The following is a 124,902-nucleotide window of genomic DNA, read 5'->3' as shown; positions in this document are numbered from 1 at the left end:
CACTTTCAACCACAAAAAAATAAGTGCAAACTTACCCGACTTCATGTGTAAACACATCATAAGCATTTACGATTTGATATACAAATAAAGTGCGGATAAAATAATAAAGTGCGGATAAAATTTACTGCACAAATTAGAGTGTTAAATGTCAGGGTTGAGTTGCATTTAAAGGGGTAAAAATATTGAATTAATAAATGGATGGGTTATTAACTATCCTAAAAATTAGGTGGACTAAAATTAATTGGGTCAAAATTGGTTAGACAATCTATCATAATTTAACTTGTCAATTCTAGGGGCGTATGCAGCATTTAAGGTGGGGGTTCAATTTGAACCCCGGACTTTTGACGCGGAGCATAAATTTATATGTAAAAATTTATATAGAGATGAACCCATAACTTATAAAATACAACGGGCTCAACTAAGAATCCTGAAAGGTTGAACCCGTAAAGTTTAAATCCTGAATCCGCTGTTGTCAATTCTTACCAAGTTATTTTATTATTTATTTTCTTATAATTTATTTAATTACTTAGTAAAACTTTTATGTTACTATTGGTATAAATAACATAACAAACAAATAAAAGAAAATATATTTTAACAAGGTTTCTAAGGGGTCAATTTGAACTAAATATCAATACAAACGGACTGGGCATATAATGTTTTCATATGCTAATTTTAACGTCTCTAACACAACCTATAGATATATGTGAACGATTTAAATTTGAATTCAATGCATACATAAATATATGGCGGATTATAAAAATAGTTTACTTTTATCAATTATCAGCTACGTATATTGTTCTTTGCGTAACACGACTCTTTGAATTATTTTTAGTTGAGTTAAATACACCCTAAAATTGTTCCGTGGGTCGAACAGAAATGTAAACTAAATTGAAGGGTAAAGTTAATTTGGGAAAGAAAAAGATCATAAGAAGCATGATAATAGTAATGATTATAGTTGGTGTTCTTTGTATCATCATTATATATATTCTTTAATGTGACATTGACCAATTATAGAATCAGTTAAACCAAAATCTTATAGATTAGTGATAGTTAATCCATTAAGACCAGTTAGAGGATGGCTTTCTAACACTGAAATCTAAACCTAAACAATCGTAACATTCAAGGAAGGTATCTAATTATAGTTTAAGAAATTGATGACATTTGCGACCTTGTGAGATGCGAGACATAAAAATTCCAAAAATCAATAGAAAAGGATAGGAGTGGTTGTGGCCCCATATAGTGGGACCAATTCAAGTGGTCCATGGGCTTCTTGTTGCTGCAAAAACAGCTAAAGATTAACTCCGAAGATTCCAACGTTATTTTATAGGTAAAATGACAAAACGACCCCTTAGATTTGGGGTGAGTTTTTTAAAATGATAGACCCTTTAAACGTATTTTTGAACAGTTTAAATCTTTTAAGTTTGTTAAGAATGAGCTTTTATTGATTCCATGAAACATTCAACATCGCCAATTGTGACCCCAAGTTTGTAGTGAGACGCAGTTATTATTTCGATTGTTAGGTTCAATGAGAATAACCGGGGTGGGGGAGGGGCGAGGGGGTGGGGAATTCAACGAACTCAGATTTGTTAGTGTAGTTTTTCCAGTTCTACCATTCCTAATCTATTTCGTGCAGTTAGTGCTACTTTTTGTCTAATAGCCTGTTTTGCCAAGCTTATTTTCCTCCCCAAAAGAGTATTTATTTTTTCAATAAGTACTTATTTGAAAAAATGTGAAGTGTTTGGTCAAGCTTTTGGAAGAAAATAAGTGCTTCTGGGGAGTAGCAGAAGCAGTTTTTCAGAAGCTAAAAAAAAACTGTTTTTGCCCAAAAGCACTTTTTTTAAAAGTGCTTTTGAGAAAAATACAAATAGAAACACTTTTTAAAAGCTTGGTCAAGTACTTTTTAAAATAAGCTGATTTTAGAAGTCTGGCCAAACATGCTATAAGTCTAGTGCTCAGGGACGGATCTAGGTTACAGGGTGCATATTTTCATGATTGCAATAGCTTTTTCGCAGACGTTGTATTTATATTGAGAAATCTATTAAATATATCCGTTGGAAACCCGGTAATAAAGCAGTCAATTGGTCTAGCAATAGTACTGAAACCTGCTTAAGCTTCGCTAACCTTCTGCAGTTTTTGCAAATGCAGTTCCAACAATTTCACGGGACTCTTTCTATAATTTTCGGCTAAAATTTCTTTTTTTGACTGTCCAAATAACTAATAGTAGTAAAGATTTATTAAAGTTTCAGCGAAGACAAAATGTTCATTCTCGATAAATTTAAAGAATCAGAATGATATAACTGGAGAATCATACAGATTTAATAGTAGCGGTGGCCAGCGGCAACACCGTTAGATTAAAATCTCCGCTCTGTATGTCTGTAACAACAATTACTATTAGAGGTAGTAACAATAATTTTGGAAGGTAATCCTATGACTAAAAGGCTCGAATGTACGTTCACTACAACAGCTGATACGAGGACACTTTACTGCTTTCGACAACTATTACAAATACCAAAAAAAATTGATGGTTTTCAAATAAGAAGCATTTATGACCTCTTAAACAATATCTACTACAAGACGTTTAAGGAATTGATGAAGGTACTTTAAACAAATGAGTTATGTATTGAATCCCGTATATGGTATGATATGTTGTCCGCTTTGAGTCAAATTCACACGATTTTCTTCAAAAGATTTCATTCCATTATCCGTATTTCTATACTTTATACGTAGATTTTTTTTCTTTTCAGCTATCAATATGAAAATTTATTCGCATGTCCAACAATTATGATTAAAGTTATTGAATTTCTTTATTTAGGAGTATGCAAAAATCTTAAAGGACATAACATGAATCAGTGTTAGATCCATATTATTTTGAGATTGAAATATTGTTTCATGATATGAGCTTAGGTAATATTCATCTTATGAACTAACTTTTGAAGTTGAGATAGACACATTTACTTCACATGGCATCAGACTTTGACTTCTATTTATTCTTGATTTATCCAATATTAACCTTCAAATTATGTTGTCTGCGCTTCAAATTTATTTTGGGGGCATAAGAAGGTGTTAGAATGTATCATGTTAGTTGAAAGAACATGTTATCTCCTTATACGAGCAATTTTTTTTCGTGAATTAAAACTATTTTTTTAGATTTCCTGAACCGAGGGTTTATCGGAAATAGCCTCTCTACCTCTCGAAGCAGGAATAAGGTTTGCATACGCATTGCTCTTCTCAAACCTCACTTATGAGATTAGACTAGATATGTTATTATTGTTTTATTGCTATAATTTTTGAGATTGAACTAGGCTCGACGTCTTTTTTTTTTCTCATAGTTGACAAGTTTTTTGTCCACATTGGCCAAGTGTTGGACAGCCTACCAGACACATGCGGAGCACATGAGAAGAACCCCCGACCCGTTTTCTTACAACTGACAGCGCATGCGAATCGGTGAGTTTTTTTAATTTTTTAAAATTTATTTTGCATGTGAGGTTCAAATAATGTACATGGACTACACATGTTCACCAGATTTATTTAACCAAAATGATTAACGGATAATTCACATAAAAAAATTTGTGTTGATCTTATCGATACACCCAATAAACTAAAGCTTCATGAGTTGTAATTTATTGATTACTAAGTTGTAAGTAGTATCAATGAATTTATTGATTAACATTATCCAACTTTAATTACTAGCAAATGAGTTTCTATTTATAAAAAAATAAAAATAAAAAGAACATATGCACAAAGTAGTAAATGGTGAGTCAAAATAACCTACTAAGATCATCTTGGCCATGTTGTATCCCTGGAACAAGCTTAGTAAATAATAATGAAAAATATTCAAGCTTGGCCCAGTATTTTATACAAGCAAGCATTGAATCACAGAATCAAAGCAAAATACACAGATAAGCTTAAATCGATGAATAAACTGCTAAAATAATAACAGTTGTAATAATAATAATAATAATAATAATAATAATAATGGTGAAAAAGTGGATCCATGTTCAGTTGCACATTGAACACGTAATACATTTCACTTTTTGTCTGGATATGTAAATAAAAAGAGAAAAAAATGCAAAGATATCCCAAAATGTGATTGACTATATAATTATTTGATTACTTGCAAATGACCGTTGAGTCCCATTTTGTGCATACTGGTCCGTGCTCTCAACTATTTAAGGACGTAACGTTCTAATTTTAGAAAATAATAAAACAATTATTAAGCTCATACAGAGACTTCTATGTTAAAGATGCAATTAGAATAATCCAAGAAAATATATGAAGGAAATAAAAATATTCAAAGGAATAATATAAGCACAAGCGGAAGACTTAACAATGACTATATAAAATAAATTTATCAAACTAGATAGAGAATGTAGGAGACTTTATTTAATTACTCAAAACTCTTGAATCTCACTACAATGAAAATATGTGACAGATCATCCTTATTTATAATACTAGAAAACCAACATACACTAGGACTAGAAAATTCATTCCAATATGAATTAGACAAATAAATTCTAACTAAGTATGAATTAAATAAATATCAAATACCAATTATAAACAACTTTAGATTAATAATCTTGGTTTAATTCCAACAGCAGAAAATCCACCCAATAGATTATGGTCTCTCTTCCCTACACCTAAGTTTGTGTAAAGCAGAGTCTTTTTCAGAAATTATCTTTTTTAGGTAAAGACAAGAAAGGAGCTTGTCCTTTTTCACTATTGGATTAGGCTAATTGATGGCAACAATTAGTGTACGATTAAAGTGGTTAAGAAAATGGATCTTGAACCAAATTCAACTAAAAAGATTGATTTATGAGGTGAGAATTGCAAAAACATATAACGAAACATCTTATTTCATCAACTGATGTGGGCTATGTAATACCTAATTCGAGGTGAATTTAAAATTTAAACTTTATAGAGTCAACTTTCAAATTTTTTAAATATTAAATTCATTATATCTTGAAAGTTATGAGCTCATGTCTACATTTATTGTAATTTTAGTGAATTTTTACACATAAATTTGTATTTTGTGTGAAAAATACTGAGTCCAGATCAGTGTTTTAAAAGGCGGGGGCGTAAGGCGGGGCGTTTTACATACGCATCGAGGCACGGGGCGTAAGCCCCATGGGTATTTAATTTTTAGTATTTCTTAAAATAATATAATTACAATAAATATTTTTAAATAGGTAAAATTACATAAAAAAAAATAAAAGAAAACTGTAAATAAATGAAATATATATATATATATATGTGTGTGTGTGTGTGTGTGTGTGTGTGTGTGAGCGCGCGCTTGATCCTCACAAAAAAATGATCAAAGCAATCCATTATACACCGCTTATAACTTGTAATTATATATAACATAACTTTACAAGTATAAACAATACAATGAAATAAAAGCTATTATGAAATGCAAAACAATTCTAACATTTTAACTTTCAAACACGGAAAAAAACACAGTTTCTTAAAACACTATTACTATCATACTATTTATTTTATCTCCCTATAAGCAAATAATCAATAAAATTTATCAATATTACAATTAAAACATAACTTCTTCATGAACAAAAAATAAAATTATATGATAATTCTGATACATAGGACTTATGACCAATGACAAGTGAAAATGTACAATTTCGCTATGTGTTTTTTTAAAAAAATTAAGTGATATTCACCCTCACGAAGTTCTCAAATAGTAAATATCCAATACTACGACTTGTTATATGAGTTACGCCCAATCTTCTATTTCTATAGATGAAAAACTATTGAGTATCATTATTTTGTTAAACAATTATGAGGGTGAATGATTTTAATTAAAGAATTTAAAATATAATTTGTGTAAGAACTGTTAGGCGAGCCTTGGGCGTTAGGCGTTAGGCGTGTTTAGGGCGTACGGTTGGGCGCTTAGGGCGTAAGCCTCATAGGAACTAAGCCCCGCACGTTAGCCCCAGGGCGTTTTGCCACTGCCCTGCCCCGAGACGAGCCTCGGGGCGAGTCTTGACACTGTCTTTTAAGTGATATTCACCCTCATGACGTTCGGTAACATTTCATGGCTAATTGGAGAAGAATTGCACAGTTTGCCCTTCTAATGGACCTGTCTTTAATTGTTTCCCTTCAAAACTGAACTTATGCTTAGCGGCGCATAAGTTTTTTAGGAGGCCGAGGCATAACTTGTGGGATATTATAATGCGAAAATATAAACTTATGTCCCACGAAAAAGTTATTTGCATCGAGGGGCAAAAATTAGAGACCAGCACAAAATACCGGGAAAAATGCAAATGACCCTTAATTGAAGGGTGGATAACCTTAAGGGGTGGAGGAGGGGAGGGGTGTCCAACATTAGGCAAACCCAAGATTCAGTCCTATAGGTATTATATAGGATAGTTAGACTTCTCTATTAACGACCATAACCATCCTCTCTAATAACATTTTACTAGAACGATCAAGTTTCTTTTGAAACCAAGTCTTCATGTTATGTTATATTGCATATTCTCTATAATAACATTTCGTTGTAATAATTATCCCGACAAACGGCATTGTTATAGAAAAATATGATCCAGGGAAGGACAATGCTAAAAAATAATGGATGTGTGGGGTTCTAAACTTCTAATCCTACCAAAGATTCTTCCTTTATTCTACCTTTTCCTCCTCCCATCCATTATTCACAAACACACCTCCATCACAAAAAACAAAAAGTAAAAAAAAAGTAAAAGATAATGAAAATCTCCAAGATTTGATTTCATCTTGATTGTTCCCTCAAGGTCTAATGGTATTTTCAGGTCCCATTTACCTTGACTAGTAAACTACTATGGAATTGACTAAAGACTCTCAAGGAATAGAAGCTTACTTTGAAAGCATAAGTTCATTATCACAATTTCACAACTTACTTGTAGGCTGAGAAACAGGAGGGGAGGTGACATTTAGGTACAACAATAGAAGACAAAGTTTCCTCACATAAAAATGCAACTTTTTACTTGTATAAAAATGGGTGGTGGGCCTTAGGCACATGGAGAAAAGTCCCAATCATTAGAATTACACAAAAGTAAGTGAACTCTTCTCATTCTTCTTCAGTCCTCTTCACTAGTGCTATGTAAAATCATCATAACCGGAAAAACATTATGTTCCCAAGGGAAGGAAGGCCCCACATTGTCTTTCCATAATTTTTTTGTTTACCTGCAAGTTGATTTCATCAAATCCAAGTTAGAAAAATTCATCATCAAGTAGGTTTACACAGTAACAATAACAAAAGGCTATAATGCATCATAGCCTAGCCTTTTTTATTAAAGGGGAGAGGGCCTCTTACGAACTAAAAGGCCTCTCTTCAACTCCATATGGGGTTTGAACTGTTATCCAATTCTTTCGACTACAAGTCATTAAAAGAATGAATTATCAGTAGAGGGAGAAAATAATAGAAATTGGTTCATTATTCTCCTGTTGTTAACTCTTGTAGAAAGTAATGCACGGCTTTCTGACAATAACTATCATGAAACTCTATAGTCGTTCTAATTGGTCAGTTAATTATCACGATCAAGGCATTATTCAACTTTAAGAAGACTTACTCCTTTTTTGAGAAATGAAACTCGAACTTTAAGCAAGTTATCCTTGAACAGATGTCATGCTAATTTTCTCCGTATCATTAAAATTTTGTCAAATGTCCGAAGGAACCGCCCTGGCTTTTCCTCGATCCTATGTGTTCCCTCTCTCCTTTTTTTTTTTTTTTTTTCCGGGTGTTCATATGGTAAGCCCCCTTTACCTTCAACCCCAATGCTGTGGGTCCGAGTTACCAAAGGAGCAAAAAGGTAACCTGGGGTGTGGGTGGGGGTGGGGGGCGGAGGGTTAAAAAAAAAAAAAAAATGCAAGATTACTGGTAGAACTATTGACTTAGATCTAAGATTGAGACATTAACTTAAATCCCCTTCATTTTCTTTTCTTTATATATTTGGACCCCACCGTTGCTCCCTACAAAGAGAAAAGTCACTAGCTTTCCATAAATGAAAGCAACGAGACGTTTGGCTTGTAGCTTGCTATTTATTCCATGCTTGACTTTACAAGCAACCACAATTAAAACTGTAGGGAACAAAACTAAGACATCTACATAATTTATACTCTTACTGTGGTCATTGGAATCACTACAACGTGCATTACAAGAATGCCTCAGAACAATAATGAAAAAGAACATTTTCTCTATTCTGAGCTAAAAAACAGAATAGAGAAAATGTCGCTGTTGCTGTTGTTACTGGTTTTTATACAACCTTCTATTGTTTCTCCAAGTAGACTCCAACATCCTCATGCTATTGATCAAGAAAGACTCCAAACATGCTCATGATATCTCTCAAGATGATTCTCGACAGGTTGGTCAAATTTGAGCAGGTCAAAATGGGTCACGATCCAATCCGCCAAAACGTTTGCCTGGGTCAGATGAGTTGGGACAAGTTTGGACTGATCCCGGAGGTCTATTTCCTCTAAAGCTCTATTATTCCCAACTTGTTTGGGACAAAGGCTTAGCTGTATAAATCAGCATCATTGATCATACTAGAATGAAACATTAAAGTTATCATCCACAACAAAACATCTTGATTAATACTTCATTTACACTAATAATACTCACAATCATAGATTTTCAAAAGAGTTCTTTCAGTTCCAACACAAATTTGCTCGACCTGTACGAACCGTTTAGACTTGCTCCAAGTAAATTAGCAACAAAAATAACCATCAGAAAGGAAATATGCAGTAACTCCTAAGGTAAGTGAAGATAATCCAGTACACCGCAGACACTGCAACAGGTCTTTTTTTCACTTTCCTTTTTTTCCTCCCCAAAAACGAGCTTGACCAGGTACAAACTCAGACACAAATGCCTTCGTCTTGGAGGTCAATGCTCTAAGTTTAATGCAAATGCTTTACACTTGCTAAATTTCAGAATCTTGAATGGAGTTAATGACGAAAATGATTTACTTGTTAAAATTCAACTAATTAGCCAATGGAGAATAAGTTACATTTCATCATATCAATAAGCCTTAAATTTGGCCTGGAAAGTGTACTCTTACGATTTCCTCGGCCTTCCTCTTTTACCCGTCGATACTTTCGCTTCAGGTTTGGCGCTTTTATTTGCTGATGGAGGCCGACCCCTCCCACGGCCAGTGCCCTTTTTAGCTGCTGTAGCTTTGCCAGCAGCCTTTCCTCGACCGCTGCCCGAAGACTTAGCTCGCCCATTAGATTTTTCCTCATAGTCATCACTCTCATCATCATCATCACTATTTTCATCCTCATCTTCAGACTCCGATGCATCTTTTGACTTTTTCCTTTTATTCGACTTTGCAGGCGCCTTAGCGGGCCCCTTTTTGGTAGCCTTTTGAGAAACTGGAGATTCACTCACAGGTTCTGCCCCCACTGCAGCAAAGCCAATTTGCAACTAAAGTAAAAAACTGATTGTAAAAGTAAAATGCGGCTTCATGCCAACTATCTCTAAGTTCAACAAGAGAAATCTAGCCATTCCCTTGGCATGTCTGTCAATTCAACAAATCAGCAAAACAACATCCTAAACCTGCTGAAAATTGAGCACAAGTAGGAATTCCAGTCTAGTCAAGCCATATTCATGTCACAATTATAATTCTAATATGTGAGATTCGTCTTTTAGGAGTAATTAAGGTAATTAAGGATATGTTCAACACTAGAGAATTTGCAAATCTCACACTTACCCTAAATAGAAATTACAAGTCTGACCAGAATAGAAAAGAAAAATCCTACTAAACAACTAAGTGGTATCCATCTATGTTTAGTAGTTGTTTCAATCACAGAAAAGAACTATCATATTTGTTGTTTCAGGTATAGCACATTACTTTCAATCATCATTTTAAATAAAACTCAAGCATATTGTTCCACCTTCGAACTATCATATTTGTTGCACCTACGAGCGATACATCTCGAGGTCCATGTAAGGCATGGCAAAAGCATCTCAAGTGATCTTTTCTATGTTTATCCTCTATATGTGCTTACTTGCCCCCTCTATCCAATGTTATCAAATTTCTATGGCATTCATCTCGTGGACATGTTGGGCCTTACAGACCTTATATTCGTTCCAATATAACATAAATAGTCACACAACCGTACTACACAACGTGATTTTAGCTTATTAGATGCCATCCTATCACATAGCACTCCCATCACACTCCTCCATTTTAGTTATCCTACTTTTTATTCTATTTGTTCTATTGCATCCATCATTATATATTCCTAGAAAACTGAATGTACATATTTGATGTCTGTATTAGGCACCATAAAAACCCATCTAATTTCACTTCACTTTCACCTAATCTATTTTTATTCTACGCGTTAAATCTCCATATATCAAGCTATTCTCCTTGAAAATTGAACAGATATATTGTCTGGATGTAGATATGACAGCTCCATCTAATCTCACTTCACCTCCCTTCTTTTTAGGGGCGTTAGGGTTAAACTTGTGTGCATATATTTTATCTTCAGCTTTTCTTAAAAGCCTAATTATGTAGAGTTCTTGGTTAACTCCTGGGTAGCTAGTCAGTTGAAACAATATCATTTCCAAATAGCAAAGGAGATGGATAAATTGACCATCATTAACAGACGACTCCTTTCATCCCCCAAGGAATAAGCAATTCCATGGTCACTTGAGTCAATTGCCCTTTAAGCAAATTCAGAGGAAAACTAAAATATATTTTCCCAAAGAAATCCTACAATTAGTTAAAACTTATGGAGATACATGAAGCTTAGAGCTATACCTTCCTCAGAAGCCTTGCCATCATATACATCAAGCTGTCAGGTAAAATGGGAGAAATTAGATAACTAACATGAGCAAATACATAAAAATAACGGAAAATCAAATCAGGTGTCCGCATCAGCCCCCTCAATAACAAAAAAAAAAAAGATGAAAAATGAACACTCTTCAGTCCTGTCATAGGAAGGAGGTCCAAAGTATCAAAATAAATATTACACTCAAAACCAACAACTTACACATATGGACTGCAAAAATCGTATTCTAATTCTCCTAAAAATGTATCATTATTGGGCTGGCATAACTCCTAGAGGGGAAAACATAAATTATAACCGTAACATTACCTGCTCAAGTCGATCCTCAACATTTTCCCTATCAATCACAACCATAGAGTGGGCAAATCCGCAAGCAACACTATACAAAAGAGAAGACGCTAGGACTCAGCCTCTGATTTGAAGTTCCATCTTCCAAAATTTATTTTTTAAACAGAAATACACTAACCTGATAACATGCATGCCATCTAAAATGTCTACCTTCTTAGGAACTGCAGAAGATCTATAGGGAAATAGATAAAATAAATAAGGCACATGTAAATAACCAAGAAAAAAGATACTCCCTCCGGATCAAAAAAAGAGTCCACTTAGCCATTTGCACACCCCTTAAGAAACTACTCACTCCAAGAAAAAAAAAATGTAAATTGACTAAACTACCCCTAATTAAATAAGCATTGGGATTTGATCATATAACACTTAATAGGGGCAAACATGGAAAGATAAGATTAATTGTTTCTTGATTTAATAAGTGGATACTTTTTTTGACCCGAGAAAAAAAGGCTAAGTGGACACTTTTTTTTAATCCGGAGGGAGTATAAGATATGAATCAAACCTACTTTTGTCCATTTGGTCCATAACCCAGCTCCCCACACTGTGCAAGGCCCCAGCTTATGCAAGAGGAATCAGCACCAACGAAGTGGTGCATACTGCCAGAATCCATACATCGCAGGTTCCATCCACTAGAAATACAAGTATCATACAAATATCAGTCCAGTAGAAATACAGAATATCATACAAATTTCAGTCCAGAAGACTTGCTGACAAAAGAAAAATATCCTTTTTAAAATAATCCAAGGCAATGATTGTGTAGGCAATTATAACTTGCACACAAGACTACAAAACTCTCTGCTAGGACATCACAGTGGAATCACCCATTACCCCCAACCACGAGACAAAAAAGAAAAGGAAATTCAGGCTCCATCTTCATTGATGTATTGCAGATGGCTGTAACCAGAAAACTTGGATAAAAAATAATTCACCAAAATATACGGAAGTTATCACACATGCAACTCATGCTGTTGTCTATACTGATACTATATGAACGAAATAAAATGGTTGAAACGCAAATGCTGTAAAGAACAGAACCTCAAATCCAGAAGAGGTTTAGGATACATCGAATCATCTCCGGTGCTCTTTATTTTGCCCCACATGTAAACCTGTCCTCCTCCTGCACAAGAAAACATCATTAGAATTTTTTAAGTCATAGATGTTTATTTTATCAGGCAAGTCACAGATGTTTATTGTTAATCATGAGCCCACTACATTGCAATTACTAGAAAGTGGCCTGATCATATCTTGTGTAGACTGATATTACTTGCAGAGCAAAATCTCAGACATACTTTATTGCCGCAACAAGAATTGTGCCTCAATCCCAAACAAGCTAAGGGCCTTGGGGCCGGCTATATGAATTATTTTATCCATTTGAGCTCAACTCATGTCATGTATCGTACCAAATAAAAATTAAGTGACAAATAAGCAATAGGTTCAAAACCAAAGTACTAACAAGACAAATCCACTCGCCACTAGTTAGATGTCACCCATATGGATCTTTTCTTCCATTGTGCCCTATCTTTAAGCTAAGTATGCATAGATTGCAAGAAATTGTAGGTTTTTCGTGACAACATAGCCGACCCCAAGTTGCTTGGGACTGAGTAGTTGTAATTGTTGTTCCACCCAATCAGAGTGGGTCAGGTATTTTGGGATCATGGTTCTTTCTATTCCTCTTTTCTTTTAAGACCTTTCACCAATGATTACTCAAACTTTAGAACCGCTAACTCCACATATATAAGCTTCGCAAAATATATCCAACATCGAATTTGGATTAAGGAGGATTGCAATAAATTACTAACATGAAAATACTCAAACTAGGATAAATCTTTTGAATGGAAGGATGGATACAGAGGATACATAACATCACTAATTTGGGATTAAGGCATTGATTGGTTGAGTATTCAGAATTTAGACATTAACTGAACTTATTAAGCATTAACATGGATTTGATTTGCCTATAATACAAATTTTACTTATTTTCCCAGGTAATCCATACTTTTACATACTTTTTACATGTAAGTTGACAGCTAGCTAGATGTTCACACTTCTCTCAAAGCAATAACTAAACGAGGAAGCACTATATGTAATCATAGTCGGCTTCAGAATATACATTTAATGAAGGCAATTCACTCAAGTGAATACACATCTGCAGCTTATGTGAGCCGTTTGGACAGCTTGTGGAAATACTTTTTTTTGTTTAAAAAAAAAAAAAAAAATTGTGTACAAAGAGTGTAGCTAGTAGAGATACCAAATATGATGTCATCTCATGTGAGTATACAGTCAGTAACTTCTAAGTGCACCGGATAAGATTTAAAAAATAGTGTCAAAACAAAATGGAGACATAGTAAAGAGAACAAGACAAATCATACCGGCAGTACATGCTGAGTTGACAGAACCTGCTGAAATTACTGCATCTGGAGGCAAGACATTCTGTCGCGTAAAAACGTCAACTCGTCGAGGAGCAAACTCGTCCTTCTGTTCTCTATGACCCAGCCTGCATTCGACAAAATTAAACCACATGTTTATGTTTATACTTATAAGACCCAAAAAGAGGAGGGAGAAGACACGGTGCCAAATGGATGTCCAATTACATAGACCTTAATGTGCAAATATGAAAGAGAATGTACAAACCTCCCATATCCGCCAAATCCCCACCTAGTATTTGTTTGTCAAAACAGAGAAAAGAACAAATCAGCTTCTGTACATATGCACAAGTCTAAGCAAAAAAAGCTAAGGTGGAACCGTACGTGTAAACATATCCGTTCTTATCCACTGCAACTGAAATCCAGCAAAAAAAAAATAAGGTAAAGGCAGTTAACAAATCTGGATGAAGACAATACACAAATTTGTTAAATTTAAGTTGAGATGAACCTGTGTGATTTGTTCCACAAGCTACTTTGACTATAGTCTCTCCAGCAAAAGCAGCTATAGGTTTAGGTCGGGGTTGAGCTTCATAAGCTAGCCTTACAGAGCTATCTTTGGTATTATACTGCATGTTACAGGGCATCCTTAAATCAATCAAATAAAGCAACAACTCCCAATTCAAACATAGAGATGGTGAATGCCTTTATTACAATAATTTCCAAATTTAACCATCAAGAGTCTTGTCATGAAAGGGGAAAAGATTGGCTATGGTCTTCCCGATTACAGATTTGGTGCATTTACACTTAGGATTCCACACTTAACTTTGGAGAAATATTATATCTGAGATCATCAGAGAAAACAAAATCCCAATATGAAGTATGAAAGCCCTCCACACTACGAAGGTGAACAATACTGATTTTTTTAGAAATAAGAAAGTGCTGATTATTTTGTGGAAAATGTGATATTCACATCACTTACCACCTACATGTTACAGATCTTTGAGAAGCATGTCAGTAAAAAATTAAAATAGAGATTGACAGACAAGGAAACAAGAAAAGGAAAAGGCGGAGACATGACTGTTTTTTAAGTGGTTTGATATGGTAATAAGCACTTGACATCAGCATAACTGCTTATCATAGTCATGTACTGGTACACAAAAAGACAAATAAATAAACACAAAATAATTGAAGTAGTTCAAGTAACTATCCTCCTACAATGCTGCACACATCACAAGATAGTATAATAATCTCCTTAACTTCATGTGCATAAAGCAGGAAGAGCAAGGCTAATGGGAAATATAAAAGTCAGCATTTACAAAGTAGACCTCATGTGGTAAAAAAAATCCACTTCCTCTGTTAACATAAAGAACTAGCTCATTAAGTTGCAATCGACAAAAAGGCCTTGAACAAATACAAGATAGATTGGAGAAAATAACAGCCATGGTTGTCCTATTGCCTGTTAATTGTGATTTCAATTTATGTAAAGGTATCGCCAAAGCTGCATCATTATCAATTAAATTGAACAGATGATCTTAACAACAACAACAACAAAAAGAACATGTGGTACCTGAACTTCGAATATATAAAAAAACATGTGGTAGTCTTTGTCCATATGACAGAAGATAAAGTAAAAATAACTGAGAGAACTTCATTAAGTGTACCTCATTGTCAGTACCATGACCAAGCTGACCATACTGAGGCAGACCAGCAGTTCTAGAAGCCATGAAATAACATGAAAATCAGAGTGCAAGAAAAGTAGGAGTTGAAAAACCACAGCCAAAATCTTTTATTTGTACACAGCATTATCAGGGTAGTAGAAAGTAAAAACTTCACAAACCATACAATATAGAAGCTCCTTCAACTGAGGTTAGCCACACAGTAAAGTCAGCCCCACAAGCAGTAGTTTTGACTTCAGTGACGGCACACCGGACTGGAGATGGTTCAATTTCTGCAACAATACAAAAAAGTGATTATCTTAATTTATTTTATAAAAGAAAGAAAAAACGACCCAAGACAGAATAAATCAATTCAAATTGCTAGGAATAAAGACAATAGGTTGCTTAAGGCAAATTCTTGGTTCTTTCCTACACTAGCTTAAACAATCATTAATTTTCTTGTTAACATATGCTGTGTTACACGGACTCATTCACAAGTCTGTACTGCTTTGTGGTTTTTTTTTTTTTTTGGGGGGGGGGGGGGGGGGGGGGGGGTGGGTAAGAAGGTTTTTGCAAACTTCCAATGTATTTGACGAATCAGCAAGAAGTATCCATACCCTTGTTACTCTTACGGCATGAGTTATAAAAATGAATGAAGGATCCATGTGACCTAGGTCATATCTGAAGAGAAATGCATGATCAAAGAGAGCGATGAAATAATGTTTGTGCAGCTGAGGCAGCACTTCCCAGAGACTTCTAAATTATAAATATCCATCTTCACAAGATATCGAACACTAACAAAAGGTCCTATCCTTTGGTGCAAGTGAGACAGAAACAGAGAAGGTAAGGAGCAAATGAGGGTGACAAAGAGGCTCACCATTCTTTGCAGAACCTGTACCAAGCTGCCCATGTTTATTCCAACCAAAAGCAAACGACTGTCCGTCATCCGTAACTACCACTGTGTGGCTCCTTCCAGCTGCAGCTCTAATAATTTTATGCCTGGAATAAAAAAGTTTTAAGTGATGGCAGAAATAATTACTTGATAGACATAACGGTTTCAGGAGACATGGACTAACCATACAGGGAAATATAAGAAGGATATTGGAAGCATTCCTATTTCTAGAGACACATAAACACTCAATTTTGAGTTACAAAACCAAACACTACTGTCCATCGGTATATTCACCATTGGAACATTCTTTTCTTTCAATCCACTTTTCATGTACCCTTGAAACATGCATTGCCCAAGGCTTTGGTCAAGTGAGAAGAGCACAACGTGTAATTTATGGGTTGGGCGCATATCACTAGTCGTGTTGTAGACAAAAGGCCAGTGAAGGAGGAGGGGGGGGGGGGGGGGGGGTAGCTCACAAAGTTTCATACCATGCACCACTGGCCCCAGAAGTTCTTGGTTATCAAAAAAATCTCACTATGTGTACCTAAATACATCAAATTAGACATAAGGGTCCCTTTGGACGAGGTCATTCGGAAGAGAGCATTTCAAACTCATAAATTTGTAATTTGTTGCAATATTTCAAAATGACTTTCTCGCTTTTGTTATTTCTCATTTTCATATGCTTGTCCTTATCTGACTTTTTTGTCTTATTTTCTCTTAAGCCGAGGGTCTTTCGGAAGCAGCCTCCCTACCTTCCAAGGTGGGGGTAAGGTCTGCGTACACTTTACCCTCCCCAGACCCCACTGGATATGTTGTTGTTGTTGACATCTTTTAAAAGTGCAAAGGATTTAATCCTATGAACTTGAACTACACTCTATCCAAACACCTAATTTTCTGTTACCATATCAAATTAAAGAGATGTAAGCAAAAGAAAACTGGAGTTTTAGCCCTTACATATCAATAAAATCATTACCTTATAAAAGAAAAGGAAGCAAAAAAATAGGTTCAATAATATATTTCTTTCTCCCTCATTAGAACTTCAAATTTGAGATCTTCTCTGTATTTGCTTAAATTATTATATCTACCTATATCTTGTAAGACCCAACTCATCTTGTTTCAAAGTTTCCAAGTCGCAGTCAAGAGGCATAACCATTCATTTAATTACACATAATAAAGTTGTAGCTTGATGGCATCTTATAAATATCAAATTTGATTTCCTCATGGCTACAGAGGCAGATTTTTTTAATAAGGGCTACAGAGGCAGCTAATCTTTTGCAAAAGTTCATAATAGACCACAATCAATGACAAAAGAAAATAAAACCGTAGGTTCTTTTTTTTAAGTAAATAAGATGGAAAGGTAGGATCCTGTCTCAATGTTTTCGAGAAAAAGAGAGAATCAAAGAACTGGATGCAGGGAATAAAAGGGTGAATTTAGGATTTTAAGATGTGTGTGCGGTATAGCTATGGACCCTAGTACTCATTTGTAGTATGGGTTTGACCTTAATACATATTTTAAAACTTTTTTCTACTATATCTGCCAGTGACAGAAGATACAAACCAAGAACAACTTACTTGGAGAGTTCTGAAACAACAGTCGGTCTATCACGTGTAATTTTATCTCCATGACCAAGCTGCCCTTTCTGCAAAGCCACAACCACTTCACATTCAAGTAGCACAAAAAGACGCAAAAAAAAAAAAAAAAAAAAAAAAAAACACGACACACTTGCCTCATTCCTTCCCCATGTATAGCAACGGCCTTCAGTATCTAATGCTACACAATGACAAGAAGCTGCATTTCCACCAAAAGTGAAAGAAAACAATCAACAAGGGACTTCACAGAACACACTTCAATCACAAAATAGCACAACAACAAAAACAATACTAACTTTGTATTAATACAAACTAATTAGGGTCGACTATATGAATCCTCAACATACATTCCACAACACTTTAACCTTGTTTCATCTCTAAACAAACTTCAATTATCTTATTTATATGTGTTAGCTATTGCTCCTTTTTTTCAGACTGCTTTATCATGGCCTTTCCGCTTTCGTTATTTTCATATTGCACCTTTTTTGCCATGTTTTCTCTTTCGAAAACAGCCTCCCTGCGTACACTTTAACCTCCCTTGAAAGGATATTTTAATACATTACACACATAACTAAGATTCAAAAGTCCCATTTTATTTCTTAAAATGAGTGTGATCAGTCAAAGTAAGACACTTAAATTATGACGAACGCAGTAACAAGAAAAGAGTGAGTATATATATATATATATACCGCAACCAGCAGCAACAAAACAAATGTCAACACCAAGAAGAGGACGAAGTCTGGTGGGAGAAACCAAATTTTCAAGAGCATGTTTGCGGCGACCAACTGCATCCCAACTTGTACATCCACAAAACAACAACTCTCCTCCCTTCACCGTCTCTTCCTTCTTCTTCTCTTCCTCCATCTCAACGGTCGAAAATTTCAAAAACTTAAATACAACAGATCGAACCTAAATACAACAAAACAGGTAGAGATCGGTTGATGAAACAATGGATAAATGGAGATTTGAAAGGAATCGGCGCTAAAGGGTTTAGGCAAAAAAAAAAACAGGTGATAGTGTGTTTAGAAGGACAACATATCTGAAACGAAACCCTACTAAGTATTAAAAGGAGATTTGTTTTGTTTTGTTTTGTGTATTCCGAGAATGTGAGGGTAAATAAAAATTGTGGGTCGAAAGTAGATATACGGATTGGTGCTGGAATGGATAATTATAACCTGCTTTTTCTTTTTTATTATTATCTTTAACTTTCTTTCTCTGTTTGCTTATTTGCTTTTTCTTTAACTCAAATTCAATTCAATTGTTTTAGGAATATTAGATTTGTAATTTTTCTTCTTGATTTAGTGGTCGCTGTCGGGTAGATATTTATAGTATTTGTGATATACTAGTATTTGATTGTAGGGTTTAAAGGTTCCCGCGGATTTTTTGGACCCCTAAAGAATATTGAGGTATCCTTTTTCATTTGAAATAAGGGGGAGTTTCCCAATAAGTGGAGAGCATATGCCCTAATTTTGTACTCTTTGGTCTTTATCCACATTCTCTTTTTGGAACTTTCTCTTATGCATTACCCCTTTTTCTGTTTATACTCTTTCAGTTCCAAAATACTTGCCAATGTTTCGTTTTCTCGAATCAATTTGATTAATCTTTTTAGCTAAATTAAAATATAGTAATTTAACATCTTAAAATTAAATATTCTATAAATTGCATTTTTTTATGAGAACATATATCTTCAAATGTTATTCATGTAATTTGACTCAAAAAAGCAAGAAAATGATAAGTCCCAAGCAAAAAGTGACAAATTTTTAGAGACAAGGAGTATCAAGCACAATGGCCACCATAGAAGACTTTTTTTCGCGGGATTAATAGCAAAATAGGGATGATCAGTTAAGCAACAAATGGCTTCATATTTAAATCAATTTCAAAAGCTAGCTTATGTGAAAGTTACCCAAAATCATATACGGAGAAAAACATTTCATCAACCGAACCGACGTGTGAGACACTTAACATTAGTTATAGTTTAGATTCTAATGTAGTTGAGCAACAAGAAGAATTTCATTATCTAGACAATGTTACTTTTGGTGCATTTCCTTGTCTCTCCACCTTTTACCATTCCACTCACTTCTCGTTTTCCTTGTTTCATCTAGCTTTCCTTAGTCCAATTTCACTAACTTTAAACTAGAATAAATTAAAAAATTCATAATACACACACATACATACATCAATTTTATTTTTTGTTTTTGTAAAAGTTGCAACTTTAACAGGAAGAGGAGCCTTGGAGCAACGATAAAGTAATATCCATGTAACGTACATATCACGGATTAAAGTTGTGGAATAACCCCTGATACTTGCGTCAAGATAGGTTGCATACATCACACCCCCTTAGGGTGTGGTCCTTCTCTGAGCGTTAACACGAAATGCTTTGTACACCGAGCTGGCCTTTTTGCAACTTTAACTACTTTAGTTTTTGGCATTCTTCATTGAAGATGAAAGGACGAAAAAGAGGGTCCGACACTTTTGTAACCCAAAAAAAAAAAATTGAAACCAAGCTAACCCATTAAAAAAAAAAAAAAAAAACTAGGCTTCACGCACAGAATCTGTGCGTGAAACCCCTACCAAAAACCCCCGGCCCCAAAACATGCATGCTCTTCTCTTTCATTTCCTCCATCTTCACCCTTTCAACACACTTTTGCACTTCCAAAAACATGTCTCAAAGTTTTGAAACTTCAATGTTTGCTATACAACCCGATATTTGTGAATGCAGTTATTACTGTAAACTAAAAACATCAAAGACCCAAGATAATCCCAGTCGCCGTTTTTTGCGTTGTAAAGTGCCCGAAGTAAGTGTTTTTACATTTTTTAGTGTTTTTTTTCACGCTATCCGTATATTTTACTTTAAAAAACTGATTTTCTTGTAATATTTATAGGATATGGACGGTTGCAAACACTTTCAGTGGGAAGATAGCATTCACGTGGATAAAACGGTAGCGGCGAAGTTTAAAAATTCACTTTTTGATAGAGATACCGCGACTTCACGTATCTCTAGAGGTATCGCTAAGGTGGACTCGCAATTTAAGCTTGTGGAAGCTGGAAAAAAAATTGAACGTTTGGAGGTCTTGCTCACCGATTCCGAAAAAAAATGAATTTTGCTGAAGGCTAAATTTAGAGAGGCTCAACACGAGAAAATAGCTTTGAAAAAAAAACTTAAATTGTGGAAGATTATTTGTGCTATCTTGTTGTTGTTCATTATTTATATGTATTTTGTTTATTAAGTTTAATATTTCTATGGATTATGTTTTTTACTAGTTGTACCTTTTTCCCTATAATGTAACCGCACCCTCTATGTACTAATTTATTTGTGTTTCTTTGTGACATTTTCAATTACTAATAGACTTTAACAATAAACTTTGAAGAATTAAAAACATGCCAAACTAATTCAAATTTATGACTTCATCATAAAATAAAAATATAAATTAACAGTCTTAGTCCAAAACTTAAATGACCCATAATCTAAGACAGTGAGCCTAAATAGACCCTAATCGTCATCAGAATAGAAGTCTTCAATATCGTCCTCAGAACGATATTGGCAGTCTCTTAACACACGTCTTTTTTTAGGAGATGTAAGTTCTCTACCGGCTGATGATGCTTGTTCTTCGGCCAACTTTAGCATGTAAAATCTACAACGTCTTGCCAACATTCTGTTGTTTTCTTTTCTAATCCTTTGTACGGCAAGCTCGCAAGTTGTTGGACCTGCTCGAGGCATGGTTATTGAATACCTTGTTGGGATTGGAGCGTTGAGATTTTCCAAGTCAAGAACAAGACGTTCTGATTCGGCAATCCGATGTGACCATTCTCGGCGTAAACCGCAATAATATTCTCGCGGATCTGAATATTTCACACTGCAGAAATCATCATTACGCTGTATAAGAAGGTGCAGATTTAGCTCGTCTAGTTTGAAATCAGTAGTATCACTCGAAAAACTGCTATGATTTGAACTCTCATCATCACTGCTATTTGGTTCTTTTGGAAGGAGTAAAGACCAAGCTGAGTTTCTACTACTCGACATTGAATACGTTATAGTCTGATAACAAAAGAAAGGACTACTTATATAGTTGCAAACCCCCAAGTACCCTCGGGGTGGGGGGGTCTTTATGACTTTACCTACTTACCTTATTATAAGAAAAATATTAATCTTCACCAGACATTTCACAGTCCGAATCTCACTTGGATCTAAATCTTGTGCTACCATGTATACCATATTCTACCCTATGGTGACGTATTTGCATCTGATTGTTCTCTTCGCAAAAACGATTAAGAGCAAAATTAAACTCTTGTGGAGTTTCACGAGGCATTGACATAACACCTTTTTTGGGCGTTTAAGCCCTATTGAAGCTAACTTTTGCCCCAGTGCTTCAGCCTCCCTAACATGCCAATTCCACTCCTCTCTCATTGTTTTATTGTATTCTTGATTGAATCTTTTGTTAGGGTTATTTGAGTAATGAAAATCATCATCATCTAGTTCCTATGTCCTACCCATTGCTTCAAATATGTTTGCTGGGGTAAAATATATAATAGAATCAAGATTACCAAATTGGGTGTAGAATGTCATGATAACTCGTTTTAAAGTGAATACTAGTTGTTTGTCAATCATGTTATATATAGTACTGCATTTTTTGACCGTTTATTTGAATTTAATTCATATTACGCAATGTTTCAATGCGCAATAGAACATGATTTGACAACACATCATGCATGCCAATTTCAGCTTTTTTATGACACGTAAAGGACCGATTTGACAATACAATGCTGCATTTTTTGACCATTTATTTGAATTTAATTCATATTACGCAATGTTTCAATGTGCAATAGGGGTCAATATGAATCTATTTAAGAAGAATGTTGGATGAGGTAAAAACTCATCCATTTCATAAGTTTAAGTCTCTTAAGTCATTAAAAAAAAATCAAAGTTCCTATAAAAAATGGCTCAAGATATTCCACTAGTTAAGGTTTCAATACATTGGGATGGTATTATCCCTGATGACAATAGTACAGTTCGTTACAATAAAAGACCAAACGTTCATGTTAAATGTCCACTTGAAATGTCTTATGAATCACTAGTCACTTACATATATGAAAAAATGAAGGTTAGTACAGATGAGTATGAAATCTCTATAGCAGGCAGATATTCACAATCAGTTTCCAATGGTATAGTGCTTTATGGTAAGCATTGTATCAATGATGATGATTCTTTGAGGGATTATTTGAATGCGCCAGAAGAATTAAAACATTTAGTCGCCCTTAATGTTTTTGAGATATATGTTGAAAAGATACCCCGAGAGGTCCCGCAAGAACAGCCCAGTCAAGCTAACACGTATGGAGATTTTAGTTCTTACGGGGTATTTTGTGTGGCCAGGTGCCGCTGGAAAATCTTACCCAACAATTAAATCAAAGTTGGTAAATATGCATTCTTATATTATTATTTTGCGCAGTAGCACGTGTTTATTGTATATATTGGTAAATAATCATTTTTAAATCTTTGTAGGGGTTATAGACCTGATATGAGTAATATTGGACAATCATCTCAATTTAGTGGAGCAACTCATTAGTATCAGAACTCTTAGTTTAGTGGAGTTGATTATTATAATAATTCTCAGTTCAGTGGAGTTGATTATTAAAATAATTCTCAGTTCGGTGCAGCTGATTATTATCAAAACTCGTCAGTGGTACCAACTGTGGATGAAAGGCAGTCTTCTCAGTTTGGTGGAGTTGATCATTCTCCACACCATGCTCATTATCAATATGTGTAGGTTCATCACCTTGATGTTAAATAATAAATATATATATATATTAATTTTTTTTATTTTTTTTTTTTTGAATTTTGAATTTGAAATTGAGAAAAGACATCATTTGACCCTTGGACTTGGCACGAAAACTTAGTTTGATAACTAAACTTAACTTGTATTTATTTACCCCCCTTAACAACTTTCATCCTAATTAAATACAACCCCAAATGCTGATGTGGCAAAAAAAAAATTAAGAGAGTGAAAAATATAAAAAGGTGGGCCCGCTGATATATATATATATATATATAATTAAAAAAAAAATCCCCCACCACCATCTTCTTCTTCCCAACCCCCGCACCAGCCCCCACCACCTTCCTCCTCCTCCTTCTTCTTCCCAACCCCCCACCCGCCCCCACCACCTTCCTCCTCCTTTTTTTTCTTCACCCCCCCCCCCCACCACCTTTTTCTTCTTAACAGCCCCTCCCCTACCACCTTCGTCTTCTTCACAAACCCACCTCACGCCATGCCACAGCCCCGCCCCCACCACTTTCCTCCTCCTTCTTCTTCTTCTTCTTCACAAATTCCTCTTTCTCTCTATATTCTCACCATTCTTTTCTTACCATTTTCACCATTTTTTAGTTTCTTGATTTTGATTTTTGTTTTCTTTCAAAAATGGGGTTGCTAATAATAATAATAATAGCCAACAATAACAACCAAAATAACTAATTTGGACGAATTTGAGAAGGAATGGGATGAAATTTGGTGGGGTGATGATGGTGGTGGTGGTGGGTGTGGGTTAAAGATGTGGGTGTTGTTCTTATGGGTGGTTATGGTAGGATGAGGAGAATGAAAAAGAAAGAGAAAAATAAAAAATGAAGGGTTGGTAATTTTTGACATGGCAATGACGTGGTGAGGATGACGCCTCAGCGGCTGTGCGTCGGCGTCGGCGGCGGCAGCAGAGAAAGAGATATTTGGCAATTATTTACGTAGAAGTGTAATTTTGTACTATGAACCTTCCTATGTGAGGGAAGAGGACCATTTTTGTTATTATTGTATTTGCGCGTATGTTTTTGTTGTCACAATTGTAGAAGAATTAACCTATTTGTAAACTGGTACGATTTGTGTTAAAATGATGAAGTTGAATTTACAGATCTCCCACCTAAGAAAGCGACAGAGAAATGATATTTTCTTTTGATCAATTTTTTTTGTGTATATGTTAAAATCCAATTGATGATTATGATATTACTTCATGGAAATGGAGGTCATATTTGCTAAGATCTTTCTGAATAACATTCCCTGCAACTGCAAGTGTGTTGACAAAGAAGAACAAAACATTTGAACTTGGAACACACGTATAAATGGTGACACTGACAATTTAGATAATAAATGCATAAATGGAGAAAGAAGAAGAAAGAGAAAAGGGGGAAAGAAGAAGAAAGAGAAAAAATAATAAAAGAAAAACAAAAAATGAAGGGTTAGTAATTTTTGACATGGCAATGACGTGGCAACGACGTGACAACGATGTGGCAATGACGTGGCGCGAGTGTAATACACCTCCCATTGTGAGAGTGGTATTATTTTTTCAGGGTGGTAAATAATTGAAATGGAAGTTGTTAAAGGGGGTAAATAAATACAAGTTAAGTTTAGTTGCCAAACTGAGTTTTCGTGCCAAGTTCAAGGGTCAAATGATGTCTTTTCTCTTTGAAATTTAACGTATGCTTTTTATCGTGTAGGAGGAGGCCTTTCTTAGATGGCGCTGATTGTCCAAGTTATGTGGATACATCAGAGAGTGATGGCGATGAACCAACTAATAATGCAGAGGTAACTGATGATGAAGATAGTGAAAGGGATGAAGAAGATACGTATTTTAGTCCCCAGAAGTAACCAGAACCAACTCACCACCACGTACTACCTCCGATGGCGGAAAACCCAATTCGTGACAGCCCAATGCAGTGGCATTCTGACTATATTCCATATCTTGACAGTCTCCAAGGTCGTGAGAATGCATTTGTCTTCACAAGAGATGATGATCAAAGTCGTCAAAAAACGCGGATTGAACAAAAAAATCCCATGACTGATGAATGCGTCCTTGCAAAGGGAATGCAGTTCAAATAAAAAAAGATGTTGCAACGGGCTGTCAGAATGTATTATATAAAAGATATGAGGGAGTTTAAGGTTGATGACTCAAACAAATCGGTATGGAGGCTGATTTGTAAGCGACATACTCAAGGCTATCAGTGGTTGCTTCGGGGAATTGCTAAGCCTGATGGTCTGTGTGAAATCACAAAATTCCACCCGAAGAACACTTGTGATATGGGACAAAGCTGAGCAGATCATTTTAATTTAGGTATAAACATGATTGGTCATGTGTTACTTAAACACATTGAGGAAACTCCAAGGTAACTTATCTGACCGTTTACATTATATATCTTATAGCAATTAAAATATCATTGCTAAATGTTGTTTGTTTAAACTTATGCAGGATGTCTATCAAAACTTGTATTAGCATGGTCCACTCAAAATGTGGTAAAATCATAAGCAAGAGAAAGGGATTTCTCGGGCGTAGACGTGCTTTTGAGATGATCTTTGGAACGTGTGAATCCTCTTTTCAGGCATTGCCGGGGTATATGGCGGCTCTAAAACATGCTAATCCTGGCTCTGTTGTACAGTGGCGGCTTTTAGAGGGCAGAATTTTCAACTTAGTCTTTTGGGCATTCAAACCAAGTATTGATGGTTTTGCTCATTGCCGGAATGTGATATCAATAGATGGGACGCATGTATATGGCCGATATGGCATTAAGCTCCTAATTGCAGTAGGTATGGACGCCAATGGGTCAATATTCCCTCTTGCTTTCGCAATTGCCGCTAACGAGAGCAACGAGACATAGGGGATGTTCTTGACTCATCTACAAACTCATGTTATTAAGGGTCGTCAGGGCATATGTGTCCTATCGGATCGTCATAAAGGCATATTGCACAATATGCGAACTCTGGAAGGTGGAAGCCTCCACATGCTTACCATCGATATTGTTTAAGGCACTTAAAGGCTATTTTGCAAACAAAGTTTGAAAATAGCACTGTAAACAAATTGATGTGGGGGGCTGCGATGTAGCATCAACAAAGAAAATGGGCTGCAAAAATGGAGCTGCTAAGGGAAGTGAGTGAAGAGGCATATGTTTGGTTGATGAAATTGTAAGTTGAAAAATGGACGCTTTATGCTGATAGAGGAAGGAGATGGGGCATGCTCACAACGAACAGCTCGGAGTCTTTCAATGGACTCCTCAAATCTACTCGAGGATTACCTGTCACCGCAATGGTAAGACTAACTTTCAGGCAGGTCGTGGAGCGATTTGCGGATAGGACAAGGCAGGCCAGAGCTATATTAGCCGACGAGGGAACATGGATGCCAAACAAAAAGTTGAAGCACCATAGAAGAAGGGTAGAAGGTCACCAAATGACCGAGTATGATGTCGTTCAACGAGTGTATGAAGTTAGAATAGGATATTGCGGCAAAGGAGGAAATAAACATATCGTTACTGAGCGTATAAAATCATGCACTTGTGGTAAGTGGCAAACGTACCACATGCCATGTTCTCATGCAGTCAAGTGCTTTAAGAGAATGGCCAGAAATGTAACTGATTGTGTGGCGGAGGAATATAAGGTCGTAAAATACCTTAAAGCATATTCCGGCCACTTCCGTCCCCTTGGTGATCAAGAACCATATCCGTAAAGTGGGAAAAAACAAGTTAACTCATTATCACAATCAAATGGATGTTAGCGAAAAGACTTACTCTCGCAAGTGCTTGACATGTAAGCAATTTGGGCATGATAAGCGTTCATGTGGGCAAAACTCCCGTGGTGGCAGCACACTGGAAGTAGAAGAGTGTCTAGAACTTGATTTTTTTTTTAAGTCTATTGTAATTTAATGATGTATTTCGTTACTAATGGAATGAAATATTTTTCAATTATTATGAACCTCTCATATTGAATGAATTATTTTTGAATATTATATTTATTTTTGCACATTCAAAAGGTGCGGATTACACAGTACAATAACAAAATAAAAAAGACATAAAAGAAAAAAGAAAAAAAAAACTAAGTAATTTTTTCTTTTCTATCTTTCTTGAACCTAAAAAGTACTTTCATAGCTTTGGGAGTAAAACAAAAAAGATTAATCAAAACCCTATAAAATATGACACTTAAACCTAAATATAACAAGTTTTCAAACGTACTTCGGAACACGTTACAACCCCTAAAACGACGATCCAAATGTATATGTATACTTGATGTAATGAGCCGATATTATTGTACACTAAAAAAAAATATTAAGTTCTATATAAAACATTTATATTCGGTGTTTTGAAACATGACTAATCTTCAGTCAAAGTACGAAAAAAACCTTAATTTTGAGTTTGATTTCCAAAGAATAAAGGTTAGGGCCGGGGGTTTTTGGTAGGGGTTTCATGCACAAATTCCGTGCGTGAAGCCTAATTTTTTTTTTTTTTAATGGGTTATTTTGGTTCCAATTTTTTTTGAGTTACAAAAGTGCCAGGTCCCGAAAAGAAGAATAGGCAGGAGAAAGCAAAACTGAGGCACTAGCGGTGACATTGTTTGATTACTATGATCTTTTTGTCTGGTGGTTCTAGTCCCATTGAACCAATGGTATGGAGAATTAGCCCTACATCATAAAATTACTTTCTTTAAGGAGATATGGTCTTATACTTTGCAAGTGCAAATTAACAAGGAATACCACCAGGTGAAAAGGCTTAGGGCTCGTTTGGTTGGAAACAACTTATCCCGGGATAAGTTATCCTGGGATTAGTTATTCCACCCTCAAGGTGGGATAAAAAAACACTCTAATCCTGGGATTAGTTATCCTGAGTTTTTTTCCATGGGATAAGGCGGTACTAATTTTTATCCCGGGACTATTTTTCTCTATCCATCATACCAAACGAGCCCTTAAAGTTTCCTCAGAACTAGAGAACAGTATAGGAGAAAACATTGGCTCAAAGTTTGACTCCAATTTATTGTTACAGTCATTTCCTATGAACAAAACAATGATTCACTACATATAGTATAAATTATAACCACACACACATAAGAAACCTATATAAATACTAATATCTGAAACCTTAGTTTCTCAGCATTGTTCAGCATGTGAGACCAATGACAGGTAGCAAATTTTTTGGCTTCATGTAGGGATTATCTTCACCTCCTCAAGGCTTTGTGTTTGTCCACTAGGCGGATGCAGGTGTTGCTGAAGAGGCGGATGCTTTGCCAACAGATAATTGTGGCATTTGACTAGGCTGCTGACGCTGCATCTGGAACATGTTATGCTTCACTGACATCTGTTGTGTCATGCTATTAGGCAACCGTCCTTCCTCCCGTAGTTCCCCAGCAGCAAGCTTTAAACGCTGGACTTCTGCAGTTAATGTCTCATGCAAGGCTGCAGTTCAAAGCTAAAGTTATCAATGTCCATCTTTGTGGTAGGCGCATCAGGAAGACATTCACAGAGTTTCAGCATAGAATATCAAGAAGCCATGACTAGAACAATATAACTTGTCCTAAAGTGATCAAACAAACAAGCAAACATGCTCTTGATAATGTTTTTCAAATACCTCAGACTTCAAAAAAGAAAATATTCGGCACAAAAATTGCTTCCAAGAGAAACTTCCATCCTAATAAACTAGTAAACCAAATATGGAGAAAACAATGTATGCAGTACAACCTACTTATAGTGACATGTCCATGAGGACAGAGAAGATCTGAGCAGAACAAGAAACACAATAAAACTGGCACTGTTGGAGAAAACTGAAATACCAAAGACGAACACAAACAGGTCCTGCCGGAACATCTTACTTTACTGTCTGTCAGTGAGACAGCATTTTGTAACATTGAAGTTGGGGTATTTATCAATAAAAGATGCCGATGGGTGGTACACTGTTAAAGAAAATCATGCTTCTCTGAGTAGGCCTGCTCGTTACTGGTTAGAATCAAACAATCCTAATGAAACAGCTACATCAAGTACTTTGGTTTTTCGGTGCTCAGTGAGTCAGTGAGGGACATTGAAATTTTGTTGTTGTTGTTGTTACATTCTGATAATTCCAACCAAACAAACAAAAGTAACCGAATAAGGATCGATCACATCAAGTTGAGTTGGTATCGTGGTTAGTACTCCTTGCTCCTGGACAAGCTCCATCCTTCCAATCATATTGGCTCCATCTGCCATTTATAATTTACATAATTGAACTTGGGTCCCTAATTACTTTTCCATTATCCCAGAGGCTTTCCTCACACAAATATTTCTTTTTTTGAAACTGGTACTATCCTCACACAAATATTATGTTTCCTCTTGTACTTCGGCATTGTATTCTTCGCCTATCTTCATAAATCTATAATGGCTTCCTACCATTTCTCTCTCTCTCTCTCTCTCTGCCTTCAGGTAGGCCATGGACACTATTTTCCCCTTTCAAAGACTCTAAATGCATTGTAAACTAATTTATTCTTCTTTCTTTCGCGTACAACATAGAACTATAGAAGTACTTCAGAAAACCCACTCCATTATAAATTCACGACCACCATTAAAATCTCCTTCCTCCCATTTTCTTCAAACAATAGCAACAAAATCAATATGTACAAGGCTAGAGTCATGAAGCTCAAATCAGGCCAAGCTGCAAGCATTTCTTTCTATAAAACTCAAATTGCAACTTTCTCTTTCTATAAAACTTATTATCCAGCTGATTCAGTAAACACCCAAAAATTTCTTTAACTTCTCCAAGTTTTATGAATTTAAATTCTAGAGGTAATTGTCACATTGAACGTATTAACAAAATAAAATGTGTTTTTTGGACGAAGAAAGAATGTTAATCAGCATTCGGTGGATGCCAGCAAAATACAAAGGAGCAGTTCCCTCTTCTGATAAGAAGTTCTATGCTGATAATTCATTTTGTCGAAATAAAATGAGATTCATCAGCATAGAACTTTTCACCTTGAAGAGTGTATCAATTGAATCAGATTTATTTAAGTTCAAGACAGATGGAAGCCACCACTGTCTAAAACAATAAAATGAAATTACTAAGTTTATACCTTTAGAATGTACTTGATGTAGAAATCATACCTTTTCAAACTACATAACAGAAAATAAGGAAACCAATTAAAATTGAAAAGCTTTCCGCAAATTTTGCGAAAACTCTAAATAATTGATATCTTTGATGACAGTGATGTTTTTTCAAAAAAAAAAAAAAAACCACATTGGAGTATATTCCAATTTGTAAACGATTATACTACAGAACATTTTTTTTTGGTAACTAACAATTTGCAACTACTAGATTCCTTTTTGCAACACACTAGGGACTTAGAAACCAAAAGAAAAAGGAAGTGGAGCGGTAATACCATCTCTAAGTTGAGCCTGTTGTTCCATGGCTTGAATGCGGAATTTCAGCTCACTGTTCAAGCTTGAAATCTCAGTAAAATCTTTCTGTAATAAGAATGAAAATCCAGTAAACAAACTCAAATTCATAAAAGAAACATTGAAGGAAAACCACAATATTTTCTATAAGAACCTGCAGGATGGTAACTTGTGTGGATAAGGTAGTTGCTTCTGTCTGTAGCTTTTGAACCTTATGTTCCAATTCTGAGATGTAACGCAATTTACGCTCCTTGGATCGAGCAGCAGACAGACGATTAGCCAATATCCTGAGGAAAGAAACTATCAGGTATGATTTGTATACAGGATGCCCTCTTTATTTATTTCAACTTTTATGGATAACAAATATAAACTAGAATCTTTTAGCAGCAAGTCTCTATACCTTTTGGCGCGCTTAGGATCTGAAACTGCAATCTCAGCAAGTCTTTCATCTGCCATAATTTTCTTCAGCTCAGCTTCACTAAATTCAGCATTTCCAAAGTCAAAATTATGCTTGCTCGAACTCTCATTTCCTGAATTACTCGGTGAAAGCTGACCGGAACGTATCACCAGAGAAGTTGGTAAGTTTGGTGACTCATCGCCATACTTAAAACTTCCAATACCACTATCCATGGAAAGACTCCTAAAGTGACGTGCAGCTGGAGCAATATTCGCATCTGCGCTCCTCTTTGTTCCTTCCCTTAAACTTGTTGGTTGGATACTAGCAGTGTTCCCTTTCAAAACACTTTCCGCTTCATTATTGCTGCTGTCACAACCGCTTACCTTTGTGCCACTGACCATACTGTCCTTATCTCTATCCTCAGTGCCTGGAGAGTTCAATGCCTCTATATTTTCTAAATTCATATAGGAAAACAATAACTCATCTGTAACCTCTCCCCTTGCTTTCCTCTCACCAATAACTTTCTGGCCACTTATGGGCATCAACTGAGGTGAAGACTGTATCATAGCTGAGAATCCTAACGGAACATCACTGTTAGATCGACGATGTCCTTTCCGAGGAGGAAGACCATCACTTCCCCGAAACGTGTTTTCCCTTGTAAAGGAAGACACAACATTTGGACCTTGAGAATTCACATCTACTTCCTCCATAGACATGTCCTTCGCCATCGACGGCTCGATAGGAGGAATAGGGCTCAGTGGGGGCAAACAACAATTCGAGAAAATACTCGGTTGAGATAAAGACCTCGCATGAGAAGCTCCCACACCAAAATTGTGACTCATAGGTGGCTTAGAATTAGACTGAGCTGTCTGAGCCATCAGAATCAATCAACAAATAATAACACCAAACACGTAAAACCGCAAAAGATTCAATTTTTCTCACACCCCAAGCAAATTGGAACTACCTAAACACAGTTATCTTAAGAATGATCAAACAACAACACCAAGCCCGTAAAACCCCAAAAGATTGAATTTTTCTCACACCCCAAAAAACTGGAACTACCTAACACAATTTATCTTCAAAATGATCAAAGATCTTCAGCAATTCCCTTCAAAATCAATCAATAATTAACAACACCAAACCTGTAAAACCACAAAAGATTCAGTTTTTGCTATTATCTTGAAATGATCAAAGAACTTCAGCTATTCCCATCAGATTAATCAATAAATAAATAACAACACCAAACCTGTAAAACCACAAAATATTCAATTTTTACACAACCCCAAATGCTATTATCTTGAAATGATCAAAGAACTACAGTAATTCTCATCAGATTACTCAAAATTTTCAGCTCCAAGTAAAACCCTAGAGAGACAAACTGATTAATCCCCAAAACCCTGATTAAACCCAATTCAACTAATTAATTTCAGTACAGACAAATACCCTAACAAAAGATAAAACGAAAAAACAAGAGTAAGAAGAACAAGAAAGAAAAATGAAGTACCTGAATTTTAGTCAAAATTTAAAGAGCCACAGTCCAATGTGATGAGATAAACGTGCAAACGTTAATGAAAGTAAAGTTGTGGGGTTATAAGGGGAAAAAAAAAAGGTGAATTTCCCGCTGAAAATGGCGGTGATTACGGTTTAATTTGTAAAGAGAAAAAAAAAGAATAGTAGAGAAGAAGCGAAGGGGACAAAAACTTTGGAGTGTACATAAAAAATGACGGGGTTGTTTTATAGGCAGATATATGTTTCTTGTCCCACTCACTGTCTAAGTGCAACAATGCTACGCGCTACGACAAATACAGGATTTTCTCCGATGCTCACTTTAGATTTCACCAATTTTCTTACAACTAACTATTCCATATTTCAAATTATGATGATCTACTACTAATTAATTTGAACTCGTGACTTGTAACATTTGTTTGAAAAAAGAATTTCCTATTTTTTTTTTACAATTGTGGAGTTTGAAAAAGTTTAAGCGTATTTCGATTAATTGAACAAAGTATCTATTACCTCTTATCAATATAAATATTGGATAACTCTGCGCACCTAGATTTCGATAGATGAAAAAATAACCTGATTTTTTTTGTTTTTGCCTTCATTAGTATTTAAACTTGAAACCTGATGATTCTCGACCCACTATATTGATTACTAGGTCACATCCTTGGATGCAAAAGATTCTTTCTTTTTCTACGGTTCATATGATGGGCTTAATTTGAATGTCGTCGTGTTTGTGACGCTCATGATGCTGGCGGGTCGAAAAGAAGGACCGACAGACTTTTAGATTGACAAACTTTATAAGAAGGGGGTACATGTTACATTTTTGTGATGGTACTATAAAGAGCCGTTTGGGCATGGTTTGAAATCATGTTTGGATATATAATTTGGATATCTTAAGTTGTATTTTCTCTTATAGACATAAAAATTCACAAGTTGTGAAAACTATCAAAACATTCTCAATTCCTATACAATCTTAGTATATAAGGAAGTCATAGTTTATAACAAAATTAATACGCTACTAGAAGACCTTTCTAAAAATACAACATCAATTGATCAAACTTTAGTTCAATATAAACGAAAATTTAACATGAATAGCAATGTAACTACTCTTTAATATAATCCTCTCACATGGTAGACATAAATAGAGATCGGTGGAAGTTAATGAGGTTGGGGGAATAATTATTAAAAGTATTTATCAACTTATGGGTCTTTTTTTATAAAATATAAATTTATGAGTCAAGTTTTATATTTAAAATTTTGAAACCATAAGATAAAATGCACTAATTTTATCTCATAATTTTAAATTATAGTTTCAAACCGCGTTTCCAAAGGCCTACTGAAACTTGTAAAAAGAAAATGCTTTCTACCCAGAATTTATGCAAAATTTGACGGTCATTTCATTGGCAATTAACGAAGGGATTCCAGTCCATCCAATGGTGTGTGAAATTAATGCATTGAAGGCCGGCCCACGTCAAAATTAACTATGTGGGTCCAATTTCGTGGAACTTCATTTGTGGCCACTTGGGCAATTGTAAAGTCCATCATCATTGAAATTATCATCATCATTTGTTAGAAAAATAGAGATGGGATTTTCCTTCGGACATGTGTAAGAAATAGGGAAATCACTACATGCCTAAATTATCTTTGCTAATTTAGAGGTTTAATATCTATAAAAAAATTGATGAACTGTGATAATATTTTAGTGTTTTTCCCTCGTCTTTTAAGTGAGAATTGCACCCCTATCGACTACTCACTTATTTCAAAAAGAATGAAGAGATTCGCGCTACAAACGTCAAACCTCCTAATTTTTTGTCTCAATTTAAGCTATTTTTTAAAAATAAAATTTACATAATTGAAAAACACATTTAAAAAGTATTTTAAGCTGTAACTTTTTATAATTATAAAATTTGAGAAAATATATGAATTTGTTTGCTTAATTTTTTTTTTTTTGACTCCCAAATAATCCTGCTATAATATTACATGTGAAGCGGAATGGAAGAAAAGTATGGTTATCTAATGAGTTACATAACCTTTAGTTTTAATTTATTCCTTTCTAGGAGTAAAGAATATTTTATTTTGTTAAACTTCAAACAATAGAAAGAAACAGTGAAGTTATACTCTCTTTAGAACTCTTTCGTCTTTTTCTTACACTTTTTTTCTCAAACTCCAAACATGAGAAAGCAAAAGATATTTTTCAACTTTCTCTTATTTGGACCACTAAATCAAGAGAGTAACACGTGCTTCACCTAACAAAAACTTTAATATCATAAAAGACAAAAAAGATAATTTAAACTTCTACCATTTTTCCACCTACTTTGAACTGTGGCGGTTCAAAACTCCATAAAATTTTCTCATAGTCTGATATATGCAGTTCAAACTCTAATAAAATTTCTTAAATTTTCGAGCTTAACTAGGGGTATATTTCAAACGACAACTAACTTTAAACACCGGTCCAAAGACATTTACGTGAAGCATCCGAAGCAATTTTCAATCACTTGACTCTCCTTTTAGATTAGAAATTCTTAGTTTTTCCCTCCCAATTTTCACTCTTTCCATGAGGCAAGACCTCACTAAACTATACGTCGACACAAGAGAAGAAGACCGGACACTATGAATCTTCGGGATACTGAGTTGGTGCTCTTCTTGAAGAGAACTTCAATCTAATACCCACTGTGGATCAACTCATATTTTCACTTTATTTTCGTTACGAAGATGTATCACCTCAGGATCCATTGCTAGCCCACCCAATATTTACTTTATGTTACACGATGGACGTATACATACAGATTCCACTGCAGTATATCGACAATGGAGGTTATGACATTTCAAAAAGATTTCTCTTAGTTATGAATTTCATCCTCTGATAATCTTGAAACTAATAAAAGAAGCTAATTACTAGAAACAGAGCCAAGCATCTTATATAGCCATCATACTAGATATTCAATAAATTAACAATCAACGTTGTGGCAACAGAAAGTGCCCTGAATACAGTGCTTTTTCTTTACAGTTATCTCCCGTTGATCCAACTCCGAATCCAGGTGATGATTTAAACAACTGACACTTTAGGATGACGACAAACTTACATAGGGGCTAAAGAAATGTGATGAACTAACGGGGACATAATATGTAAATGACGTAAGTACCGTCTTAGATTGAAGACTTCGAAGCAATTATTTGATGGTGATGTAGCGGTTTGTCCCATGTTTTGCCCAGTGGTTCTTAAGATCAACTGGATTTGATAAATCATGGCCTTCTCCTGCAAGGCGACTAAGCAGCTTGGTGAATGCACCTCCGCTCATTTTTCGACCACCAATTCGGGCATGTCGCTTGTTTGGGACAGCTGGTAGTGGATACATCGACAAATTGGTCGTGCAACAGGAGGATTGCCAGCCTCCATTTCCCCATTTATAGCAAGGTCTTAAAACTCCGGTGCAGGAACAAACTGGAACTGGCATGGTTGTTTCATCGAAAGAAACTTGGTTGAGCCCGAGGTCCTGATCCTTCCAATCCGGTTTTGACACATCATCGCTTGCACTGCCCATTTCTTGTGCACCCTTCCACTCCTGAGATTTGCCGAATGATGTTTGGTTAAGATCTTCGGTTTCCCTTTTCACTTTCTTGGATGCTTTTGGAATCTTCTTGGGACCTGTCGCTGCCTTTGGCTCCTTAGCTCTTTTGTTCCGACGGGGCTTTGTGGGCTCCGGAGCAGGTGGTGACACTGGTATGGCTTCATTCATATAGGTTGGTTCTCCCATATGCGGCTGATGATGTACATGTTGTTGAGGATGGTGCATGTGTTTCACTCCACGGGCATTAATCTGACTGCCATTCATCGAGTTTTCTCGATACTGAAGAGTAGCAATGGCGTTATCCCGCTCCAAGATGGCATTATTTCGTTCTGCTAGTGCGGAATCTCGCTGCAGGATAGCCATGTCACGCTCCGCCAAGGCAGCCTTTTTTTCTGAAAGGGCCAGATTTCTTTCTTGTATAGCAGCATCTCTTTCTGCCATGATGGCCATTATCTGCTTCATTGATGGCTGATGCTGCATCAACCACTGAAATATGGAAAACTTAGCATCAGTACTGGCTATTTAATTAAAGCCCCACATACGCCATCTCATAATTCTGTTAAAAGGAGGGATATTTTTAAACATAAAGGGCAAATGTGGTCCAATTGGTGGAAGGAGGGCATTTTTACCCGAAAATTAACGTTATGGGCAATTGGGGTCCAATAGGTGGAAGGAGAGCAAATTTAAACCATTTCCAATACGTTAGGGGCATTTTTGACCCTTCTCCGTAGATTCAATGAAGCATTCTTTTAGTTAGGAAGTGTGCGGATGTAGATCAGAAGGTATGGGTTCAACTGAACCCATTTCTATGTGAAAAATCACTAAAATTGCAACAAAAGAATACATTTTGAACCCATTATTTTAGAAGTTCAATGGATTCAGTAGTAATAACATAAAGTCGACGATGTATCCACCTCGGGTTACAACACCTGGGAGTCGTACTTAAGATCCAAACTGAGAAACTAGACTTAGGCAATCAACTTTTAACTACTGCTACATACCTGACCCTGAGGCGGTTTATGCCTACCATTATCGCGATGTCCACTGTCATCCATATGATATATCCAGGTAGTCGATGTCAAATCAGTGTCAGCCTTCAATCCAACAAAACTGACATGTACTCATCAAGGAAAAACCAACCCCTGTAGCCAAAATTGAGAAAATCAGTGTCCCTCAATACCTACGACAGAAATTGAAGTGCATAAAAGTAAATGACACAAGTATTTTATATTGGTTGCGAACCGATGTGGTACCTACATCCAGTTTCTCTTGGGTTACAAGGGTTACATAGGATCTTTCATTGTCAAAGTTGATTACAGTGACAATGGTTTTTCTCGCGCTCACCGCAAATGTTTACAGCTTTGGTTTTCTCTCGCTCAGTGGCGGATCCACCGTTACGGTACCGGGTTCATCTAAACCCCCAGTATTTTCGACGTGGAGCAAAAATTTATTTATTAAAATTCAGTAAAATTGCAATAAATAGGAGATAATAAATAGGAGATATGAACCATAACTTTAAAAAATATAGGGTTCAATATGAGAAACCTTAACAGTTGAACCCACATAATTTAAATCCTGGATCCGCCTCTGCTCTCACTAACCAACAAAGATGATCTACACAACCTCTCACTTTCTCCTTTTCTCTCTATCTTATCTCTCAAATAATTAAAGAACACATGAGCAGCAAGAATCATCAGTCAAAAAGCCTTCACCTTCAAATGCTCTTATAACAAAAGAAAATGAAGGAAAATAGAAGAGTCACAAAAAAGGGAAAATATCCAACAAAATTAATCCATTCCATTTCAGGAAGCATACACATACATTCAGAGCTTTGAGCTAATAAACGAATCCAGCAATAGAAATCTTACCGACTACCAATCGATTCAGATCTGCATTCTCTTAGTCAAAGCTGTATCATAAAGAACCTGAAAGAAAAAAACATATCATTAGCACCACCGGCCTTAATAGAACATAAGGAAGCAGAGATGAGAAACGAACACAAGATTTGTAACGTTTTGGTGATGGTAGAGACCCACATATGTGTGCCGTTTTATAGGTAGATGTCCGAGATTGCAACAATCCGGAATTCACATAAAATTTAATAAGCGTCTATCCCAAGAGGGGAAAATAAAAGCGCAGATTAGTTATGACTTATGACAAGCTACAGCAATCTGGAAGCAGATTTCAATCGCTACATGACATAAAACATGTGAAGTTTAATTCATGGGAGTTGTTGAAGTCAGATCAAATATGAATAAGCTAATCCGGGATGAGAGTACTTAGGCCTAAGTATTTTCAAAAGTATTCCAGCAGAAGGTCTGCGGATTTTACAAATTCCGTAGTGATATGTTGGCACGTTAAACAGCATGATTAACTCATTCTATGATGCCAAGAAGATATCATCCCCAATTATGAACAAGTTCAAAATAATTGTTGGTGCTAAGTTATCTAAGTTCCTATGGGAAAAGAAATAAGAAAACAAACAAACAAATAAGCGTAGAAAGAATATCTATTTCAAGAAAAAGGGAAGAAGCTTAGCACTGTTTCATCTTATCAGTTTCATCGATAACTGATCTCAAGATGAAATTCAAGCTAAAATACAGATTGAAAAGAGATTTTTGCAATATTTACTTCTGAAACAACATTGCACCATAGCTCATAATTCTTGATTCATTGAGACAAAACGATTTCATTAATACACCTTAACTCCATATCAAACTATCAATTGCCAGTACGAAATATGGAACCTTCATGTTGCCCATTTTCTCAAAAGAATTATGACAATCTTGGAAAGGACACATTTTTAATGACCGTTGTCTCTTCATTACACATGAATGATCAATTCAAACATATTTCAGTTTCTTGAACAGGTCAATTTAAAATAGTAATTAATTTACCCGTCCTAAAAACTTGCAATAAGATGGACAAACACAGTAGTCATTAGTTATCTTCCACGATTACAGCTTACTATGGACTTACATTTCATCCAGCAAAAAAAAAAAAAAACTGTTGTGATTTCAACCAAGTAGACAGAGCCCAAAAAAAATACTTACACCAGTTCCAATAATCAATCGCCTTAAGAATTTCAGTACAAGCAATTTAACCTAAAGAGTAGCTCATAATTAAACATCCCCCATCCCCGGCACCCCCAACAGAAGGAAAAAAAAAACATAGCTTACTATTAGCTCTTTTTTCCAGCTAAATAGTGTTCACTGTATTGGCTCAACAACACACACTCTGCAGTTAAAAATGGAAAGGTTTTTTTTCATCCAAAAAAAAAAAAAAAGTGGAAAGGTTTTAAGGCTAATGAGTGTTTCATTAGACAATGCCTTGACTTAATCTAAACTAAACCATAAAATTACGAGCTCTAACAAACAAAAAAACAAGTCTTTCAGCATAGAAAGAACCAATCTTTATAACCAAAAAACAGCAAAACCAGAAATGGGCACTTTAAAAATGATTTCTTGCAGATCAATCATACAAACAGGAAATGAAAATGAACTTCAACAACAATTAAACAATCAGTTAATCAAGATTCTGAGAAAACAAATTACACCCAAGTTCAGATAAGTGAAACCCCATAAACCAAAGCTAGTCAAAAACAATTAACAACTCAAATTCAAGCTCAAACCAACTCATAAAACAAGCTGAAACTCTCATCAAAACCAACTGAATTACGTATGAACAAATATCAACTGCCCAACAAAATACATGAAAAAAATTATAAAAAAGAAGAAACACCCATTAAAGAAGCTTACATAGTAGAGCTGGTACATAATTGAAAAAAGAAAAATAAAGAGAGAAAAGAGTCAAAACTCAAAAACCCTAACTTGAAGGAGATAAAAAATATCAGTGTAAGAAAGAACAGTAGTTGAAAGAAAAGAGCAAAGAGGAAGAGTACACAAGCACATTGACATCACCCATCAACTCTTTTTTTTTTTTTTTGGAATTTTTCATTAATTTTATTTTACCTGTCAACACCAAACACCACCCCCATACCAGCATCTTTTTGTTTTCTTCTTCTTGAGTTTCTTTATTACCCTTTGGACAAAAGGAAAAAAAAATAGTTTAGTACTTACTCAACTACTTTGTTCGGTAGTTATTCAAAATTATCCAGAATTATAATTCTGAGATTAATTTATCTCATCTATTGGAATTATTTTATATCATCTAAAAGATGGTATAAAATAATCCCAATATAAGTGGGATAAGAGGAGATATTCCATCTCTTGGGTTGGAATGCATTTTATATCTTATTTGATATAAAGTATAAATTTATACCTTCTATCAAACATAATATAAAAAATTAATATCGTCATATCTCAGCTTATATCATGCACCAAACATCCATAGTGTTTTCTGAAAATTGACTGCAAAAGCCATGATTGTGAGTGGAAGGCTGGAAGCTTATATATTGAGATTTGTGCTGACAAGTGAAAAAAAGACAACTTTTTTATGTGTCTTTTTGGCCATGTTGCTAGTGGTGGGAGCACATTTTATTGCTAAATGAGTATTTTTCAAAGTTCATATTATTTCTCTAGTATCACCCGAATATGACAGATCCTTTTCTGTATAAAAAGTGAATTTGAATATAAAAACTAAAATGCCATGCAAACATTTGGAAAATTCTGCTTCTTTTTTTTTTTTTTGGCGGGATAGTAAAAGATCTTTAATTTTGCGAAATGTTTCATTGCCGTGGCCCGTGAGATCCGAGTGTTTTAAAAATCGTCTCTTAAATATAATTTTAGTTATTTCAATTTGTTAAAAGCAAGCTTTGTGTACTAACAAACTTTTGTTGCGAGATTTAACGGGAAGATGAGAAAACGGATTTAACTTAACTCATATTTGAAAGTGTAATTTTAGCAGTTTCTATTATTTTTTGTTATATTTAAAGTATGGTGTAGCTTTTCTAAATGCACTTTTGCTACTTTTTATGTAATTTTGCTATTTTTTTTTTTTTTGAGTTTTAAATGTTCCTAGTTACATCTTTTCTTTTCTTTCACGATTCTCATAAACTCTAATAGCAAAAGTGTGTTAAATATTTGACGGAAACTAGAAATGTTAGTTTTTGATAAAATTAGAGGATCAAAAATGGGGAAAAAAAAAAGGTATTAAAAGGGACAACAAAACAAGTACCGCTGTTGTTTGCTGTAGAAAAATGGATAAGGTGCATTCTGATAATTTTCTAAGACGGTAATACGAACTTTGATATTATAACACAATGAAATAAGACAACTTTCATAAGCATTTTACTGCAATCCGTCATATATCTTGCTAAAGGATAGAATCTCATCGTATTCCTAGAAATGGGAACTCACTAGAAGTAGAATCTTCTATTTATTTTTAGGGTTCCCACCCATTTTTTTTGCGTGGATTGCCCGTCAAAGGCACTGGTCTTTAACTTTTACACAATTTTGAGTTCGAAATCCTGCTCAGTCAAAAATTAAAAAAATTGCAATGCAGAATTTTGAATTTCGCAAGTCAAAGTTTCGTAGCAAAGTAGGTCTATTCAGGCAAAAATCTAACTTATAAGATAGAGGTTTGCCTTATAACAAAATTTGCCTTAAGACAGATTTTTTTTTTTTTTTTTTTTTGACTTTGTGAGGTAAGCCTAACTTTTGCCCGAATAGGCCTACTTTGCTACGAAACTTTGTCTTGCGAATTTTGTTTTTTCCTGAACCGAGTTTGAACCCAGTAGCTCGGAGTATTTTAGGCCAAAGAACAAAAATTAAAGACCAGCAATTTGATGAGCAAAATTTAAAGACCACCCCCGAATAAGGGCATCGTGCAAATTGCCTGTTTCCACCCGGTGTCCGGTATTCATATTGGGCCTCAGACTAGCTGGTAAGATTCATTAAACGGGAAGTGCTCTCTATCATAATTTTTCCATCGAACCCGAGACAATGGTTAAGAAGTAGAAAATTCTTATCCCTCTTAACTAAAGGAGAAACATTGAGTATTACAGGAGCAGCAAAACTTCAATATTAGCATAGCCACACTAACGCAATATATGGCCAATAAAATCTGCATCTGAAATTTGGCTCATAACTTCAAAGCTAAACAGTCAAGAAATTGATTGCAGAAACGGAAGTTAAATCCAGAAAGCCTGCTATCTAATCTAACTTGTATGAGGTTTCTTCTCTATGCTCGACTTGCTCAGAACAATAACTCCAAGCACAATAAGTGAAGCGCCTGCAAACCACTGCAAAAGCAATACCGATTAATAGACCAAATGGCATAATTCTCATCATTTATGTGGTCAATCTATCATCAACAGTGACCGGGATGTATCCAAGTTTTAGTCGATGTAAAAGTGTAATTAGATGCTGGACATTATTCTTATCATGTCGGGTAACTAATACTCATAGCAACCGTAAAGACATACTTTCTGACTATTAGTACTTCAGACTAATTTTAGAAATTTTTTGTTCAGTGATTGATCTTTAAGGTGAAGTCGTGATCAGAGGCGTATGTAGCCTATAAGGTTGGGTTCAATTGAACCCCAAATTTTAGATGCGGAGCCTAAATTTATGTATAAAAAATTATTAAAATTGTAATAAATAGTAGATATGAACCCCTAACTTTAAAAATATAATGAGTTCAATACTAAAAATCTATAGATTGAACCCATAAAATTTAAATCATGGATCCGCCTCTGGTCGTGATACAGTTGGACAGAGAAGACTGAACAAGAAACGGGATCAAAAGGCTCGTACTATGACTACAGAAATCATAGTAAGGTTAATCCAGCAATGTCGGGAAAAAATCCAGCTTGGTAATAGGTTGAAAGATGTACAGCGCAATAACACAAGGACTTCGAAAAAATGAGAAGAGGGAACTGAACAAGTAAAAAGATCAGAGGATCATGCTGTAGTCCATAAATACAGAGAAGCACAAATTTCAGAAATTACCTGGACTGGTAGTGGCTCCCTGAAAAGCAAAAATCCAGCCAATCCAGATGATAAAAAGTTGGTTGCAAAGTTTGTCACAGTAGCTTGTAGAGATGATAGGGCTTTAAGGCTATTCACATAGCATCCCCACATTGTGACATTGAATAATATGACACAACCATATTTGATGAGCTGTAAATTTAAGAAGACATCGATTAGCCAACAGTTCAAGATTGCTTGCCACAGCAGAATGAAGCAGAAGCAAAGAATGAGTACAAATGACATGATTCTGCAAATTTACATAGATAATCTACGTTAGACATTCAACATGGAAAAGATTTAAGCCCAAAATTTACCACAAAAAAAGTATCTACGATCTTACTTGACAGGGATTCCTTACCTACACAGGTAGAATACTAGGAATTAATTCAATTATGACATAATCAATCCAGAGACATGACTCTAAGAGAAGCAATGAAGCATCAATCCGGTTTGCAGTAGACAAAATGCACATCACATGTAAATAGACTGAAACAGATAGCATAGTCCCTCTCTTCCATTTCAATAACCTAACTCACTCCTCCGTCAACTAGAATGTAAAATATGAAAAAAGAAAAAGGCGTCCCACTGATGACTGATAACCCTTCAAGTGCTCAGTTCAACATAAACACCACAAATTTTACAAGATTTATTGGCGGAAGACTTATATTTCCAGCTATCTATATTGTGGAACACGGGAAATGTTACAGGAATCAAACAGAGACTTCAGAAGACACCACTAACACATAAGTTAAAAAATTTAATATGGCATCATTTGGGTACAAAACAAAATACAGACAAAAATTAGCAGGTTAAATAGCAAAGGGTGATTAATCATGTCCACATCAAAGAATCTTTCACAAAATAATCCTTCTTTTCCAGTCTATTACTGTCTCAACTCATCGCATTTCATCAAATCCGGATCTACTTGGAAAAAGAATCTAATACTGTTCATTTCAGACTCACTTAGGGGTCGTTTCGTTGTTGGTTGGGAAGAGAATTATTCATGTACTAAAACTAGCCGGAGTTAATAGTACTATCTTTGGTAGCTTTTTGATTACTTAGTATAAGATCCAACACTTCTTTTTTTAACTGGTATATAAGATCCAACACATTTTTTTTTAAAAAAAACTGGTACTATTATTGTATAAGATCCAACACATACAGTGTGTGTGTATCATTTACAATCCCATATAATTAAGAAAAAGAAAACGTACAAGTTATGAGTCAATTTATGTATTATTTTATACATGTAGAAGATGAAATAACTAATATGTATATGAATAACGAAATTTGCATAACTATACCCTGCATAACTAATCTCCGCATTACTAATATCTAAACAACTCTAACCAACAACCAAACAACCCCTTAGGGCATTTCCAAATTGGACACAATTCAGAATTTCGGATCCTACAGCTTAAACATACGCGTCAATCCCAAAGCCACATGAATTCTCTTTGTCAATTCAGCAACAGCCTCTCTGCCCCATAAAGGCGGAGGTAGGTAAGGTCTGCCTACATCTTACCCTCTCAGACCCCACGTGTGAGATTACATTGAGTATGTTATTGTTATTTAGACCAATTTCATTCCGATACTAAAAAAAAATAGTCCTTTTGAAGATAAATTAGGTGACAAAATTGAAGCTCCTTTGTTCAGTATACTGAAAAAAGGTATCAAGATTCAATGTGAGGATACAAATAAGAAACGACTAAAATGTTTCAAATTCCCAATCGGGTCGATACCAAGCAAGAGAGAAACTTTTCACATTTGGGGCGAAAATACTCACAGCTAATCATCATCATCATAATAAGAAATTAGAAAAGGGTAAAGAAGGAATAATAAATGAAAGATTTTAAACCTGGGAGGTGAAGAATTTGGCAGAGATGGCTGCAAGAGCAGCGTTTAGTCCAGCAGCGATTGCCCACACATACCCCTCCATTGATGCCTGTAGATCTCACTTGCACTTTTGGGAATTCATCATTACACGGCTCTGTCGTTTAAGGAAGAAGAAATACTCCATTTATTAATTAATATTATTGATTTTTTAATTTAAAGTGTGTTTTTATGTTCGGAAAAGGGCCAAAATTACCTCCGAACTTTGAAAAATAGTTCATTCATACCCTGCGTTATACTTTAGGGTCAATTATACCCTTACCGTTATACTATGAGGTCAATTATACGGTAGCTCAGTACACCATTGCGTGAACCAATACTTGATGCTAAAATACAATTTAACAGCGTAATTACCATTTTTTTTTATAGAGAACATACGTAGAAGAAGAATGAGATCCAACTGAGTTTGTAAAGGTAAGGTGACATGTTGGTATAAAAAAAACTTTGCACTGACACACTATATTTAGCTTAAATTCTTTAGAAATTAGAGAAAATTACATCGTTTGTCACGGTATTACATAATTAGCACAACTTCTAAAGTTCATCAAAAATAGCAGTTTTTATCACTTTTTATACATATTTAAACTCGGTCCATTAACTCACTAAACCAGGGATTCACATTTAAATTTTATCCCACAGATAAGAAATTCACCTTTATTCTCTTATATTTTATCTTTATTCTTTACTGTCGTTTTTCTTTCTTCTTTAACTAATACTAATACACCTCACTTTCAATTCTCTCTCCTCTTCATTTTTTGAATCTTCAGCTAACTAATACACCCTGATTATTTTTTAAATTTCACATCTCTGAATCTCCATTGCCATTCTTAACAAATTTTTGTTGTTCCTACTTTCTGTTGCTACTTATTCCTCCGTCCCAATTTGTTTGAAGGTTGACCAATTTGGGAAGTCAAACAACTCTTTCTTAGACTACGATATTCTCTAACTCTTTTCATATATTGTGAATTATTAATTATGCAGACTTATAGTACGTTTTATGAAGCTTTCAAATATGTAAATTTTATTATAAAATACTCGAAGAATCTATGTTTAAAATTAAGTCAAAATTATGGTGCTTCAGTTATTATTGGTTCGAAGAGTTGTCAGAGTTAGGACAAATTTATATGGATAATAAAACTGTTGAAACGTACCGTGTTGAAGCAAAGTCACATTATCATTATATTTGTGGTATAAATTAATCGAAGTATACCCATGTTATAAGCTTATTATGTCAGGAGTGCTTTTTTGTATATAACATATAAATTTATATTCGTCATATATGCATGGCATAGTTTTGTAATATCTAACATACCTTTAGATGACCTGTCTCTACGGGCCATGTAAATTATACATCAACTTTTTTAGAATACATTTTTTTTTTTTTTTTGTATTATCTTTGAGAAACAATTTCGGAAGATAGAAATTTTTAGCTAAAAAATAGGAAATGAAAACTTGGGGTTGGGATTATTATCCAGGGAATGTTAATCAATAATGATTCTAGGATTTTGTAAATATTTCTTAAATATTGCCCAGTGTTTTTCGCCCAAGAAAATAGTGTCAACTCTCATCTTCTAGATAAGCACAAATTAAAAGGCAATTAGTTAGAACTAATTAACCTAATAAACTTTCACGATCAGTTGGAGTCCTGATAGGACTACAAGTCCTTTCTCCCTTTTAATCTCCCTCTGTATTGTATATATTGTTTACGTTAATTATGCAACAACTCGATAGTACTTTTACAAGCTATTATCATGGCAGACGAAGAGGTTGCACTTCAATGTTGTGTTTACCATCAAAATGACAATATTACTGACTGTGATTTTGCTCTTGCCTGCGTTGCAAGCTTTGTGTATGCAATCATAGGGTTGCTCTCGTTTGTATCGTTTATTCGTGGTCCAAGGGTTCCTCTTAAGGATGATGTCACTTTTATTCTAATTGTGTGTTCTTTATTTTCTGTCTTAATTATTTGGCTACCACTCATAATTGGTGAGCATGACTTCCCATGGTTATCTAGATTTATGAGACGTATTTTTCGGTGTGACGGACCATCGCAGATACATCCGGCAACAAATGTTCCCTAAGCTAGTGATTCCTCAGTTCTTTAATTGTACCCTTTTTTTTTTTTTGTTCTTTTTTGTCTAATCGTAATTTGGAGTTGGAGCAGTTTCATGTTTTCATTCGAGTCTATTCATCAATTAATGTCTACTATTCTTATTGCCAATATTAGGTGTCTTCCTTTTGTCCAGTGCTTACGCATGTAATTGATTAGTGCATCGTGAAATTAAAGAGAAGTCATGTTCGTGGGCTTTTTTCTTTATTGTTTAGATTATAAGAAATTTCGGCCTATGATTCCTTGCTCCGCGTTCAGCCCAAACATATAAGCCCATTTATATATCTTTGACCAATGCGAAATGAAAGAGAAGTCATGTTACTTGATGAATGGAGTAACATTTTTTGGTTCTAAATGCACCTTCTTGTGAGCCAACCAACTAAAATACGAATTAAGGGCATAATAACTTTTTTTCTCGTACAGAACATACTCACTATTGGATTTGAACTGATTAATACTGATGTTCAAATTGTAATCTGAGAAAATATATTATTTAACCCCTGAACTTGGCATGAAAACTCAGTTTGGAAACTAAACTTAACTTCTATTTATTTACCCCCCTTAACAACTTACATTTAATTATTTTCCCCCTCTAGTGGCCCAGATCAGCTGAGGGCTGGGTAGTGCTAGACACGCGTGAGCTAATTGGTCCACGTCATTATTTAATTCCCCAACTTATTTTTACCCGTCCCCACATAAAAAAACCCGACCCAGCCCCAATTAACCCGACCCATCCCAAACAAAAGACCCAACCACGGTTCCCAATCGACACTTTTTCCCCTTTCCACTACACAACCAAACCTCCACACTACACAAACCGATCATTGCAAAGTTAAAAACCCAAAATATACTTAAATCCTGTCATTTCTGAGTGATATTGAAGATTAGTTAGCCACAAAGGTACACGATTCTTGTTGTTCTCGTTAGGGTTTGTCTAGATTTCGATTTTGCTGTTTTTCAGTTGCAAAAAATTTATCTATAACTTCGTTTTTTTTTTTGGTGTAAATGGTAACTGAATCTTGTAATTTTCATTTGTTTTCAATTTTAGGTTTTGTGAAGAAAATAGACGATGTGTTTGTGACTTTGAGGTTTAATCACGGAGGTAATTTAGAAAAAACCCCTCGTATTAAGTATGTTGAAGGTAGAGTGACAGATTATTTTGATGTTGATCTTGATAAATTCTCTTATTTTGAGCTTGTTTACTATGTTAAAGAAATCGGTTACAATGTTTCATCTTGTTGTGTATATATTATACCACCCAAATGTCGATTTGTAGTAGAAGTTAAAAGTGATAGGGACATTATTGGTATTACACCTCAATTAAAAAACAGAGATATTGTTGGAATTTTTGTGACTCATCTTGTTGAGGAACCTATTGTGGTCCCCCCTCCTCTTCCACCTATTACCCCTGTGGGTGGGGAATCTTTTACTGTTTTTGATAACCCCACATGTGAAGATATAAATGAAAAGGTTGGGGCAAGTGAGGGTAGTCAAACATTTGGGGGTAGTGAAGGCTTAGGGTTTGAAGAGGTTGCTGGTCTTGATGAACCCTTGGGTGGGACTTCAGCTGCTACTGCAGCTAAGTAGCAGCTACTACTACTTCAGCAGCTGATGATGATGATGATTTTGACTTAGAAAGTGAGAGTGAATCTGAGGAGTCTGACAATATAGCGGTAGAGGAAGGCGAAGAAGAATAATTTGATAGTGATGTCCATGGGGAGGATAGGAATCTAAGGAAAGATAGGGTGGCTCTAAAATCAAAAAAGAAGAAAGAAAAGGCTAAGAGATCTGAATGGACAGATTTAGGGCCAAAGGGTGTAGATATGGGACATGATGAATATTTATCTAGGAGTAAGAGTACATTTGAAGGAAAATTGGGTAAGGATGAGCCATTTTATGACTCAGATGAACCTGTTAGCTTTGAAATAGAGACTGATGATGAAGGTGTGGTTGAAAAGCCTACCAAAAAGTCAAGGAGGCCAAAAAGAATTAGAAATAGGGTTATTTTTTATCCTAAGTGTAAAGAAATAGTTTCGGAGACTGGTCTTGCATTTGAAAGTGCTAAACAGTTTAGGAAGGCACTTACTAGGTATGTAGTTCAAGAACATGTAGAGTTAGATAAATATGTCAATGAACCAACTAGGGTGAGGGTAAAGTGTACTGCTGGTTGTCCATGGTTATTGCTTGTCAGTTACGATTGTTAGTTACGATTCTAGAACAAATGATTTTGTTGTGAACATTTATAATCCTGTTCACAAGTGCAATGGCACAACAAAGAACAAGTTGGTAAATTCTTTGTATATTTCAGAAAGGTACAAGGATAGAATTATTTCTGAACCTGGCATTAGAATTTTTGAGCTTCAAAATTTGGTAAGAAAGGAATTGGAGGTGTATATTGGTAAGACTGTGGCAAGGAAAGACAGAAGAATTGTTTTGCAACAAATCATGGGTGACAATATAGAGGAGTTCAAAAGAATTTTGGATTATAGGGATAAGCTTTTAAGGTAGCACATGTGTGGTTAGGCTGAGTGAAGAAAGTTTTGAAGGTGGAATCAAAAGGTTTCAGTCCTTTTATATATGTTTTGATGCCATGAAGAAGGCATTCAAGGCTGGTTGTAGGAGAGCAATTGGGTTGAATGGGTGTTTTTTGAAAGGTGTTAGTAAAGGGCAATTGCTTGTGGCTGTTTATAAGGATGGGAACAACCAGATGCTACCACTGGCTTGGGCAGTGGTTGAAGTTGAGAATACTTTTACTTGGAGATGATTTTTCAACATTCTAAGGCATGATCTTGAGCTTGGAGATGAGACTGGTTTGACAACTCTTTCAGATATGCAAAAGGTAATGTATTCTTGGTTATTGATTTTTTATTTTTTTTCATTCTCTTTAACTTATGCTGCTCTACTGTCACCTAATGTTTTTTTACATGTTATTGTAGGGTCTGGATATAGCCATTAAGGATCTGTTGCCAAATGCAGAACAAAGGATGTGTGCAAGACATGTGCTTGCCAATTTTTCCAAAAAATGGAAAGGCATAGAGATTAGAAACTGCCTCTGGAGATGTGCTAAGTCCACATATGAGCAGGAGTTGCAAAACAATTTGGATCATATGGAGAAGTTAGGCGATGGAATAAATGGAGATTTGTTGTATTACGACATAGATAGGTGGTCCAAGGTCTACTTTAAATACCTCAGTTGTTATGATAGTGCTGACAATAACATGGCCGAGAGTTTTAATTCCTGAATTTTGGGGCTAAGGCACAGGACCATTATCACAATGCTTGAGGAAATTAGAGTCAGAATGATGAGAAGGGTAGGACAACTAAGAGAGTTTTCTGAGACTTGGATAACAAACATCAGCCCAATGGCTTTGAAGGTATTGCAAGAGAACACATCAAAGTCAATGAAGTGTACTCTTGAATGGAATGGTGAATATGGATTTGAGGTCAAGGACAGCTGGGGTAATAAATTCATAGTAAATCTGAACAACAATACTTGCACTTGTAGATCTTGGATGCTGAAAGGTATTCCCTGCTGTCATGCCATAGTTGCACTTCATTTCAGAAAATTGGAACCTACTGACTATGTTGCACATTGGTACACTAAGGACACTTACCTCAAAACATACAACTCATTCATTCAACCTGTTACTAATATGGCAATGTGGCCAAAGTTAACCAATTCTCCTGTCCTCTCACCTGAGATTAAAAAGCTGCCAGGTAGGCCAAAGAAGTGTAGAAGAAAGGAGCAGACAGAAAACAAGACAGGAAAGCTGTCAAAAAGAGGTGTTGAGATGACCTGCAGCTTGTGCCATGCAAAGGGTCACAATAAGAAGGGTTGTTCTATGAATCCACAATCTGTGAGGCAGAGGAAGGGTAAGGGGGAGAGGGACAAGTACTAGTTCAACAAGGTCAAGTGTTGGTTCTTCTACAATACCAAGTAATTCCCAACCAAGTAGAGGAAGGGGAAGACCAAGAGGTTCTGCCAAACAGGTAAAAACTTTCCTTGTTATTTACTACTTGATTAAATATTACAGTCTTACATTGAGTCTAACTACTTAAATATGAATTAGGTCATGGCTGTTGCAGCATTTCAATCTAGAAGGGGTACAGGACATTCGTCTACATCACAAGTATTACTTAGCTTGTTAAATTACCACTTAATCAATTTTACAATTCTAAGTGTTTGACACTTTAAATGTGACTTAGGCTTTTGATGCAAGTGCATCAGTTACTGGAAGAGGGGCACCCTTTAAGAGGCCAAGAGTTGTGGGAATGGGAGTGCTTCAGACCCAAAGTGGTTTCGAAATTGTCAATGTAAGTTTGCAACCTCATTAACTATTTACTGCAAACAATCTAGCCTAATGGAGATCTATTTAGCCTAATGGAGATATATTTTGTTAATGCAACCTGGAATGGAAAATCAGGCTTCAACCATGCCTATGAATTCAGTAGTAGTCACTGGTAGTCTTGGACATCACAAACCAAGACCAGGAGGACTAAAATGGAAAAGTAGTCCAGCTATAACACAACAAGGTCTTCAACAAATGAGTGGACAAAAGAGAATTGTCACGACCCAAACCGATGAGCCGCGACAAGTACCCGACCATTGCTGGTCAAACACTCCTATGCCTGTATTTACCTCTCGCTGACTATCCTGGGCCCATACACAACCTGTAACTGAGCTGGACTGTTGTTATACCCCATTTTAACTGTGTTAAATTAGAGTACAACATTTTGGTGATTCCTATTTGTTTTATTTTAAGGAGTCGCCACCTAATTAGTTTAACGGTGAATTAGGACACCTAATTTATTAACTAAGGTAAAGCCTACCTAAACCTCTGTTACTGGTCTGCTCAATTAGCGTGATTCTAGGTCAGGGTTCTAGATTATCCTAAAGGGAAGGGGTTAGGCATCCTCTAGGATCCGTTAACTACGGTTATCCGACCAAACTTAGGTTAATTAATTAAGGTTAAATAAGGTGATTAAATTTTAAGAAAATGGCTTATAATATTACTAAGGTTTTAAAGGAAAATATAATAACGCTGTTTAAAATAAGATTTAAAATATGCTAAGGCTTTAAATAAAAATACTATTTAAACAAGACTTGTAGGATAATTTGCACAAAATGCTATTTAAAACAAGACTTCTATGAGTATAGTAGTGTAAAACAATCTAGACTTATTTTATAAATAGAATGCAAAAGGTGATGAGTTTTCTTTCTCTTTTTACTAACTTTATTTAACTATGCTCGGCTAAAAAATATGTATAATTGATTCAAACTTGAAGAGTTATTTATAAAATATACTTGAGTTTATATTTGCGTATTAGTGATGTTTTGAAATGTTTATGATAAAAATATGATTCCCTTTATTAAAATATATAGTCATGCCATTTTGCAAATCAATTAGTCCAAATAAAATAAATATTAGACGTTATAAATAGTTTTAACATGAAAAGAAGATAATAAAACTTATGGAATTAATTGTTAGTCTTTCTTAAACTAACTACCCATTACTAAAACTAAACCTACTAATTCATTAGGATTTATCTAAACTAAGAAAACAAAACAAACAAAGAGTTAGTTGCATAATACAAGTTAAATGCACAAAGAAATAGAGGAATAGATAATTTAAATGGGCTCAGCCCATTTTTAAAAAGAGCTGCTGCAATCGGGCATGGGCTCAGCCCATTTTAAAGCTGCTACGATCTGTTTGTTGCTATTAGGCCTCGGCCCAGCAGAGATTTTATACACTCTGCAGATGGACTGGACACGGAAAAGATTTCGTTGGGCTTTTAGCCCAACACCGAATGTGGAAGAAGAACGAGTCTCTCGGAATCGTATATGATGGTCATGCATAAAAATGAAAGGAAAAGGATTAGTATACTTCAAACCTATACTTCAAAATAAAAAAGAAAAGCAACATCCGAAACAAATTAAAAACATCACATAAATAATAAATAAAAGCAGGACCTTGACATGCCAAATTAATAGAGCAAACTCAACACACAAGTGATGTATATATACATTAAGTATACCTCGTGTACACATGCATATAATTCATAAAAAGTAGCAGTGGTACACACATATGCGTTATTGGGCCTTTGCAGCCCAGCAAGAGATAAAGTAAAGTAAACAACATTCAAGTTGGAAACTTTGCACTAGTGGAAGAAACAATTTGAACCCACTACTTTAGGGGAAGGGTTGAATTGGTATTTGATACTTAGTTTATACTTAAAGAATGCGATGTATCACATCTTATGTCTTAATATAAAGATATCATACAACCTCATCTAGTGAAAACTTTGACATGGTTCCAACAATGACGTAGTAAGTTTAAGGGATTTTTAAGAGAACCAAATCAAATATCAACTTGCTGTCATAACTGAAACAAACTGCTTAACTATACACTCAAGTTTACGAACAGATTCAAGTTGCTAGAAAAATGATCATAAGGAATGCAATTAGTACATTTATCATCCAAGCACATCTCACAACTTATTAGACTTAACAGGATGTGGATAAAACTTTCAGATATTAGGACTGGTTTTAAAATCCTTTTAAAACCTTCAAAGCATACTCTGATGGATTTTCGTCACTGAACTGGCAGCAGACAGATGGTACCAGTTTCGCACTTTAAGGGGGAAATATATGACACACAGAAGGGGAAACTGGCAGCAGACAGACACAAATACAACAACAGACAGATACAAATACAGCAGCAGCAGATGGTTTTCACATATTCTTAATCAATACCTTAAACAAATACAGCAGCAGATTATCTAATTCATATTTAATGCTACCAACAAAGTAAGAAAAAAACATTTTTCGTATGAGGGCTTAAGACCTCAAATCCCGTATGACTAGAAAGAAATAACTAGAGTCTGGAAATAAGGATATGATCAATCTTAATGGCACAGGCCATCATGCAGGAGACAGGTTTATTAGAACACTTAGCTTATTTTATCTGAACCACAATGTCACACTTACCAAACGATAGACTGCCAGTTTAACACATATTCTGCAGACACTCTTGCAACCAATCAACATCCAATATGCATTATAGAATGATCAACTTATTGTAACAGCCGAATCAATCAACATGGAATGCTTACTCAGCATGGCTACTGACCCGGATGACATTTTAAGGGAGCTAATCTAATATGCTGGACTAACAACCAATTTAAGTTTAACATAGCAAGCTGCAACAGGTAGGTAAGACATAGAGAAATAAATCAAGGCAGTCTATAGGGTTATTAGAACTAGGCCAAACCAATGTATATAGACAAATTTCTTTACCAAAGTAAAATCAAGACAGCAAAGAAGGGAAACTATTCATCTAATCTGTAACGGGCACATGAACAGACCCTTTCACACATTAGGCCAACACATGTAAGACCATTTGATTAACAGCTTGGACTAAGTCGGGAAAACATAACTCACACATTTGAATTAACTAAAGCCGAGCTATCACACCTAAATACGTAAACAGAGCCAAACTCGATAATTAAACCATCATACAAGACTGATTAGGTCTGAACTAATATCAACATACAAGTCGACTTATCCATTAAAACTAAGCTAATCTAACTAATCAGTATGTTTTAAACCTACATAACGATTAAGAAAACATAGATACGCAGAAAGTAAAAGGGAAAGGGGAAATTACCTTCTTCGGGTGCAGCGAAGTAGGGCTTCGAATCTCAATCTACTCTCGATTTCAAAATAACAACAGGATTGAAAGAGTAACCACTTAATACTTCAAAAATCTTCTGAGATATAGTGATAAAGAAAATGTATATATTTCAAAAGGGGTTTTTGCGGCTCAAAAAGAACTCCAAATGGGTCACGAAATGAGTATTTATAGTAGAAATCCCTAGGGTTTCGTTCGAATTTCAAATTCTTGGCTCCAAACAGAAGTTCATCGAGCAGTTTGAATTCAAAAAAATTCGAATCTCCAAAGCTGATTTGTTTTCAGAAAATTCAGAAAGTACCCTTAGTCATTTGTGTTGACTATAGTCGAAGTCTGCACGGAAATGGAATGGCAAAGATCTGCCATGGTGATAAAGATTTGGACCACTCCTTGAAATGGAAAGAGGAAGAAGAAGACGACAGAGAGAGGGCAGAAGGGCGTTTGAGATTATTCAAAAAAATGGAACAACAAAAGCTTCATTTTCGGCTCAAGTTTTGGATGGGTTCTGAAAAGGGAAATGGGGAAGGGAGAGAGATGAAGAAGAGAGAGGAAAGGGATGAAGAGCGGCGTATGTTTGTTTCTCTAGGTTTAGAAAAATGACCGGGTATTTGTTTCATTGGGCCGGGTCGGGTAAATGGTGGGTGTGGGCTGGTTCGGGTAGGAGGGGAAATAATTGGGCTGGACCGGGTGAAAGGGAAAATGGGATTTTCTAAATTTGAATAAAAGACCTTCAATTAGTAATGTGTGCTAAAATATTACCTAACATAAAAATATGTAACTATTGGCGCTCGGATAAAAAGGATGTCGTAACAGCCGTGCAATAATGTTTGAAATTCAATAGTAAATAAGCGCTATTATTTGATTGCGCGAAAATAAATGCAATGCGTGTGAATAGGATGGTAAAAATGCTGAAATGCGAATTATAGTAATACTGGTAATAATAACAAAATAATAATAATAATAATAGTAATAATAATGGTAATAACGGCGATAATAAAAAAATAATAATAGCTAGTGACTACAATAGAATAATGAAATGCCGGTATTAATAAAAGCTAATAATTATAGTAAAAATATAAATAATTATTTCTTAAGTTGCTAAAAATATTAGAAGCGTAAATAGATATTTTGAAGGGAGGCGGGACAAAATTGGGTGTCAACAACTGTCTCCGGAACAATCAACGTAAGAGACACCATATCGGGAATCCACGGCCAACACATACATATAAACACAAATGCTCAGAGTAACAGCGCAAGCCGGTTGGTCACTTCATATATACTGTATAATAAAATAAGTGCTGACGAGGCTGCATAACAACACGACTACATATCTCTGTCTACAGACCTCTATAGAATACAAACTGTAGAAATGACAGGACAAGGCCCTGCCGTACCCATATATGTACGCAACGGAGTAGCATACCAAAAGGGGTGTAGCTCCGGATCAATGGAGCATACTGACTACTGCTGAGGGGAGATCCTACTGATGTGGATCGCCTGGCTGGCTACCAGATCCTGCGGGCATGAACGCAGCGTCCACAAGAAGGGACGTCAGTACGAGTAATGTACCGAGTATGTAAGGCATGAATAGTAACATAGTAAGGGATGTAAAATATGAATAATAACAGAATGGAAATATAGAGCATATTATAAGATAAGAGAGTAACCTATACATATGAGTGCCTCTTAGGGCAGGTGCCATGCATGCTAGCTTTCTTTTGAAAAACATTTCTTTTTCATGTATATATAGAAAATAGAACATATCATATTGCCGAGCAACGTCGGCTCCGATTCATGTAACCCCATATGTCCCGCGTCCGGGATGATATCATGTTATATTATACCAACTGATCAGGTGGTTACGTGTATATAACGCTCTTCCATTTTTCCCATATTCCCCATTCATAAGCAGCATGCAGGAGAGCCCAAAGAAAGTTATGTCTCTATCGGAGTGACGTAAGGTCGGTAACCTCCGATTATATTATGGAATAATCATCATCGTTTTGTCTCACCTTGAAGGAACAATTATTATAAGGTGAGACTATCAATGAAGAATAGCATCAAGAGAAAACATAGAATAAGATCGTAAATCTCATAAGGCATCAATTCATATACTTTGGAATTTTTAAAACTAGTTATCATTCATGAATAAAATTGAGAAATCAAGGAATACCTCAACGTTCTTATATCGTCATTGAAATCATAACTTGGAAACTTTAAACATGAAATCGTTCTCATAATAATTATCATAGAAAAATATTCTCATCTTTGGCATCATTGCCATCATGATAAAAACATGTCCATCCTTGTTGCATAAGAGCTTACAAGATCATAAACCTCTGTTTTGGAAGAATACAGACATTTTGAAAAAACATTTACGAGTTATCGGTAAAGGAGTCATGCCTTGGAATCATATGCTTTTAACTTTTGATAACAAGGGAGATATGGAAACATTTATAAAATCATAACGTAGGAATCATGCCTTTGAAAGAAAGAGACGAGCCTTAACATACCTGTTCGACCTCCTATTAGCTACGCTTATTCGTCCGAGCTCGCAAGTCTACATTTAAGAGGAGTTATACTGACGTTAGACTCTTTATTGTACACTTGTTCCAGGTTTCAAATCAAACTACTCTATATTCTGTCGAAAATCGGGCAACATCTCCCCTGTTTATATGCCTAGCCCAAAAATACAATTCAACAACCAATCAACAACAACAACAATACCAACATCAACAACACTATTATCTATACCAATATATTCCATAAACATCCCACACGATGTTTTTCAACATACAACAACAATATACACCTCCTTTCATCCCAATCAAGAAGTATGATCTCATCAACACACTAACAACATTAGGTACCATCTATATACATATAAATCAGCCTAGCCACATGGTCACAATATGTTCAAAACAACCCATGAACACAACAACTACAACACAACACTTTATGACCTTTCCTCCATAACTATTTTTTCACTTTCTAGGCTTGCTAAACCTTCAAATAAACTCAACATAAGAGATAGGATGAAGAGCATACCTTATACTTGAAGAAACTCAGCCACAACAACTTTCTCCAACACCAAACTTAAGTAGAAGTAAGAACAATCACCTTTCGTGGACTAATTTAGCGTAATCTTGTTAAATTCTTGATTTATTGGACTATAATATTTTGGGGAGGTTTGGAGAAATTTCTAGGACTCTTTAGAATGTTATTTTTCTGAAAAAACGGAGTTGATGGGGGTATTTATACCCCTCCTAGGTCGGTTTCACCGACTTCCTCAGGTGGGGCCCGCGGAGCCTTTTGGCAGCTTAGAGTCCTGATCTTAAAATGACCATAACTTTTGATCCCGCTGTTGTGTGAGGGCCAACAACCTACGGTTGGAACGCTCTTTCAATTATCTACAACTTTCATTCTTGGTGTTTTTCCAAATTCCAAACTTATAATAGCGTTTTGGCCCCTCCAAGTCAGGTCATCCGAAACGTATCTTTAAATCATCCTTTTGGAGGGCTTATGCCCATATTTAGCTTAAGGGTCCTTCTTAAGATTTTCTCAAATTTCCATGTACTACTCATATCACTTTTCATATGTCCTTTACAAAATCCCGACATGTGGTCCCCACCTTAACTTATGGTTACGAGGGCTATCACCAAGTAACGTGTTAACTGATTTACTCCATACAATCTCCAAATGTCATATATATATTCTTGTACTCAGATAATATAATTTTCATCCCTAATCCTTGTATAACTCTGCTCTCCCTTGAGCTCATACTAAGCCGTCCACAGGCTTGATGCGCGAAATTTTCCAGGGTGTAACAAGAATGAGAACAAGGGCCAATGCTGCTGAGTTGAACTCTTTAAGTCAAACAAGTTCATCAGCTGCCCAGAAATGAAATGAAAAAATGAAGTTGAATTAGTTTAGTCCTGTATGTGTATGTCTTTGGTACTGACTGTTATGTAGTAGTGACTGTAGATTTTAATGTTGTTTTTGTGAAATAATTATGGTAGATGATGTACATTTGTCAAACAAATATGCACTTAGTCTTTATCAATTCTGAAGCTGTGACTACAATTTTGCCCTGTAGTGACATTCTATTCTTGCAATATTAAGCAGTTGTGACTTCAATTTTGCTGTATATTTCCTGGTTTTGTAACAGTTCAGTTTTGCAATGTTGTGTATGACATTAAATGCATAGAGAAGCTACCCAGTTGTGACTGCAATGTTATGTATAACACTAAATGCAGTAAACAGCTTTGAGCAGTGTTTACACATTTGAGCAGTGCACATATTTGAGCAGTCAAACACATTGAATGGATGCAAGTAAATGCATTGTACAGATTTGAGCAGTCAAACACATTGAATCCGAGTTAGTAAATGATGGTAGTTGGTACTTGGGAGTGATGGTCAAAACCAATGAATCCGAGACATCATTAACTACTTGATCACACTAACACTATAACTCAACTCAACTATAAATAAGCCTTCTTTCCATCTCACTTTCACTCAACTCAAATAACTCTTAACACGTATAGTGATATTAAAGAGGCAGCCTTCACCTAAGATGGATGACATGGAAATGGCCGCATGTTTTGACAAAGAATTGATGAAATCGTACGTCGAAAAAGATGATTTCGTAAGTTTTGTCGTATTATGTATTTTCAATTGTTCTTTTATCTCTTTTGGTAATAACATGTTTTTTTTGCAGATCCTTCCAACTGACATACTGGAATTTCTTCCAAACACCAACAAGGACGCTGTTGTTCATTACGACGATCATGAGTATAACATGAAATACAAGGTTGGCGTATACACGCGCCTCGCTCAAGGCTGGAAAGCCTTCATTGATGCTGCCGGATTAGGGATAAGAGATGTGTTGTGTTTTAAGGCATGTTTAGATGAGAACCACATAGTGTTTTTTGTTCATGTAAAGGACGATCCGGAGATCGTAATGATAGATTAGGTCTCCGGAGATCGTAATGATAGACTAGGGGTATTTTCAGCTTTTGGAGAGGCTTATTTAGGCACAGTGACTTATTTACCCAAAGAAAGTCTAAGATCATTTCACAACCAAACTAACTTTCGTATTTCAAACAAGACCAACCGGGCAAGTTCTAGCTTATACATGCATAAACAGAATCAAACTAACACTTCACACACACATCAGCATAAGGACAATAATTTTTTACACTTGTGACCTCCTAAGTAGTAATTCATCACACACAACACCCCAATAATCACAATGTCATATAAAGAATCAATCATGTCAGACAATAACTGTTCTAAGTATGCATTTTTCAATTTTTCGAGGGGTCCAAAAATTTCAACAAACACAATACATGCCATTAGTTATCAAGTAGTACCAAATAAAACAAAATTATTCTATTCAACCTAAGAAACATCCTAAACATGCCAGTTTCAACAAAATAAACCTCCCCTCAGGAAAAGAACTCTGGCAAAGAAAAACCGAGGAGGTTCCTACCCCTAACCAAAAAACTGGCAGTGTCCTCACTGCAGTACATCAACACAGAAAAAACTTTTTTTTTTTCATACCTCCTAGCACTGCGTGCTATGGTCATCTCTGCTCACTCTCTGAACTGGAGCTGCTGGGCTTTGGCAGGACAAAATCGTCCTCATTTTCCTCCTCGTCGTGCTGTGCTCCGCATACACTCCTCAGAATGCTCATCATTTTGTTCAGGAATTTGCTTTGCTTCTTGGCATGCTCCCTTGCCTTTTCCTGTCTCCTCTCTATTTTTCCTTGCTTTTCTTTGATATGCTTCATGTCCTCCACCACACCTGCTAATGTCGGACCAATAGGAACAGAAGGAGCTATAGATGTGCCTTCGCCATGTGGGCCCGCAGGGAGACTAGCTACTAGCTGCTGGATCCGATTGTCCACCCCATTGACCTGGGTGGAGATATATTGGAAAGGCCTGGCGGCTTCTTGCAGTGGTGGCAAGATTGGTATAGCCATGGGAGGGGCTGATGCCCCACCAATAGAATCTGATGCAGTAGATGTGAACTGCTCAAATGATGATGTTGCTATATCAATCTTCCTCTTCTTCTGTACATTACCAGGCCCTCTCTTTTTCAACGGATAAATCGGTCCAGCAGGCCCTTTTTCTCTGTCGCCTGGTCTCGTGGGCACTCCATCAGTGGAGCACAAGTAAGTGATCAATGATGGGAAGAATAAGCTCTTGGTCCGTTCAAGCACCACCTCCCGGATTTCCTGCATAATGAGTCTCCCCACATCAACAGGCAATCCTTCCATCACAGCACAAATTACTTTAGCCCTCTCAAGCGGCACCTCTGAATCATGTTTTGAAGGCAGCACCCTGGATGTGACAATATCAAGCTAAGTTTTGGCTTCAGCGGTGAACTCTGCAGAGTCAATCCTTTTCTGCATTGTGTTTAGCCACTTTGGTTGTTCCCCACCGTGAAGGTGGGTCACAAACCATTGTTGCCGCAGGTTTTCGTACATCTGTGCCATCTCGCTGTTGTCACCATCCTGCAGATTATAATAGGCATTGATTCTTGAGGCATTGCACAGGACATCCACACCTCTGACTTTGACAATTGCCCTATGTGTAATGTCTGCCTCTGCAGCATTTGCGTAGAATTCCCGCACCAGGGTATGATTTGCCCTGATTGGTTCATCTGCAAAGCGTATCCAGCCGCTTGTCACCAACCTTCCATAGAACTCGGGCATCTTTTCTTCCAAACTTTCTGTTACAAAGCCCCTCTCTTCAATGAAGCTCTTTCCCAGCAGTCTATCATATAGCTTTGAACATTTTGCTGACTGGAAGGTGGTGGTGTCATAATATTCAATCAATGGTACTTGGGCAGCACTGGATGATGAAAGCCATTTTTGGAGTTTAAGTACCTACAAAGAAAACACAATGCATATGAACACCTATAATGATGTATAATGAGGAGTTGGGTTAAAGACATTTGGGCACCCAAGTTTGGAACAGCTCTGTGCGAGCATTCTGTCTGTGAACTGGGACTTTTCCTTCAACGCGATCGCGTGACAAGGCAGCGCGATCGCGGCATTTTGCTGTTTTCCTCTAGCGCGATCGCGGTTCAACATTACGCGTTCGCGTCAGTTTTGGTCATTTACTCAGCGCGATCGCGCCAGTACAGGCCGCGATCGCGCTGAATCGTTTCAGATGCAGCGAAACATTTTCACAAACAGGTTATGGGCATCAATTTTGTGCCTTCAATTCAACGATTTTAAGCTTGTTTTTTGCCCAATTTTTTTCTTATATCAGCAACCAACACTCAACTCACATCACTCAACAACAAACAACAATTTATATAACAAGAATTTCAACAATTTCTTCACATTTTCATGCTTAAACAATTTCTAACATGGAAAGATGATAAAAACAACCCTAGGGACAAGATAATGGAGGAATCACATACCTTGTGGTTGCAAGTTGAAGAAATTTTCCGAATTTTTGAAGTTGAATTTGAGAGAAAAATGAGATTTTTTTAGGAAAAGTGAAGAAAATGATGTTTTAAGCCGTTATGCCCTTTTTGATCTGTTTTGATACCTGGAAACGCGCCTCAGCGCGTTCGCGTGACCTTCGGTCGCGATCGCGCTGAGTTAATTTTTTTTTTTTTTTTAAACCGCGATCGCATGAGGTTGTTGCGCGATCGCGTAGAGTAAATTTCGGCAAAAACCAGCAGTTCAGAAAATAAGCAGAAACCAGCAGCTACTGATTTGTGGCTGTTCTGAAAACTCCACCTATTCAAAACAACTCCAAAAATTGTGAAATTTTGCAGATTAGTCACAAATCATAAACTAAACAATTCTAAAAAAAATCAAATTTCAAAAATGATAAAAAAAAAAAAAAATTTAAAAACGATGGGTGGCCTCCCACCAAGCGCTTAAGTTAACGTCGCGGCACGACGGATACCAACTTTACTGCTTTTCTCGCCATTTGGAGCTTTTGAATTGGGCACCTAACTTGGAATCAAGTTTGTGACCACGAGCAGTGGGGGGTGGTAAATATCTGATCACGCCAAGTAAAATATTGTTCATTCTACACTTCTTGGCTTTCAAGTGAGGAATGTCATTTTGCCTTGTTGAATTTTCAAATTGCAGAATATAAGGCTCTTGAACTTTTTGAACTATAACATCCTCTTTTTCCCCCGGATTGGGGTCAACACCAACCATATTGTACAGAACAATGGTTGACTCCCGTTCATTTTTTTCTTTGGCATTCCCAATAAACTCATCTTCATGATTTACCCTTTTATCTTGAGCATTGGGTAGTTCATAATGATTTGCCCGTGGAGGATTTTCTTCTTCTTTCATCAAACCAAGTTGGAGACTAGTTTCCAAGTACTCTTCAAAAGCTTTTTGGTTTTCATTACCCTCACCTAGTAGACACTCCATCATGAATTTGAACTCACCAATTTGGCCATGCTCACAATAAAAGTCATTACTAAACAAGTTTTCATGGAAAGATGCCATTTTTTTTTTTTATATATAAAATAAAACACAGAAAATAACTACACAAATATTTACGGGTTCGGATCAAAGCAAGTTAGCTTATTTCCTAGATTAGCCAAAATACACCAATTGTTCCCCGGCAACGGCGCCATTTTTGATAACGTCCAAATCCACCCTATTAATTAGAATGGGCACGGTCGTATGCAAATATAATTTACCCAACTATGAGTCGGGGTCGAATCCCACAGAGAACAATATGTAGGTGATTTAAGCAGATTAGGAATTATCACTAACAATAGCTATGCCCGAACGCATCAATGGTTGTTTTTGATAAGGTTTTTATAAAATATGGAAATATAAATTCTAATCTACAAAGCAAGTAAATTGATCAATGGCAACAAGAATGGAAGAAGGGAAACTACTTCTCAAGTAACGATCCAATCTATTTCACGAATTGTAAATAATAGCAAGTTTATGTTATTTAGCCTCGGATAATGACTCTAAATTAACTTCTTCCGAAGATTAACTAGACTACCCAATTGAAGATCCCTCAAGCAATTAGGAGCATTAAGAACACCCGAATATGGCTACAAGTGGTATTGCCTATTCCTAGGTCAACTTCCATTAGATGAGGGTTAACGCCCCAAATTAATGTTAATTATTCTATCCCAACTCCGTTCTTCCTCTTCCGAGTTTCAAACAAAGTAAATGGGCGAGTTCAAAGGTTAGCTAATCCAATGAAAACATTCAAGAACAAGAATAATTAAAATAGCAAAAACTTACTTGATTAAGAACAATGCAAATGAATAAATAAGCACAACAAGAGTATCAATCTTAATTGTCACCAAGAGATTTCCATCAACAAGGATTAAAAAGAAGAGAGAACATTTTTGTAGGAACCCTAGCCTCCAACTTGTGGGAGCTGCCAAAGATCATCTGATATTTTGCCCTAGTTTTCTATTTATATGAACTGGATGGAAGGCTTCGTCAAAATCCGAGTTCTGGTCGAAAACGCTGAAAAATCCTTCAATGCGATCGCGCCACGTCACTGCGCGATCGCGTGTAATTGCTTCGTTTACGAATCGCGAACGCGTGAAGAGGAACCGCGATCGCGCAGGGTCACGGACGCGCGTGACCGCGACCGCGTGAACTAACTGCGCGTTCGCGCAGTGTCACGGACGCGCGTCACCGCGAGCGCGTGATCTTGCCGCGCGATCGCGAAGAGCAATATTTCGCGAAAATTTCCAGAACTTCCAGTTATCCCCAGTTTTGCAACTTTTTTGCTTGTTTTCCACACTTAGGCTCTAGGGACCTCGTATAACCTGAAACATGACAAAAACCACGTAAAATAATACAGACTTGCTTAAAAACAAGTAAAACTTATAGTTAAAAAGCATCGATTATGGTGTAAATTCACGCCACATCAGTAACGCATGGTTGTGATTCTAGTATTGTTTTGCGGTAGATTTTAGCGTGGATATTAAGGATATTGCTGTCTTAAAAAGAAAAAAAGGTATGAATGTTTCTCTTTTGGTATTATTTAAGGCTTATTTACGGAGATAAAGTCGTTAAATAATTGTGTAGTAAGTTGGTTAGTTATAAAATTTGGAAAATAGCGCGTGGACTGTTTTATGGCATATGTTGGTGTTAAAAGTGATATTGTTAATGTTGGTATTGATGTAGTTGTTGGTTGCTGAATTGGGGTTTAGGGCTAGACATATACACAGGGGAGATGCTTCCGATTTTTAGCAAAGTATAGAGTAGTTTGACTTGAAAGTTTAGTATAAGTATACTATGATGAGTCTAATGATAATGTGAATCCTCTTAAATATAGACTCCCGAATTCGGATGAATAAGTGTGGATAACTGTAGGTTGAACAGGTATGTTAAGGCTAGTCCCTTTCTTCTAAAGGCATGATTCCTTTCTTATGAATCCAATAGGTGTTTTTCAAATGTCCCATGATCCCTTTCTGTGAATCCATAAATGTTTTCCAAGAATATTCTTATTCTCAAAATCTAGAGATTCATGATTCATAGAGTTCTTATGATGCTAAAGATAAACATGTTTTATGATGGCGATGATCCTATTTCCAGAAACTCCTATGTTATAATTCCTTACATATGTTTCATAACCTCCTTACTTCCAAAAGTTAGAGTTCATGATTCAAAGGCATGACTTCTTTCTTGATAATCCATAAATGTTTTCCAAAATGTCTCTATTTTTCGAATCAAAAAGTTATGATCCTATAAGCTTTTATGACAACAACAACGGACATGTTTTTATAATGTTAATGACGATGCTAAAGATTAGAATGTTTCTATGATGATTACGACGATGATGATGATTTCATGTTTAAAAGTCCCAAGCTTATGATTTCAATGTGAATATGAGAATGTTGAGTTTTTTTCGTGATTTTCTTGATTTTTATTCATTGTTGTTGATCTCGCCTTATAATAATTGTTCCTTCAAGGTGAGATAGAGCGATGATTATTATTCCATAATATAATCGGAGGTTCCCGACCTTACACCACTCCGATATAGTTGTGGCTTTTGATTGGGCTCTCATGCATGCTTTATATATATGTATGTATTTTCTGACACCGCACCGTGCTAGAGTCGGTCGGGCATGACACGTAGATGTGCACACCACTGCAATGGGCATGTTATGATATCGCCCCGGACGCGGGCTAATGATGATAACACCGTGCCTCAATGGCCGGGCATGATACTATATATATATGACACCGAGCCTTAATGGCCGGGCATGATACTATATATATGACACCGAGCCTTAATGGCCGAGCATGGTATTGTGTATATGTATAAATTTTTTTTTAAGGCTAAGCATGCATGGCATTCTCCTTATGAGGCATCCAGATGTACAAGTTATCTCTCATATTCCATGTTACCTTTTATATCTATATTATGTTATTATTCATACCTTACATACTCAGTATGTTATTCGTACTGACGTCCCTTCTTGTGGACGCTGCGCTCATGCCCGCAGGTAGGTAGGGAGACGGATCAGACCCGTAGGTCTTCTATCAGCGGATTCTCAGGAGCACTCCACTTTCTTCGGAGCTTCAGTCTATTTGGTATTGTCCTTATGATCATTTGTATTCCATGTAGAGGCTCGTAAACGTGTGTGTACAGTTAGATATTTTGTAGCTCCACCGATTCATATTATGGTATAATATATTGGAGGCCTTGTCGGCCTTATTTTGAGCTCTTGATACTTTACTGTTAGCCTTGCCGGATTTATGATATACGCTGTGTTGTGGCGACCTTGTCGGTCCGCATCTATACATATATGCTGAATGATCGGATATTCCTATGTTGAGCCTTTTCTACGTGCAGGTGTTCTTTGAGTTATGATTTATAATGTTCAAAGTAACGAATAAGTCAGGTGGTTCCCGACCTACGGGTCGGAGCCCGTCATACTCCTGGTAGGGGTGTGACATATACACACATAAGTGTTGGGATCGAAATAATCAGGGCATCACGCGGAAGCTAATAATTTGCAAACCTTGAATGACGATAAATTGGACAACAAAGAAAATATTCTGAAAAGCATAATATTATAATATGGTTTGGTCAAGTGACCTACATATTAAAAAATCTAATTTAAAAGAAAGCATTAAAACTGTGAAGAGAATAATCTTCCCATAAACAAGACTATCTAAACGACTACATTGTGAATGCTATTATGTTCTGCTGTATGAGATGATTCTTCAATTTATAGAGGTCCAAATATTTTCTTCCAAGACAAGGATTAGCAAAGTAAAACTTAAATTTGGTACGAAAATCAGGCAAAACCCCTAACAAATCTCCCATTTTGGCCTAGATTTTCTTGACAAAACTTTATCTATCTTCTTCACATATTCTTCATCATTCTGCTTGCCATGGTTAAAAATAAGGTTAAAAATATTATGGGTTAAAATTTTGTTTAAAAATATTTTTGCTTTATTTTTAAAGATGCAACAACAACGATGTTGAAAATGTTGTTGAAAATTCATCTCCACGTGTAGTAGTCTGACAAAATCTTCATTATCGTCAATAAGCTGTAATTTGATCTGAATCTGCTTTAAATATGTCTTCAACCTTGTTAAACCATTAGCTCTGAAACATCGGCTCTGATACCACTTATTGGAATCAAAATAATCAGGGCATCATGCAGAAGCTATCAATTGCAAACCTTGAACGATGATAAATACGACGACAAAGAAAAGTATACTAAAAAGACATAATATTCTAATAGGGTTTGCCCAATTGACCTACATATGAAAAATTAATATAAAAAAGCATATAACCTATTGAGAGAATTATCTGTTATATCCCGTATTTTTGCATATTCGGAAAATTGGAAATAATTTTGACTTGTAAAAAATAAGGCCATATTTTGATTTTGATTTAATATATATATGTGTTGTTCATGAAATGTTGATGTAGAAATATGGAGGAAGGCCAAGGGCAAAATTGAGAATTTTGAAAATTAGTTTCGCGAATTACAAGATAAGACCCATAAGTGAATTGGGCTAGAAAAATTAAATAAAAAAAATAAAACAGAAAGAAGAGGCCCAATCTATGTAGGGTGGCCGGCCATGTAGAGCTATGGCCCAAGCCCATGGATATTAAATTCAAGTCAAATAAATAGATAAGGGCCACCATTTGTCTTCATTCTAGAACAATCAAGAAACAAAAAAAAATAAATTGAGAGCACAACAAAAGAAGGCCATTCGGCCGAATAGAAAAGGAAAAAAAAAATTACTTGGAGCCTTAATCCTTGGTCCAAAAATTCATCTCTTTTTGAATTCCTACTAAGCTCAAGACCCTCTTCAACGTGGTATAATTTTCGAGGCAAGAAAATACTTTGGTGACAAGTGTAAAAATTCTACTCAAATGAAAAACATTGAAGAAAAGGTAAAGATTCTATCTTTTTTTTTTGTTATGGAAATTATGTGATTTTATTATAGTTTTATGTAATTATGGAAATGGAATTGCTAAAATATGAATTGTTGTTGTTGTTGAAGAAATTGGAAGAAGAAAATGTGACGTTGTGACCTTGTCACATTTGTGGAGATTTCGAATGGAGTATGGTGATAGTGGGATTGTAGAATATTTGGTATAATTGTATGAAATGCTTTTGAATTGTATTTGGTTGATCTTGAATTAATAATGAATATGCGAGCCTTGGAATTGGCTTGAAAATGCGTAGTTGAATTGAGTGATGATGAAATATGTAGAAAGGAAGGTTACTAGTGTTGGAATACGTTTTAAATTGGTTTTTGATGTTATTGGTATGGTTGTTGGTATTGTTGGTATGGTTGTTGATGAATTTGGCCGAGTTAAATTCTCGGAGATGTTGAATTTACAGGGAGATGCTGCCGAAATTTCTGTAGACAAGTACTAGTTAGAATTGAATTTCTAAGTACTTGTAGCTAATATTTGGTAATTGATAATATTATTGTAGATATTGGAGAGCCCGAGACTTGAGTCGGGATTTGGTTAGCGAGCGATTGAGGTATGTAAAGCTTACCTTTCTTTCTTTTGGCATGACCTTTTTGGAATGAACAAATAACGTATAAGTATGCTTCTAAAGAAAATCCTATTCTTAGAGCCACTAGGATGACTAACATCTTTGACCTCCATAAGCTATTCCATATGGCCGGATACATATTTTATGATGTTCAAAGATTCTATGTGTTATGTTCCGAATGTTGTTCGAAAGAAAAACGAGAAGACTAAAGCCTTTGATGAATACTTTGATATGAAAATATGGTCTTAAAGTCCCCATTTGATTTGATCCATAACATTATCCGCAAGTTTCCTAATATGAAAATGTGATCCATAATGATGTTCGAAAGTCTTCTAATATGAATGATACTTGAATTTCCAAGTATGACTTATGAAATATTTTCGGAAGGTTCCGTACTTTGAAAGTTCGTAACTCTCTCATACTAATTCCGATTGACCCGAATATTATTTTTGAGCTTTCAGATGTTTGTAAATATATTTGGCTATCGAGTTTGAAATTTATTTATGTACTTATATGCATATGGTTTCCGCATTACTCCACTCGTGCATACTACTATTACATCGTTCGCCGGATCTCGGGCCGGTTCTGTGATCGTGCGCACTATGTTATGTTTGACAGTATGATGTGTTACGGTTCCCGAGGCCTCGCTATAGGGCCGGGTTCCGCTTATATACGGCGTTATGATGTGATATGGCATATGATATGTTCTGATATTGTGATATGATATGATGATACGATATGTTCGGGGATTGTACGGAGATTTGAAACCTTCTGGAGTATGATGTGTGGTGGCGCCAGCGTCGGGGTGGCGACCACGTTCCTGAGCCCTATGCATGATTTTATTTGCATATATATATTTTCAGCACAAGTTTTGATATACTAATTCTGTATCCATTTTCTGTACTTCTCACTTCAGTTATGATTCGGAGTACTGTATTTCATGCTTTACATACTCAGTACATATTTCGTACTGACCCCCTTTCTTCGGGGGCTGCGTTTCATGCCCGCAGGTACAGACGTTCGTTCAGGTGATCCGCTAGTGTAGGATACTTATTCTGCTGTTTGGAGTACTCTTTTTGATCCGGAGCTCATATTTTTGGTACATACCTTCTGTTATACATGTTCTGTATATATGACTATTTGGGTACGACGGGACCCTGTCCCGTCATCTGTTTCTGTTATGGTTTGTAGAAGCCTGTAGACATGTATGTGGGTCATGGGTCATGTTTGTTCGATTATGTTTGTGATTTGTGCCTTAAGCGGTCCCGTTTGCTATTATGGCCAAAACGACCCATATGTTTGTATATGTATGTATATCGGGGCGATGTGTATTCCGCCAGCCTATCGGTTTTGGTATGATATGTCTGTACAGGTGACCGCTTAAGATGATGTTTGTTTTCAGTATCTGTTCAGAATAATGTATGCTAAATTTGAATAAGTCTTTGATATGTCGATCTGGTGAGTAAGTCTGTATGGGTGTCCAGTTAGGGCACTAGTCATGGCCCACGGGGCTGGATCGTGACATTATCTCCCCCCTAAACAAGACTCTTTAATGACTACATTGTGGATGCTATTGTGTTCTAGTTGTGGAAGGATGTCTTCAATTTATAGATGTACAAAACTTTTCCTTCAAGATAAGGATTAGCCAACTATGGAAGAGAATTATATTTTTTCCTTTCAGAAAAAGTAAAAACAATTATGGTAATACTTTGACTTTCCTTCAAGGGAAAAGTAAAACTCAAATTTGATAAGAAAATTAGGGCAAAACCCCTAACAACAAGCACGTTGCCAAAGTAGTGGCCCGTTATGGGAACACACTACCAAAAATCCGTGGGCATCTTATGTACTCCCTCCGTTTCTTTTACTTGTCCACTTTGAATTTTTCACGCTCTTTAAAAAATAATAAATGAAGTGCATAATTTACCAATGTATCCATATTAGTTGGTGCATATTTTTATTGGATTTTAAAAATGATTTGAAGTGAATAATTAATATTATGGGTAAAATATGAAAAAATAAATTGTCTTTTCTTGATATGCTAAAAGTGACAAGTAAAAGTGAAAATTTATTTTTGAAATAGTGGACAAGTAATAGTGGAGTAAATAGTTTGTCCTCCGTGGACATTTCCGGATAAATAGTTTGTTATTGTGGGCATTTGGTGTTGAATTTGAGTAAGCCCGCCCAGTTGAAGGTCCGGCCCATTAACGGACTTAAAACCCGAAACCCCAAGTATATATTTCGCAGCTTCCCTTTGTAGGCCTCATTGAGAGTTGAGACTATCAGATATTTGAAATTCAAATTGTCTGTGCAACTCGGAATGGCTCGTACAAAGCAAACAGCCCGTAAATCTACCGGTGGAAAGGCTCCCAGGAAGCAACTTGCTACTAAGGTCTCCTTCTTTTTAAGATTTATGTGAGGGTATATAAGTGCTACATTTTGCAATTCTTGGTTCGGGTTTTGGATTATTAACAATCTCTTTAACTAACGTTAACGGGTCAAACACACTCTTGACGTTAAGATGAAAATTTGGCTTAAGCTTAGTCGAGTTTTAAGATTTATGAGGGTATAAGTGTTAGATTTTGCAATTTTTGGACGAATTTTCTGTGTTTATTATACTGATTAGGGTTTCAAAGGTCGGTTGGGTTTTCAACTATTTCCTTCCAGAATCCTTGAATGTATTTTATTGATTTTCAATTTGATTAGTTGCAATCTCTTTGACTAACGGTAACGGGTCAAACACATCTTGATCTTAAGATGCAAATTTGGCTTAAGCTTAGTCGAGTTTTTAAGATTTATGTGTTAGATTTTGTAATTTTTGGATGAATTTTCTGTTTAGTTATGCTGATTGGGGTTTTGTTTTTTCGATTTGGTAGGCTGCGAGGAAGTCAGCCCCTACCACAGGAGGAGTGAAGAAGCCCCATCGTTATCGACCTGGAACTGTCGCTCTCCGGTACTTTTTGCGTCCCCTATTTTGAGATTGTTCTTTGAGGATCACGTTTTGGCTTAATCTGATTTAACGATTTGTTACTATGTATGCTACAGTGAAATCCGAAAGTATCAGAAGAGTACCGAGCTTCTCATCCGGAAGCTGCCATTCCAAAGGCTTGTACGTGAAATTGCTCAGGATTTTAAGGTAAATGTCTCTAACCTTGTGATGATCAAATTGTTGCTCCCTCCATACCAATTTCTATGACATTGTCTATTTTGGTGGATGTTTCAAAATGTTTACATCATTTTACTCATAATGTAGAACCTTGTGATGATTAGAATATCATTTAGTTGCTCCTTTGATTTTAATTTATATGTCATTGTTTCTGTTTGGAATGTTTCAAACTGTTTGACACTATTCTACTCGTTAAAAAAACATTGGACCCCATTATATCTCTATAAACTTTCAAGTATATAAATTCACTAAATTATTCACACTTGTAACTTTGATATGATGTTTACTTTCTTTTCGCTACTGCTGTATTTTTCTCTTTCGTTATAGATTAATAATTGGTGCCAAGTCAAACACCTTGTACAGAAAGTGAAACGGAGGGAATATCATCTTTTCGTGTGCTTGATAATATAGTTGGACTTGGATGATGGACAGTAACACTTCTTTCTTTTGTATTTGTAAAACAGACAGATCTGAGGTTTCAAAGTCATGCGGTGCTTGCGCTCCAAGAAGCCGCAGAAGCATATTTAGTTGGTCTCTTTGAGGACACCAACTTGTGTGCCATCCATGCTAAGAGAGTCACCATAATGCCAAAGGATATTCAACTTGCAAGGCGGATTCGTGGAGAACGAGCTTAAGCTGATCATGATGTTGATTAGTGATCAATATCTTTTAGGTTGTTCGTGTAATGATCAATCTCTTTTGTTAATGATCAATCTCTTTTTGGTTATCTCAAGGACCTTATCGTGTTCTATAAATTCTAGTACTGGGTTTGGTGATAGATACATTGATTAATATGAATTGCTGATTCTGATTAGGTTCCCTTTATGGTTCTTTTGATGATCTGATTTAATCCACTGTGCTGATGTGGTGGTTTCATGTGAGTTCCATTTTCCTATTTGGCTTGCTCGTTGCTTTTGGCCATTTGTTGTGAGGCTTTCTGATTTGCCCATCTGGAATTGAGCTTATTTGGTTGTCAATAGTTCACACCATTATCGAACAATATGAGTGCTATGGCCCATATCTTCATGCCCTTGAAACTGCTTTGGTGCAACATAAGGTCAAGTGTGATTTTCGGTGATTACTTCTACTGGACAAGTAACGTCATCACCTTGTGATCATCGAACTTGCATCCTTTTCCTGTAAAATCTTTTTTTTTTTTTTTTTTTAGGTTGGGGTGTCCTACCATATTCAATTGAAGGTGGAACAAAGATAGGATTACATACTAGTGTACTTGAAACATATCCTATGTACTTCAAACATATTACACCAATGCATCAAGGTAAAAATGAAACGTGAAATCCAATTGTTGCTTAACAAGTTGGCATAGCAACAAGTGGAACATGTAGATCCATTTTGTGATTCATGCGACTCAGACAAGAATCCTATATCTTACTCACCCAGTGCTATTCTAATTGAATTTCAAAGATTTCCCTCGCTCTTAGTCAAGAACGACATTTACCTATTTCAAAGTTTCCTTCCTAAACTTGATCGTATGGTACTGCTTACACTTTGAAGCAAGCCATTTCCTGGACGCTTGTCATTCTTTTGACAACCGAGTATAGCTAGAAGGACATGATGCAATTACTTAATTTCAGTACTTCAATATTTCAACTTCGACTATAATATTGAAACACTTCTTTTTGGTCACAAATTTTCAACATTCACAAACTCTTTTTGGTCAAAATTTTTCAACATTCACAAACTCTTTTTCCCAAATAAAGTTAATGTTCAAACACAATCTCTATTTCTTCTTCAAATACCTTTTTTTTTCTTCTCTATTTCAAGTCAATATTGTCCAAATGCGTATAAAAAGTATTGAGTAGTATATTAATTGATCTAGAGGGAAATATTTGGTATAAAAATACAAACAAATACATAAACAAATAAATAAATAAATAAATAAGTAACAAAAACGTTGAGGTTTAGAATGTAAATTTTGCCACATAATGCTATGAAATGGGACCTTGGAAAATGATATAGTTTCCTCCTACATTAAAAAATTCCTATTTGAACCATTCTTTTTTTAATTTTCTTCAGCGTGAGCTCGTGACGCAATGTGGATGAAGGCATTGCTTAATTCTTCAATGGAGTTTTTTGTTTGATATTAGACTCGGTTCTATAGCTTACTTCGACAGAATTATTGACGTACATTTTCTCAACACGACGTCTACAACAGAATATATTAAGAAAAAAGAGAGAGTACGAATTGGTCTTATTTATGACACATGCATGTCACCTCCTCGGAATCCATATTATGATTTAAATAAAGCTCAAGTTTGATTTAGGTAGATTGAAAGAAATGGTCAATAGTATTTTATAATTTTTATATAAACATAACATTTATATGGTTCAATAAAATATCGGCCCGAAATCTTTATCCGCGGGCCTGTTATATTGCTCCTTTGGAGACCTTCAATCTTCACATACGACTCTGTATCAAAGAAATGCCTTTTTTTTTCCTTAAAAAAAGCAAAAAATAGTTTGTTATTGTTCTATTTTTCATTTAAGGGTCAACCCAGGGTACTATAATTGCTCTTCAGGCACAAACAACTCTTATTAATCGTGCTACAAGTAATGCCCTATATTCTTCAGAAGTACAGGTAACACACTTCAATATATGTAGGAATATATTCTTCAAAGAGAGTGTATGCCATGTCAAATTCCAGGAACAAAAACTGTCAAATTACCAAGTTCAGGAGGATAATTAGGATTAAAAGTACTTCCCGTGTGCACTGCATAGACGATGTCAAGTTTAGAAGTTCTGAGGTATATATATCCTTGTGGTTTAAGTAATAAAGGACTAATCTTTCTAAATGAAAAGAGCTCCCCGAACCCTCCCACCCCCCCCCCCCCCCCCACATCACCACCCAAAAAAAAAAAAAAAAGGTTTACGTGCATCCGTCAAATTATTCTGGCTTTTAAAAATAAAAACAATAATAAGTGACAAGCATTTTAGAGCGTTGAAGAAGCATGTAAACACTATATTCAATGGAGTTCGAGACGACTTTTTTTTTTTTTCAAAAAATCCCATGCCACCACAGAGATTTGACAGATTGTGACAATCACAATATCATCCTTCTTAATTAGTCAAAGTTTTGGCTTATTTTAAAAGAAAAAAATATACTACTTTAATTGTAATAAGATAAGAAGTAAATTAATGAGGGGATCAGCACGCCTTTGTTATTGCAATAGACTACAATATTTCAGTAATCAATACAAAAGAATCCATTTTATCATGCTTACAACATCTCAAGAAACAGGAAAAGAATGTTTCCACATCATACCTACTATTACTATTAAAATAGAACAAACCTCTTTTTTTTTTTTTTTCTACTTACTATCTTTTTATAGAGAAAATTACACTGTATATTAATTGGGGTAACAATGCTACTAAAATTGTCTTACAAAAAATGACTCAACTTCTCTCTCTCTCTGCCTTCTTATATGTTTGTATATGTTGGTATAAGTGTCTGTACATGTTTGTATATTTTGGGCTATTTTTTGTAATGTAAGTTTTGGGTTATATTTTTGCAATGTAAGTGACCAACTTGTATATTTATGAAATTTTTCCTTTTTTATATCGTTTCGTTCTTGGGAATTAAAAGGACAATATGATGCACTAATTTAGCTCCTACTCTTGGGGGATTTAGGGAAGAGCCGGACCATATTAGGCCTTAGGTACACATGATAACTTTATCTCGCATTTCTGCAAGAAATTATTTTGGTGGTTTGAACCGTGACTTCCTGCTCATACGAAACTATCACCATTACGCCAAGGAAAGTAAAAGATCATAAGAAGACATTTATTAATAAAATCGAAAATGAATGTTGTACAAAATTAAGCAAGCATTTATCTATACACATACATTAATCCAACCTAGTTACTGAATCCTGATCCAAATTCCTTCACTAGGTATGTCTTGATGAACCACAAATAACATATAGTAACTTGTTGGTGCTAAATTACTCGAATTTGGAAAGACTGAATTGATTTTATAAGTTGAATTTCCAACTCGTGTCACGTTTCCACTTGAAAGCACAAGCATTCTTTGGTTCATAGTAAATGAATGCGTGTTAAATCCTGGTGCAACCATTGTTACCTTGACCAAATTCCTATTAACTGACCCGGGTACAGTAAATCGAATATTGACCCGCCCCCCGTACTTGACTTTACGTCGGGAAGCGGGTGAAATGATTTGGGGGTGTAAATTTGCAGATTCTGAATCCAAATATGATGGTGAAAATGACTGTAAGCTTAACTCCGTTGGAAAAAGTACTCCTGTGAAGTTATAACGCGCATGTGGATTACTGCCACCAACCAGAACTCGACCATCTCGAAGCAAAATTGTTGCTGAATGGTACATTCTTGGTATAGTATTTGGATTTTGTACCTCGAATCTAGAATCAGATGGGTTATCGGGATGATAAGTAACCGGAATCAAAACGGGGCTCCTACCAAGTTCCCATCCAGCCGTGCCCGAGGCCGCTCCGTTGATGATCAAGATGTTTCCGTTTGGTAAAATCATCATGTCACCCATTGTTCGAGCTAGTGGCATGGTCTCCATGGTCCACTGTGGATTCAGGTCTGTAATAGTAATCCGACCGCAAGTATTTAATGCACCCAAAAAGTTACCTCTTTCTGCGCTGAGGTATGAGCCTCTTTTTGTCCCACCACAGACCAAAACCTCAGCTTGAATTGTTTGTGCTTGTAAGTTCTTTAATGGAAGAAGAACTGCAGAACCCGTGCTTGGATAATTTCTAGGGTCGCCACCAGGTATTTGAGGATACGTCTTCACCACCGCGTTCTTTGTGTAATTGAACAAGATGGCTCGATTGTTCGCAAAAATGAATAGATTTCCGTCCACATTGAGAAAAACAAACGGGTAAAGATTGTTCTCCTCCCTAGGATCATTAGTCTGTTGAAGAAAAGGCAGGCTAAATACGTTGTTGGTTGAAGCAGTCTTGGGATAAAACTCGTAGTTAAAAGCATCACGGCCACCAATGATTATTTGTCTGCCATCAGGCAACACATGATTGGTGGCATACCACCGACTTTGAATTAGGGCACCTCCTATCTCCTTCCAGTCACAGGTGCTTCTATTTCCATCGCATGGTTTAAAAACTCTTACAACGTTTTCGCCATCATTGAAACCACCAGTTTGGACCAAAGTACCATCAGAAGTAGCAGAGCCAGAGGAGCACCACACGTCGGTCTGGACCATGAGGGGTCGTATAGAGTTTGTGGACACGTCATACTCAACAGAGTGAGCAGTGCAATCGACTTTCAGGGTGAGGTCATTACGGTTGTTGCGACATTTGCCATCAGGCAACGAGATGTTAGATGCGCCAAAGTCAGTACGGTCGTACATGACAACTCTGTCATTGTTGAGGAGTTGCATGTGCATGGCGGAAATACCGATGTTGGACATCAGTAAATCCCACTTTCCACCGGCGGCATAAGCCAAGTTCCGGTGACATGGTAGTAGCAGAAGCAGAAGCAGCTGACAAAGAATCAAGAAAGGAATAACTGTTATTATAGTGGTCATTACTTCTGTAATCAATATATTTGTGTGTATATATATGGTTAAATGAAGAGAAGTTTAAGGTAGGGATGTCCTTTATATACTATCAAGTTGGAGAATATTGCAATCAATTAAATAATTAAATACAGTATTGTTTATTACGAAAGAAAGAATATTTGGTTAAAGATATTGATATTAATGTAATAGAATATACTGTGTGTAAACATTAGTATATATTTGCTATCAAGTAATGCGGAGCACGCATTAGACCTTAGGAAGCGTTTGGCCATGAAAATTAAATATTTTTCACCTTATTTGAAATTTTGAAGTTGGAGTTGAACATGAAATTGTGTTTGGTTATAGTTTTTGCAAATAATATTTGGTTGTTTGAATGTATTGAAAGTGAAAAAAAAAGTGAACAACATTTTTGTTGTTTCCAAATACAACTTGAACTTGTATTTGGAATTTTCATGGCCAAATATTAATTTTCAAATAAAGTGAAATAATTTTCCAAAAAAAAAGTGAAAATTTTTCATGGCCAAACGGGTCCTTTTAATATCTTATTACTCTACTACTTATCAGGTGACCCTTTGTTGACTAACTATAGGGAACCACGGAGTTCAATTGAATCATTTTGGCTGGAATATTTTATTGTGTAAATTATAAGATAATTTTTTTTTTCTGTATATATGAATCATTGAATCACCTTTACATAAGAAAAAATTCTACTGTAGTGATAAAAGGGGTTCAAAGAGTCTTTAGAGTAAATTTAAATTCTAAGCATGATTATCTAGTGTGTTTTAGAATTGCCTTATATGAATTTTCGGCTCCAGTACATATAATTATAATTCAATACTTGCTGGCATTTGCTAAGTACATACTGATGAATACATCGGCATCGTACCACTCGTATTTATGCTTGTACCTTTTAACATAGCAGCTCGTCTCCGCATACAAGTGAGATAAACTGGACTTAGGAAACACCAGTTTTTTTTTCCACCCCTCCCGTAGGAGCTTCCCCCTTTTGATTCGAACCCACAATCTTCGGGTTGAAGGTGCTAAGTGCTAACCATCTCAACAACCCCCTTTTGTCAAGGGAAAGTCACACAAATACAACTTTTTCAAATGGTAATTAAAAAGATTACAATTACTTTTAAAAAATTACATAAATACAATTTATTCAAAATTTTAACTTCTTAATTACAAAAATACAACTTTTTACATTCCTAAAATATCAATAATACTTAATTTTAGGAGTTACTACCATTAATGCATATACACTTTTTTACTTTCTCTTTCTTTCAAAATAATTAGAATGTAATTTTTCAAATAAACATAACAAAATCAACTTCAAATACCATATTCTATCTACCTTTTTAAAAAGCTTTTTTTTCCCTTTCGTTTCCTCCTTTTTATTCTTCTTTTTTTCATTTCACTTGATGATGATTCAATTAATTCTCTGTGACTAAAAGAAATTATTTGAATATATTATATTAAGAAAAGTACATGAAAAGATATGATATATGGAAATATGGTATACGAAATGTACGTGAAAATATACCTTAGAATATGGTATATTAAACTGAAAAGATGATAAAAAAATGTTTGTGAATATAATAGTAGAAATTAGTATATTTAAGCTTGTATATTATATATAGTACATAATATATTAATATTATTTGTGTATATAATATATAATATTACTATATAATATAATATTACGATATACCTAATATATGAATATATTACTCTCTGTGCCAACCAATGGTACTCTACAATAACGTATAAAGTATACAATATACAATATATAGATAGAATAATATAATTACTTATGGATTACCACTAAAATAGGATCTTAATTAATAATTGACACCTCATCCCATTAAACTTGGCTTCCTTTCTGCCATCACATATTTACTATACATTTTTTTTCTCTCTCTTCCATGAAATAGGAAAATTAACTCAATTAAATTTATATTTGTATATATTTAAAATAATAACAATATATGCTTAATATATACAATAATGTATGTGGTCAAAGATATATATATATATATATATATATATATATATACTTTTTGTTTAATATACATAAGAATTTATTTTATATATAATATATACTAGTTAATATACATAAAAATAATATTATATATAGTATATAATAGTGAAATATACGTATATATAAGTACAAGAATATATATACTTGTTCAAGGAATTGTATAATATATATCATATAAACAGTAGTATACTATTTTATGAATAAATGCTAGCTGAGTATATTGAGATATTTAAAAAAGTAATTAATGTGTAATTTAGTTAATATGTATTTAATTTGATTATCACTAATATAGGACACTCCTTATTATTGGTCTTTTATTCATAGCAACATTTTTTTTATTTGTGGTATAAAATTATACATTTACCCTAAATATAGAATATATATTGTAGATTATGTAATTTAGTTAATAGTTGTAGATCATGAAATATTTTACTTATTTACTTGTATTTATGTAACTTTTCCTTTTGTCAAACACCAGTTTGCCATTGTACTTGTAGTTGTCAAACGGCCCAGCCCAACGTCTGTTATGGATTCAGTAGCCCAGTCTATCCATTCATTCAGAAGGGTTTGCAAAATATTAGCCCAGCACAGCACCAGTGCTGGATTCAGTAGCCCAGTCTACCCATTCATTTAGAACTTAGAAAGGTCAGCAAAATGTTAAGCCCAATCCGACCTTAGTATATGGCCCTCAACGGGATAAACTTAAATAATACTAGTCATTTTTCAGTTCCGGTGTTTAAAAATTTGTTATTGTTATAGAGTTTTAAATTTCACACGAAATTGCATCTGAGAAATTTGAAACTCGTGACAGTAACTATTTTTCAAAGATAAGGCGAAAAAGTGATCAGTGGACGCTATTTCTACCTCCCAACATCACCACCCCCACCTGAAAAAAGGACAAACAAAAGGGGAAAAGAGAAAGATTATAAAAAGATATTAGAGTTGAAGCATAATTATATTGTTATAATGTTACTTGCCTTGATCAAAATTTAACAAGAATGTCAAATTTCCTCCTTTTTACTTCTTCTCACAACGGGCTAATACACTCAAAAAAATTGAATAACCCAAATTACATTAGCATAAATAATTGGTATTTGGGTGTTAGCTTTCAGAATGACAGGTCATTGGGATATACAAGAAATATACTCTTTAGTTGGATATATAATTCAGACATACTTTTAACTTGGTCCCAATTCATATCTAAAAAAAATAAAAGAATAATAACAGTTGAGAGCTAGAGAAGACCTTAATAGAATTATTAAGTACTCAATTGTCAAAGATCTAGTTTGCTCTTTCTTTTAGCGTGTGATAATCATTAGATTCAGTTCGTTGTTTAGACATCAGCTAATAATTCGTTTAAATTCTTAATATATGCTCACGTTATGTGAGGATTTATTATCACATAATAGATGAGTGATACAGTTAAGATACACATTATTATTATAAATAAAAATTGGTCGGACCATAAGTTGGAAACGAACTAATAAACATTTAGCGGAAACAAAGGTAAAGTTGAGTATTTTAATTGCAATATGGTTGCGACCGAGATCATCCGACAAATCGAATGTGGTTTATGTTAGGTAGTTTATCTTATTCTTTTCATTCTATTCAAGATATTAAAAAAAATAAAAATCTAAGTCTTTTGTTATTGTGCAATAGATTGAAATATTAATTACAAATTAAACAAGACAATTGTCTCTGATCTTATATTATAATAAGTCAAAGTAAATAGCAAAACGGGTCTTCGCATACACTAATTGGTAGGAAGTAAAAGAAAAATCTGAAAATAATTTGTAGTGTCAAATATGGTTAATTGATCCTGACCCAAATTGCCTCGCTTGGGATGTCCTGATGAACCACAAATAGAAGATAGTAACCAGGTGGCGCCAGTTTACCCGAACTTGGAAACACACAACTCACTTGATAGGCAGATTTTCTGACCTGTCTTACAATTCCTCTTGGAAGTACCAGCATTCTTTGATTCATAGTATTTGTATGTGTATTAAAACCGGGTGCAACCATCGTCACTTTGATCGAATCTCTGTTTAGTAACCCGGAAGCAGTAAATTGAATGTCAACACGTTGGCCATACGTAAATTTAAGATGCGAAGCGGGAGACATGATTTGTGGCCGCAGATTAGCAGATTCCGCATCCAAATAGGATGGTGAAAATGCCTCTAAGCTTAAGTCTGTTGGAAAAAGAACTCCGGTGAAGTTGTAAAACTCATTTGGGTTACTACCACCAACAAGAACCCGACCATCTCGAAGTAAAACTGCGGTTGAGTGGTACATTCTGGGTATGGTATTCGGGTTTTGTACCTCGAATCTAGAATCAGATGGGTTATCGGGTCGATAAATCACCGGACTCAAGACCGGGTTCCTAGCAGTTTGCCATCCAGCAGTGCCCGATGCAGCTCCATTGATGATCAAGACATCTCCATTTGGTAAAATCACCATGTCACCCATTGTCCGAGCAAGTGGCATGGTCTCCATGGTCCACTGTGGATTCGGGTCAGTAATTGTAATCCGCCCACACGTGCTTAATGCACCCACAAAGTCACCTTTTGTTGCTCTGAGGTATGAGCCTCTTGGCGCTCCACCACACACCAAAACTTCAGCTTGAACTGTTTGTGCCCGCAAGTTCTTTAACGGAAGAAGAACTGCAGAACCCGTACTTGGATAATTTCTTGGGTCGCCACCAGGTATTTGTGGGTAAGTTTTCACTACGGTGTTCGTCGTGTAGTCAAATAAGATAGCTCGATCATTTGCGAAAATGAATAGATTTCCATCCACATTAAGAAAAACGAACGGGTATAGATTGTTTTCCTCTCTCGGAACATTAGTCTGTTGAAGAAAGGGTAGGCTAAATACGTTATTGGTTGTTGTGGTCTTTGGATAAAACTCATAGTTAAAAGCGTCACGACCGCCAATGATAATTTGCCTTCCGTCAGGAAGAAGATGATTGGTGGAATACCACCGACTTTGAATTAGGCCAGCTCCCATTTCCTGCCAGTCGCAAGTGCTGCACGGTTTGAAAACTCTCACCATCTGTTTGCCGTCGTTGAAACCACCCGTTTGGACCAAAGTGCCGTCAGAGGTGGCTGAGCCAGAAGAGCACCACACGTCGGTCTGGACCATGAGGGGTCGCACCGAATTAGTGGACACGTCGTATTCAACAGAGTGGGCAGTGCAATCGACTTTCAAGGCGAGGTCATTAGGGTTGTTGCGACATATGCCATTGGGCAACGAGATGTTAGATACGCCAAAGTCAGTACGATCGTACATGATGACTCTATCATTGTTGAGGAGTTGCATGTGCATGGCTGATATGCCAATGTTGGACATGAGTAACTTCCACTTGCCCCCGGCAGCATTAGCCAAGTTTGGGTGACAAGGCAGTAGCAAAAGCAGAAGCAACTGCCAAAGAATGTTGAAAAGAGGAATTGTTGTTCTAATTGCCATGAGCTATGAATTTTAGACAAAAGAAGATTGAGGAAGTGAGTTTTGAGAAGAGGAGGAAAGTGTGTTATGAAAATGTGAGGTGGGAATGTCCTTTATATACTGTTGGGATAGTTACCTTGGTAGGAAATAATAGTACCAGAAGCAAATAATTATAAAAGTTTGCACAAATAATTCCGTTTGGTGACAGTTTGTTGGGAGAATAAACCAGAAAGAATATTGATACAACATTTCTTAATGTAAATTAGTTCTTAGGAATACTTGAGGAGAAAGTCAACACCATCTCCAAATTAAAGAAACAAAAATAGAAAGTCAACGCATGCTATTGCATCGGCCAGCTAGTCATCTCCTCGTAAAAGTGTCTGAATCCATGAAAAATTTACTCTTATCATAGTCAATTAAAGTATTAGGAGTACTATTTATACAAAATCGGAACATTGGAGTTTAAATTCCCTTTTTCAATATTGTTTTGGAGCGGCTATTTGATTCCATTTCTTAGGAAAACAAACACGGTGGAACTGTATCAAAAGTAAAAGTTAATTGTAACAAAGATACAAGCAGATTTTAGACTACAATACAGAAAAAAGAGTGCTATGAGCTCATGAAATGGAAAAATAACTAAAAAAGCAAACAACAGGTAATACGAACAAGTAATAAATAAAATAAAAATATAATTAATTAATCATAGTTAGGTGATAAAAGTTTATATATAATTTAGGTACTTTTAACCTGGTAGAATATTATCCCCGTTGGTAAAATAACAATAATACAAATAGAAAAAAGAGTCCACAAAATTTTAATAAATGGATTTGTCAAACTATCGTGTCCTAGTAAGCCGTTTGTTCGTTGTCTCGATACCATTTACTCCCTACCTATTTGTTTTCATTCTTAAAGAGAATATGATTCCCATGGCCATGGTATCTATTAATTTTAGTTTTGTAATCTACTTGTTATATATTCATTAGCAGAAATTTAAAATAAATAATGCTGCTTCTCTGCACGTATTAGAGAATATTTTCGCAATTATTTCAAAAACATCGTATTGCCTATAGCTTTTCAGTGTATCGGCAAAATCAACTACCATTCAAATGTCCAAATTCATGCAATTCGTTTACCTTAATTTCCGCTAAATTGTTATTAGTTTGCTCCCAGCTTATGGTACAATATCGTATTTTCGATCATTTGACAGCCGAATAACCAGTGTATATTAAAATAAGGAACCATCTTGGAAGATTAATTTGCCCCTTACATTTATTTAGGGATGAGACAAAACTTTCCAATAATTAATTTGTTTTAAGCAACTAAGTTGATTGAATTGTCGATACAAAATTTTGAAGCTTAAATTAAAGTTAGAAACAAAAAAGGTTTTGACCTTCTATGTTGACACCGAGCAAGATTACCCCTCTTCAAAATTTTCATGAAATTCGTAAATATGAATTCTATTGAAAGTAGTACTATTCTTGTCCCTCTCCTTCTTCTTCTCGACTAGAACAGGCATTGCTTCGTCCTTAGAAGATTTACTCCTCTTCAATTGAATATCCATCTTAGTTTTCCTACTAAGGAAACTTCCAAATATATGTAATCCACCTAACCATTTAATTCGTATACACTACACACACATACAACTTGACTTTCGGGAGGAAAAGTTTTGTGTGACCCCTTCCTTTTTATTTGGCGCCTAAATAGTGAAATGCTATCCTTTTACAACTCTAGAAGCTAAGCAAAACCACTAAGCTAATTGCCTACGTACACTTGAGCAGTGCTCAAACCCGAAGGTGCTGGTGAACTTGTCGTAGAGTTCATACTGAAACCGATTGCTCGCGCTGCAAAGTGATTTGCTCGTGTTGTTATCCTCCACCGAAGAGCTCAAGGGATTCGTGTGTGAATGTCAAGATAAGATGACTCTATCCAATCCATATAGAAAATTTGTTTGGTAGATACACATTTCAGTAATCAACATAATCCGATGGTGTAAAAATATATGCCTATTGTTAATGCATCAAAATTAAACTCATCCACAAAAGGTTAGTTAGCATGTGATTCACTTTACTTTAAACCATACATCTTTCTATTGATTTTATTATTTGAAGGATTATTAAGTTTTATGCATTAACCATGTATGAGAGCATCGATTAGTTACGTAAAATATATGGTAAATAGCCAAACATATTGTTAAATTATTTAGACAATATACAACATGTAGCTCAGACTTTGACAAAACTGGGATCTCAGGCTTTGGTACAGTTAGAAGTTCGGGCTTTCAGACGGCTGGGATATCGGGCTTTGGGACATTTGGAAGCTCGGGTTTTGGCGAAGTAGAAACTTTTGGAAATTATGGTTTAAGGAATTTCAGGGAGAGGCATATGCAGAAGGCAACATGCAGTTACTGTAGTTATCATGTGGTCAGGCACAAAGTACATAAATACGAGCAGTAAGAGACCGGAGGATAAATGTTTAGTTTATTAAAAGAAGCTTAGAGAAAAGTATCTTTTAAGAGCAAATGAAGTTTTGATATTTCATTGGTTTTCCATCTTATTATATATAGGTTTTACATGCATGCAACAAGAGGGATTTTAATATTTTTATTGTTGGCAAGGGATATGCTAGTTGAACTTCTCACCTATTTGCCTGTCGATATTATAGTATTTTGAATTAGTCTTATGGTCGCTATATTGCTCAAATATAGATGTATAAACAATATATCTACTAAGGTAATAGTCAAAATGTATCGTCATCACATCTATTATGCTAACATTTGGAAATATATGTCAGTTATACGAAAATAATCCAAATATACAAATCTGTTTGGCTGATACATAGCGGCTCAATCTAAAGCCAAAACTTAAAAAAGGTCTTCAGTTTATTTAATAATATAGTTTAATTTATTTGATGTGTATTCTCGTAGTTTTTTAAAATACATGGTAGTTAATTATATTTTGGTAATCAATTATTTTCAGTTGACAGTATAGCCAATTCATGTAATCTTTCGTTAAGACATTAATAGGTATATATAAATTATTGTACGTCAATATAACACCAAAGGTGTTCAAATCTTAGGTAAGTTCTTACTGATTTTAGTTTTGGAAACTTTTTGTAATTGTGTCAATTATTACATAAACTATTAAAATAATTCTATACGTAATAGAAATATTTAAAAACATAATTGAGATTCCATCTGACCTATTTTTTATGTTTTAGAAGATATTCAAAGTTAAAACAAAGTCTTTTTAAAATAGAATCATTTAATAATCTTTTAAAATAGAATCATTTAATAATCTACTCAGTTTGAGCTTAAAATGTCTAAAAATGCACTTAAAGAATTGAAGAAATTTTTTACAAAGTCAAAATTATAAACATGAATGATTAGCAAAAAAATATGAATTAGATAACACTATGAAGTAGAAAGTAACTGCAAATTTAATTGCCTACAACATTCAACCATAATTATATCAATCATATACTAATAATAAATACATATTACATTTATATATAAAATGATTAATTTTAAGGCCTTAACTTATTTTTTGGGGGCCTAAAGCCACTGATTTAAGCCACCCCTAGGCCCTAACTATAATTTGATGGTGTAAAAACACATACATATACGGATGTCCATGCACAGAAAGTAAACTCATCCACAAAAGGTAAGTTAACGTGTTATTCACACTTTACTTTTGATGGTACAGCTTTCTCTTGATTCTATTATTCGAAAGATTATTTTAGTTTTATGCACTAATCATATAAGAAGCATTGATTAGTTACCTAAAAAGATATGGTAAACAACCAGATATATTGGTTAAATTATTTTGACAATGTAACCTTAATACCGTTAGTGTATATAGCTATGTCTTATTTAGGGAAAATATTATATATTCCATCGAGACCTTTCTCCAATAATTAAACTTGCATGTTTTAACTTAATTTCCTTCATTATTAACCCGACAAAAGTCAAACTAAGGCATTAATTTATATGGAAGGGCTTGTTTGACTTCTTGTTCTTTTGTATAAAATAAATACTTAAAGTACTAAATAAAAAGATTTGATGTTTTCTCCATATCAGCATACATTTCAGGCCAAGCCAATTATACGCTTAAATCATTGTATGTTGTCATATTGCCAGACACATTAGGTAAGTACCTATACCAATTACTAAATCACCCGATTAGTCGATCTTTAGGAGTTAATTAAGTGCACGAGTATCCTTGAAATGTCATGGAGATTACCTAATGTTTTAGCTGTTTCGCATATTATCATCATAATTATAGTTAAGCTGCTTCTGCATGCACGCACGTTTTGTTTCTTGTCATTTGATTATTCCTTCGGATTGGTTCCTTGTGTCGTTCTTTCAATTCACAATAAATTAGTCATTTCTAAAATATCAATTTTAAGCAACACATTAAATAATGTATTTTTTTTTATTGTAAATAGCTTAGGTTTAGAAGATAAAAGAACAATTCGAAGTCTTTTATTACAGCAATATTTTGAAATCCTAATCTTAAATACAAAACAATCCAATTTTCTGCAAAGTACAAATTAATTACAATAACTTTTACAAACCAAGAAACAGATTCTTCCCTCTGACCTGATTATAAAAATGTCGAAACAAATCACTTCGCATACACTTGGTACGAAGAAAAAGAAATTAACTTGTAGAGTCAACTGTTGTTGATTACTAGATTCTGACCCAAATTCCCTTGCTTGGGATGTCCTGATGAACCACAAATAGAAGATAGTAACCGGGTGGTGCTAATTTACCCGACATTGGAAAGACGACACTGACTTGATAGACAAATTGTCCAACCTGTCCTACAAGTCCTCTAGGAAGTACTAACATTCTTTGATTCATAGTATTTGAATGCGTATTAAAACCGGGTGCAACCATCGTCACTTTGATCGAATCTCTGTTTAGTAACCCGGAAGCAGTAAATTGAATGTCAACACGTTGGCCATACGTAAATTTAAGGTGCGAAGCGGGAGACATGATTTGTGGCCGCAGATTAGCAGATTCCGCATCCAAATAGGATGGTGAAAATGCCTCTAAGCTTAAGTCTGTTGGAAAAAGAACTCCGGTGAAGTTGTAAAACTCATTTGGATTGCTACCACCAACAAGAATCCGACCATCTCGGAGTAAAACTGCTGTTGAGTGGTACATTCTAGGTATGGTATTCGGATTTTGTACCTCAAATCTAGAATCAGATGGGTTATCGGGTCGGTAAATCACCGGACTCAAGACCGGATTCCTAGCAATTTGCCATCCAGCAGTGCCCGATGCGGCTCCATTGATGATCAAGACATTTCCGTTTGGTAAAATCACCATGTCACCCATCGTTCGAGCCAATGGCATGGTCTCCATGGTCCACTGTGGATTCGTGTCGGTAATAGTAATCCGCCCACACGTGTTTAATGCATCCACAAAGTCACCTTTTGCTGCTCTAGGGTATGAACCTCGTGGTGCTCCGCCACACACCAACACTTCAGCTTGAACCGTTTGTGATCGCAAGTTCTTTAAGGGAAGAAGAACTGCAGAACCGGTACTTGGATAATTTCTTGGGTCGCCGCCAGGTATTTGTGGGTATGCTTTCACCACCGTGTTCGTCGTGTAATCAAACAAGATAGCTCGGTCATTGGCGAAAATGAATAGATTTCCATCCACATTCAGAAAAACAAACGGGTAAAGATTGTTTTCCTCTCTAGGAACATTAGTTTGTTGAAGAAAGGGTAGGCTAAATACTTTATATGTGGATGCAGTCTTGGGATAAAACTCATAGTTAAACGCGTCACGACCCCCAATGGTAATTTGCCTTCCGTCGGGAAGAAGATGATTGGTGGAATACCATCGACTTTGAATTAGGGATGCTCCCATTTCCTGCCAGTCACAAGTGCTGCACGGTTTGAAAACTCTCACCATTTGCTTACCGTCGTTGAAACCACCAGTTTGGACCAAAGTACCGTCAGAGGTAGCTGAGCCAGATGAACACCACACATCTGTCTGGACCATGAGGGGTCGTATCGAATTAGTGGACACGTCGTACTCAACAGAGTGGGCAGTGCAGTCGACTTTCAAGGCGAGGTCATTAGGGTTGTTACGACAGGTGCCATTAGGCAACGAGATGTTCGATGCGCCAAAGTCAGTTCGGTCGTACATGATGACTTTGTCGTTGTTGAGGAGTTGCATGTGCATGGCTGAAATCCCAATGTTGGACATAAGTAGCTCCCACTTGCCACCTGCAGCATAAGCGAAATTCAAGTGACATGATAATAGCAGAAGCAGAGGCAGCTGCCAAAGAATGTTGTGTACAAGACTTCTTGTTTTAGTCATCATTAGCTATATATGTTTTTCTTTTCTCTGTTTTGTTATGAAAAAATAGAACAAAATGCAAAGGGAAGGAAGAGAGCTTTGAGGAGTATGATGTGCGGTGTTTGTGTTGTTGTGAGAACAGTCTATGGGGATGTCCTTTATATACTATTAGGATGGTGCAGAATTAAGCAGCGGTTTGCATAAAGAATGCATGCTACGGGTGGTAGGTTGTCGGGGGATGAAATAATAATAATGATACGACATTTCTTAATGCATATTAGACACTAAGAGGAATTTAATAAGGATTTATTATTAGAACTGGTCAACCCCATGATGTTGTACTAATTGTTATCTCTTTGTAAAGATTTACTCCAATGATCCTTAGATTCAAGATTGTGAATCAGTTTGGTCATGAAATGTTCACCCTTTCAATCTTAAGTAAAAGTGCAATTTTTCTAACAATTTAAGCTTTTAAATAAATGGTCATACACTTCAAACAAAAGAAAAACATTTTGGTTTAGTGAATCCGTAAGTATTTATGGCTTTATGCATGCCAAAAAATGGCTAAACAAGACAACCTGTAGAGACTTCTATGGTTTAATTATTTATGCTCCAATTCATTGCACTATGGGCTAGCTTATCAGTAAAAAGTCAACGGCATGTAATTTTCTCTATCAAAATTTGTGTTTATCTGAAAAAGAATGTGAATAAGGATTCTGGGACCGCGTACCTCTGTTTAATTTATTTTTGTGTCGGGGGTATTTCTCAGCATGACAGGTCAAGGAATATCAATATATATATAGTATCCATAGGTTGTATACTTGAAGTGCTTTTAACTTGGTCGAATTATTATCCTCTCCATTGAAGGAAAAAAATAATACTAGTATGTACTAACTAATGATTGAGTAATATATATAAAAAAAAAAAAAAAAAAAAAAGGTCTGTGGAATTCATTAATTTTGTCAAAGATCTCTCTTGCCCATAAGCCTTTGGGTTGGTTTCTGTTAGGAGTACATATTAATTTGTCTTCATTCTTAATATCCATTTGATTCCCATGCATGGAATGTATTCAACGTTTGTTTAATGGATAATGCTCATCGGTAGTTATTCGTGACTCCTTAATGCACAATTAATGACAGATGCTCTATCTTAACTTATCTATTTTGGAAGACAAATTAGAAATATTTATTTATATTATTTAATAAGAAATATTTACTGATTGTCATGACTCAAGCTTATATATGTCACATATTATTCGTTTTTTGCCAAAACTCACACTGTTTTATCCTTTAGGCTACGTCAGATCGAGCTACAAAAACACGGATGATCATGCGAACTTGAGATGTGTCTTTTGAAGTTTTTCATTTTTCTCTCTCATTTCGACATATGGGTAGCCTAAGGTGTCACGTGTACCTCATCTTCTGAAGCTTGTCAACCTAAAAGTCTGTCAATTCTGCACCTGTTCCCATTAGCCCTCCTTCTGTCAGGGGCATCACACTAATAACCTAGAATAAATGATAAGTAACATTTTATACCATTAATAATAATAAAAAAGTAATTAACATGCTATAACAAATTAATTAAATTACAGTTATAATAGAAAAAATAAAATTCTTTACACTAGTTTAACTTAAATCCTACACTCATCATGACGAATTAATAAAGTAAATGTTTTTCGCCTGGCTGGCTGCACGTCGTACATAACATTTTTGCAAATTATTTAATAAAAACGTTGTATTCCCTACCTTTTAGTCTATCGGTATATCAACTACCATTCAAATATACATTCTTGATTCGTCTGATCTCAATCATGAAATTCATTCCACCTTTCTTTTCGCTAAATGTTTTCAGTTTGTTCCCTGCAGCAGCTTATGCTACAATATATGTAATACTCCTTTGTACTTGTTAGAAATGATATAAAGATATGAAAACTTTTGATATATATCCATAAAGAAATATTACATGTATAAGTATTATTTAGGAGAACACGGATAAGTTTCTTCAAGATTAATCTAAACCAAAACGTGTCCTGCAAATTGATTAGCCAGTAAATTTTGGGAGGCGTAATAAACAAAAGCTAGAAAGAAGACTATTTAGAAAAAATATCTTATTTCATAAACATATTAATTCTCTTAAGATCCAACACTTAGTTTAGTTTAATTTTACTTTTAAATTAAACTAAAACTTGTTACAAAAGGAGAAAAAGTACCCCTCTACCTCAATTTTACTCTCTGTTATACTTTGGAATTATCGATACCCCAGCGGATAGCAAATAAGTTTGTGTTTGCCTTGACCCTAATAGAGTTTAAGGGTCAAAATCTTAACACATGGATTCCACGCCTTAAAATACTTAACGATGTCCAAATTCACACCTCTACTTTTGATGATTTAAAAGTATCCTTCATTATACTTCAATTTGAAGTTACTTTTTCTTTAAACCTTTCTGGGAATATTTAAAATTTTAGCATTTGGTCAGTGAAAAATATGGATACACATCAAATATTTTACTTTTTTATTATCAATATCTATCTATTTTACCAAAAAAAAAAAAATGCAAGTAGCACATATTCGAAGGTCTTCCTTAAAAGAAATTGCATGTCCTGGGTAGACTTTGCACGGTCAATAATAAAAGAGTCGAAAAATAAGTAGTTTGAGAAAAAAGTAAAATAAGAACGTAACTACATATAAATCTATACAATCTTCTGAAATTGATTACAGTACATGAATAAAAAGGGAAGAAGTATAGTGACGCTATATATATATATACATATAGATATACACACGCACCCCCTGGTTGGAGAAGGAAAAACTAATTTAAAGCGTACTGTGTGCAATATTCGACAGAATAACATTAATATGAGTTCAAATAAATTTTTTTCTCATTTAACCTCTTAGACCTTCATAATATTCTTGTATAATTAGCAGTTTTATCGATTTTTTCAAATAACAAACCCGTTGAAATGTTGCGTTTGAATTTTGATCCATCATTAATAATGTTTGGAAACATGTGGTAATATATCTATTTATTACTTAACATGAGTATTAAGAGTAAATTTCACAGTTGGATCATAAGTTGGGATGAGGCTCCTCTCCATTTCCACTCTCTCCATTTTCTCCAAGTTTCTACTTAGATGAGAGACACGTGTCATAGTTAAGAAATAAAGGTTAGGATTTAACTGTCCAAAACAAAATCTTAATCATGGTTAGAATAATAATTATTTCCTTTATTTACTCTAAAAAAATTTGGCAATCCCACAATTCTAGCTAAAATATTATCTCATTCATAAATAGAATTAATTTTTTCTCATTTTTCCTTCTTTATTACGAGTTCCTTTTTTATTTTTCTTAATTACACATATCATGAATATCTACATGTGTTCAAATTGTGTAATAACTCATTTATAATTATATTTTTTTGTAGGATGTTTAAGACATGGCAGCACTTACGATTCTTATTCTATTCATTTTTATAGCAATTTTATTGCTAAAAATTCTCTGTAACTATGACTTGTATCAAAAATAAAGAAAATTAACATCATACATATTCCTACTTCCCACTAAATTAACGATGCCGATTTCTCTTATATTTGATAGGAATGTAAAGATGAATTAGGGAAAAGAATATAGAAATTGTAGTTTAGTACCTATACAAAAATAAAAATAAAACCTGTTATTAAAAAAAAAAGGAACTCATAATAAAGAAGGGAAACTGAGAAAAAATTAAATATATTTATTAATCAGATAAATATTTTAGCTAGAATTGTGGGATTGTCAAATTTTTTAGAGTAAATAAAGGAAATAATTATTATTCTAACCATGATTAAGATTTTATATTGAACAATTAAATCATAACATTTAATTCTTAATTATGACATGTGTCTCTCATCCAAGTAGAAACTTGGGAAAAATGGATAGAGTGGAAATGGAGAGGAGCTAAGTTGGACGTTGGAACTAAACTGAAAAGCATTTAGCGGAAAGCCGGAAACAAAGGTAAAATTAAGTTACATGCTTGAGATCATCAGACAAAATCAGGAATGAGCATTGAATTTAGACAATATTAATTTCTGCAGTAGTTGACAATAACATAACCCAAAATGATGGAATCGGAATACAATTTTCTGAAATTAATTAATAAATAAAATTTTCTATAAGACGTGCAGCCTTTAAGTTTATAATATCAAGCAGCTTTTTAATTGTTTAATTAGTCGCTCATCAGGTCAAACCTTTTTCGTACAAATACAAATTTAAATCCTTCAAACCTCCGACAATAGAAGTCCTTAGTTTATCTTTTACAATACAATAAATTGGAATGTCTTCAATAACAAATAATGCAATTGTCTGCTCACAACAACTTTTCCAAAAACAAGCCGAAAAGGATAATAGTTCCTTTTGACCTTATTATAAAAATGTCATAACTTGTAAATATCAAAATTACTGTCTTCGCATACACCTGGTAGGAAGTAAAAGAAAATTCTGAAAATAATATGTAAAGTCAACGCTTGCTATTGCACTGGCCAGTTAGTCATCTCCTCGTAATAGTGTCTGAATACATCAATTTTTTTACTCCTATTACAGCCAATAAGAATATATAAATAATATACAAAATTTTAACATTAGAGTTTAACTTTCTCTTTTCAGTAGAGTTCAAAATTTTAACATGACAGTTTGATTCCATTTCTTAGCAAAACAAACACGTACGGTAAATGGTGCTATCAATAGACCTCATAATTAAACGTTTTAAGGCTACGGTACAGAAAGGAAAAAGGGTGTTATATGAGCTAGAGTGGGGGAAAATAACTAAAATGAACAACAGGTGGAATATAAATGTACTTTGCCATGGTTTTGTGATATATGAGATGATAATGAACATTAATTAATTACGGTTAATTATGAGATAAAAGAATTTGTAAGTCGAAAAAGTCATTTAAGAACCTGCTTATTATTTAAGAATATCAAAATGGATATGCGAGGAGAGTATACCAAAGGTTGTATACTTCAAGCTCTTCTAACCTGGTCGAATATTATCCCCATTGACAAAATAATAATAATAATTAAAAAAAAAATCGAAATAGAAAAAATAAGTACATAGAATTTTATTAAATGGATTTGTCAAATATCTCTCCCGTTCTAATAAGCCGTTTGTTCATTGTTTCGCTATCAGTTACTTATTGTTTTCATTCTTAATGAGAATTTGATTCCCATTGTATGAATTATAATATTCTTAATTTCGGAAAGCTAATATTTTATATTTCTAATTACTTGTTATATATTCGTTAGCAAAATATTAACATAAATTATGCCTCTTCGCTGCACGTAAGAGAGAATATTTTTGCAATTATTTCAAAGCATTGCATACTCTCTAGCTTTTTAGTTCATCGGCAGATCAACTACCATTTAAACGTCCAAATTCATTTAATTTATTTTACCATTGTTTCCGCTAATTGTTTTTAGTTTGCTCCAAACTCTTGGTACCATATCGTAGTATTTTCGATCATTTGACAACCAGATAAAGAATTATGAGTATTAATTAGGAGCCATCTTGGAAGATTAATTGGCCCCCAATCATTATTTAGGGACGGAACAAAACTGTGATCCAATTATTATTTTGTTTTAAGCAAGTTACATGGTAAGGTAAGGTCTAGCCTCCCTTACATGTACTTCTTCATTTTTAGGATTAGTTTTTATTATTAATAAAAAGGTCACTAGACACCATGTCTAGTAACTAGTAGTATAAATTATGTTTTTAAAAAAAAAGTCACGTAACAAATTAAAATTGCCAATACAAGAATATTAATTTGAAGGTTAAAGTTAGGGGGATTCTTAATATCTTGTCCAATCCATGTTATAAGCAATTCTATTTACTACTAAGGAAAGTTCCAAATATTCCTAATACGCAACAACATTTAATTTTTATACGCTAATATCGTTATCCTTTTTACTAAATATACGACTTGATTTTTGGGGAAAAAGTCAGTGTGATCAATCTCTCCTTCGATCTGGCACCTAGATAGTGGAAGGTTATTCCACTGCAATGCTGGAAGAGAAGAGTACATTGCATTCCGGGGGCCTTCAAAAGCTATCATTCGTAGGACGAGACGCTTATAACATATGCCCGTACATTCCTATACCTGACTTTTGGGACTAAGTAATGAGGATGATTGTCTGATTAGCCAGCAAAGTTACTAAGCTGGTTGACTATACTCGAGCAGAGCTCAGACCTGAAGTCGTGGTGGTTGAGCTCGTCGTGGGAATTAGGAGCTAGCAAGACTATCTATGAATATAATAATGGAATTTTTACGCGTTATAGCTATTTCTAATACATAATTAGTGGTAATAACTACCTTTTATTTTAATTACTAATAATAACTAAATACTTTTCTAATTTAACTATTATAGCTACACAGTAACTTTTAATTACCATTTCACAAATACACCTAAAAATTAGCACCCCCAATCTCATGTCCCCTTGTAATGGTAACAATATTAATTACTTAATATACATTACCATTCTCTCTCATTTTTCATAAATTCTTACCTTTTTAAAAAAGGAAAGAATCTTTAAATGCCCAGTGAAATAGTCGTCTTCTTCCTCTCTTCCCCCTTCTGCAAAAATTTCACTTCCATTCTCACCAATCAACAAGTTTTTTAGGGTTTTGAGAAGACGAAAAATATGTGTATTTGTGTATGTTCTATGATATAACTACCAATTGTTGTGGTTGGTGGTGTATTTTTGTAAGTTTTTTTTTATATATTTGTGTATTTTGTTCAAATTAATTCCATCAATTCATCTAGTTTGAAATACACGGGTGACGCAAATACATGGTAAGTTTTCTTCTATATATTTATATATTTTGTTCAAATTAATCCCCTCAAATACATGGGTGATGCAAATTGTTACTCACACAAATACATGAGATTTAATATAAAATACATGGGGTTCGATTGAAAACTTAGCAATTGTGGGATTGTCAAACTCCCAAAAATTTGACAATCCCACAGTTTGATTCCATTTCTTAGCAAAACAAACACGTACGGTAAATGGTGCTATCAATAGACCTCATAATTAAACGTTTTAAGGCTACGTTACAGAAAGGAAAAAGGGTGTTATATGAGCTAGAGTGGGGAAAAATAACTAAAATGAACAACAGGTGGAATATAACTGTACTTTGCCATGGTTTTGTGGTATATGAGATGATAATGAACATTAATTAATTACGGTTAATTATGAGATAAAAGAATTTGTGAGTCGAAAAAGTCATTTAAGAACCTGCTTATTATTTAAGAATATCAAAATGGATATGCGAGGAGAGTATACCAAAGGTTGTATACTTCATGCTCTTTTAACCTGGTCGAATATTATCCCCATTGACAAAATAATAATAATAATTAAAAAAAAAATCGAAATAGAAAAAATAAGTACATAGAATTTTATTAAATGGATTTGTCAAATATCTCTCCTGTTCTAATAAGCCGTTTGTTCGTTGTTTCGCTATCAGTTACTTATTGTTTTCATTCTTAATGAGAATTTGATTCCCATTGTATGAATTATAATATTCTTAATTTCGGAAAGCTAATAATTTATTTTTCTAATTACTTGTTATATATTCGTTAGCAAAATATTAACATAAATAATGCCTCTTCGCTGCACGTAATAGAGAATATTTTGCAATTATTTCAAAGCATTGTATACTCTCTAGCTTTTTAGTTCATCGGCAGATCAACTACCATTTAAACGTCCAAATTCATTTAATTTATTTTACCATTGTTTCCGCTAATTGTTTTTAGTTTGCTCCAAACTTTTGGTACCATATCGTAGTATTTTCGATCATTTGACAACCAGATAAAGAATTATGAGTATTAATTAGGAGCCATCTTGGAAGATTAATTGGCCCCCAATCATTATTAGGGACGGAACAAAACTTTGATCCAATTATTATTTTGTTTTAAGCAAGTTACATGGTAAGGTAAGGTCTAGCCTCCCTTACCTGTACTTCTTTGTTTTTAGGATTAGTTTTTATTATTAATAAAAAGGTCACTAGACACTATGTCTAGTAACTAGTAGTATAAATTTTTTTTTTCAAAAAAAGTCACGTAACAAATTAAAATTGCCAATACAAGAATATTAATTTGAAGGTTAAAGTTAGGGGGATTCTTAATATCTTGTCCAATCCATGTTATAAGCAATTCTATTTACTACTAAGGAAAGTTCCAAATATTCCTAATACGCAACAACATTTAATTTTTATACGCTGATATCGTTATCCTTTTTACTAAATATACGACTTGATTTTTGGGGAAAAAGTCAGTGTGATCAATCAATCCTTCGATCTGGCACCTAGATAGGGGAACGTTATCCCACTGCAATGCTGGAAGAGAAGAGTACATTGCATTCTGGGGGCCTTCAAAAGCTATCATTCGTAGGACGAGACGCTTATAACATATGCCCGTACATTCCTATACCTGACTTTTGGGACTAAGCAATGAGGATGATTGTCCGATTAGCCAGCAAAGTTACTAAGCTGGTTGACTACACTCGAGCAGAGCTTAGACCTAAAGTCGTGGTGGTTGAGCTCGTCGTGGGAATTAGGAGCTAGCAAGACTATCTATGAATATAATAATTAAGAACCAGTTTTTTTGAGAGAGTACTTTGCTCATGTTGTTATCGATCATCAAATAACTCAAGAAATTCGTGCTTGAATGTCGACATAAGAAGACTCTATTCAGTTCATATAGCAAATCTATTTATGGTGGAAGAATCTCAATAATAAACTAAAATAAATAAATTAATAGTAACATGTTATTCACTTTACTTATTTATTGTCCCTACATATTTCATATATTGTTCAAAGGATCGTTTAAGTTTTATGCATCGATCATGTAAGAAGCCTCGATTATACCTCAGAAATATGGTAAACAACCAGATGTGTTGGGTAAATTACAATGACAGTATAACCCTTATATCCTTAATATATATATATAATTTATATCTTATTTAGAGAAAATATTATATTCCATCGGGGCCTTTCTCTATCAATTAAACTTGCATGTTTTAACTTAATTTTCTTCCTTATTTAACGCTGCAAAATTCAAAAAAAGGCATTCAGTTTGAAAGGGAGTGTCTGAATTGACTTCTTGTTGTTTTAATAATATAAATAATTAAATTTCTAAATAAAAAGATTTGATGTTTTTTCATATAAATTTCAGGCTAAGCCAATTATACGCTATAATCATTGCATGGTTTCATATAGTCAGGGCACACACGCAATATTAATTAAGCAAGCTATACCAAATCACCTGATTAATCGGGAAATTAATTATAGCATTAATTAAGCAAGCCATAATTAAGCTGCTTTTGTATGCACGCACGTTTTGTTTCCTGTCATTTGGCAATTTATTCTAATCTGTTCGTTGTGTCGTTCTTTTAATTAACACTAAATTAGTGGACTAGTAATTTATCAATTTTAAGCAACGCATTAATATAATCAATGTGTTTCTGGTGTACGCACAATTGGTATAGAAGATAAAAGAACACTTCGAAGGCTTTTATAATAGCAATATTATTTTTGAATATTTAAAATACAAAACAACCCAATTTTCTGCAAAGTGCTAATTAATTACAACAACTTTTCCAAATCAAGAATTAAATTCTTCCCTTTGACCTTATTATAAAAATGTCAAAACAAATCTTCGCATAAACCTGGTTAATTACTAAATCCTGACCCAAATTCCCTGGCTTGGAATGTCCTGATGAACCACAAATAGAAGATAGTAACCAGGTGGAGCTAATTTACCCGACATTGGAAACACGACACTGACTTGATAGACAAATTGTCCAACCTGTCCTACAAGTCCTCTAGGAAGTACTAACATTCTTTGATTCATAGTATTTGAATGCGTATTAAAACCGGGTGCAACCATCGTCACTTTGATCGAATCTCTGTTTAGTAACCCGGAAGCAGTAAATTGAATGTCAACACGTTGGCCATACGTAAATTTAAGGTGCGAAGCGGGAGACATGATTTGTGGCCGCAGATTAGCAGATTCCGCATCCAAATAGGATGGTGAAAATGCCTCTAAGCTTAAGTCTGTTGGAAAAAGAACTCCGGTGAAGTTGTAAAACTCATTTGGATTGCTACCACCAACAAGAATCCGACCATCTCGGAGTAAAACTGCTGTTGAGTGGTACATTCTAGGTATGGTATTCGGATTTTGTACCTCAAATCTAGAATCAGATGGGTTATCGGGTCGGTAAATCACCGGACTCAAGACCGGATTCCTAGCAATTTGCCATCCAGCAGTGCCCGATGCGGCTCCATTGATGATCAAGACATTTCCGTTTGGTAAAATCACCATGTCACCCATCGTTCGAGCCAATGGCATGGTCTCCATGGTCCACTGTGGATTCGTGTCGGTAATAGTAATCCGCCCACACGTGTTTAATGCACCCACAAAGTCACCTTTTGCTGCTCTAGGGTATGAGCCCCGTGGTGCTCCGCCACACACCAACACTTCAGCTTGAACCGTTTGTGATCGCAAGTTCTTTAAGGGAAGAAGAACTGCAGAACCGGTACTTGGATAATTTCTTGGGTCGCCGCCAGGTATTTGTGGGTATGCTTTCACCACCGTGTTCGTCGTGTAATCAAACAAGATAGCTCGGTCATTGGCGAAAATGAATAGATTTCCATCCACATTCAGAAAAACAAACGGGTAAAGATTGTTTTCCTCTCTAGGAACATTAGTTTGTTGAAGAAAGGGTAGGCTAAATACGTTATTTGTGGATGCAGTCTTGGGATAAAACTCATAGTTAAACGCGTCACGACCCCCAATGGTAATTTGCCTTCCGTCGGGAAGAAGATGATTGGTGGAATACCATCGACTTTGAATAAGCCCAGCTCCCATTTCCTGCCAGTCACAAGTGTTGCACGGTTTGAAAACTCTCACCATTTGCTTACCGTCGTTGAAACCACCAGTTTGGACCAAAGTACCGTCAGAGGTAGCTGAGCCGGACGAACACCACACATCTGTCTGGACCATGAGGGGTCGTATCGAATTAGTGGACACGTCGTACTCAACCGAGTGGGCAGTGCAGTCGACTTTCAAGGCGAGGTCATTAGGGTTGTTACGACACGTGCCATTAGGCAGCGAGATGTTCGATGCACCAAAGTCAGTACGGTCGTACATGATGACTTTGTCGTTGTTGAGGAGTTGCATGTGCATGGCTGAAATCCCAATGTTGGACATAAGTAGCTCCCACTTGCCACCTGCAGCATAAGCGAAGTTCAAGTGACATGATAATAGCAGAAGCAGAGGCAGCTGCCAAAGAATGTTGAAAACAAGACTTGTTTTTGTGGCCATTAGCTATTTTTTTTTCTTTTCTTTGTTTGGTTAGGACAAAATGCAAAGGGGAGGAAGAGAGCTTTGAAGAGTATGATGTGTGGTGTTTGTGTTGTTGTGAGAAGAGGCTATGGGGATCTCCTTTATATACTATTATTAGGGTGGTGTTTCTTGGGAGAAATTATTCTCTACACATATAATTAAGCCAGTAATGGTTTGCACTATAAATAATTGCTACCGGTGGTAGTTTGTCGGGGGGAGAAAGAATAATATTGGTAAGACATTTCTGAATGCAAAATTGACTTTGGGAGGATGATTTAAGAATTTATTAATCAACACCCTATGCCGTTGCACTAACACCATTAGCAAAAGAAAGGAGCCAAGAGATAATTGTTTGATGATATAGTACATCTAGCCGTTCTTTTCATGGTTGCTTACGAATCATATTTGACAAACATACCTAGAACTACTTTTGAAAGATAAATTATGGACAAATTCTAGCTAAATAACTTTGTACCTCATGGCTACTTGACTATAAACTCCGCTTAAATGCATAATATTTATATACCATTTTATCGGTTGTCGAGAAGTGCAAAATTGTATATATGGATACGATTTTCATTTTGTATCTTTATTAATTGGATTTTTTTTTTCTTTATGATTCCTATTCCAAACTCTTCGAGATGTGTTTCTGATTGAGTATTCCTTGATCATTCCGTCCAAAAAGAGATCTACCAAAAAATGCTACTATCACTTTGTAAGGATGTACTCTGATTATTACATTGTGAATTAATGCCTCAGCTTCAACATTGTGAATCAGCTTGATCTTGAAATATTCACCAATTTAGTGATTATTATTATTATTATTATTATTATTATTATTATTTATTAATAATAGAAATAGGGAAAAAAGTCCCACAAAATTTTATTAAGTGGATTTGTCAAAGATCTCAGTTGCCCATTATAAGCCCATATATAATCTTGTTCGTTGTTTCAATATCAGTTAGGCACTTGTTTGTTTTCATTGTTAATATTAATCTGATTCTCATGGGATGTAGAAATACCTTTAATTTCGGCCAGCAAATATGCTCTTTTGCTATAATCTATTCTTTATATTATATATGTTTTAGTACGTCTAAATAAAGCTAGGACCTGACGAATGATCAATTTAATATTAAAATAATGTTGCACATAATATATAGAGAATATTTTCTCAATTATTTAAAAAACATTGTATCCTATAACTTTTTAGTTTATCGGCATATCAACTACCAGTCGAATGTCCAAGTTAGTTTCTTATTCACATTCTTGATTTTAAATTTTTACCATTGTTTTTGCTTTGCTCCCAGCTTATGGTACAATATCATATTTTCGATCTTTTGACAACCAGATAACGAATCATCAGTATATTATTTAAGGATTCATCTTGGAAGATTAATTGGCCCCCAATCATTATTAAGGTATGGACCAAAACTTTCCAATTATTATGTTTTGTTTTAAGCAATTAAGTTGATAAAATTGTCAATACCCGAATTTGAAGGTTGAAGTTAGAAAGAAATGCATGGTTTTGGCCTTATATGTTGAGAGCGAAGCAAATTTATCCCTCTTCAAAATTTTCATGAATTTTGTGAATAACTCTCCCTGCTAAAAACCCGTGAATTTCCGACAGAAATTTTAAAAAAAAAATCGTTCAAAAATGGCTTTTCAGAAGCTTTTTCAACAAAAAATTGTGTGCTTTTAGTAATATCCGTTGAAAGTAATACTCTTGTCCCTCTTCTTCATCGGCTTCTCACCCAAAATCAAGGAACAAGCTTTCTTTGTCCTTAGATGATTTATTTCTTCTCTTCAATTTAACTATAAATATATTTTAACATGCAAACTCTCTATACTAATTGTCTATGTTACTCGTGTTTAGTGGCAGAGCCAGGATTTTCACTAAGGGTTCAAAAATATAAAAGAGTAAGAAACGAGGAAGCCAAGGGGGTTCAACATCTACTATTTAACACCTCACTTTTTTATAATAAGTACTTATTGAAAAAAATAAGTACTTTTGGAGAAAAATAAGTTTGGCCAAACAGGCTATTCAACTATATATATCTGCCTTTGCTTATAAATAAATCATAAACATGATCTAGTTCGTCCTGTAGACATCCCTAATCATAATAAGTAACCTTACATTCCGTCGCAAAAAATAAAATCTCAACTTGGTAGTTATATATACTCGATGCAATAATGCAACTCTTTACCATAATTTTAAGGTTATCATTTCTCATTTCTCAAACATATTCCGTGGATCAAAACTTACCAAGATGATGAAATGAGAAGATAAGAAAGAAGAAAGAGACAGGAAAGTCAGATAGCTATTTGGTCCGAGGAGGAATAAGGAGTTGACTGGATAAACTTTATTTATTCTTCAAATTTTCTTCGTAATCAATTGGCATGGAGTATATTACTTATACAGTATAATATTTGTACTGTGATGAAATAATGCAGAAGTAATTGCACATACAATTACGTCATTGTGCACTAAGTAGCCATGACTAACCACCATGATCAGCAAATCGATGAAAATACTATGTATCGTAATCGTACAATTAAAAATATTAGTTTATTTAAATATTTCAAGGGAATAAGTGCAAATTAAATTATGTGATTATCTAAACAACGAACAAACAAGAGAGATCTTTGACAGATGGGGAATTAAATTAATAAATCTATAAATCTTATCCTTGCTCTAAATTATAGGAGTAATTAGTACGTATTATTATTCTTTCTGTTTTGGGATGATATGGGATCAAATTAAAAGTACTACTTACTTGAGATATACATTCCCTGCATGCATCAGTTGACCTGTTGTGCAGGAAATATTCACTCATACACCCAAATATTAAACAGGCAAAAAGTTACTCCTACTTACCATGTCTGATTTAAGAGCCTGCTTGGCTTAGCTGAGTAATTTCTTATATTTTCATCGCTCTCCATGTTTCTATGATTTTTTTCTTTCTAGTTTCTTTGCTTTAATTTAACTAAGGTGCACTGGACTATAAGTTTGGAGTCACATACATATAAATGAAAAAGTTGGTAAGGTGAGAAAAGGGAAGGTCACATTCAAAGTTATTGCAGAAAAGTTATGCATACATATATAGGTTAATTCAGGAATTTGAAGTTTATATATAGTAATATTTTAATACAAACACAAAGTATGAACAAAAGCAATTGGGTTCTGTCATGGTGATCTAACACAATCACAAAAGTTAGATCACTAAGTGAGAATTTGTGGAGATCAATTACTCCATTTACAACCGAAGTGGAACTATTCCAAAAGAGACACAGTATATGTGGAGGTTATAGAAACGAAGAACATGTTTCCCAAAGAAATGGAAATCAAACAACCCCTGCAACTTTATTGAGAAACATAAACTCAAATTCTACTGTTAAAATTTGTATATTAAATGTATTTTAGTTGGTTGTGAACTTGTGATAGACAGTGAAATTGTCATAAAGAATCACCCTCAAAAGTAACAAAGCTCAGTGCAGTCAGACACCACAAGGAGAGAAAACTAGCCAGCTGGTCCATGCAATAACATGAGTTGACTTTTTCTGTTGTTTCATTAGAGATGGTGTTGACTAAATCCTTCAAAATATTCCTAAGCTCTATTTCCCATTAAGAAATGTCATCCCAGTATTCTTTCTAGTTTCTCTTCCGACAAACTGTCGCCAAACGAAATTATTTTCGCAAACTAATTCTTTGATCCTGGCACTATCAATGATATATTTCAAATAATACAATACACCATCCCAACAGTATATAAAGGACCCCCGTCTCACACTTTCATAACACTTCTTCCCTCTCCTCAAAACTCACATTTCCTCTGTTCCTCCTTTTGTCTAAAATTCATAGCTAATGGCGACTAAAACAACACTTCATCTTTTCGACATTATTCGGCAGTTGCCTCTGCTTCTGCTATTATCATTTCACTCCAATGTGGCTAACGCTGCCGGTGGCAAGTGGGAGCTACTCATGTCCAACATTGGCATTTCAGCCATGCACATGCAACTCCTCAACAACGACAGAGTCGTCATGTACGACCGTACTGACTTTGGTGCATCCAACATCTCGTTGCCTAATGGTAAATGTCGCAACAACCCTAATGACCTCGCCTTGAAAGTCGATTGCACTGCCCACTCTGTTGAATACGATGTGTCCACCAATTCTATACGACCCCTCATGGTCCAGACTGACGTGTGGTGCTCCTCTGGCTCAGCCACCTCTGACGGTACTTTGGTCCAAACTGGTGGCTTCAACGACGGTAAAAATATGGTGAGAGTTTTCAGACCTTGTAGCACTTGTGACTGGCAGGAAATGGGAAATGGCCTAATTCAAAGTCGATGGTATTCTACCAATCATCTTCTTCCCGACGGAAGACAAATTACCATAGGCGGTCGTGACGCTTTTAACTACGAGTTTTATCCCACGACTGCTTCAACCAACAAAGTATTTAGTCTACCCTTTCTTCAACAGACAAATGATCCAAGACAAGAGAACAATATTTACCCGTTTGTTTTTCTTAACGTGGACGGAAATCTATTCATTTTCGCCAACGACCGAGCTATCTTGTTCGACTACACGAAAAACACGATAGTTAAAACGTACCCACAAATACCTGGTGGCGATCCAAGAAATTATCCAAGTACAGGCTCTGCAGTTCTTCTTCCGTTAAAGAACATGGGGGCACAAACGGTTCAAGCTGAAGTTTTGGTGTGTGGTGGAGCACCAAGAGGCTCATACCTCAGAGCGACAAGAGGTGACTTTGTCGGTGCATTAAACACGTGTGGACGGATTACAATCACCGATCCAAATCCACAGTGGACCATGGAGACCATGCCGCTAGCTCGGACGATGGGTGACATGGTAATTCTACCAAACGGTAATGTGATGATCGTCAATGGAGCAGCAGCGGGAACAGCCGGATGACAAATTGCTAGGAATCCGGTCTTGAGTCCGGTGATTTACCGACCCGATAACCCATCTGGTTTCAGATTTGAGGTACAAAACCCAAATACAATACCAAGAATGTACCACTCGACCGCGGTTTTACTTAGAGATGGACGAGTTCTTGTTGGTGGTAGTAATCCAAATGAGTTCTACAACTTCACTGGAGTTCTTTTTCCAACAGAGTTAAACTTGGAGGCATTCTCACCGTCCTACTTGGATCCAAAATCTTCTAATTTGCGGCCACATATCATTTCTCCCGCTTCCGATAGTAAAATCAAGTATGGACAAAGTGTTGATATTCGGTTTACTGTTTCCGGATTACTAAACACAGATTTGGTCAAAGTGACAATGGTTGCACCTGGGTTTAACACACATTCAAATACTATGAATCAAAGAATGCTAGTGCTTTCAAGTGGAAAGGTGAAAAGGAATGGAAAGTTCACTTACCAAATCAAGTCAATCTTCCCTAATTCGGGTAAATTAGCTCCACCCGGTTACTACATGTTATTTGTGGTTCATCAAGAAATACCAAGTGAGGGAATTTGGGTCAAGATCCAATAATTGGATTTTTGATTTCCTGGAAACATTCTTTTCTTGATTTTGAAATAAGTTGTTGTAATCATGATTGTAATTTATTTGATTGTTTTGTACTGAAGATATGACAATAATAAAACACTTGTTACCCAGTTTAATTTCCTCATCATCTTAAACTAGTCTTGTCTTTGTGAATTATATCTCCACATGTCTGTTTTGTGCAAGTTGCAGAAAAAGAATAATAATGCCACTAGTGATGGACCAAAACAAGAGATAAAGAGAAAAACTAAGAGTGCTATAAATATCCCAAGTAGTGGATATCCATTAAGTTATAAATATCCCAAAATATTCCATGTCCATTAAATATGTTAATCCTTTGTATGTTGCTCCTATAAATAGGATGCACAGATGCAATGTTGAGAGAGTAGAAATAATATAATCTGATATCTCTCTACATATTCTCTCTACATATTTCTTCTGTGTATTTACTTCATAGTTTTATATTATAACACGTTATCAGCACGATGCTCGCGATGGGAGGGTGTGTTGTGAATTTGAAGTTCCCATATCGCTCGCACACGGGATTGTGTGCGTGCTTATAAGCAGGGTCTGAAGCCTTTACTTGAAGACGCGTTTTAAAGCCGTGAGGTGCGCCAAAGCGGACAATATCTACAAGCTGTTAATAACACGTTATCAGCACGAGACTTTGTCATCTCGAGCAAATACTTTACAAGCCTCGAAGGTATTGATTTCTTTGTTTTCCATTACTAATGGCAAATCTTTCTAGACGTGAATTTGTAGCCTTAGATATATCCGGCAATAGCTATATGTCTTGAATTCTTGATGCCGAGATTTACCTTAATGCGATGGGTCTGGAAGACACCATCAAAGATAAAAATGAGGCATCAAACCAAAACCGTGCTAAGGCAATGATATTCCTCCGCCATCATCTTGATGAGAATTCAAAAATGGAATATCTGACGGTTAAAAATCCTCTTACGCTGTGGAATGACCTGAAAGATAGATATGATCACTTGAAGATGGTCATACTTCCACAAACACGTTTTGATTGGCTCCATTTAAGGTTCCAAGATTTTAAATCGGTTAAGGCATATAATTCTACAATGTTTAAAATTATTTCTCAACTGAAATTATGTGGTGAAAATATTACTGATGATGATATGCTGGAGAAAACATTCTCCACTTTTCCTGCCTCGAGTATGCTCCTGCAGCAGCAATACCGAGAGATGAAGTTCAAGAAATATTCTGATCTAATCTCACATCTTCTAGTGGCTGAACAACATAATGAATTACTGATGAAAAATCATGAAAGCCGACCCACTGGTACTGCCCCATTCCCTGAAGTGAATGAGGCAAATTTTCGCCATTCTAGGCGTGGAAGAGGTCGTGGCCCCAGTCGTGGTCATGGTCGTGCTCGAGGAAGGGATTTTAATCATGATTCTCATTTTGCACCATATAATACCCTTCACCACCAGCATTGTAAAAGGAAGGATGAAAAGCATGAAGTTGTGCAAAAGAAAAATTCAGAAAATAAATGCTTCCGGTGTGGAGGAAAAGGGCATTGGTCACGTACCTGTCGTACGCCAAAGCACCTTGTTGAGCTATATCAAGCCTCCCTCAAAAAGGCAGAAAAGGATGCCGAAGCAAATTTTATTTCTGGAGATAATGTTAAGCCCATGCATCTAGATGTGGCAGATTTTTTTGAACTCCCTGAAGGGAAAATAGATCATCTGATCGGTGATGGATCTGTATTAACTTAGATATTTCATACATGTCGTTTGTATTAGCTATTGTGGTTATGTTTCCATATATATGTAATAAAGTGTGTGTAATACTTTGTCTAATCAAAATATCTACTTCGATGTTTACTTTGACTATTCTTTCGTTTTGAAGAATATATGGAAAATCCTCAAATATTATTTGGATCAATGACCATCATGAAGATATTTGTGTGATTGATAGTGGAACAACGCATGCTATATTCAAAGATGAGAAATACTTTTCTCACTTGCGTAGAAAAAGGGGAAATATTAATACAATTTCTGGCAATTCGAAATTAATTGAAGGCTCCGGAAGAGCTACTATATTTCTACCTAAGGGGACGAAACTTGTTATAGAAGATGCATTATTCTCTTCTAGATCCCCAAGAAACTTGTTGAGTTTCAAAGATATCCGCCGTAATGGGTATCACGTTGAGACATTAAATGAAACAAATGATGAATATCTTATCATTACAAAGAATGTCTCCGGCCAGAAATATGTTTTGGAGAAATTACCAACTTTGTCTTCTGGCCTGTACTATGCAGAAATTAGTACAATGGAAGCACACTCAATCGTAAACCAGAAGTTTAACGATTCAGGAACTTTTGTGCTTTGGCATGACCGAATGGGTCATCCTGGATCAATAATGATGAGCCGAATAATTGAAAATTCAAAAGGGCATCCACTTAAGAACCTGAAGATTCTTGAAAGTAGTGAATTTTCATGTGTCGCTTGTCATCAGGGCAAATTGATAACCGGGCCATCACCAATGAAAGTTGACATTAAATCCCCTGCTTTTCTAGATCGTATACATGGGGATATATGTGGACCTATTCACCCATCTTGTGGGTCATTCAGATATTTTATGGTTCTAATAGATGCGTCTTCGAGATGGTCTCATGTGTGCCTCATATCGTCTCGCAACCTGGCATTTGCGAAATTATTGGCACAAATAATACGCTTAAGGGCACACTTCCCAGATTATCCTATAAAGGCTATACGTCTTGATAATGCTGGAGAATTTACATCCCAAGCTTTTGATGATTATTGTTTATCAGTTGGGATAAAGGTTGAACATCCTGTAGCACATGTTCATACCCAAAATGGCCTTGCTGAATCATTTATTAAGCGTGTGCAATTGATAGCAAGACCATTACTTATGAAAACACGGTTGCCTACAACCGTCTGGGGTCATGCTATTTTACATGCAGCATCTCTTGTTCGTCTTAGACCGATTCATTATAATAAATACTCCCCGTCACAATTAGTATTTGGTCATGAACCAAATATTGCTCATCTCCGAATCTTTGGCTGTGCTGTATATGTGCCTGTAGCACCACCACAACGCACTAAGATGGGCCCCCAAAGAAGGTTAGGAATATATGTTGGGTTTGAATTACCCTCCATTATTCGCTATCTTGAGCCATTGACGGGAGATTTATTCAATGCCCGATTTACAGATTGTCGATTTGATGAAACAAATTTTCCACAATTAGGGGGAGAGAGAAAAGAAATCAAAAGAGAAATTGCGTGGAGAGTTCCATCACTATCTCATTTTGATCCACGTACCCCTATATGTGAGCAGGAGATCCAGAAGATCATCCACTTACAGAAAATAGCAAATCAAATGTCAGACGGATTTACTGATTTGAAAAGAATAACTAAGTCGCATATCCCTGCAAAGAATGTGCCTATTCGAATAGATGTTCCAAAGGGACAATCTACTAGTGTCATAGCCTCTGAATCTCATCCACGCCTGAAGCGTGGTAGGCCATTGGGCTCCAAGGATAAAAATCCAAGAAAAAGAAATACAAACAAAGATCAGAATGACACTATGAAAGGATCTCATGAAGAGATTCAAGATCTGATTAATTCTGATATTCCTGAAGAAATCAGCAAACCCGAGACTTCAGTGAATGAAGAACTATCATTAAGTTTTACTGGTGATGAGGACAACTTGAATCGTTCGAAAATTGTGGTGAATAGTGTTTTTGCATATAATGTTGCACTAAATATTATAAAAGGCAGTGAGGATCAGGAACCTCAATCTGTCGGAGAATGTCGACGAAGATATGATTGGCCAAAATGGCAAGAAGCAATTCAATCAGAATTGAATTCACTTGCTAAACGTGAGGTTTTTGGACCTGTAGTCCAAACGCCTAATGGTGTAAAACCAGTTGGTCACAAATGGGTCTTTGTACGGAAAAGAAATGAGAGAAATGAAATTGTGCGATACAAAGCACGCCTTGTTGCACAAGGATTCTCTCAAAGACCCGGCGTCGACTATGAAGAAACATATTCACCAGTTATGGATGCTATAACATTTCGATACCTCATGGGTTTAGCTGTCTATGAAACCCTTGAAATACATCTTATGGATGTGGTTACAGCTTATCCTTATGGTTCACTTGAGAATGAAATTTATATGAAAATTCCTGAAGGATATAAAATGCCTGAAGCATTTGGTTTAAAGTCTCGGGAAATGTATTCAATCAGATTACAAAGATCATTATATGGTTTAAAACAATCAGGGCATATGTAGTATAATCGCCTAAGTGAGTACTTGATAAATGAAGGATATATAAATGATGTCATTTGTCCATGTGTTTTTATTAAGAAAACAAAATCAGGGTTCATTATACTTGTTTATGTTGATGACATAAACCTCATTGGAACTCCAGAAGAGCTCCAAAAAGCGATTGAATATTTGAAGAAAGAATTTGAAATGAAAGATCTCGGACAGACAAAACTCTGTCTTGGTCTGCAAATTGAACATTTCGCAAAAGGGATCTTTATCCATCAATCTGCCTATACTGAGAAAGTTTTAAATTGGTTTTACATGGACAATTCGCATCCTTTAAGTACTTCTATGGTTGTTTTCTCACTTGAAGTGAGCAAAGATCCGTTCCGACCTCAGGAAGAAAACGAAGAGCTACTTGGTCCTGAAGTACCATATCTTAGTGCAATAGGTGCACTTATGTATCTTGCTAATGCTACAAGACCTGACATAGCATTTTCTGTTAATTTGCTAGCAATATATAGCTCTTCTCCTACACGGAGGCATTGGAACGGGATTAAGCATATATTGCGATATCTGAAGGGAACTAGCGATATGGGTCTGTTTTATACTAACAAAGGTAGTACAGATCTTGTTGGTTATGCAGATGCAGGTTATTTATCTGATCCACATAAAGCTCGATCTCAAACGGGCTATCTGTTTACATGCGGCGGTACTGCTATATCATGGCGATCGACCAAGCAGTCCATTGTTGCTACTTCTTCAAATCATGCTGAGATAATCGCTATTCATGAAGCAAGTAGAGAATGTGTGTGGTTGAGATTAGTGATACATTTCATCAGAGAAAGATGTGGCTTGAAGTGTGATACAAAAATACCCACAGTATTATATGAAGATAATGCTGCATGCATAGCTCAATTAAAAGGAGATTTCATAAAAGGAGATAGAACAAAGCACATTTCACCAAAGTTATTTTTCACACATGATCTCCAGAAGAATGGTGATATTGATGTGCAACAAATCCGTTCAAGTGACAATCCTGCAGATTTGTTCACTAAATCTTTGCCAACTTCAACTCTTGAGAAGATGATATTCAAGATTGGAATGTGAAGACTCCGACATCTGAATCTTGGTCTTCGTCAGGGGGAGTGAAATACGCGTTGTACTCTTTTTTCCTTAACCAAGTTTTGTCCCATTGGGTTTTCTTGGTAAGGTTTTTAATGAGGCAGCTCTCAAAGCGTATTTCTAAATATGTGCACTCTTTTTCCTTCATTAGGACTTTTTCCCACAGGGTTTTTTTTTTATAAGGTTTTAACGAGGTACATCATCTATTAATGGACATCCAAGAGGGAGTGTTATAAATATCCCAAGTAGTGGATATGCATTAAGTTATAAATATCCCAAAATATCCCATGTCCATTAAATATGTTAATCCTTTGTATGTTGCTCCTATAAATAGGATGCACAGATGCAATGTTGAGAGAGTAGAAATAATATAATTTGATATCTCTCTACATATTCTCTCTACATATTTCTTCTGTGTATTTACTTCATAGTTTTATATTATAACACAGAGAAAGTTCTGCAGCTTTTTAGATTTCGTAATCAGCCATGGAAGCTCAAGCTTAAAATTTCCGGTTTGCGCAAGCAGGCTTCATTTTGAATGGGTGTTATTTCAAAAGATCTGAATGGGTTCGGGAGTTTATATTTGAAATTTGGGATAATTTTGATGAAGGTTTTGGGTGATTTTGATGGAGATTTACAACTTTCAAAAGATCTGAATGGGTTCGGGAGTTTATATTTGAAATTTGGGATAATTTGATGAAGGTTTTGGGTGATTTTGGTGGAGATTTACAACTAGATTAACACGAGGATGATAAACAATTTTTTTATTTTTTTATTTTTAAATCCAAATGGCAATTTTTGATTAAAAACAAGACAAATAATTTTTTTAATTCAGAAAATAAAAGTTTGTTAATAAAAGGGTAAATATGCACCATTTGTATAACGGCAAGAGTATATATGCATCACTTTTTTAACGAGGGGTATATTTTCCCCTTTTCCCTTATTAAAAAATACTATACAAAAGTTGTATAAGGAGGCACATGTAAAGAGGCTAAAAAAAAATCATAAGGACTCGTTTGGCCATAAGAACTATTCATTTTTTTCGGAGTTTTTTTTTCACTTTTTCAAAAATCAGTGTTTGGCCAACTTGAAGTTATATTTGAAATTTGAAAAACAACCTAAACCTTGTTAAAAAGTACAATTCAACAATAAATTATTATTTGCAAAAACTATGGCCAAACACAACTCTAACTTCAAAAATTCCCAAAAAAGTGATTTTTTTTTCTATGACCAAACGCCTACTAAGTCTTTGCATAAAGGGTATGACTTCCATGCCAAGTAGAAATCTCCCTAACATCATGATTTGTTTCTATCTTTTGTTGAGTTCGAGGCAGATATGAAAATTTTAAGAATATGAAAACTTAATTCCTCATGTTGGGTCGTGCATTTGTGCAGGCAAACACCGGCTAGTCTACACTTTAGCATAGTGATAAAATTAGAGAGTTTCAATATGTCTATTTAATGTCTTGAAATTTCAAACTTTCAAGGATACGCATATGACCTTTTAAATTGTTCACAGCGATTAGATAGACATTTCAACTGACTCAATGATCAGATAGATACCCCTCTTTAGCCTAAGTATGTATCTTGGACGCATATATGCGAGTGGATATATGTATAAATCTCACTCTCTAATGACATGTCAAATAAACCAATAAATCAGCGGCACTTGTCAATTTGAGAAATAAAACGTGACACATGTAATTTTTTATAATATAAAATAAAAGAAAAAATTATTAAAAAAAGAAGAAGTAGAATATATATGCCTCCTAATCTTGTCCGATCTTCTTATTCCTCAAGATCATCATTAATCATCTCTGCTCCCTCTTAAACTAAGTGAAATAATTGATTTTGTTAAGAGTATACAAGAAATCACTTGAGGTTATGAAATTTGTTATTGCTAAGAAGTTATTGTAAGTGGTAGCCTTTTTCAGAAACTTTGTTTGAAGTTTTTTATATCATTAATGAGCAATTTAAAAAATATATGACATTGATGTTCCCATAAAAAAGTAAAACCCAACATTGAGGATTTATGGCAGCAGCGGTAGTGAAAGGTGGTGAGCTGTTGGTGTCGGAGTGAAGGAATAACAGTAAAAGAAGATGATTCTTTGGGTGAAGAAAGTGAAATTATTGGGGGAGAAAAAGTGGTGTGGGGCCCATAGAAAAATTAATTTAATTGGGTAAATCTTTCCACGCTAGAATTTGAGCGAAATATACACTTTTACAACAAGACCACTTGATCAATTGGGGTGTCAATCTAATTATTGTGGAGAGCTTAAATGGGGTATCTGTATATTTCACCAGCTCTTAAGGGGTCATTTGGTAGAGGGTATAAGGCAGGATATATTGGTATTAAATTTTTGGGTTAAATTTGTACCATGCTTGGTTTGAGTTATTAATTAGTACCAGTATAAACTTATACCACAATCCGAGATAATATTATCTCATTTCCTAGCTGGTATAATTAATACTAGTACTAATAATCTTGGGATAACTTTTCTAAATGACCATCTTACCCCTTAACTTATTTCATATATACGTCGTTGATTCTAGAAAACCCTTTTCTCATCGTCACTTCTCCCACCAAAACTTTGGGCACTTAGCTATGACAGATTGATATCAAGAAAATCCATTATCGTTCTTCTTCTCTGTAAATTTCTCCTTTCGTTTTCTTCTCCTTTTCTGTTACTTTACCCTGTATCTATTATCACAAAAAAGACCCTTTACCATTCTACTTACAAATTGATAACTTTTTGGTATCACAAGAAATCTTCTCCCTTCTACTTCATGTTTTCCTCCTCTTTTCTTTTACTTTCCTCTTCTTGTAATTTTTTGTTTTTTATTAATCATTTTTTCGATTTTGTATGTTTATTGACCATTGAATAAACTACCAGGTCTTATTGTTTAGTTTCTTTCAGGAGCAATACCATGCTAAATCTGAGTTCGTCTCAGATTTCTTCGGTTGTATGCCTCTTATTAGTACTAATGAGGAGAAATGGTTAAACTTTTTTGAACTGAGAGGAAGAGTCACATTTTGTAATCACTAATGTTGGGGTTTGGATTTTTGTTGTAACCGATCTACCTCGAAGTCACATTTACCTTAAATGAGAACCGGTTCAACAAAAATGTAAGTATCAACTTGAAACTTATTTGTTTTAGTGACCAATGGTGAAATTTATTTGTCCATGAGAAGAAAACAAGAACTCAATTTATATATATATATATATACGTGTGTGTGTGTTTAATAATGATTTTGCAATTTTTAACTGACAAATAGGTGTCTATGGATCCTCAATAGTTGTGCAATGTCGAATGCTTTATCATCCTTGAGGAGATTATGGTGCATTCATATGTTGTCTTTATTTGTCTTTTTATGGCTATTTACAGCATAATTATAAGAAGACAATTTCGAAATAGACGGGTCACTCGATATCGCACTGGTGCTAGAATTTCTAAAATCTTGTCTCATCTAAATTCTATCATTCGCGACAGTGATATTGTATGTATTGATAAGCTTAGGATAGATAGAAAATCCTTTCACATTTTAGCTTCATTAGCCACGAATATTGGAGGATTGACAGACGGTAACAATATGTCAAGTACTGAAGAGCTAGCAATGTCCTTAAATATATTGGCTCATCACGAGAAGAATAGGTTTATCAAAGTTGATTATATTAAATCGGGGTGGAGTGTAAGTCAAGCCTTTAATGAATATCTAAGAGCTATTCTCAAACTAACTACATTGTTACTTGTTAGTCCTAATCCAGTGGTCGAAGATGAGACTGATGATCGATGGAAATGGTTTGAGGTAGGTAAATTTCAATATAACATTTGATTTACTATAGAAATATTTAAAATATTATCATGCAAGCATTTTGTTGATAATTGTATTTTAGTATTTAGACTTTAATTTATTTTATAGGGTTGTCTAGGTGCGTTGGATGGTACTTACATTCCCATTAGAGTTCGATCTATAGATAAGCCAAGATATAGGACACGGAAAGGAGATATAGCAACTAATGTCTTGAGGGTTTGTGATAGAAATCTCAACTTTACTTGTGTCTTACCTGGTTGGGCCGGATCAGCCGCTGATGGTCGTGTATTGCGAGATGTTGTTGTACGAAGGAATGGTTTGAAAGTACCCCAAAATATGCTATATACATAAAGACTTATCTATTCCTATTACCTCAAAAGTATAATAATAATTTAAAGTAATTATATCATTATTTATATTTTTTAGGCAATTATTATTTATGTGACGGAAGATATACAAATGGAAATAGTTTTCTGTCCCCTATCAAGGATATAGATATTGTCTAAGGGATTGTCAAGGTGACAATTCACCACCTCGATGCCAAGAAGAGCTCTTTAATATGAAGCATGCTAGGGTGCACAATGTTATTGAAAGAGCATTTGGTGTATTGAAAGGACGTTGGGGAATTCTTAGAATTCCTTCGTGGTACTCGGTTAAGATTCATAGTAGAATCATTAGTCCATGTTGTTTGTTACACCATTTTATTCGAAGAGAGATGGAAGTTAACCCGTTAGATGTGGAAACAGAATTCCACATAGAGCAAAATATTGATACTGTTGAACCATCTGATGAGTGGACCACTTGGAGGAATGAGCTAGCTCAGTCTGTGTGGAATGAAAGATCTGGCAATTAATCTTTGTAATGTTTAAATTGTGTTGTCATTTTGTGGTGTTTATGCACTTTTGTTTTTGGTGTTCGTTCACAGAAAAATGTAGCAGCTTCAATTATTTTGTGAAGACAAATAGTGAATCTTTTTGTATGTCTCACATTTTTGTTTTCGGAGACAATGCACCTATGTATATCTAACAATATCTTTTTGAAGACAAGTAGTGAATCTTTATGTATGTTTTTACTTCTTTTTTTTAATATAAGTAGTGTATCTGTGAGTTAGTCTCACATTATTATTTTTGCCGGACAATTTAGTTGTATTATAATTTTTTTGGTGATGGTTAAAATATTTATCAGTGAGTCATAAGTTAGTAAGTGACCTCACATCTTCTTGTTAATTTTCTTAATTATTTGATTGCAAATAGCAAATACTTACTCATTCCTTGCTATGTTGTTTACTTGATCAGCTTTGCTCAAGATCATATTGACAGAATGAGTAATCACGCATCATCTTTTGACCAAGCATCATAAAGGTCGAGCCATCAACACCTCAGAGCCGAAGGTCATGGACACTAGAAGAAGAACGCAGTCTTATAGATGGTTTAAAGGATTTGTGTGTTAAGGGTTGGAAAGGGGATAATGACATTTTTAGGCCTGGATACATAACGGAATTGGAGCTTTATTTAACAAAAATTCATCCTAACTGTGGATTGAAATCTCAACCACATATTAATTCGAAAATGAAAGCGTGGAAGAGGGATTATGGGACTATAGCTTTATTAAAAATTCGAAGTGGTTTGGGCTTTCAATATGGTGAAGGAAGAATTATAGTTGATGATCCAAGCAAATGGGATGAGTTTGTTACAGTTATAAAATTTTTATTTTCAAGTCATCGAATATGTTGTTAACAAAGTTTCAATTTCCAGCCTCATATTAGATAGGAAGATGGTGACAACTTCATGAAGTAGATAAGAATCAACAAAAGCTAACAGGTCCTGATTTTCATCAGTTGGAAAATAATGCGCATCTTTTTCATCTAACTGATCCTGAATTTTATTGGAAGTTCCATTGATGTGGAAACCACGTATTAGTAGATATCTTTCTTCTATAGCTTCATTTGGACAGAGACAGAATGTTAATGTACATCCATAGGCTACATACTTTGGTAGCTTGTTTAACTCTTCAATAGTGGGATGAAATGCTTATTTCAATTCATGAGCGATGAAACGTGACACATACCCTCTTCTTTACAGCCCCGGGCTTTGATCTAGTGGTAAGAGTGCAACACATGATGCATGGATTAGTCACTAGTTCGAGCTTGCCACAGAGAAAAGTCAGGTATTTAATTGGAGAAGGGTAGAGGGGATGAGCCCATTATCTATCCAGTTTCAAACCATGTGCTACTTGACCAGTGAGATTTCTTAGTTATCAAAAAAAATAAAAAAAAATAGAGAAAGATATACCGTCCTCTCTTTCTGGGTGCTTTAGCAAAGGAACTAGTGGAAGAGAGAAACAAGACTGGATTACTTTTTGTTTTGTTTTATGGTAGATATGAATCTAGTCCAAAAAGTTCATTTGACAATCATTAGTTCACTTTCCTCTGGATGTTTTATTTTTGGCTCTTATCCTTTCAACTTGAAATTGCTTCAGTTACTACATTTTAAAGTGCTAAATTTTATTTATGGCCTCCAAAGATAAAAACAATATGATGGTAGGTGAAAAGTAGTCTTTGCTAAAAGTTGGAAGTGTTATGTTGAAAATTGGTGGTGAATAACTTCTCTGTTTATCTAGATTAGAACTGCATAGTGGGCATCTTGTTGTTGTTGTTGAATATGTTAGTTCCTTACAATGAAGTTTCAACTAATTGAATATTTTGCTTTATCCTATTTTATTATAGGCTGATCCAAATGCCAAAGGAATGCAAAACAAGACATGGCCATTGTTCGAGGATTGGGAAGAAATATTTGGAAAAGATAAAGCAATGGGAGAGTTTGCAGAAGGGCCGGAAGATGCTTTTGAGGAAATTGTAAGGAGCCAGGGTCAGGGAGTTTCTAATGACAGAAGATTGAGATTTCTTATTGAAGTTGATGATGAAGAAAATGCTGGACATGAACCTGATGTATCCCATGGAGAAGCGAAAATGCTCATGGACCTGGTAGAGCTTCTCAAAATGTAGATAGAGCTTCTCAAAGTGTAAATCCCGAACGCCAACTGTGAAGAAAGCATTAAAACTGTGAAGAGAATAATCTTCCCATAAACAAGACTATCTAAACAACTACATTGTGAATGCTATTATGTTCTGCTGTATGAGATGATTCTTCAATTTATAGAGGTCCAAATATTTTCTTCCAAGACAAGGATTAGCAAAGTAAAACTTAAATTTGGTACGAAAATCAGGCAAAACCCCTAACAAATCTCCCATTTTGGCCTAGATTTTCTTGACAAAACTTTATCTATCTTCTTCACATATTCTTCATCATTCTGCTTGTCATGGTTAAAAATAAGGTTAAAAATATTATGGGTTAAAATTTTGTTTAAAAATATTTTTGCTTTATTTTTAAAGATGCAACAACAACGATGTTGAAAATGTTGTTGAAAATTCATCTCCACGTGTAGTAGTCTGACAAAATCTTCATTATCGTCAATAAGCTGGAATTTGATCTGAATCTGCTTTAAATATGTCTTCAACCTTGTTAAACCATTAGCTCTGAAACATCGGCTCTGATACCACTTATTGGAATCAAAATAATCAGGGCATCATGCAGAAGCTATCAATTGCAAACCTTGAACGATGATAAATACGACGACAAAGAAAAGTATACTAAAAAGACATAATATTCTAATAGGGTTTGCCCAATTGACCTACATATGAAAAATTAATATAAAAAAGCATATAACCTATTGAGAGAATTATCTGTTATATCCCGTATTTTTGCATATTCGAAAAATTGGAAATAATTTTGACTTGTAAGAAATAAGGCCATATTTTGATTTTTATTTAATATATATATGTGTTGTTCATGAAATGTTGATGTGGAAATATGGAGGAAGGCCAAGGGCAAAATTGAGAATTTTGAAAATTAGTTTCGCGAATTACAAGATAAGACCCATAAGTGAATTGGGCTAGAAAAATTAAATAAAAAAAATAAAAAAGAAAGAAGAAAGAAGAGGCCCAATCTATGTAGGGTGGCCGACCATGTAGAGCTATGGCCCAAGCCCATGGATATTAAATTCAAGTCAAATAAATAGATAAGAGCCACCATTTGTCTTCATTCTAGAACAATCAAGAAACAAAAAAAAAAATTGAGAGCACAACAAAAGAAGGCCATTCGGCCGAATAGAAAAGGAAAAAAAATTTACTTGGAGCCTTAATCCTTGGTCCAAAAATTCATCTCTTTTTGAATTCCTACTAAGCTCAAGACCCTCTTCAACGTGGTATAATTTTCGAGGCAAGAAAATACCTTGGTGACAAGTGTAAAAATTCTACTCAAGTGAAAAAAATTGAAGAAAAGGTAAAGATTCTATCTTTTTTTTTGTTATGGAAGACTTATATATATATATATATATATATATATTGTAGTATATGAAAATGAATGTAAAGTATGAAATTTGTGTGTTGTGGGTGTGTGGCCGTGTGTGGGTGTAGTGAAGGGAGAGGAATGAAATTTATTTAGTATGTTAAATTATGTTGTTGTGGCCTTGTGATGTAAATAGAAGAGTAATGGTTCAAGATTGGTATGAAAATTAGTTGTAAGTTGTTGTAGGAAATTATGTGATTTTATTATAGTTTTATGTAATTATGGAAATGGAATTGCTAAAATATGAATTGTTGTTGTTGTTGAAGAAATTGGAAGAAGAAAATGTGACGTTGTGACCTTGTCACATTTGTGGAGATTTCGAATGGAGTATGGTGATAGTGGGATTGTAGAATATTTGGTATAATTGTATGAAATTCTTTTGAATTGTATTTGGTTGATCTTGAATTAATAATGAATATGCGAGCCTTGGAATTGGCTTGAAAATGCGTAGTTGAATTGAGTGATGATGAAATATGTAGAAAGGAAGGTTACTAGTGTTGGAATACGTTTTAAATTGGTTTTTGATGTTATTGGTATGGTTGTTGGTATTGTTGGTATGGTTGTTGATGAATTTGGCCGAGTTAAATTCTCGGAGATGTTGAATTTACAGGGAGATGCTGCCGAAATTTCTGTAGACAAGTACTAGTTAGAATTGAATTTCTAAGTACTTGTAGCTAATATTTGGTAATTGATAATATTATTGTAGATATTGGAGAGCCCGAGACTTGAGTCGGGATTTGGTTAGCGAGCGATTGAGGTATGTAAAGCTTACCTTTCTTTCTTTTGGCATGACCTTTTTGGAATGAACAAATAACGTATAAGTATGCTTCTAAAGAAAATCCTATTCTTAGAGCCACTAGGATGACTAACATCTTTGACCTCCATAAGCTATTCCATATGGCCGGATACATATTTTATGATGTTCAAAGATTCTATGTGTTATGTTCCGAATGTTGTTCGAAAGAAAAACGAGAAGACTAAAGCCTTTGATGAATACTTTGATATGAAAATATGGTCTTAAAGTCCCCATTTGATTTGATCCATAACATTATCCGCAAGTTTCCTAATATGAAAATGTGATCCATAATGATGTTCGAAAGTCTTCTAATATGAATGATACTTGAATTTCCAAGTATGACTTATGAAATATTTTCGGAAGGTTCCGTACTTTGAAAGTTCGTAACTCTCTCATACTAATTCCGATTGACCCGAATATTATTTTTGAGCTTTCAGATGTTTGTAAATATATTTGGCTATCGAGTTTGAAATTTATTTATGTACTTATATGCATATGGTTTCCGCATTACTCCACTCGTGCATACTACTATTACATCGTTCGCCGGATCTCGGGCCGGTTCTGTGATCGTGCGCACTATGTTATGTTTGACAGTATGATGTGTTACGGTTCCCGAGGCCTCGCTATAGGGCCGGGTTCCGCTTATATACGGCGTTATGATGTGATATGGCATATGATATGTTCTGATATTGTGATATGATATGATGATACGATATGTTCGGGGATTGTACGGAGATTTGAAACCTTCTGGAGTATGATGTGTGGTGGCGCCAGCGTCGGGGTGGCGACCACGTTCCTGAGCCCTATGCATGATTTTATTTGCATATATATATTTTCAGCACAAGTTTTGATATACTAATTCTGTATCCATTTTCTGTACTTCTCACTTCAGTTATGATTCGGAGTACTGTATTTCATGCTTTACATACTCAGTACATATTTCGTACTGACCCCCTTTCTTCGGGGGCTGCGTTTCATGCCCGCAGGTACAGACGTTCGTTCAGGTGATCCGCTAGTGTAGGATACTTATTCTGCTGTTTGGAGTACTCTTTTTGATCCGGAGCTCATATTTTTGGTACATACCTTCTGTTATACATGTTCTGTATATATGACTATTTGGGTACGACGGGACCCTGTCCCGTCATATGTTTCTGTTATGGTTTGTAGAAGCCTGTAGACATGTATGTGGGTCATGGGTCATGTTTGTTCGATTATGTTTGTGATTTGTGCCTTAAGCGGTCCCGTTTGCTATTATGGCCAAAACGACCCATATGTTTGTATATGTATGTATATCGGGGCGATGTGTATTCCGCCAGCCTATCGGTTTTGGTATGATATGTCTGTACAGGTGACCGCTTAAGATGATGTCTGTTTTCAGAGGTAGCTGAGCCGGACGAACACCACACATCTGTCTGGACCATGAGGGGTCGTATCGAATTAGTGGACACGTCGTACTCAACAGAGTGGGCAGTGCAGTCGACTTTCAAGGCGAGGTCATTAGGGTTGTTACGACACGTGCCATTAGGCAGCGAGATGTTCGATGCGCCAAAGTCAGTACGGTCGTACATGATGACTTTGTCGTTGTTGAGGAGTTGCATGTGCATGGCTGAAATCCCAATGTTGGACATAAGTAGCTCCCACTTGCCACCTGCAGCATACGCGAAGTTCAAGTGACATGATAATAGCAGAAGCAGAGGCAGCTGCCAAAGAATGTTGTGTACAAGACTTCTCGTTTTTGTCGTCATTAGCTATATATGATTTTCTTTTCTTTGTTTTGTTATGAAAAAATAGAACAAAATGCAAAGGGGAGGAAGGGAGCTTTGAGGAGTATGATGTGCGGTGTTTGTGTTGTTGTGAGAACAGTCTATGGGGATGTCCTTTATATACTATTAGGATGGTGCAGAATTAAGCAGCGGTTTGCATAAAGAATGCATGCTACGGGTGGTGGGTTGTCAGGGGATGAAATAATAATAATGATACGACATTTCTTAATGCATATTAGACACTAAGTGGAATTTAATAAGGATTTATTATTAGAACTGGTCAACCCCATGATGTTGTACTAATTGTTATCTCTTTGTAAAGATTTACTCCAATGATCCTTAGATTCAAGATTGTGAATCAGTTTGGTCATGAAATGTTCACCCTTTCAATCTTAAGTAAAAGTGCGATTTTTCTAACAGTTTAAACTTTTAGATAAGTGGTCATACACTTCAACAAAGAAAAACATTTTGATTTAGTGAATCCGAAAGTATTTATGGCTTTATGCATGCCAAAAAATGGCTAAACAAGACAACCTGTAGAGACTTCTATGGTTTAATTATTTATGCTCCAATTCATTGCACTATGGGCTAGCTTGTCAGTAAAAAGTCAACGGCATATAATTTTCTCCATCAAAGTTGAGTTTATCTGAAAAAGAATGTGAATAACGATTCTGGGACCTCGTACCTCTCTGTTTAATTTATTTTTGTGTCGGGGGGACAGGGGTATTTCTCAGCATGACAGGTCAGGAATATCAATATATATATAGTATCCATAGGTTGTATACTTGAAGTGCTTTTAACTTGGTCGAATTATTATCCTCTCCATTGAAGGAAAAAAATAATACTAGTAAGTACTAACTAATGATTGAGTAATGTAAAAAAAAAAAAAAAAATCTGTGGAATTAATTAATTTTGTCAAAGATCTCTCTTGCCCATAAGCCTTTGGGTTGGTTTCTGTTAGGAGTACATATTAATTTGTCTTCATTCTTAATATCCATTTGATTCCCATGCATGGAATGTATTCAACGTTTGTTTAATGGATAATGCTCATCGGTAGTTATTCGTGGCTCCTTAATGCACAATTAATGACAGATGCTCTATCTTAACTTATCTATTTTGGAAGACAAATTAGAAATATTTAGTTATATTATTTAATAAGAAATATCTACTGATTGTCATGACTCAGGCTTATATATGTCACGTATTATTTGTTTTTTTGCCAAAACTCACACTGTTTTATCCTTTAGGCTACGTCAGATCGAGTTACAAAAACACGGATGATCATGTGAACTTGAGATGTGTCTTTTGAAGTTTTTCATTTTCCTCTCTCATTTCGACATGGGTTAGCCTAAGGTGTCACGTGTACCTCATTTCCTGAAGCTTGTCAACCTAAAAGTCTGTCAATCCTGCTTGACCTGTTCCCATTAGCCCGCCTTCTGTCAAGGGCATCACATTAATAACCTAGAATAAATGATAAGTAACATTTTATATCAGTAATAATAATTTAAAAAAATAACAATTAACATGCTATAACAAATTAATTAAATTACAGTTATAATAGAAAAAATAAAATTTTTTACACTAGTTTAACTTAAATCCTACACTCATCATGACGAAATTAATAAAGTAAATGTTTTTCGCCTGGCAGGCTGCACGTTGTACATAACATTTTTGCAAATTATTTAATAAAAACTTTGTATGCCCTACCTTTTAGTCTATCGGTATATCAACTACCATTCAAATATACATTCTTGATTCGTCTGATCTCAATAATGAAATTCATTCCACCTTTCTTTTCGCTAAATGTTTTCAGTTTGTTCCCTGCAGCAGCTTATGCTACAATATATGTCATACTCCTTTGTACTTGTTAGAAATGATATAAAGATATGAAAACTTTTGATATGTATCCATAAAGAAATATTACATGTATAAGTATTATTTCGGAGAACACGAATAAGTTTCTTCAAGATTAATCTAAACCAAAACGTTTTCTGCAAATTGATTAGCCAGTAAATTTTGGGAGGCGTAATAAACAAAAGCTAGAAAGAAGACTATTTAGAAAAAATATCTTATTTCATAAACATATTAATTCACTTAAGATCCAACACTTAGTTTAGTTTAATTTTACTTTTAAATTAAACTAAAACTTGTTATATTTCATAAACATATTAATTCACTTAAGATCCAACACTTAGTTTAGTTTAATTTTACTTTTAAATTAAACTAAAACTTATTACAAAAGGAGAAAAAGAACCCCTCTACCTTAATCTTAACCTCTGTTATACTTTGGAATTATCGATACCCCAGCGATTAGCAAATAAGTTTGTGTTTGCCTTGACCCTAATAGAGTTTAAGGGTCAAAATCTTAACATATGGATTCCACCCCTTAAAATACTTAACGATGTCCAAATTCACACCTCTACTTTTGATGATTTAAAAATATCCCTCATTATACTTCAATTTA

General features: G+C 35.2%; 10 protein-coding genes, 1 non-coding gene and 1 pseudogene across 16 annotated transcripts; 3 read left to right on the top strand and 9 right to left on the bottom strand.

Annotated features, from left to right (window-relative positions):
- Positions 1-7,566: 7,566 nt before the first annotated feature.
- LOC132629508 (U6 spliceosomal RNA) lies at positions 7,567-7,666 on the bottom strand. The gene has a single exon (XR_009578281.1). It is a non-coding gene; the product is annotated as a U6 spliceosomal RNA (small nuclear RNA).
- A 902-nt stretch (positions 7,667-8,568) lies between these two features.
- LOC132628097 (uncharacterized) lies at positions 8,569-18,752 on the bottom strand. Its single transcript, XM_060343810.1, has 15 exons — positions 18,314-18,752; positions 17,607-17,823; positions 16,020-16,141; positions 15,330-15,435; positions 15,149-15,200; positions 13,996-14,113; positions 13,872-13,902; positions 13,756-13,779; positions 13,494-13,618; positions 12,160-12,241; positions 11,631-11,753; positions 11,243-11,296; positions 11,086-11,155; positions 10,749-10,782; positions 8,569-9,384 (listed from the first exon to the last, which is right to left on the bottom strand). Exons 1-15 carry the CDS (start codon positions 18,486-18,488, stop codon positions 9,038-9,040), a joined length of 1,680 nt encoding a protein of 559 aa, XP_060199793.1. The 5' UTR covers positions 18,489-18,752; the 3' UTR covers positions 8,569-9,037.
- A 9,599-nt stretch (positions 18,753-28,351) lies between these two features.
- LOC132628096 (bZIP transcription factor 29-like) lies at positions 28,352-32,861 on the bottom strand. Of its 2 annotated transcripts, XM_060343809.1 has the most exons (6): positions 32,672-32,861; positions 32,414-32,564; positions 31,171-32,309; positions 30,925-31,057; positions 30,755-30,839; positions 28,352-28,808 (listed from the first exon to the last, which is right to left on the bottom strand). In XM_060343809.1, exons 3-6 carry the CDS (start codon positions 32,043-32,045, stop codon positions 28,600-28,602), a joined length of 1,302 nt encoding a protein of 433 aa, XP_060199792.1. In that variant the 5' UTR covers positions 32,046-32,309; positions 32,414-32,564; positions 32,672-32,861; the 3' UTR covers positions 28,352-28,599. The 2 variants fall into 2 exon arrangements, with proteins under 2 accessions (XP_060199792.1, XP_060199791.1); XM_060343808.1 differs by lacking the exon at positions 32,414-32,564.
- A 2,701-nt stretch (positions 32,862-35,562) lies between these two features.
- LOC132628095 (protein BASIC PENTACYSTEINE6) lies at positions 35,563-40,296 on the bottom strand. 5 transcript variants are annotated; one of them, XM_060343803.1, is made up of 4 exons: positions 40,211-40,296; positions 38,108-38,164; positions 37,241-37,381; positions 35,563-36,725 (listed from the first exon to the last, which is right to left on the bottom strand). In XM_060343803.1, the coding sequence occupies exons 3-4, from the start codon at positions 37,292-37,294 to the stop codon at positions 35,841-35,843; spliced, it is 939 nt and encodes a 312-aa protein (XP_060199786.1). In that variant the 5' UTR covers positions 37,295-37,381; positions 38,108-38,164; positions 40,211-40,296; the 3' UTR covers positions 35,563-35,840. The 5 variants fall into 5 exon arrangements, with proteins under 5 accessions (XP_060199786.1, XP_060199788.1, XP_060199790.1 ...); XM_060343805.1 differs by lacking the exon at positions 40,211-40,296 and adding an exon at positions 40,141-40,208; XM_060343807.1 differs by lacking the exon at positions 40,211-40,296 and adding an exon at positions 39,998-40,134 and having other exon boundaries at positions 38,061-38,164.
- A 1,797-nt stretch (positions 40,297-42,093) lies between these two features.
- On the bottom strand, positions 42,094-45,195 carry LOC132628094 (uncharacterized). Its single transcript, XM_060343801.1, has 3 exons — positions 45,030-45,195; positions 43,151-43,321; positions 42,094-42,441 (listed from the first exon to the last, which is right to left on the bottom strand). Exons 1-3 carry the CDS (start codon positions 45,108-45,110, stop codon positions 42,358-42,360), a joined length of 336 nt encoding a protein of 111 aa, XP_060199784.1. The 5' UTR covers positions 45,111-45,195; the 3' UTR covers positions 42,094-42,357.
- A 5,254-nt stretch (positions 45,196-50,449) lies between these two features.
- On the top strand, positions 50,450-51,073 carry LOC132629151 (uncharacterized). Its single transcript, XM_060344882.1, has one exon. It carries the CDS (start codon positions 50,450-50,452, stop codon positions 51,071-51,073), a length of 624 nt encoding a protein of 207 aa, XP_060200865.1.
- Positions 51,074-71,102: 20,029 nt separating this feature from the next.
- On the top strand, positions 71,103-72,854 carry LOC132628093 (histone H3.3). Its single transcript, XM_060343800.1, has 4 exons — positions 71,103-71,261; positions 71,746-71,822; positions 71,915-72,005; positions 72,500-72,854. Exons 1-4 carry the CDS (start codon positions 71,190-71,192, stop codon positions 72,668-72,670), a joined length of 411 nt encoding a protein of 136 aa, XP_060199783.1. The 5' UTR covers positions 71,103-71,189; the 3' UTR covers positions 72,671-72,854.
- A 3,062-nt stretch (positions 72,855-75,916) lies between these two features.
- Positions 75,917-77,581, bottom strand: LOC132623820 (aldehyde oxidase GLOX1-like). The gene has a single exon (XM_060338636.1). The coding sequence runs from the start codon at positions 77,579-77,581 to the stop codon at positions 75,917-75,919; it is 1,665 nt and encodes a 554-aa protein (XP_060194619.1).
- Positions 77,582-81,425: 3,844 nt separating this feature from the next.
- Positions 81,426-83,078, bottom strand: LOC132623827 (aldehyde oxidase GLOX1-like). The gene has a single exon (XM_060338646.1). It carries the CDS (start codon positions 83,076-83,078, stop codon positions 81,426-81,428), a length of 1,653 nt encoding a protein of 550 aa, XP_060194629.1.
- A 4,666-nt stretch (positions 83,079-87,744) lies between these two features.
- LOC132623812 (aldehyde oxidase GLOX1-like) lies at positions 87,745-89,394 on the bottom strand. Its single transcript, XM_060338628.1, has one exon. The coding sequence runs from the start codon at positions 89,392-89,394 to the stop codon at positions 87,745-87,747; it is 1,650 nt and encodes a 549-aa protein (XP_060194611.1).
- Positions 89,395-99,078: 9,684 nt separating this feature from the next.
- On the bottom strand, positions 99,079-100,725 carry LOC132623801 (aldehyde oxidase GLOX1-like). The gene has a single exon (XM_060338620.1). It carries the CDS (start codon positions 100,723-100,725, stop codon positions 99,079-99,081), a length of 1,647 nt encoding a protein of 548 aa, XP_060194603.1.
- A 3,556-nt stretch (positions 100,726-104,281) lies between these two features.
- Positions 104,282-106,330, top strand: LOC132623792 (aldehyde oxidase GLOX1-like; annotated as a pseudogene).
- The last annotated feature ends 18,572 nt before the right edge of the window (positions 106,331-124,902 follow it).

Source organism: Lycium barbarum, chromosome 2, assembly GCF_019175385.1.
Source record: "Lycium barbarum isolate Lr01 chromosome 2, ASM1917538v2, whole genome shotgun sequence".
NCBI classification, from domain to species: domain Eukaryota; kingdom Viridiplantae; phylum Streptophyta; class Magnoliopsida; order Solanales; family Solanaceae; genus Lycium; species Lycium barbarum.
Note: the sequence above shows the minus strand (reverse complement) of the source record. Positions and strands in the feature narration are given on the sequence as shown.

What these genes read in the sequence shown, in the direction of transcription:
- LOC132623801 (XM_060338620.1), bottom strand. Translation starts at nt 100,725, where the DNA reads ATGGCCACAAAAACAAGTCTTGTTTTCAACATTCTTTGGCAGCTGCCT.
- LOC132628094 (XM_060343801.1), bottom strand. Translation starts at nt 45,110, where the DNA reads ATGGAGGGGTATGTGTGGGCAATCGCTGCTGGACTAAACGCTGCTCTT. An exon ending in CCAAATTCTTCACCTCCCAG is followed by an intron (nt 43,322 to 45,029) that starts GTTTAAAATCTT and finishes TTAAATTTACAG; the next exon opens with CTCATCAAATATGGTTGTGT. An exon ending in GGGAGCCACTACCAGTCCAG is followed by an intron (nt 42,442 to 43,150) that starts GTAATTTCTGAA and finishes TTGCTTTTGCAG; the next exon opens with TGGTTTGCAGGCGCTTCACT.
- LOC132629151 (XM_060344882.1), top strand. Translation starts at nt 50,450, where the DNA reads ATGCTTGAGGAAATTAGAGTCAGAATGATGAGAAGGGTAGGACAACTA.
- LOC132628093 (XM_060343800.1), top strand. Translation starts at nt 71,190, where the DNA reads ATGGCTCGTACAAAGCAAACAGCCCGTAAATCTACCGGTGGAAAGGCT. An exon ending in CCTGGAACTGTCGCTCTCCG is followed by an intron (nt 71,823 to 71,914) that starts GTACTTTTTGCG and finishes TGTATGCTACAG; the next exon opens with TGAAATCCGAAAGTATCAGA. An exon ending in AAATTGCTCAGGATTTTAAG is followed by an intron (nt 72,006 to 72,499) that starts GTAAATGTCTCT and finishes TTTGTAAAACAG; the next exon opens with ACAGATCTGAGGTTTCAAAG.
- LOC132623812 (XM_060338628.1), bottom strand. Translation starts at nt 89,394, where the DNA reads ATGATGACTAAAACAAGAAGTCTTGTACACAACATTCTTTGGCAGCTG.
- LOC132628096 (XM_060343809.1), bottom strand. Translation starts at nt 32,045, where the DNA reads ATGGCTCAGACAGCTCAGTCTAATTCTAAGCCACCTATGAGTCACAAT. An exon ending in CACAAGTTACCATCCTGCAG is followed by an intron (nt 30,840 to 30,924) that starts GTTCTTATAGAA and finishes TTCTTATTACAG; the next exon opens with AAAGATTTTACTGAGATTTC. An exon ending in ACAGGCTCAACTTAGAGATG is followed by an intron (nt 28,809 to 30,754) that starts GTATTACCGCTC and finishes TTTGAACTGCAG; the next exon opens with CCTTGCATGAGACATTAACT.
- LOC132628097 (XM_060343810.1), bottom strand. Translation starts at nt 18,488, where the DNA reads ATGGAGGAAGAGAAGAAGAAGGAAGAGACGGTGAAGGGAGGAGAGTTG. An exon ending in TTGTGGAACAAATCACACAG is followed by an intron (nt 13,903 to 13,995) that starts GTTCATCTCAAC and finishes GCTGGATTTCAG; the next exon opens with TTGCAGTGGATAAGAACGGA. An exon ending in TATGGACCAAATGGACAAAA is followed by an intron (nt 11,297 to 11,630) that starts GTAGGTTTGATT and finishes ATTTCCCTATAG; the next exon opens with ATCTTCTGCAGTTCCTAAGA.
- LOC132623820 (XM_060338636.1), bottom strand. Translation starts at nt 77,581, where the DNA reads ATGACCACTATAATAACAGTTATTCCTTTCTTGATTCTTTGTCAGCTG.
- LOC132623827 (XM_060338646.1), bottom strand. Translation starts at nt 83,078, where the DNA reads ATGGCAATTAGAACAACAATTCCTCTTTTCAACATTCTTTGGCAGTTG.
- LOC132628095 (XM_060343803.1), bottom strand. Translation starts at nt 37,294, where the DNA reads ATGGATGACAGTGGACATCGCGATAATGGTAGGCATAAACCGCCTCAG. An exon ending in ATAAACCGCCTCAGGGTCAG is followed by an intron (nt 36,726 to 37,240) that starts GTATGTAGCAGT and finishes TCCATATTTCAG; the next exon opens with TGGTTGATGCAGCATCAGCC.